The sequence below is a fragment of the Saccostrea cucullata genome, unplaced genomic scaffold (genome assembly GCF_032062105.1).
Source record: "Saccostrea cucullata isolate Sc308-1 unplaced genomic scaffold, CSIRO_AGI_Scuc_v1 ctg685, whole genome shotgun sequence".
Lineage (NCBI taxonomy): Eukaryota > Metazoa > Mollusca > Bivalvia > Ostreida > Ostreidae > Saccostrea > Saccostrea cuccullata.
This window is the reverse complement of record NW_026922643.1, coordinates 1-144179: the sequence shown is the minus strand read 5'-3', so window position 1 is coordinate 144179 and position 144179 is coordinate 1. Positions and strand designations below refer to the sequence as shown.

General features: G+C 32.9%; 10 protein-coding genes and 1 pseudogene across 19 annotated transcripts; 6 read left to right on the top strand and 5 right to left on the bottom strand.

The window, feature by feature from the left end:
• The first annotated feature begins 5223 nt into the window (after positions 1-5223).
• LOC134262132 (toll-like receptor 4) lies at positions 5224-7402 on the top strand. The gene has a single exon (XM_062744521.1). The coding sequence runs from the start codon at positions 5224-5226 to the stop codon at positions 7294-7296; it is 2073 nt and encodes a 690-aa protein (XP_062600505.1). The 3' UTR covers positions 7297-7402.
• A 7790-nt stretch (positions 7403-15192) lies between these two features.
• On the bottom strand, positions 15193-27296 carry LOC134262139 (NACHT, LRR and PYD domains-containing protein 14-like). 5 transcript variants are annotated; one of them, XM_062744533.1, is made up of 3 exons: positions 26396-27296; positions 23493-23647; positions 15193-17576 (listed from the first exon to the last, which is right to left on the bottom strand). In XM_062744533.1, exons 2-3 carry the CDS (start codon positions 23596-23598, stop codon positions 15457-15459), a joined length of 2226 nt encoding a protein of 741 aa, XP_062600517.1. In that variant the 5' UTR covers positions 23599-23647; positions 26396-27296; the 3' UTR covers positions 15193-15456. The 5 variants fall into 5 exon arrangements, with proteins under 5 accessions (XP_062600517.1, XP_062600518.1, XP_062600520.1 ...); XM_062744534.1 differs by lacking the exon at positions 26396-27296 and adding an exon at positions 23903-23968; XM_062744536.1 differs by lacking the exons at positions 23493-23647; positions 26396-27296 and adding an exon at positions 20305-20502.
• Positions 27297-29028: 1732 nt separating this feature from the next.
• On the top strand, positions 29029-31841 carry LOC134262129 (translocon-associated protein subunit delta-like). Its single transcript, XM_062744517.1, has 5 exons — positions 29029-29171; positions 29839-29957; positions 30273-30347; positions 30896-31051; positions 31599-31841. The coding sequence occupies exons 1-5, from the start codon at positions 29108-29110 to the stop codon at positions 31707-31709; spliced, it is 525 nt and encodes a 174-aa protein (XP_062600501.1). The 5' UTR covers positions 29029-29107; the 3' UTR covers positions 31710-31841.
• Positions 31842-34091: 2250 nt separating this feature from the next.
• LOC134262138 (uncharacterized) lies at positions 34092-43489 on the top strand. Of its 3 annotated transcripts, none has more exons than XM_062744530.1 (8): positions 34092-34616; positions 36852-37157; positions 37440-37529; positions 37762-37919; positions 38004-38729; positions 38943-40244; positions 40529-41887; positions 42102-43489. In XM_062744530.1, exons 2-8 carry the CDS (start codon positions 36902-36904, stop codon positions 43233-43235), a joined length of 5025 nt encoding a protein of 1674 aa, XP_062600514.1. In that variant the 5' UTR covers positions 34092-34616; positions 36852-36901; the 3' UTR covers positions 43236-43489. The 3 variants fall into 3 exon arrangements, with proteins under 3 accessions (XP_062600514.1, XP_062600513.1, XP_062600515.1); XM_062744529.1 differs by having other exon boundaries at positions 36849-37157; XM_062744531.1 differs by lacking the exon at positions 34092-34616 and adding an exon at positions 36468-36537 and having other exon boundaries at positions 36849-37157.
• Positions 43490-62087: 18598 nt separating this feature from the next.
• Positions 62088-65219, bottom strand: LOC134262137 (Krueppel-like factor 6). The gene has a single exon (XM_062744528.1). The coding sequence runs from the start codon at positions 64693-64695 to the stop codon at positions 63733-63735; it is 963 nt and encodes a 320-aa protein (XP_062600512.1). The 5' UTR covers positions 64696-65219; the 3' UTR covers positions 62088-63732.
• Positions 65220-77377: 12158 nt separating this feature from the next.
• LOC134262141 (uncharacterized) lies at positions 77378-98562 on the bottom strand. Its single transcript, XM_062744539.1, has 15 exons — positions 98456-98562; positions 97828-97959; positions 97279-97410; positions 96808-97032; positions 96230-96557; positions 95468-95954; positions 95108-95226; positions 94588-94977; positions 93559-93871; positions 93011-93243; positions 92483-92640; positions 91984-92285; positions 84851-84870; positions 81848-81947; positions 77378-80625 (listed from the first exon to the last, which is right to left on the bottom strand). Exons 1-15 carry the CDS (start codon positions 98558-98560, stop codon positions 77484-77486), a joined length of 6186 nt encoding a protein of 2061 aa, XP_062600523.1. The 5' UTR covers positions 98561-98562; the 3' UTR covers positions 77378-77483.
• Positions 85231-91847, top strand: LOC134262140 (DALR anticodon-binding domain-containing protein 3-like). Its single transcript, XM_062744538.1, has 13 exons — positions 85231-85455; positions 87083-87456; positions 87730-88058; positions 88281-88348; positions 88460-88567; positions 88787-88863; positions 89174-89232; positions 89475-89557; positions 89672-89801; positions 90082-90140; positions 90268-90384; positions 90757-90825; positions 91261-91847. The coding sequence occupies exons 1-13, from the start codon at positions 85264-85266 to the stop codon at positions 91378-91380; spliced, it is 1785 nt and encodes a 594-aa protein (XP_062600522.1). The 5' UTR covers positions 85231-85263; the 3' UTR covers positions 91381-91847.
• An 842-nt stretch (positions 98563-99404) lies between the features above and the next one.
• On the top strand, positions 99405-107275 carry LOC134262128 (cyclin-dependent kinase 20-like). Its single transcript, XM_062744516.1, has 10 exons — positions 99405-99536; positions 102417-102498; positions 103010-103083; positions 103284-103323; positions 104436-104624; positions 104800-104921; positions 105246-105308; positions 105414-105465; positions 105634-105705; positions 105881-107275. The coding sequence occupies exons 2-10, from the start codon at positions 102424-102426 to the stop codon at positions 106223-106225; spliced, it is 1032 nt and encodes a 343-aa protein (XP_062600500.1). The 5' UTR covers positions 99405-99536; positions 102417-102423; the 3' UTR covers positions 106226-107275.
• A 3521-nt stretch (positions 107276-110796) lies between these two features.
• LOC134262134 (kelch-like ECH-associated protein 1B) lies at positions 110797-112449 on the bottom strand (annotated as a pseudogene).
• A 12022-nt stretch (positions 112450-124471) lies between these two features.
• On the bottom strand, positions 124472-137565 carry LOC134262135 (uncharacterized). Of its 4 annotated transcripts, none has more exons than XM_062744523.1 (10): positions 137434-137565; positions 130566-130714; positions 130335-130447; positions 129784-130016; positions 129327-129556; positions 129033-129146; positions 128569-128637; positions 127413-127511; positions 126917-127083; positions 124473-124628 (listed from the first exon to the last, which is right to left on the bottom strand). In XM_062744523.1, exons 1-10 carry the CDS (start codon positions 137468-137470, stop codon positions 124616-124618), a joined length of 1224 nt encoding a protein of 407 aa, XP_062600507.1. In that variant the 5' UTR covers positions 137471-137565; the 3' UTR covers positions 124473-124615. The 4 variants fall into 4 exon arrangements, with proteins under 4 accessions (XP_062600509.1, XP_062600507.1, XP_062600508.1 ...); XM_062744524.1 differs by lacking the exon at positions 128569-128637 and adding an exon at positions 128436-128504; XM_062744527.1 differs by lacking the exon at positions 126917-127083 and adding an exon at positions 126343-126386 and having other exon boundaries at positions 124551-124628.
• A 207-nt stretch (positions 137566-137772) lies between these two features.
• LOC134262133 (selenoprotein K-like) lies at positions 137773-141778 on the top strand. The gene is made up of 6 exons (XM_062744522.1): positions 137773-137916; positions 139097-139181; positions 139756-139774; positions 139884-139942; positions 140153-140205; positions 140675-141778. The coding sequence occupies exons 1-6, from the start codon at positions 137895-137897 to the stop codon at positions 140707-140709; spliced, it is 273 nt and encodes a 90-aa protein (XP_062600506.1). The 5' UTR covers positions 137773-137894; the 3' UTR covers positions 140710-141778.
• Positions 141779-144179: the final 2401 nt, after the last annotated feature.

Genomic DNA, 144179 nt, shown 5'->3' with positions numbered 1-144179 from the left:
AAATATCTATATATCATCCCAACGTTTGAACGTAGGCCCATATTATTGGAATCAATTCTTAACTTGTAAAATGAAATGTTACAAATTGGTAAGTTTTATAAACATATAAATTTTATCCTGAAAATTTCATAAATTAAAAATTGTTTTATAACTTCAGCCATGTAATATTGAATTGATATATAATAAATGCGTGTGCATTAAAATTAGGAAAATGTGAGGGTTGTCTCACAAAAACGTTAATTTTTTGTGACATATTTCATTAACTATCCTTTTTTGCATATTGTTGGGAGAGTTAACAAATTATTAATATGAGATTGTTATGTTATTCGCACGTGGAAACAGTATTTTAGGAGGAATTTTAACTTCTTCTGTTTATCACAGTTAAAAGTTCTTCATTTTTCAGAGAATTTCAGTTACTAGTATTTTAATATGCTTGGTATATTTTAAAATTTTATTATTTTTACATATATTAAAGTATTCATGTAAAGGTAAAAAAATGATACAAAAACCTAAAGTTTTGATCGTTTAAAGAGAGAAAAAAAACATTTTTACTGAATTTTTACTCGAATCTTTTCTTAGAACCCTCAGCTTTCAAAAGCTAGAAGATTGCCATTTGTCTAGAAAATCATATTTATTTGATATATTTTCAAACTTTAGTCCATTGTAATTATTAATTTCAGTTACCACACAAACTTCCGTAAGTCTTCGATTGTATTAAAATGCCTTTTAGATTCATTGTTTTAAAGTAATTTTGAGAAGCAATAAAGGAGATATTTTCATACGACGCCATTTCGCCAAAAAATAGTCCCTGTTAGATTTAATAATCAGTTTACATATACCACTACTATTTCAAATTAAACAGTTTTTTAAAAAAAGAAAGTAAAATTTGAACTTTAAAATCTTTAACATATAAATATAAGAGACATGTGCGCATATATATTCTGAGTATTTCATTTAGCCTAAAACCAGACAAGAATCCCCTTAAATGGTGTTTGCAATTGATAACGGTTGTTATAGCACCTTTAAAAATAGCATCACAAGCGATGTTTTCTTTTCCACCAGACTATGTGGAAATATAATCATTATGTAACAAAATTTATATCCTTAAACACCTTAAATACCTCAAAACCTGGAGTAAAAATATATATTTTTTACATTTTGCATTTAAATAAACACGACTGATGAAGGCCGGTAACACGGTTGAAATATTTCGAAAAGTGTTTTAAAGTTTTTTTTTATTTTACATAATATATATCAAAAATATGATCTACATGCACAAAAACTTTCTGTTAGATATTGTCTTAGTTGGTGATGCAGCAAACCAAACTGAAATGAGCGCTGTACTTTGATTTACTATAGTGAAAACTTTGGAACTTCTATTATCTATAGAAGAAAATTGAAACTTTGATTTTCTTTAATTAGTTATAAATTTGTAATTTTGATTTACTATAATAAAAACTTTGATTTACTAAAAGTGAAAACATTAAAACTCTAATAAACTTCATTAAAAACTTTTATAAATTTGATCTACCGTAGTGAAAACATTGAAATTTCGATTTTCTAATCTAAAATCTTTGAATAAGTACACACCCGTGGAATTATGATTTGGATACCCATCATTTATATTTCATGATATTTCATGGTCCGGTCAAAATTCATAAAAGCTTCACAGAACTTTTTATAAACACGACCCCTCCCCTATAAAATCAAAGTACAAGAAATATTTTTTAAGGTTGTCACTCGCGTAGATAAACCAATAAAAGATAAGCAACATTTATTCAAATGTATTTGAATTTAATACTGTTGTATTGTAAGTTTTTTTTTAAATGGAGAAAGGAAAATAATATACTATAAAATTATTTGAGTTATTTAGAATTAAAGCACCTGCTCAATCAATTTTACTAAATCTTTATTTTTACTTTATTGGATTTACTATTGTTAACGATAGTTTACTATACTTAACTATTTATGTAGTTTTACTATAATTTTTTTTTTGTTAGGTACGACATGATTTTTTTTTGTGATCAATAAATATATAAATTTTTCAATGTGTGGCACTGTAGCTCTCTGACCGTCCATTCCATTTTTTAAGACACCGAGCTACGGATATACGGCGGACTATATGTTCACATAGTCAGAAATTAAATGACAGCACAAGAGTAGGTGAAAGGTTATTTTGATCATGACCCCCTTGCTGAAAATCAGCACTTAGTAAATAAACTCTTTCCCCAGTGCGTTTCTACAAGATATGTTAATTATCATATAATATTGAAACATTTTATTTAAAAAAAGAAATCCTATTGACAAAGTCTGAATAACAAAACTCGATAAGCAAGAAAATTCATAAACATTCTTCTGACTTTATTCCAAATACAGTATAGTGGAGACCGGTTAATCTGGACACTTGCTTTACAGAGCACATCTGCTAGATTTATCATTTATCTTGATTATTGAAATATACCTTTTATAATTTGTCGACATAAAGTAACCCCCCCCCCTCCACAAATGTTGTACAGGAGGTGAAGCTTTAAGATTATTGATGTAGATCACTTTTGGAATCGATCGTCTACAGCTGGATATCCATTTTTATTGCTAAACTTTATTTTAAAATTCTTTTTCGGGAGAACCCTCTTCTTGTCTTAAATTCATTAATTCTAGCGTATTTTTGTATTGTGTAAATTATATACAACAATTACAAAATTCGTGAAAATTTTACTTTTCTTATAAATACCAAATACACGTGGAAGACTTTTTGCAGACATAAGGTGTAGCAAAAATTTGGTAAAACATTGTCAACTATCAGTCGCTTCGACACAATATATTTCATTCAAAGATTTCACACTTTGAATCTTCAGATAAGTTCCAGAATGTGAATACAGGTAATCATTAAACTCTACTAGTCTAATAGATTGATACTGACATTATATTAGTTTTTAGTATATAAAATGAATGAGCATTTTTTTAAATTATTTATTCTTATGTGACAAATGTGTGATACTTCCATCAAAATGTCAACACTTTATGTTCTAAAAATGTTCTCATGCTGCGGAGGAAAAACGTATAGTCACAAAAAGGATTTGATTCAGGCAGTATTCCAGGTTTTTTATTATTATTAAACACCCCGCTTGAAACGTCGGAGGGTATAAAGTGATCGGGATGTCCGTCTGTCTAGCTGCATGTCTGTCCGTTATGCTTTTAGGGTAATTCTCTCTTATCTGCAACCCCTCTTATACCACTGAATGACATTTACTGAGACTTTCATAGAATCTTTGTTACATAGTGCCATCATCTCCTGTTTCACTTTTTGATCGGACACAATATTTCGGGTTTCCCATAGCAGACTATAGACACTACTAATCCTTCTATAATATTGAAGGGTACCCATCTCTTGTCCACAACTCTTCCTATGCCACTGAATTGAATTTATGATACTTTCACAGATTCTTTATTACATAATGCCATTGTGCCATTGTGCACCTCCTATTTTACTTTTCAATCTGCAACTTACTTCGGGTCTCCCAGAGCAAAACATAGACTTTAATTTGCCATTATAATCACATGGGAGGTGTGGGGTATCATTTAGTAAGCTCAGTGCTCATAGTACTTCTAGTAATTATTATTTTTTTATTTTAGTTTTTGCTTTTTTTTTATTATTATTTTTGTATTTTCAAGAGGTTGTCTCAAAAGAATGATAAGAGAAAAATCTTAACATATTACAGAACGTCAGATTCTGTAATTGTGTGTTGTTATTTTTTTTTTATTCAATTCGTTTGAATAGTGAATATAATATTATTTACTCACAGGATAAAACAAATGTAAAAGCACAGAAAATATTTCCTTTATGTGTACTATTCTATTATTTTCAACTGGGTTATTAGAAAAACTTGTGTTTGTTCTGTTTATTCTAATATTAAGGAAATATTTTCAATTAAATTGTGAAATTTTAAAGATCTTAAAGAGCTTCCTCGTGATGAAAGTATATTCTTGTTTTTAATATAAAAAAAAATAAATACTTTCATCACTTAAACAAAGAGGAAACAAAATGACAGACTTTCCAAATGGATTGTTCAAGAACCCTCAAGTATACCTAAATGATTACATGATGTAGATTAATTAGAAATGCCATTGTTATGTTTTTATCACATAATCAAAGAGTAATTAGTTGTGCGATATTAAGTTAGTTAACAAGAACTTCAGTGGACAGCAGTGCTCGCCTGTCTAGGCCACAGGCCTTTACATTGCTTTACTCTGACTTTTAAAAAAGTTGGGTTGTAAAGATAGGATAAAGATATGGAACTCCTTACATAGGGAATCGACTTACCAATGAAATACTTTTAAATCAAATGATTTAAAATTCGTAATTTTTATTCACATCAATTCATATATAAACAATTTACATTACTACGAAAGTTCATTCCGAAATTTCGTATACTTCCCAAGATATGCTGGAATCATTTCTAAAATTGGTCTAATATTTAATGAAATAAGCTTAAGAAATAAATGCTGAACGCCCAAAATGTTATTTATTTCCACACGTACATGTACTCTTGATATTGACCTTAGGTAAACATAAAGCTATAGTGGACCTGTAAGGTAAACCAGCAAAGAAAAATCTATTCAGCCATGAAAACCCTTTAGCATAGCACAATTTTCAAAAACACATACACATTCATTTATTAGCAGCCATAAATCACTGTTAACAAATGCTGATGTCCTTAATGTCAATAGTTGTCAAAAAATGAGTATTTCATTTTAAAAACGTTTAATTTGCAGATATTCCTGTTTGCGGTTGCTGAATTTGTAGTGGTTGCAATAAATGGATTTAGCAGAAACTGCACTAGCAACTCGGCCTGCCGCTGTAGTCTTATTTGGAACACGAGCAAGTTGTACGCTGCCAATTGTTCAAATCTGGAAATCACACAAGTTCCGATAACTCAACCGGATGTTGTTGTCCTCCTGTTACAGCACAACAATATCACTTCTTTGACAACATCATTCTGTCCTTCACTTCATAATCTTGATCTATCTTACAACAAAATCAAAAACTTTTCGGACGAAGCGTTTGCAAATCTAAAAAGGTTAAAGACATTGAATTTAGAAGGAAATATTCTTGACCTTGACAAAAGTGTTTATCGGCCTAATGTCTTTCAAGACTTAAAAGCTTTACATGAACTTAATATCAAGAACTGTACAAATAAAACAATACTTGCTTTTCCACAGAAAATGTGGAGGAATCTCCGCTCACTTCAGATTCTTAGAATTGATGTCATTTCTCCTACACAATTTGGACGACCGTTCCGGCTCCTGGCATCTTTAAGAGAACTGGACGTATCAGGTGACACAGGTTTCTGCTCTGTAAGAGCGATGACAAAGAGCTTCCTCATAAATATGCCACATCTGGAAATCATTGACCTGTCTGCTTGTAACCTGACCTCATTTTCAGCAGATGCACTGATAACACAAAGAAACCTAACCATTCTGAATATTTCCTACAACGAGAGGCTTACTTTTGCAAGTTTTGAAAATCTTTCTCGTAGTTTACAATTTTCTAAAATAAAGGTTTTCAAAGCCAATAAAATCCACTGCACGTTTGGATTAGGAACTATGATACAAGTCAGTGACATCATGCTCTTTCAAAACACACCCCTTGAAGAACTATACTTAGATAACAACAGATTAGCCATCATTGAATCGAATGTTCTTAAGTTCTTACCTCATACACTTAAAACTCTTTCGCTTGTCAAAAACAGACTGACTATAGGTCGTTACTTACTGCAGTTTAAGTCTTTATCAGGCTTAGAAAAATTGGATGTATCTTTTCAGTATTTTTCCCCTTCTTTCGATAAAGTAAGGGACGCGTTCTTTTGTCAAAATCCAGTACGCATATGCAAAAATAAAATGAACGAATATTCTTTGAAATATGAGAAAATGTCGGATGAATGTTCATTTCCACCTTTTGATATATCGTTGCCAAGAAATTTAACAACCGTCATTCTAAGGGGTAATGGCCTAAGGACAGATATTCGTGACGTACAATTCTGTCCAAACAATAATCTTGCACACCTTGACATGTCGCAAAACCCAATTACAAGCTTCTCTGGTCCCTTTCATGGATTAAAAAAGTTAATATATTGGGATCTTTCTGAATGTCATTGTCCGTCTTTGACTGTATTCTTCTTTAATTACACAAAGTCATTGAAAGTTCTAAAACTGAATAAGAATCTTCTAGGGAAAATCCTGGAAAACGACACAGATGGTGAAACCTTTAAAAATCTTGTAAATCTTGAAGAGTTGGACTTGTCTGACAACCAAATACAAAACTTGCCAATAAAAATCTTCAAACACCTACGAAATATTCATAAAATTAACCTGAAATCAAACTCTATGACGCAATGGAATGTAAACGTACACCACATATGGAATCTAATAGAAATTGATCTTTCCGGGAACTTACTGCGACAGCTCAATGATAAGGCTATGCTCTCGTTTTCCGAGCTATTCAAACGGATTACCTCTATGACCATTTCTCTTGCATATAATCCTTTTGCTTGCACATGTGAATCAAAACATTTCATACAGTGGTCTTTTCAAAACCGCAAATACATTTCAGATTTTCAAAATATTACATGCACGCTTGATAATGGAACGAGCATCGGGCTTCAAAGAGCTGTGGGATATCTTGAAGTGTATTGCACAAATTATCAAATAGTGACATTCCTTATATCCTCCCTTATAATTTTCTTTGTTCTAATAACAATCTCCGGTTTGGTTTACCGTTACCGATGGAAACTGCGCTATATATATTACATGACAAGAAACAAATACCGGTTATCAAGTCCATTGCAGAACGACACCTTTATATTTGATGCCTTCATATCGTATGCTGAAGAGGACGGCGACTTTGCTGTGAACGAGTCAATTGTCCAGCTAGAGGATTTAAGAGGCTTGCAGCTGTGCCTCAGTAAAAGGGATTTTCGACCAGGTACCGAAATCGCTGCCAATATCACCGAGGCCATTACCAAAAGCCGGAAAACAATAATAGTTCTGTCAGACAATTTCCTTAATTCTTACTGGTGCATGTTTGAATTCAATATGGCGCGCATGGAGAGTATATACACACGGAGTGGTAAAGATGTTCTGTTTCTCATTATGTATCGGCACGTTTCTACTAAAACGTTGCCTTTATCAATGTTGGCTTTGGTAGATAGTAGATCCTATATTGAATATCCTGATGATCCCCAAGGAAACATTGTTTTCTGGGATAAAATAGCAGAAACTTGTTCCAGGCCATCGTAAATGCTACGTCAAGATGCATTGCTTGTACCTGAGCAAAAAAGCAGTTGTAATTTTAGATCTTCTGGTGAAAGAGTAGGAGTAGAAGAGCACATTAAGAATTCATAGTCTCTTTGTATCCATCATTTGAAGGTTCTAGATCGTGTTGCATAGACTGTGAACATGTTCTTTAGACGAGCATATGGCTACTTAGATTTTCTGTATGTTTTTTTTTATAGTATAGTGAATACAGGATATTGTTGCTCTTCATTCTTGTATGCATAAACATTGAACATATTTTCATATTACCAATATCGAGGGTATTCGTGATTTAACTTCAGTCAAAATGCACAAATTCAAACGTAAAAAGATTGTTTATTTTTATATAAAGTCTTGATAAAAAGCTGAGATGCTATAGCACTTTTATTTTGCCCTTATTTAATTAAGAATTTTGAGCAGAGGAGAAGTTTTACTCGTATACCAGCTCACAGACTTAATATTGAAAGGGGTCGATATATAGGCATTCCTACATACAATAGATGCAATAACAAAACAGTTGATGATGGAAACATTTTCTCTTTTCATGTAATCACATTAAGGAGGAAAGAAACGTCTTGTATGAATTAATAAAGAAATCCTGTACAAATTTTCATAACTTGGACAGTGATAATAAGTTAAATTGGCTGACTAATGAGTGTGCAGATATATAAAATTTTGAGAGCTGAAGTATGAAAAGTATTAGTAAACCTATGGAATTTTTTTTTTTTTTTTTTTTGTAAATTTAATGTGTCCCCCCATTCCCTTCTTAAATGTACAGAATCAGTCAGAATGAATTATTTGCCATATAATCGACTGTGAGGACATTAGTATCCAAGTTACCTTTTCTTTACATTAATTGTATGCTATATATTTACATTTGTAGGTACCATTTGTTTATATATATACATATATTTGTGTGTAAATTATTATTTTTGTATGCATGGATATGTGTAACAATAAGTGTATGTTTATAATATATTCTATACATACATATATTTGTATATAAATCATTATTTTTGTATGCATGGATTTGTGTAACAGTAAGTGTATGTTTGTGTATGTGGGTATGCATATGTCAAATATCTGAACTAACTCCAAGAGATTAGTTTGCATTAAGTTTATAATTATATGCTAAGTACTTATTAATTGAAATTACTATTTCTGTTAATACTTAAATGATTTTTTTTTGGACTAGCTTAGTCAGGTTTGCCACCTGTGTAGTCATTTGTCAAGATGCACTTTTTATCCCTATTACACAAGAAGTGTTTTCTTTTATTTAATACACTTTTGATCCAGTGTAAATATCAAAGAAACTTAATCACTAGTCAAGTTACAAACTTTTACTTGTGTTGGGATTTTTTTAAAAGATGATTTTAAATTGGAAGCAAAAAATTGTAAATGAATTTTCATATATTTTTGCCCTTGAATCTTTTTTACATCGACGAAGAATTATATAAATCATTTTATTTTTACGTTTGAGAGAGGGGCTGTGTGTGAATGCTTCGGGGGCTAGCAGTCTACCTGTGTTCATTTGTCTCCTAATCCCCACAGGAAGTAAATACACTTATTATCAAAGAAATCAAACTTTTACTTGTGTTGGGATTTTAAAATGATTTTAAATTGGAAATAAAAAATTGTTAATAATTTTTCATCTCAATGATTAAAATTATTTTATTTGAATGTGTGTCAAAACATCCCCAAATAAATAATTATTATTTAAAGTATTTGTTGGGCTTTCAAAAAAGTTATTGTACCAGTTTTGATGTATTACTCGGTATCATGAAGAATATTACAGTGTATTAAACTTTGAACAAATACTTAAAGGTATGCATATATATTACCGAGCAAAAAAATTCATGGTAATACATGTACAGCTTCTTTATACCATAACGGTAATATCAAAGGAACAAAAGTTAATTTGAAGGTCAACACGAGTGCCAAACAAGGTGTACAAGGTATACACAGGGAATCGTCAGTAGATGTCAATCAAGTTCTAGCACCCAGTGATAGACAGTGGAACACAAACCAGATATATCTGACGACGGTGCCTTTAATGTCAATATAATTATGTATATGAAAAAATTATTTCTTTTTATCATTGATGTGAAGAATGTTATTTATGTATGTTTAATGCAAATAATCTAAGATTTTTTTAACATTTAATTTATGATTTTTTTTTCTTTACAATTATTTGTTATATAGTATATCTTGTAGCAATACTACAGAGTCATTCTTTCAAGTTTCAATTAATCTTTTTTTTCAAACTTCTTGTACAATTTATCTTTTCCTTGGAAAATACAAGCATTTATAGCATATTTTGGATCGAGTTTTTTGGCAAATTTAAAGCTGAAAATGAATAAATTTTAATGCTATATTTGTTTTAGTATATTCAAAGAAAGATAATCCTGCATTTAAATAGAATATTATTTTTAGATTTGTTCTGCATTATATGTATCTCTTAATGATTTTCCTCAGATGAGAATGATAAATTACTTTTTACCTTAACATGATTTTGTGTCAAAGACCCATGTACATAAATGTATTCATATGCTACTTAAAAAATCTAATAAAAACAACCGTAAAGGAAATATATGGAACATTTTGCACTATTTTTTAATACTATGATTGATATTTCATCTCCTGCACTTATGTAAAATTTAATTACTATCTCTTAATAAAACTTATTTTAAAGAGTGTTAATATATTTTTTAGATTGTTCCCCTATTGTGTGCCCTCAATTTTCGTGACCTAGTTGATATGCTTTAAAAAATCATAATAAAATCTGCACTATATATCATGTATGAATATATTTATTTGATTAATCGGGATTCACTCCTAATCAAATGAGGATTTCAATGTATTATTCTCTTAGTTTTTTGTGTAAGACCAGAAGTTCCTGCCCTAGCCCTAACTTTAACTTAAGGACCAAAATTTAGACACATTGAAACAAAACTTTTCACTCCATTGGAATATACTAGTACTCAATTCATGCCATTTACTTTTTTTGTTCTCTGTCTGTCTGAAGTCCTTTGGCTACGATTTGAAAATAATTCAAAGTTACACTAAGTTCAAAAGGATATCTGAATAATAGTTACACTGCAATTATTAAGAAGTAGATTCTCAACTACATGTATATCTCCCCAAACGTTAGCTCAAGGGCGTGGGTTTGAACAAATCTAAACTTCAAGGAAATGGGAATGTCTGCATTTTTAAAGGATTTTCACAAAATTCAGCTTTTATTAGTAAAATTATTCTACATAAAAATATGATCCCATCAGAGTGTCATGTTCGAAATTTTGATTTTATCGGGTGAAAGTAAACACAAAATTTACAACCATCCGGTAAATTAAGAATTTACAACATATCATTAGTCTTAGAAGCAAATTTTGATTCATGCAACCTGAATCTATACTGTTGTGATGTTTTCATTTTTTTTTTTTTTGGTAAACCTTTGTAAAATTAATTTTGTTCGATTGTGCTTCGGATTGATTCATCAGAAATTAATTTTTTAAATTACCGATCCGATTTCAACTTTATTAACTATTAACTGTACTGGTAGTCGAAAAAACATTGAACATAATGCAATTTACAAAAACTTCCTCTCTCGTGGACATCAAACAAGCAGTCGAGTTGTAGTTATAATTAATTCAGCAATTATCCATTTTGTTCAACTAAGAATTCTATTTTTGAAAGATTTTTTCCGTTAGAAAATGTTTTACCCCCTATTTTAGTCCTTGTGCGTACCCTCCCCCCTCCCCTCCATATTGACTAAAAGATATTTTAATTTTTAATCTTTAAAAAAGCCTAAATTTAAGCCACTTCGAAGGACATCTCAAAATCCATTTTTTTATACCCCCGCTTGAAAAGTGGAAGGATATATAGTAATCGTTATGTCCTCTCATACCACTGAAGGAAATTTAATGAAACCACTTAATGATTTTTAATTACATATTGCCATTGTGCATCTCCTTTTTTACTTTTTGATCTGACATATATTTTTGATTTTCCAGACCAAAACATGGATACTGCCATTATATTCATATAGGAGGCAGGGGGTATCATCTAGTGAGCTCATTGCTCACAGTACCTCTTGTTTTTTTTTTTTTTTTTTTTTTTTTTTTTATCATAATTCTCTACTATATAGTATTCTGTTATATTTGCAGATCCACGTGACTATATAGTTACATATTTGCTACAAAATAACAGAATGCAAGCATTGCATTTTTACTTGATTTACAACAACAGTTTAGAGACCAATGTTAACCATATACATTTGTGGTCTGCACTATGACCTTGGGGGTCATTATTTGAACAAATTTGAATGTACGCGAACCTAGGATGCATTACATATATTTCAACTTTTCTGTCCTTGTGGTTTTTGAAAAGAAGTTTTTAAATTATCCCCACCCAACTGTCACTATTTCGTAATTTTCTCCCCTTACAAAAGTTTGTGGTCCTTCATTTGAACAAATCTGAATCCCTTCTACCGGCCCAAGAATACGCTGTGCCAAGTTAAGGAGTCTAGGGGGTCAACAAATTAACCACCAGAATTAACTTAATTTTTTAGATATGATATCTTAAGCTGTCAACTATCATTTGGCAAAGAAAAATTTCATACATTTTAGTTTTAAAATTTGGACATTTTTGTATATATTTCTATGGAGCTCTTCTTTTAAAGGATTAAGTTGAAATTGACCTTGTACGTGTCTCTGTAGAAAATGTAAATGTGTCAATACGACAACAACGCCATTGACGACAACGTTAGTCAACGGACAACTTTCGATCAGAAAAGTCTACTAAAAAGATCTTTCTCATACGTTTATGAAATCCATGCCACCAGGTCCAGAACTCAGGCCCCAAAGGTTGATCAAATGTTTATAATTTTGCTAGCTCTCCGAAAAAAAATATATTGATAGACCGGAGAGCTACAGTGCCACCTATTGAAAAAACTGTATATTTATTGCGCACAAAAAGTGCACTCGGTTCTTGAAAATTCTTCCCAATTCTTACCTCAATTGCAAAAAAGGAAAGATTTCAAAAAATTCCTTTATCCTCAATCAAGTACTCTCGTAGTTGACATCTGAACGAAGCATATTGGACCGAATTATCTTTGAAACCAAAATGGCAGTATAAATAAGCGAAATGTTCGATGATAACAATATCAGGGTCAGGAGGACTATTAACAACAATTATGAGGAATGCTTGGTTGTGGAAACAGCGAAAGAATATGTTAGGAACACACGGTTAGTAATATGTTGAGATTACAGTTTTAAAAACATGGAGAAATAAATCGAGAACCGAGCGCACTTTTTTGTGCGCAATAAATATACATTTTTTTCAATGGGTGGCACTGTAGCTCTCCGGTCTATCAATATATTTTTTTTTCGGAGAGCTACAGATCTGCAGCTATAATTTTGCCAGCTTGGTCATAGTTTTTTAAGAAATTAGAAACTGATGAAAGGAACTAACTCTTCAATTCTTTTCCCAAGAATGTATTTTTGTTTTATATTTTTACAAATAGTCACAGATTTTATTTAAGAAAGAACAATATGTGTTTGTGAAACACTTATGCTCCCGTTTCACAGCTTTTGGTGATCATGAAGGTAAAAGTTTTTCAAATACAGGCAAACTCCAATGTTAACTGAAAAATGTTGTTTTCGAAAGAAAAGACTTGTCTCAATGAATAAACTTTCAAATAGGAAGGGTCGCCCGCGTGGCGCAGTGGCTAGAGCGTCTGCTCTAGAGTTGAGAAGTAAGCAGTCAATCCTTACGTCGCGGGTTTGAATCCAACTGTGGGACGTGGAGACCGGTCCTTCGGATGAGACCGTATTAACCGAGGCCCCGTTTCGCAGTAGGTGCTGGCATGAAAAAAATCCCTTACTGCTCAAAGGCCCTAAGTGCCGAGCATAGGACAAAATTTGTAGCCCTCCACCGGCAAGTGGTGGCGTCTCCATATGAGTGAAAAATTCTCGAGAGGGACGTTAAACAACATACAATCAATCAAATAAGAAGGCCAAGGCACTAAACATAAACAAGAGGCCCATGGGCCACATCGCTCACCTGAGTCACTTGGGTGATGCAGATCTTTACCAGATTCCCCCTCTTGCTATACCTATCATGCCCAACAACCCCCTTCCCTTTTTTATTTTAAAACTTTAGAATCTACACTACTGAAGGATGCTTCCACATAAGTTTCAGCTTTCCTGGCCCAGTGGTTCTTGAGAAGAAGATTTTTAAAGATTTGTTCTATATTTTTCTATGTAAAACTTGGAATTCCCTATTGTGGCCCCGCCCACCCCCAGGGGTCATGATTTCAACAATTTAATATCTACACTACCAAAGGATGCTTCCATATAAACTTCAGCTTTCCTGGCCCAGTGGTTCTTGAGAAGAAGATTTTTAAAGATTTGTCCTATTTATATCTCTATGTAAGACTTGGAATTCCCCATTGTGGCCCCACCCTTCCCACGGGGGTCAGTATTTTTTTTAATTCAATATCTACACTACCCAAGGATGCTCCAACATAAGTTTCAGCTTTCCTGGCCCAGTGGTTTCTAAGAAGAAGATTTTTAAAGATTTGTTCTATATATTTCTATGTAAAACTTGGATTCCCTATTGTGGCCCCGCCCTACCCCCAGGGGTCATGACTTTAACAATTTAATATCTACACTACCCAAGGATGCTCCCACATAAGTTTCAGCTTTCCTGGCCCAGTGGTTCTTGAGAAGAAGATTTTTAAAGATTTGTTCTATATATTTCTATGTAAAACTTGGATTCCTTATTGTGGCCCCGCCCTACCCCCGGGGGTCATGATTTTAACAATTTAATATCTACATAACCTAAGGATGCATCCACATAAGTTTCAGCTTCCCTGGCCCAGTGGTTTCTAAGAAGAAGATTTTTAAAGATTTGTTCTATATATTTCTATGTAAAACTTGGATTCCCTATTGTGGCCCCGCCCTACCCCCAGGGGTCATGATTTTTACAATTCAATATCTACACTACCCAAGGATGCTTCCACATAAGTTTCAGCTTCCCTGGCCCAGTGGTTTCTAAGAAGAAGATTTTTAAAGATTTGTTCTATATATTTCTATGTAAAACTTGGATTCCCTATTGTGGCCCCGCCCTACCCCCAGGGGTCATGATTTTTACAATTTATTATCTACACTACCCAAGGATGCTCCCACATAAGTTTCAGCTTCCCTGGCCCAGTGGTTTCTAAGAAGAAGATTTTTAAAGATTTGTTCTATATATTTCTATGTAAAACTTGGATTCCCTATTGTGGCCCCGCCCTACCCCCAGGGGTCATGATTTTTACAATTCAATATCTACACTACCCAAGGATGCTCCAACATAATTTTCAGCTTTCCTGGCCCAGTGGTTCTTGAGAAGAAGATTTTTAAAGATTTGTTCTATATATTTCTATGTAAAACTTGGATTCCCTATTGTGGCCCCGCCCTACCCCCAGGGGTCATGATTTTAACAATTTAATATCTTCACTACCCAAGGATGCTCCCACATAAGTTTCAGCTTTCCTGGCGCAGTGGTTCTTGAGAAGAAGATTTTTAAAGATTTGTTCTATATATTTCTATGTAAAACTTGGATTCCCTATTGTGGCCCCGCCCTACCCCCGGGGGTCACGATTTTAACAATTTAATATCTACACTACCCAAGGATGCTCCCACATAAGTTTCAGCTTTCCTGGCCCAGTGGTTCTTGAGAAGAAGATTTTTTAGTTACCCCACCCTATTTTTGCTTTTTCTTGATTATCTCCCCTTGTAAGGGGACTTGGCCCTTCATTTTAACAATTTAAACTCCCCTTCACCTAAGGATGCTTTGTGCCAAGTTTGGTTAAAATTGGCCCATTGGTTCTTGAGTTTAGCAACTAATGTAAAGCATGATTACATGTATATGTGGTCTGTACTTAATCAAAAATCAGGTGGATATTGATCTTTGTTTGGTCAATTTCTACAATGTATTGCAATGAACGATTTTAATAAAACTTTAAATACTTTGAAGAGAGGCTTATCAATGTTACAATATATATGTAGGTTTTAAAAATTTCTTTTACTTAATGATTTCATAAGTCAGTTTGCACAAACATATATCGGCTCTGATAATGAAAACTACAGTGAAAAGTAGCGCTCAATCATCAAAGGAATTGCCCCACAGAAGAATCTTAAGTTTAGGATTTGATGACGTCACGATCCGCACTCTGTATTTCAAGTCGTCAGACGTGGCGGAAGGATTTGTGTGTTCTTTTCCCAAGCGGTTATAGCAAAGTTTAAGTAAAGTCAGAGTAGGATTACATTCTAGAACATCAAGCATTTTAGAGAATCCATCGTTAGTTATCCCACACATGTTTAAGCCCAGTGTTTTGATGCTTTTATTGCGTTCCAAAGCAGCGGATAACTTCGCTACTCCGCTGTCAGCAATAAAATTGACACTTATATCTAAGTTTGTAAGCGTTTTGTTTGACATAATGACGTCAGCCAACATTGCACATCCAGCTGACGTAATTCCGCAATTTTCTAAATTAAGATCCACGAGCGCGCACTTCTCATTCAGATGGCGGCACATCATTTCCATTCCGTTATCACCAATAAAGTTTCTACTCAAGTCCAATACTGTTAGAGTCTTACTTTGCTGAACACCTTCAAACAAAATTCCACATCCGATCCACGATATCCCGGAGCTGCGGAGGCGCAGTTTACTGATACTTTTATTTTGCTTTAGCATATTGCCCAAACAAATACAACCACTGTCTCCGATCTCTAGAAAACTCATATCTAGATCTGTAAGCGTGTTGTTCTGTTTCAGGGCATCTGATAAGTTCTTACAGCCCTCATGATCGATCCCAGTGGAGGATATATTAAGTTGTCGTAAATGTGTGTTCTTTGCTAGTGGTACGGCTAAAAGTCGTGCTCCTTCGTTTCCGATCGAATTTAATCTCAGATCTAAGACAGTCAGGCTCGCACTTGATTGGATTGCTTGGGACATGTGACCAATGTCTCGTCCCGTCAGTTGGGTTTTGCCAATCCGTAGCTCGAGAATACAGTTGTACTTACTCACAACCTTTGCCAGAGCTCGGGCTCGACCTTCGTGCAAGGAATGTCCGGAAATGCAAATGTTGATCACAGGGGTTCCATGATTTATCAAGACCGAATCGTCACTTCCTCGTCCCTCGCTTGACACAGACATGTATGAAAGACGCGATGCTCTCTTGAAGAATAGAGAATCTCGAGAAAATCTTTTACTTGTGTCTCTGGTTTTCTCTAGTTCTACTACAGGCTTCATAACGCCCGTTTCAGCGTTGTAATACCCGATTTCAAATGTTACAGTTTTCTCTTCCTCCATCACCGGGATTTCTTCGCTAGCGATGGCGGGAATATTGTAAACGACGTCATATGTATCCTTCATGACATCCATGATCAAAGCGAGACATTTGTAATCATTGGTGTCTCTAAGAATATCACAGAAAATGAAAAACTTTGAATATGGTCCCTCTAATAAGTTGTGAAGAATGCTTTCGCAGACAAGCCGACGATCGGGATGCTCTTGGAATGCCAGAATATCTTCTTCAGAAATGACACTTTTCTCTTTGAGCTCATTTAAAATGGTCAGCGGGTCAAGTTTTTGACACAAAAGTTCTAAGGAACTCTGTATTATCAGTTTGTGTCTTTCTTCTTGTGGGACTATTTCCGAAGCACGCCTCTGGCGACTGAAATTTCTACGCGGAGTAAGGTCAGGGGTCACGATTTTAATACGGTTAGGAATCGTCTGCTCGCTCCTGGAGGGTCGTGAAATGATCGGTTTCACTTCGTCTACATTTTTAATAACCTCCTCCTTTTTATCCAGAATGTCATTATTATTTTCATTCGTTTGCACGGGAATCTCCTGGCGCACTGGTGCTACGTGTGCGGTTGGGATATTAGCATTGTCACGGGTACGAGAATTTTGGTAAGCTTGGGACATGATGAATGAATTGCGTTCTGATCCTGGATTTATCACAGCAGAATTCTGTGGAGTACTGATCGATGAAGACCGGAAAAGAAACATTCTTGGGGGTTTAGGGGGAGGTCTCAAACTATGGCTCCGATGAGGTCTTCCGGTCTCCTCTTCAATTTGCGAAGCATTAACTATCGGAAGGTTGCCATTTTCTAGGTCTGATCTCAACTTTTCAAGTTCTTTTTGCTTTTGATCACTTCGACGTAAGTGAAGTTTTTGCCAAAATTTCCATCTCGATGTTTCTTCATCAGGTATATCTGACAAAAGAAGAAAGTGATTGTGAAACAAAACAACTTTTTGGGATCAATTATGCTAAATACCAGAAAGGCTCTAAAAATTATGAATAAATGTCGGGATAACAAATGCATTGCATCATTTCATAAAATCGATGCACAGGAAAATTGCCTACGGTTTGGAAAGACGCATAACGGGCTGAACTACCATTAAACAATATACATCAAGTTAAACGCTTCGTAGAAGATAGGTCTTATTACACGTTGCGTATAATTAAATCTAATATGTTTAACTAACAGGAACAAAATTATCATGATAATGAAATAGGAAATAAAGGCTGTATAATGTATAAAGTATGAATACAACATATTTAAAAGAACATTAATTTTTTTTTTCGAAAACAAAAGAATTAAAGACCTTCGTCCGTAAAATCCCATTGCTCTGCCCAGGCCTCTTGTTCGTGCCGCCGACAATTATAGTTTGATCCGCCAAACAATTGGCGATTTACAAAGACAAAACAACCACTCATTTTCTAAATGTCAAAGTTCAGTAAAGTAATCCCATTATAGATGAAGAGAAAGTGGACAATCTAGATATTCCAAATGTCACAACGTAAGAATATATTTTGAATTGTGACTTCAAACATCCATTGGACTGAAAATTTGCAGAATCATCAACTTTCAAAACTTTTCATAACACTCGTATAACCACATGGATTTAGAGCATGTCACACCTTTACTGAAAACATCAGTTGACAATACGGTAATTTTGTCTTAATTCCCGTGAAAAAATCTGCATGACTAAGAAAAGAAAGAATCTTAAAAACCTCCCGTTCTATCGACTAACTCCAAACTTTCTGGCAGCATCCAACAAAATCAATGAAACAATGCAAAAGCTCGATACAGAAAGAGAATAATGATGCATTAGCTGCAGCTAAAAATACCCAGTGTCATCACTGTCGAATATCACAGCACGAAAGAAAGTAAAAGTTTGCAGAAGGCATAAAAAAACCCTTAAAACACAAGTCGTGTAAATTGCTACCACGTGACATTTTTTTCTGGTCAGATCCCGGATTTTAACAATGAATGACATTCTATGTCTGTCTTGTATGTTTGTTTCCAGACAGACGTTACCTTGGTAAATTGACTGTTATTTTTGCCGGTAACCTAACAAACATGTGTTGCTGATTTAGTTCACTTGTTGAATGTTATTTTATCCTGGGTCTTTGATGAGCTAATGACAGATTGTAATGTTTTACGAGGTCTTTGATGTAATCTAAGAGCAATTAACATTTTTAATAATTGGTCGATACATGTAGGAGAAGAAACAGTTTTCGGATAAAACAGTGTACTCATTTTTCGAACATGTATAATTTTAGCTTGACATGAATGTTTAGAAAGCGAAATATAACATATATATAGTATTTATGATTTTTTATTCTTGTTGATAATCGAGTAATTTTGAAATTGACTTATAAGGAATTTTGTATATGCTAAGAATACTTACATCTAATGTGATAGAAACACAATGTATTCATGCAAAAAAACTGAAGAGCTCTGAGATGAGAGTGCGAAATGCAAAGTTGGGCATGGTCGTAGGAACCGCAGGGGTACAGGGGACCTTTTTATTGACGTCAATTAAGGTTTTGGTAGTTGATAGTACCCCCACCTGAAACTGAAATGACTGTATCCCTCCCCCAATTGAAATTGCTTCCTATGGACTTGTTTAATTGATTGATTGTATATTGTTTAACGTCCCTGTCGAGAATTTTTCAGTCATATGGAGACGCCACCACTTGCCGGTAGAGAGCTGCAAAGTTTGTCCTATACTCGGCACCTAGGGTCATTGATCAGCAGGGAGGGATCTTTTTCGTGCAAGCACCTATTGCAACACGGAACCTCTGTTTAAATGGTCTCATCCGAAAGACCGGGCTTTTTTGAAGAAAAAATTAGGGTAGGTGCTACCCTAAAGAATGTGAAAAGTGAATACCGTCGGTAGTACATGTAAATTGTTAACATCTATGCAAAGCTAACCAAATAATCGATCACATTTAATACAGCAATATTTAGGGGTCATTGCCTATCTAACGTTATTAATGTACAAATTAATGCACAATAGAAAATCTCATCAGGTTCATTCACTTACCATAACATTACTAAGAATATTAAAACAAATTCCCTACACAGTCCCGGAGCTAGCCAACAAAGTGGAATGGACTCTTCTGTGATAGAAGATCGATATCGTCTACAGAGACAGCTGCCTCTACCATGGTATCGATTAATATTAGACAGAAACACCGGATAGCTGACAAAACACAAGGTGTGTTTGATACAAGATGGCGAGTACTTCGTATCAGGGCCTGAATAAATAAAACATTAGCTCGGATACCGGGATTTTTGATTGATTTTTATGGATTCTGCAAGAACACGAAGACACTGTTAATTTAAATCCAATGGCCATCCTATCCAGTTTCCTCTGCCTTAATTGCTCTATTTTTGTGCGACTTTATACATTTTTAAAATCTAATGGCAGTCCAATTGATGATAACCAAAACTTAATTTACTTTCCACTTTTCATATGAATTCTTCCTTCAAGAAAATTAAATATACAGAATGCAAACATTTTTTGTCTATGGAAATAATAATTGACTCATAACCAGGCATAATACAGGGTAGCAAAATCAATAAAATGGCGTAATAGAAATTATTAAACGTATTACAAATATTCAGAGACATTATGCAATTTACCCACCAGAGAATAGGTCGTCACGTGACAGTCCGCGTCGCAGAACTTTTGGAAGCAGATGAAACATATCTAATACGTCTCATGTAATCATAATCCAAAGGCAAATAAAAATGTCCTAATATGTCTCATCGTTTTTAAGCTCATATGAAGTTGCATGTGTATCTGTTTATATGTAGATTATATTAATCCTCAGCGTGCCTAGCACTTTAAGTGTTGATAAGAATTTACAGTGTTTGATGCGATATATTTCCTTGTGTGTCAACCTAAACTTTCAATTTTAATGTGTTAAAAATAGACCTGAATAATTACGTTTTCTAATAAGTATAAAAATCCTAAAGGATGGTCGTGAAATTAGAATCTCTAAACCCGGACATTAATTTGCGCAATATTTATTGAAATATTACATATACAAACACAGAGTGTAACTAGTGCTATAATATAGTGTACAGAGAGTGTTTGTGTAAATATTATATACATGTATTTAGTATTACCATTTTTCTTTGTATCGCAAAATTAGGAAAATAATTTCTCCTGATGAGATTTCCAAGTTAAAATACTATTTTCTTTTGTTGAGAAAAAATTAAATCTTAAACTCCAAAACGCACGCCTATCCCTCCAGGGGGAGATGTGTAGCTGAAAAAACGGGGTGGGGGGATCTAGCTGCAATTATGTTGCAGGTTTATTAACCTTATAACCTTTATTTTCATCTGCCAATATAATACAGTACAGTAAAATTTGTTTTAATTCGATCGAACTTTACTGGTTCCATAGAAACAACATTCCGGATAAGAATTGTATTTATACTGAAAGAAACTTAGCGAATTCGTTGTGTATGTATATATAGGGAAAGTCTTCGGAATACGTAACATTCGGGTAGACAAACTTCACTGTAATCTTAGTACTGGTATTACTAGATCAGAAAACCTCAATCCAATCTCTTCTTACATATACATGTACAGAGATACCATTGATATTGTATCTGCTTACTGAAGTGTACCACTCCCAATTAATATGATTAAGAACAAAATCAATAAAATGTTTTTAGAATGTTGTATGTATTTTAGAACACATAAAACAAACAGAGTTACTGTCGAAAAATAAAATCACAGAGCAATAAATAATTATATAATACTCTTAAAAACCACTCCCAAAATAAATCTTGTTTTTGATTACTTGGAACTTTGTTTGAAAATTATAATCATATTTCGGGTTAATTAAGGAAAAGGGAAATGCACTGAGCTTGGTAATATATGTACCACATAAAGTAGACTTTGAGGCGCCCGATGTTCAACCCAGGAATGCACAACAAAGTATCCATATTTCAGAAATCCCTAAATCTTATTATACTTAACATCTTGAAGATAATCTTAAACATAAGATCTTCATCACATGTTTTCTTATGAACAAGATTCAAATATGATGTTAATTTTGTCCCGGTTTTTAAAACATGGATAGATCAAAAAACGTTATCTGGGGGCCTGATGATTCTATAAAAACCTGAGAGCACCGAAACCAGAGCTACATGGAGAAGATCAACAAAACACTTTGGAGTAACTTTTTTTGTAAACAGGTGCGCGCTGTAAGACAATAATGTACGTTAATGAGGTTGTATGGGGCACCATGAAGCGCTAACAAATGCATGGCATCTGGACCATAGATATACAGAAAAAGCTTCGTGATGGACAGGGGGAAAGGCGCAACATTTTTTCAACCTCGAATTCCCTACCTGCATATCCCTACAGACTGAAACAATTTAACATGAAGGGTGATACATTTTTATCTTCCTATCTTTATCTTCCCTAGGATTGAAGCAAAATTTGAAATTGTATTATACTATAATTTCATATAAACGATGAATTTATCTCAAAATTAAAACCCATCAGTTACTTTAAACCATATACACTTATAGCCTCCTTAAGTTGTCCTTATAATTGGTTTGCTAATGAGTAAACGTATGTAATATTGCCTAGTTTTGATTTTCACGTGCACTTTATTTCATTTCCTACAGTACCACTATGCGACGAGCCATATAGATTCCCTTTAAGTCATTCTGCAATAACATTAAAGTACAAATCAGGTATTATTGACGCATCGCTTCGTTTCTCTGCAATAAATGCATGTGATGGCAGAATTTTCGGCATGTTTAATGTTTCATGGAAGAATACTTAAAACAATCCTCGAAAATAGCTTCCTGCTTAGAGCAGCAGATAGCAGCAGTAGAACTTAATAGGACATTTACCAGAATTAAAAAAAAAATCGAGTGCAATACCATAAAGTCTAATTTCAGTGACAGGAAAAATTGAGTAGGTTTTGTTGTGATTTATTGTTATTAAATATAGATTTTGAAGATTCTCCTCAAAGGGTCTAATGTCCCCAAAGAAATCAGGAAAATGGCAAATCGATGTCAGTTCCTGAATTCGTGACGTCATAACCGCTTTTGAAGTTCTTTGATTTAATAAAAAAAAACCAATTCTAAAAATTCAGTTGTATACTTCTGTTGTGTGAAAAACGGAAATCCTGCTCACTTTTAGTTTATTATATGTGGGAGTCTGTAGACACGTATATCATTAATTATTATAATATCGTGTTAATTACGGACAATGAACATAATGAATACTTAGACTTTTAGAAGATTTTACAAATACGTCCTTTTCGAAGAATCAAAGGTATCAAGGATTTTCAAAAATTCAAATCAATGCCAAATCTTACTGCTTTTTCACACAAACGATATATTTGCTTTCTTTTCTATTTATATATTTATTTCTTTTTGACAAGACACTCGTTAAAAGCTATCGCGGCTTTATCATCATTGTATGTCAACAAAAGACAGCCCTGAATTGTTGAAAACTTAAGACATGCCTTGGTCTCAAAAGTTTTTGTTTTCTTTCTTTTAAATTCTTAAGTCTCTTGTATTTTTTTTTAACAATTCACATTCATTTATCCCCAGATCAAAGGATAAAGAATCCCTTAATGAACAAGAGCACACCTGTTACCTGACGAGTTTTAATAGCTATTAGCCACATATGTCAGAATGTTTAAGCCACTTCAGTATACATAGTTTAAAAATTAATTTAAAGAGGTTGACAGTCAAGTTTAAAAGTGTGCCTTTATCATTTTATCTACAATATACATGGACTTATCTGGCTGAATTGAAATAAAGGTGATGAAAGATAAAAACTTTTAAATTTACTTACCTGTCAGTAAATTAGGGGCGAGTTCTGTCCCTTTAGCTCCATAGGGCAGGTGATCCGGGTCTTTTACGCCCCTCCTGTTCACGGCACAACTCAAGTTGCCTCCCATGATGGGTCAGTTAGACAAGGATGTATCTTTAATTCCTTCCTGATGAAAACTGCAATGAAAATATTTGACTACATTTCACACCTTATAGTATATGTTGATACATACTCCAAGTTGATAAGCACAAAATCGGATATACACATTATCCGAATGTCTAAATATATCTACACTAATATCCATCTGATTAACTATAGAATGGTCGACCAATAATTAACTGCCGATGGTAATAAATTCCCATGGTGTGTATGTAGTGATATCATTATATAAGTCAGGCGAAGTATGGTAATTGAATTGCAAAAATACACACGATGTTCCCACACCAATGGAAAGGCGTGCTAATTGAAAACGCGTGTGTTCAATTCAGAAGGCCGCCAAAATTCTCTCATTCAGTTGTTTCATTCAATAACTTCCTACCGTGCGTGTGTCGTAATATTGTCAAAAGTGAAAGCGCCTTACGTATGAACATTCTTGCAGGAAAAACCGAACCATCTAATCTAACTAGGTGCAACTCTGGTGGGTGGTAAATGAAATATGCATATAAACTGATTTATTTGAAACTGGGCGTTGTGTTAAATTTATACAGTCGCGCAAGTTCATGATGATTTCACTGAAAAAAAAAATATTATCGCAACTCTCTTTAATGAAATTTCATCCCAGAAATTTTATTTATATATACAAACGTCTATCCCACGACCGCATCGCACCAACTGTTTTAAGTTCATTCGGCTCAAATGTTGATATGTAAATGATATACATCAACATATATTTTGTGTTGTTAATTTCTAAAATGTTTGAAATAAAAACTTTTTTTAAAAGGCTATAGTTTTACATGTGGAACATTAAAAATATTTAATATGCCTTTACATATGTATAAGAGAGACTGTGGTTCATTTGTCGGTTAATTATAAATTTTAATAGAGACTTTTAATGAATTCTTCCTGAAAATGAGTATGTCAGATGTACAGATATTAATTTTAATCAACTTGCTATATTTGTACTCTCTGGTTACAAATCCGGCCAATAACACTGGTGATAAAAATTTAACTTATCAATAACCATTACACTGCATGATAAAATATCGATTCTTTGATTTTTCCACATAAATTTCACGTATTAATATTGCCAATTGCCTTCAGATTACCGTATACTATTGATTGAATAACCGGGTCATCTGTTTCCTATGTATTATACATTTTCAATTAGTGTGTCTAGTCGGTGGTCATTTAGCGAGGCGTCTACCAAGTTTCCCAATGTGTGGCCAATTCATATTTAATCAGGACTGCAATAGGCACTATATTATAAACACCATACATTCATTTGATTTGAAGGTCAGGGACCTATATATCTTTTGAGTATTTGATATAATCTTGCACACTTCATTTCCTTACGGCCACTTTGAAGATTTGTACTAGGTAATTTTACATTAACCTCTTCATCGCGGAAGGGGGATCCGGAGTCTTTTACAGCAAGTGGTGCATTTACAGCATTTGAACAATTAAAGCTTCTTAAAATATAATCATAGGAAAATACCAGAAATGGTATATTAATTCCAAAATATTTGGAAATAATTGAAATTTTCATATTATTTCTGCTTATTTTCATTTTTAAAAAATCAAAACTCTGCAGCAAATAATCAAGTAAAATTTGACTGGTTGAAACACATTTTAGCACTTATTCAGGCCTTTTTTAAAAAAAATCGAAAACAAATTTATTGCCTTTCCATTCAGAATTTTGTAATTAGTAAATGCGAGCTGAAAAAAAAATCAAGTGAAATTATAATTAAAAAAAGAAAAGAAAACGCGCATATTAAGTTTCTTTTCCTTCGGGAGGGGGGTGTATTGCAAAGGAAGTGACTACTTGGTTCTAAGCAATTTTGTCTAGTGACTTCGTCTGTAAATTTAAATCACGAGAGAGAGAGAGAGAGAGAGAGAGATAGAGAGAGATCGAAATCATGGTTGTTAAAAAAACTTAAAATAGTAAAACCAACAGAAACAGTTACAGATATACAGTGTGTTATTGGTATCTTCCTTGCCACATAAATAGCCTAATTAGCATTTTTAAAATTCCTTTTTACATTCATAAAGTAAATCTTTTCTTGTTAAAACAAACAGTGCAATCTTCTCAGAGACGGGTCAAAAATATTTTGTACAAACAAGATTAAGGCACTTTTCATATTCAAATCGAAAACAAGTGTTAAATTCCCATCAACGTACGGTCCCGTACATGACAGTGATAAGTACGAGATGGGGAAAATTTTTAGAAATACATTGTATATACGTGACATTTGGGAGGATTCATTTCAAATCTGGCTCCGGGGCCATATATCTTGGATGAGCTCACTTTTGACCTCAATATCATGCACATGTATACTGAAGAATATGTACATGTATATATGGTCATGTATTCAGGTAAAAATGAGACTTGCATCAAAAGTGAGTTCGTACACGTTTTATTGCCCCTTACCCATTAGTAATACACTGATTACTTTTCCTTCTGAATATGGGTGTTTGCAAAGAAAGTCAATGGTCTAAAATGAAATATACATGTATCATAATTTGTACTTCTAAAATAAATGTACATACCTTTAATTTCCTTCCTCAAATATTCAAATATATAGACAGAAATTCAGTATGTAAAGTCCCTTTAAAAGGTAAACGTTAAAAATTACCTTGGTTCTACATCATAAATCCTTTTTGAAGAGTTTTAAGTTGGTTTCACCTTCACTTTCATATATACACGTATACCTATATCTATTTATATAGAAAAAAACGTCTAATGCTAATGCAAATAAAAAAATTACCTGTCTATGAATAATAAACTCCGCATGCTATAGATATATATTCACAGTAGTTCACAGTTTTATAATATCAGGCAAAAACTGTTTTATTGGGTTATATAGCTGCTCATCGTTGAATGTAATTGAGTTCCAGATATCTGATGGACAAATACAAGCACCGAGTACTTTAGCTGATGAATGCTCCTCTATTTCAAACAAGTGAACCGACCCATTCAGTTGTCAATACATAACGAGCTTCCTTTGAGTCGGAAATTATCGCAGTATGTCATCTATAGAGTCAACTTTAAGCCATTTTTTCCCCCTTCGAATGTGAAGTGCTTTAATGATTGTCCTAAATTAGTCTGTATTTATAATATACGTCCAAATATTCGTTAAGAAAAATGACAGGAAAAACACTGCTTGCTTAATCACTGTGGTCTAAATCAAGGAAAAAATATAAATATTTAATTTCACGTCGTCTGTCCTAAACAGAACAAAGTTGTTTTTTTATATACATGTTAGTGTACATCCGATAAAAATATCAAAACAAGTTTAAAATTACGACACTGAATAATCCTTAGTCTGTCTGAAAACTTCCTAAAGCCGCAGAAAAGGTCACTACCATTGAACTCCGAGTGTGCGCTCCTTATGTAAATACGCATTGCTATCGATCAGCTGTTCACAGGTAAATTACACCTGAAGAATATCGATGCACAGAGACGCTTGGGGCTCGCTCACAGAATGAAGATGTCATCAAACATTGGCGCCCCTTGATTAAAACCTGGCCATCACAGAACGTTTTAAATTTCCCGTTCCTGCGAGATAAGATTTTTTTTATCCAGCTTAATATACTTACACGAGTCACTACATACAAACAAGCCTTGCCAGTTTTGAGTATTATATACGGGGAGTCCGTTTATCATATATATACACGTAGGTCTCCATTTGCTCTGCCAATGTCAATGGAAGAAAAATTTCAGTTTATACGCAACTTTTTTTTATATTATAATAAATATTTTCTCAAGTAGACCTTTTCCTGTGCAACTGCGTTTCCTCTCTAAATCGATGAAGATTAGAAATCAAAACTTGTCAAATGTTCGTCGATTCGTTATATGGGTAAGGAAGAGGAAAAATCAAGCTCAGTCAAATTTCCTGACTTAACACTAGCTGTTTGTATGTTTTTGTTTGTTTTGTTTTTTTTTCAAGTAGAACAATTCTACTGCATTGTATGTATGTTTTTTTACTTGTAAGTTTTTTGTAAATGATGCCATGATTGATAAATATGATCGTTTGGTACGTGGACGTATATTCTTAATTTTTATGTGATCCATTCGTTAACACTCCTATGAGAGTTTTTTATGTTTTTTATACCATACTCCATAGACTATAAATTATTAGTTTTGATAAATGCTAAATCAATGCATGCATGCAGCATTTGGGGATTCTGGGTGATGCATTGGTAAAAGACTATAAATATTAAAACGACCGCGTCCCTTATATTTTAAATGTTATTTATTAGTAACAGCAATGCATATACGTACCGGTATTTCATTCTTGATTCGATAATAAATTTCAAAAAAATATATGCTCTTAGAATAAATTACTTTTGTTGTTCGAAATTATTTCCATTCGAAAATTAATTTCCATAAGTTTTTTTTTCAGTTTTCGTTCATCAGAAAAAAATCATAATGAGGAAAACAACACAACAAACATATCAATTATAAAAGAAAAATTAAAGGAAATAAAAAAAAATCTGTTTTGAAAAAGACACATTTCCTGTCCATAGCAAACAGCTGTTTCCGTGTCAACGTCTGTGAACATTGTTTAATACATGTGTACAACATTAAAGTTTTCCTGTGGAGTTTTTGAATTTAATGATCCCAAGTCTCTTCACCGTGAAAATCACGGACATACACAATAGAAATAAACTAGCTTTTATTGTCTCTTAATTTAAGGACATTTGTATAAATGACCCTTACTTCGTCTGAGTACCTGCGGGACCCCGGGGGTGGGCGTTTTCCGGTGTCAGATTAATGACCCCTGATTTGGTTTAATTTACTTCAGAGTGAGATCCTGGGAACATTACATGTTTAGATGTTTATTTCACAAAAATAGGACATGGTAAATATACGGATAAAATGTTGCTAAATTGAGGTTATAAATTCTATATATAGGCACGTACGTAGAAGAAACTGAAAGGAGGCTGCATGCCTCAGTCAATCCTTCCATTTTTCACCGAAGCAGGTTTTGTCTTTAAATTTAGCATGAAAATAATATTAATATTGATTCCCTCATTCCAAAAATTTATGTTTTTTGGAAATTGTTATTTCAGCGTAATGTACTTTATTCATTGACCCATGTTCATGATGAATGGGGGGTGGGGTGTCAAGCTAAATTTCTTCCCAAGAGAACAAAAAATTCAATTTAAGAGGCTCAGCCATATACTTACTTCTATTTTTCTTCTTTTATTTAATTAGGGGCACTACTTTTCAGTTAGCTTTGTTTTCCATTGTTCGGTATTAAATTAAATGTTACATGTAAGACTACATGTATAATGCCCATATTTTAAATTTTAGAAACTATTAAATTTAAAATTTATCGTTAGTACACTTATCTTTAACAAAGAAGCAGAGAAGGAGACGAAAAAGTTTTCTAGAGTCAGTCCATGTACGAGTTACTTTGCATTATCCTGACACGTCCACTACTTCCGCTTTTGTTTCAGTGTAAACGAAGACGATGGAGTTCGCCGGCAAAATGTTTTCCTTACTGGTTCTGCTCGTCGTTCCCTTCCTCGTATTAGGTAACTGTTACCATTTGTTTTGAAAAGTTTTTTTTTTCTTGAAGAAAAACACCCTGGAGTAAAGGCTAATCATCAAGTCTTGAAATGCCAAACTGCAAGTGCCATACGTGGCACAGAATCGAATTTCCTCTGCTACAGAAGTACAGTAGAAGATCCCTTTTCTACTGCAAATTTTCAGAACGAATCGGTCCTTATTTATAATTCCTCTTTAAATTCAAGTATATTTTTATACCCTAAATTGTTTTTCTCATAACGCCACTCCTTATGCTTTTTAAATGAATACCTTGACCATGTTGACACTACATTTGTAAATCACCATACCGCGCTGTCTTAACATTCGTACAATGCAGTGAGTCAGAATTTTGTAATGAACTGTAATAGTTGTATATATGGAATCAGAGATCTTTGTAAACATCATCCATATGATTGTTTAGTTACAAAATTTTTGAAATGATAGGGTTTTTTATTAATATGTGGACATATGTGGAAACTGAATCCAGATGTTATGTGTGAAGTTTAATAGTAGGCCTATTCATTTGATGCATATATAAATGATGCATCACAAAAACACTGTCAGATGTATCAAAACATTTGAAATCTATGCTGATGTTCTGAATATATGTTTACTCTGTTGAGCGTTTGTTTAAACAAATTCTGTTTTTGATAGGAAATACTTGTACATCACCAGAGGTCAAGGCTGAAACCTATACAACAACAGAAGCCATTGTCTCCACAGAAACTGTATTTATTGTACAATTTACACTTGCCTGTCAAAATAAAGTCAGGGTAAGACGACAAAGCTTTGTATAAAAATGCTTCCCTTTTATTAAATCAAAAGGTTCTCTAAAATTAAGATTTTGATCTGATTTCGAGTGAAGAAGAATAAAAATAATCATGTCATATGTTTAATGTAATATTTACTTTTTTAAATATCCATTTTGATAAAGAAAAAAAAACCTATTATAATATGTACAGTCATGCTTTTCATTTTACAATATTGTTAACCTTATAAAGTAAAATTAATGTTCAGTTGAAACCTTTAGGTTATGTTGTGGTTCACTGTTATCCATGTTAACATGTAATGTTTTTAACTATCTTCAGGATATGAATTTGTATGCTGAAATTAATGGAAAAACTTTACCAGTTACAAAAACAGATAAACCTGATTTCTACCAGGTAAGTAGAATTTGAAAAATTCCAAAAATAAATAAATAAATAAAAGAGAGAGAATCTTATTATGCCAAATAAGATGAAATATGAAAGAAACAAAACCTTTTTAGCAATATCCATATGTATGTATTGAAATTAGTTTTAAAAACAGGCACGTAGCATCGTTTTTGAAAGTGGAGGGGCCAACCTTAGAAATTTTTTTTTACTTACCTAGAAAGTTGACAAGCAAAAAAAAAAAAAAGGGAAATTAAAAAAGGACCCCCTTGCCCCCCATGTTGTTACGTGCCTGAAAAATATTCAAGTGAATGTGCAATAGTGCATTGGTGTTATTGAGAAATACTATGTATCTCAAAGTGTACAATCTCTTCTATTTTAGATTATAATCTTTTGAAGTCAATCAAATAAATAAAATTTAAAACCATTTTCATATTTGATTCAATTTTTCGTGTAAAAGAAAAACCAAAAACTTAAAAATTTCAATTTAATGCAACTATTTTGATGGAAACTCCTTGTTGAAATAAAGAGCTCTGTTAAAATTTCAAAATTACCAACAGGTGAGCATCAGTGATGATCACAAGAAGCTGCCGGCGGGTAAATACCAGGTCCGTCTGTACGATGAGGAGGGATACTCTGCCCTTAGGAAAGCCCAGAGGAGTGGGGAGTCAACCGACGCCATCAAACCTGTCACAACCATCACTGTTAACCACCCAGTAAGTCAATTACTTGTCACAACCATCACTGTTAACCACCCAGTAAGTCAATTACTTGTCACAACCATCACTGTTAACCACTCAGTAAGTCAATTACCCCTCACAACCATCACTGTTACATGTAACCACCCAGTAAGTCTGTGTAATTCACCTCTGTTTGCTGTTTGTGCATCAGGTTTCAAAACTGTTTAAGAAACTTTTTTTTTAAAAAAGGAGGGGTTAACGTTTGTTTGTGAATCATTCAAGTATGAAAACTTCTTGGAATTTATATGATTTTATATTTGGAGAGATGGAGACAGGGTTAATTGTCCCTTATGGAATATTTTAATATTGACAACAAACAGTTCATATTTTACCAATTTTTTAAATGAAATATAAATACACAAATAGAGAAAGAGAATTTCAATTATATTGCTTCCAATGACTTTGCTTATTAACTTGTACTGTGTTATCATTGATGATTATGTGTAGTCACTGTTTTAACATTTTTTTTTTAAACTGTGTCAAATTGACATAGAAAATAAAAAATTACTTTTGTATCTTGCAGGGAGTATGGAAGGGCCCCATGGTACAGAGTGAATTCGTTGCTGTTTTCATCGCTATCCTTGTTTGGTATTTTGCCTACAGCACCAAAAGTCAACTCCAGTCCTCAAATTAGGAACAAATTTTTTAGTTTATCAAATAAATTTATATTTTGAAAAAGCATCGATTTTTTATACATTTTTTTTTTCAATGAAAACTGTCCACCTACCATCATTAACATTTTGTAATAAAACCATTCCATACAAAATATGTTTTCTGCGTTTTTAAATTCTTTTTTCCTGAACATCAGGAACGGTAACAAGGCTGAATTTCTGCCATTGTGTGAGATGATGAGTTATCTTTCCTACATACATGTATATTGCGTGTTCTTGAGTTCAATCGCATCATCTCGGGTCTTTCCGTTAGAGGTCGGAAAAACAACCTCGAATGTATTAACATCACCGGATGTTAAAAATTTATACATTTCCTGTTTATTCAAATATAGGATAGACGGAGTAAGAGGTCCCTTCTATGGTATATTTTAGGTAGTACCATTACATTGAATAAAGTTAAACTCCATATTCCATAGCATTTATTTCCAAGATCGTGAAAAAGGAGGGTTGTCATGGCGGCTACCATATACATTCGAGGTCGTTTTTCCGCTAGTCGGAAAGGCCCGAGAAGATGCGATTGTTCTTGAGTTCTGAACACATGCAGTGAGACTACCAATTATTTCCCTTTACATTCCTTTATAACATAAAAAACAGCTCGTCTGAAACTTGAGACAGAGTTATTAATTTTACAGTAATTTTTTTTTTATTCCTTAAATACAAGCTTTGGGGGAAATCTGTAGCTTTAGCCAGTTATGCTTTAATATATATATGTAGTAGTAACTTCTGCCCTGTATAATGTACTTTTGCTTACAGATGCAATTATAAAAGGGCATCTCAACACCCTTTTTATCATGCATTAAAAAATAAATGTTTTAAACCATTTTGAATTTCTATAAGCCTTTACATGTAAGTGAGTAACTTAGTAAATTGTTTACTACATCGACATGTTTTATACATGTACAATACGATGGAAAACATTTTTATTCCAACACCCGGCCATCGGACCTATATGTAACATTTTAACAAAAATAAATGAAATATATGTATTACAGCTTGTGTTTTTTTCATAATAATATAAATAAAAATATGAGGTCTGCGTAGAAAAAAATGTTAAAAGGAAAATTACACTTTCTAAATCTGACAAAGTTAGGTTGCATTTAATACTAGTAAATAATCTGATCTGAATTCGAGTATTTTGTACAATTTAACAAAAAGTGGTACTCTTCTAATTCATCTTTTTTGTAATATTTCTAATAATTTTTAAAGAAAAAAAAACTGCTTTTGCTATCAAGGAAATGTGGGTAGAATTAGTTACATCCCAAATATACCATTTGAAAATTATTTAAAGACTTGATTAGATTTTTTTTTTTATTTAAACATTGTTTTTAAAAATTTTATATTTTTGTGCAATTAACCAAGAATACCAAAACTGAATCGTAACTATTTTTAATTAAGAAGGCAACAATGTAAAATATGTTTTTTTTAAAATTGATATTTGTTCCGAAAAACCTGTCACTAATGAATTAACTGAAAATATTTCTCGACATTCACTTTCTTTTATGTAAATGAACTTTTAACCTGGCAATGAAAACGAATTTATTAATGACACCAAAAAAGTCGCAATAAACTTGAAAAATCGTGACTTGGAAACTTAATTAATATACTTTTTATCACTGTACGTAAAGAAATTCTCGGTTTAATGATCTTGTATATTAACCAAATCAAAAGAAGTGCCCAGTACACGGTGTTCTCCTTTATAGTAAAGAAAACTTAATCAATAGGGATAAACATGCATTAATTAACGAATATAACAGGCTACTGTCAGCATAAATTAACGGCGACTTATGGAGGGATGCGAGCCATGATACGGACGGCGCTATTTACGACCTGGACGAAGACAGGTCGACTGTCTCCAGTGTTATCTAATTAGCGATTGGTGGATCCTGTCTTTTTTCCGTTGGGATTTCGCTGTGCAATCTAAAATTCTCGGTTCATGGATAAAACCACTTGTGTATGATATACCTGTACTGTTTTTTATCCCGTATGTGAATTCTGTTTTTATTCCACTTGGAAAGACTGGATTGCTTTTTCCCTGTTTGAGTACTACGTGTAAATATTTTCTAATTTGTGTTCCGCATGGAAGTGCAGATTACAGAAAGAGTTGGGAATTTCACAACAGCGATTTATTGTATGGATTAAATTGTGCATGAACAGATAAAAGAACAATCATGCATGCAAGTTTAGTTTAGTTTAAAAAGAAAAAAAAATTTTTTTAAACCTTAAATATCCTTGTTTGAATTTTGACGTAGTTCTAGATGATGCATTCTATTTTATCATTTGCTTAGAAATATTAAGTATTAGCATCCTTCGTCAAGTACTGTAGCACTATTCAGATTATGACAACTGTTGGCTGCGAATTATCTGTATTATCTGTATTACCATTAACCAGAAGGAAAATGTTTTTCACAGTAGCTTTCTAGTGTTGACGTATTACACAATGGGGATAAATTGAGTCTGCAGACGAAATCTAATATGGTTTTGGTGTTGTGAATAATAGATTCCGTTCGAAGTAATCGAATTTTTGTATGCTTTATGATTGATCCAATATACGGAGGTATCAATTTATGACCGATAAACCCACCAGTGACTTCCAATGAGTTTTAAATTGTCAAGCAGACTGTTTACTGTACTGAAAAAAAAATCCGGATTAGGAGAGACTTTTAATGCGAAACGAAAATATTGGCGAAAACCTGTCCTACGAGTGACCGCTGAGTTTAAACCATCTCGCTCACACCCGAGTTCACCCACCCATGAACTTATTCTGTGAAGGTGGAATACGAAGAAAAAGTGTGCAGCGAATAACGGGAATCGGATATTATTATATCGATGAAATGGAATACCATTTCAAGGACTTGAAAGATATGATATAGGTAAGGATTTATTTACCTTTTGACCTTATCGGACATATGTGACAAGCGAGGGGTTTTGATTAATGCACTGTGTACTAATTAGGTACGTTGCGTTACAGCGTAACTGTCATTGTATATAGAATGTAATGTGAATAGCATGTGGTTGATGAAAACGTTATTTTGCTAAATAGATCTCTCTCTCTCTCTCTCACTCTCTCTCTCTGAAATTCACGTCGTATATACACTCATCAGCTGATCAAGAGTCAATAGACGCATGACTTTATCTTTAGATTTTATTGCAAATATATAGAAGTTTTGCGGGTTTTCTGGTGTATATGTCAATTTAATGATACATAATCGAACAGAAATCCCACTGTGCTATGTATCAGGATCTACATCTCACCACACCCTGTAGCCTATCTCTCACGATCGGTACATTCGTGTAAACAGTTCTTCACCCCTCGGGTATGTTGGCTAGCTTCTACATAGCAAGTATATTACCATCATCACTGATTAACACACATATACAGTAATAATCTTAGCAGCCGTAATCCATAATGCTGCATTGTGTCTTGGAGTTTCGCCATCTTCCTTTTTTCCTCGCCTGACAGAAAAAGACAAAGTGTAGGTGTAAATGACCGTATCACCAGACTTTGTGTGATTCAACATTTTTAGGATATTAATTATGAGTAAATCGTGATTGATTTATCCATGCAGTGTTGATCAATGCATTTTGAGAAGAAAAACATTTTTGTACTTTAAAAATATCTTGACTTGATGCAAATAAACATACATTATGAACAAGGGTCGTTGTAGTGTTTGCAAACACCTGTTTGATCCTTTTGAAAGTTGTCATCTCTTCAACGCGTCTTTTTATTTTTAATTCATCTGTTTTTATATCCGACAGGTGCATCAATTGGAATGTATTCCTAAAATGATTTGATTTAAAGGTAAAAAAATACACATTATTTTAGATGACAATCAATGTTTTCTTATTAAATGGCATTGTTATTGAAAAGTGTTAATATATCCAAACTTAACTTCAGTTTATTATGAAATATTGAACAGCTGCTGTGGAAAAAAAGATGTTTTCTAAGATTGCCTGACCATATTGAAACTGTAGAGGGTCTTCTATGATTAAATGTTTTGCATGTAACTTTACTTAGGATTGGCTATCATATTTAGAAATATTTCAAAATATGCTACAATTAAAAAATATAACCATTATTTACATGAATGTGTCGGCTTTTTTTTAATATTAAGTTCTGTTCCCATCAGAGATAAACCTCTTCACAATGAGACAGAATGCTTAGTCATTCCATTTACAGTATCATTATATGCCCAGATCATGAAAGTTCGTATATTGACCGAGGCACAGAATAAGACGTACGTTCGTCAACTGTAATTTTATGAAAAAGGGTGGTTATTTTCAAATTCCGAGCTTAAAGCCCTGTTCAAAAGAATCGTTGATCTGTATCAAAGATGTATTGAAAACACTCCTTAATTCAGAAATTCCTTCTCTGCACATATCGCATGTTTTATTCATGTCTTCAGTTAATTTGCACCCGTTAGTAGCCTGAGTTCTTTAAAGTATATTTATATTGCATGCATATGATTACCACTCCCCAATACCATGAATACAGATAATTGCTTAAAATGGGTATATCTCGTGTTTTGAAGAATTTAAATATTTAAATACAAACTTTGACATACGTGCATAAAAATTAATAACGAGATGAGAATCGGAACAAACAAATGACACACGACCATATTCTGGTATATCTTTATCAACTACACATAATTATCGACTAGGATTTAAAAAGACAAAAATCAATACGTATACATGTCTACTGATGTAAGTAATGAGTTTATACCTCGCTACCTACCTGTGTATGTCTTTACCCAAGACATATACGATATATCTAAGGAGTAAATTTATTCTGTAAGTAAAATAAGTACGATTTATGTAACTCGCTGTTAACAGTTATTTTTAATCTAACTTCAAAGTTGATTTTAGACACAATGACATGTATATAAGTCCAGTGTTAAGTAAGCACAATTGTTATTTTATCTCCAGTTTCATAAATGTCGTGTCTACACTTTTGTACTTACGATGTGTTACCATGGTTACACGATGGTTCTCAATATCAGGAACATTATACTGGTAGCATCTCATAACCCTGTTTCCAAAGCTAGTGCAAATGCAAGTTTTTGTTCAGACCGCAAATTTATAATCTTTGATTATTTTCTCAGCAGATATAGAAGAAATTCAAAAATGACGTGAGGACACCTGTACTAAGGTCAGCATGCTGAGTTACGGTTGGTTGGCGAAGCTGACCCTGGTTTGGGGTGTGGCATTTTTTACTTGCGAATGTAGTGAACCGTATCCACCCGTATTTGCCTCGCATGGCGACCCAGCCGTATTGGTACTGATGGATATCCACAGATCTATTGATGATAACGGGGTGTGTACAGAATTCTCACCCAGGACGGCTGAGCTGACTTTTACTCTGGAATGGTTAAACCAGGAAATGGTCAATAATGAAAAAAGTATCAAACCAGGTATTTTGGACCAATTTACAAGACATTTACAAAACAAATATTGACTTCGAACATACACTGCACTTTTTGAAAATTAAGAGAATTTTATACTTTAATTCTTAAAAATATTAATGCTTCATTTTGTAAACATGTATGCCTGTCTTCAATTTGTAGCAATGATATGCATGAAGATGTCACAATTTTTTACGATATTTTGTTACTATTGTCATAAGCCTTTTCTAAATTTGATATCTTGAAATTTTTGACGTGGGGTTTTTGAATCTTTAGATTTGTTATTTACAGGTTTATTGGTTTATGACACCTGTGGTGACGTCAAACGGACATTGCTCATCCTTGGATTTGTCTTTGTCTCGGAAAACACCAGCATATCAAGCAAGTTGTTTTAAAATAAACAATTAAAAAATAATTTTTATCCGATATCATATTTTGCACAGACTTATAATATTGTATTTTTCTGTGAAAGTTTTACTGACAACTCAAACATTTACAAGCAATTGCATCAGTCTGTGATTCCTAAAGCCATATGCAGTAAATATACCAAAAGCATGCATATATTTTTTTGCTAACATTGGCAAGCTTTAATGAACATCAGTTTTATTCATAGGTGTCATATCATATGGGAACCCGTCTGTTCGATCTAATATTTCTCACTTCCTGCGACCCTTTGGGATTCCTCATGTTCATATTAATCAGACAGCTCATGTGTCAAGTCAGGATATCTTAGAGATAGACATTGGCACGGTCTCTCCTTGGAAAATAAGGGTAAGAAATTCACTAAACATTACGTGATCTAAAGAGTTGGCAGCACAAATTATTTTTATTAATCTCAGATTACTTTGATTTTAGGACATTATCAACATAGTTATAAACTTTGGCTGGAACAACTTTGCTGTGATATCGTCCAATCATCCATCAGCTATTGCATCACGTGATCTATTTCTGAAGATGGCTTCTCCATACTCTCTTTGCATTACATCTTCCTTTACGTATGAAAACACTAAATCCTATGATCCTTTACCACCTCACGTGATTTTATTTGTGTCGGCAGATGACAGCTATGATGCAATTACATCTAATATGGCCTTTTCTAAAAGTGTTGTCATGGTGACGTCAGATCATTGGGAAGAACTGACTTCAAATTTTACGGACACATTTCTATACCTCGAACACCTTAATACGTCATCGAATCTTGTGCAGTTTGTGAAAAATAAGATTGAAGACATGTCAAAAAATTCCACGATGCTAAATCTATACCGAGAACAAAACAACTGTAATATAAATGGAAGTGAGGGAATTTGCAATGGACAAAGTACTGTAACATATTTACCCTCCCGATTTGTTGGAAGGGATGTTGAGGCCACAATATCAGCATTTACAAATTCCCAGGACATTCTGAAGCACTTTTATTCAAACAACTGCACAAAGTCTGATTTCTCTAAATGTGATGCGATTATAGAATTTAAGGCAGTTCATGCGGATTTTTCTGACGATAGCAAGAGGTTTACAGGGAAGTACCAGATGGTGAATGAATATGGAGGAGAAGTGACATCATTTATCAATCGTGGATACATCGTAAGTATAGTGTGCAGCGTAAAGGCTTTTTTCAAATGAATTGACGAATTTTCAAAGCATTTGTTGTTATAAACTATGTTTTAAGAAATGTGAGAAACTGTTTTGGTTATAGCCAATATTTCTATCCATAATGAAAGACTTTGATGATGTAGTATACTGTTACTGTAATACCTTTATTTTTTATCTGATATTTCATAAAACTGTTTTAAACAGACTGTAGCAGAGATACAAGGCAGACAAATAGAGATAAAGAATACTGAAATATGGAATCAACTTAAAGTCCCGTCAGAGGGCGCCTGTTCTGGTTACTCATGCGTGAACTGTACACGACTCACTGCGCCACCTACTGACGGTGACATCGCTGTGCTAGAGGGAGATGTGAACATAAGATTAGAGTATCCACTCACAGAAATTTCCCAGTTTGGAAAAGCTTGCGGAGAATGGAGATCAGAGGGAGTTATTATGAAAGAAGCTTTCAAGTACGAGTTATCTGACGTGAAAAGGCGGTATCCAAAGGTTTTACAAAATGTTCGATTAGGAGGCGTAATTTCTGACACTTGTCGAGGAAAATCTATGGGGAATGAACAAGATGTATATGCAGATATTAACTATGTAGGTGATGATGAATTGCTCTCGCATATTTCTCTTCCTTCCGGAAATCTTTTCTCTATGTCATCCTTAGGGGTGTCGTTAGGGAGCCCTGACAGTTTGCAGTTCGTACGTGCATCAGTGGACGTACTTCGATCACTAAAATGGACGTACATAAACGTTGTGTATTCACATTCAGAGCCAAATCTACTGACAGCATTTGAAAACTACGTCAACCTAAAAGGAAACGATATTTGTCTGTCAAATAAAATATCATTACCAGGAAACGGAAATTTGACAGATCTGGCAGTAAAACTGCAAGGGATTTTGACAAAATCAAACGGAGGGGCTTTCATTCTGTTGACGAACGCCAAAGACACATCCCATCTTCATAATGCCCTATTAAACATTAAAAATGCTTTCAGTGGGGCTAATTTTGTCATATTTCCTTGGAATCAGAATATAATCAAATACCCAGGCACAATTGCCATTTTGCAATCAGAAAATGTAGTGAACGATATTGTTTCAGCAGTACAATATTTAAGCCCTGATGTAAATAGTACACATTCGATTCTCAGAAGCTTCCACGAAAACAGATACAAATGCAGCCTGACGGTACACCCAGAAATGATTTATCCGGATATTTGTCCGTCTGTTTCAACTTTTACAAACGATACAATACTCACCTCCAAGATGTCTGTCATACGACAAGCGGTGGAGGCGGTGGTTTTGACATTAGATAGGTACTACCAAGACGTCTGTCCATTACAAAAAGGGAAATGTAACAGTCTGACTAACCAAGTCGATTTGTCAAAATATCTGTCTGTGATGAAGAGTGAAGAAAATGGCAAATCGTACAGTGAACTTGTAACAAATAAAGATGTTTTTATTTTCCACGGAAATTCCTCGTACAGGTCAACATCCAAGGTAAATTGGTCAAGTACATATGCTTTAAAGAAAGACAAGCGATAATTGGATTTAACTTTCGTTAACATTTTGATTTCAATTTATTTTTACATGTAGTAATTAAATTAATTCTAAAAAAAAATGCCCATTTGTCAACGAGAGAAAAAAGACCAAATTGTCTGATACTTATAATGCTATCATTGTTTTTCCAAAAATGTAATTTGGAAAAAAGCTATCTACTGTTTTAACCTGGTCTCATAAAATGACATGATTCTATTTCTAGCCAGTACCTTTTTATTTTGAAGATTGGGCATATCGAGAAGGATGGTAATCTTTCAATCAGTGGAAATGAATTCAAAGCCTACAATTCAGATTTCGTTCCTTACACTGCCGTTCATCATTGTCCAGACTGGTGTCCAGAGTGTCTAGGGTGTCAGTCAGCATCAATCCAAAGTTCAAACAACGTGTTTAATGCGGGAGATATAGTTGTCGCAGGACTATTTCCAGTTCATGCAAGTGTTTCATCATATTGCGATGTTTTGGCGACGGATAAACGAGCAGACATGATGATGGACGCCTTTCTATTTGCGCTCGAATCATCCAAAGAACGATATCCCTACCTTCTTCCGGGTGTTCGTCTGGGCAGCCTCATTTTGGATACCTGCTCGGATGCCAACATGGCGGTGCAACGAATCATGAACTTTGAAACCTGTCGAGAAAGCTACAACGATAGTGGAATGATAGCTGGACCAGAAATGCTAACAATGTATGTATCCGCATATACGGGAAATCCCACAAATCAAGTAGAGGAAACGTTGCATAAATATCAGAAGACTTCTCTAGCTTTAGGCGATGGGTTGCCATCTACATCAGATGATGTCACTTCCAGGTTTTATTCTATTCATTCCAAAGCTGGTGTACGCACGATTGCAGAAATTCTAAATTCAACGCAATGGACTTATATAGACGTTGTTCGATCTAATAGTTCAGTGTTTGATTCTGTGGTCAATGATTTTTTGTTGACATGCAAGCCTTTCAATATCTGTGTCCAAAGTGTATCATCAATCCATAGATACACAGGTTCTTCTGAACCAACCTTAACAGTAACCGTGATTTTGGCAAATATAATGGAGATTAGAACGTTTTTTAAATCACTTATATCCACACCTAAGGAACATTCGTTTATTATAGGCGAAATCCTACCATCTTGGAATGACATATCAAACTTTGTGCTTCCAAACAATGTGCGGATCATTGCTATTGAGCGTGTTGGAAAACTTAACACAGACTTGATAAAAGATATCTCTGATGGTTCTTCCATTTCCAAACGCAATCCATGGAAGAAAGAATATGAAGAAGCTTTGTCTTCATGTACTAGTATTTCACCTCAGTGTGAAGCTCAAGCTGATCTTCTGCAAGCTTCAAAAATTGTGTTTGGCGTTGACGTCATGCTCCATGCTCTTCACAACAGATTCGAGAAACTTTGTCCAAACTATTATGGAATCTGTCAGACGTTTGCCAGTGAAGGGGTTCAACTTCAGAGTGAGCATTTCTACAATATATCATTTAGGTATCTTAATGATATTCAGGTAGATTTTTCTTTTAAAAATCTCGAGTCTTGGGCATTCACCGTGAAGAATTTCAAAGGAACGTCACTTATTGATGTAAGTATGCAATACATTTCTTTTACAAATTTTCAGAAATATATGTTGACTGTTACATTTATCTAATAGCCATTTTGTAGGTCTGAAATTGTTCAGCATCGATTGTAAAACTAGAATGTTTTGGAAAATTCAAAGATACGAAACGTTTTGAAAACCTTGAAAGCATTATTACATGGAACTTTAGATCAGTTACAATAAAAATGTTTCTTTTTAGATCGGAAACTACTCGGATGGAGTTTTGCATATGGATCCACTGGGTATATTTGACACAAATGGCCGAATTCTTCAAGGCCAGCAATCTCGGTGTTTCAGTAACTGCCGTTGTGTCGCATTGGAGGACAAAGAAAATGCGACAGAAGAGGTGTCGCACGTGGATCCATACGCCAAAATGGAGTTAGAATTCTTCAAATCTACAGCAGAGCTCAGTAAAGAGTTATGGACCATTATAGTGCTTATTATCGGAATAGGCGGAGCATTCGCAGCGCTGTGTTTCGTTATTTACGTTTTTCATAAAGTGTGCGCCGGACTTTTATCCAAACGCTACGTTGGTCTGGGCATACTTTTGCTTTTTTCCATAATATTTTTGTTTTTATCTGTACTTCCGTTTGTATTCACGCCCAGTGAAATCGTCTGCTCTACAAGATTTTTCATTCCTGGTTTTGCTTACACCCTGTCTTTTGCAACAGTAATGGCGAAAATAATGTCGCTTAGATCCTACAAGCTGATTGGTTTGGGCGGTGAGTTGTCCAACGTGAACCAGTTTCTAACGGTGCTATTCATTACGGGTGTTCAAATTGCGGTTGGAGTACACTTCTGGTACATAGAGGAAAATAAGTTAGGCTTTCTACGCACAAGGCTAGATGAAGAAAATCAACCAGAGTACGCATGCGTATTTGACAGGACTGAATTTGTCAAGTATTTAGTGTTTGTTATGTTTTTGATAGTGCTCTGTGCAATATATTCCATTTTCGTTCGCAAAGAGACAAAGAACATGGGAGAAGCTAAATTCATCATGGTTTACTCATGGTTGTGCATTCCCATATGGGTGGCGTGGGTTGTCACCTTGATTGTTTTGCCGCGCAATTGGGCGGAAGTGATTGTATGCATTGGAATTTTGACATGCGCAACACTCATGACTTTAATTGTATTTTTGCCAAAACTTCATCGAATCTCACGTTTGAAGTATGACGTTGAACACTCAGGAACTCAGAATGGAGGTTATAAATTGGATAGCGACTTTATGTTTGAAAGACCATATACGCTGCCAACATCTTCAAACTCATTCAAATACTCAGAGAAAGCGAATCCAAAGTTTATATCCTCTTTTGACACAAGTCTTAGTTACTGAATTGTATTTGTTGTCAATTAATTAGATCTCTAAATGTTTAGCTATCGTAATAGTGATTTATATTTATTACATGTGCTTAATTTGAATTTGAAAATAAGTGTTTCGAATCTTTAGAATGATGTGCTTTAGAAGTCTTATTCTAAGAGAGTATACAATGCATGGAATGTACATTAAACCTTAAAAAACATTTACATCATCAGTTACATGTCCTGTGTAAAATATATTTTGATATTAAAAGATTTATGATCATAAAATTATATTAAGTATAACAGAATTGTGAACAGTTTGTAGCTTACCTCAACGATGTTGGGGGGAGCTTATGTGATACTCTCGGCGTTGGTGTCGGCGTCCAAGCTTAAGGTTTTTGGAGCAGTTTTCTTTAAAAATACTTCTATGCTCTACATTGATCAGACATGCATGCAAGATACTTTTAGTGTGTTTCATTGTACCAGATAAGGTTTTAGATGCTGCAATTTCAGCAAAGGAATGACCAGGTTAATGTTATTGGAGCAGGTTAACATTTTGGGGTAGGTCTTATTTCCAAGTAACTATAAGTCCTATTGATGACGAAACTTGCATGGATGATACATCTAAGGATGCTTAAAACCAGGTTTGCTTCGTATGCTGGATCCGACCTACATTTTCCGGATGAGTGAATAGGTTAATGTTTTTGGTGTAGGTCTCATTTCCAAGAAATTATGAGTCCTATGATAATCAAACTTGCATGCAAGACACATCTACAGATGCACACTACCAGACTTACTTCGGATACTGAATTTGACCTAGATTTTCTGAATGAGTGAAAACTGAAAAGGTTAGCTTTTTTGCATGTCTCATTTCCAAGTAACCGAGCTCCCCCTGTGTGGAGCAAACTTGCATGAATGAAACATCTAAAGATGCACACTGGTGAACTTCCTTCGGATGCTGAATATGACACACATTTATGAATGGCCCTGAGTACCGAGTAAAGGACAAGATTTGCAGGTCTCCACCGGCAAGTGGTGGCGCGGTCTCCATATGAGTGAAAATTAAAATTCTCGAGAGGAACGTTAAACGATATAAAATCAATCATTCAATCATATTATGGATGGGTGATCAGGTTGAAGTTTTTGGAGCAAGTTCATTCTAGAGCAGTATATGCCATACATGTATGTTGAAAAAAGAGTGACATATTTCATCCATTTAATTATAAATTTAATTATATATTACTTCAATAAATAAAGAATAATTTTTAACTTAGTGATTGAAATTGCTTCCATAAACTGTGCATGAACCTTAATTAAAGATTTTAGTTTTAATTTTACTAGTTTATCGAAATAATTCTTTTAATATGACTTTTCTTATGTGTCTCAAATGAAGGAGCATACAAATACAAAATTTCTACACATTATCGACAGAGCTTATCAAACTATGTAACGGAAAGTAGCTTTAAATTATATATATACATTTATTTATTTTATTTTGTGCTTCTTTTTTGAGTTCGTAACTGGTACAGCTTTGTAAATTATTTATCTGGTGTCTTAAATATTGCACGGGAGATAACTCTTTCGGTCTTCACAGTAAGTGACGACCATACATAGCAAGGCCATTAGTAGCTACACGTATGTATGGTTACGCTCAAGGACAAGTTATCTTTATGCCCTGCAATAAATATGTTTCTGTTATATAATAGTGTTTACATGTATCATGTCCGTTTACATCCTTCAGCTCCTTTGTCCTTCCATCTTGTCCTTCGGCTCAACATTGTATTTAGCTCTGTTTTGAAAAAGTTACTCAATATATTTTTATCACACTTCATATGCTGATACCAGTACATAATGATGAGATTTATTCAACTGCATCAATGTTTTTTACCCTTGACCTTTCCTTTAACAATGACCTTATTTTTTAAGTCAACTGAGTCACTCAAGTGAACTATTGCTTTCCGTTTTCGCCCGTCGTCGTGCGTCGTGTGTTAACATTTGAACATTTTCAGCTTCTTCTCTGAAACCCCTGAACAAATTTCAGCCAATTTTCGCATATGTCATCTATGGATAAAGGGGAACAAAACTTGTGAATTTCACAGTCCCTGCCCCCCCCCTTCCCAATGATGCCCGAGGGATGTGGCCAAAACCATTAAAATTAATGTAACATTTAAAAAATCTTCTTTACTCCTTGGCATCAAGCAGTCAAACTGTTAGCATGAATGCAATGAGCATTGAGTCATCTATAAAATTGTGAAATTCATGGCCCCAGGGTCAGGGGTTCTAGTGCTAGTACGGGGCTATATAGATTATACAATGAAAATGCATTATTTCTTTGAAAATCTTCTTCTCTGCTCCTGGGTATTAATTAAATAAACTGACTAAGTACATAGTTATGATGAGCAAGAATGCCTCTTCCAGAATTATGAATGTTATGGCCCCAGGGCAGGGGTTCTGATGTTAGGGCGGGGCTCTATTGATGATATGGTAAAAATACTAACATTAATTCTTTGAAAATCTTCTGCTCTTAGTAAATCCTTGTCCCGTAAAATCGTGGACAAGTTGTCTAGTGTAAAAAATAAACATCACTGCGTTCTGAAATTTTCACTATTATTTAGTACATATTTTAGTAACATACACAGCAAATTTCAGATAAATATATGCATAAATAAACAAATTATGTGATTTTATGCCATGTATTGTATCACCTTACGGCGCATGGATTATAACGTCAAAATGTCTAAAACAGCGTCACGTTTTATCTTTGCTGAAAATGAAGTTGGATGAGTCCGACTTAAATTAAGGAATTTCATTGACACACTTTCTCAAGTCTCCATAAACAGTCGAAGAACCAATTGGCACCCTCATGCGATCTTCTGAAGATTTATCAGTACGTTACGGACAATATTCTCACCATCATTCATTAATAGAAAATCTCATATCGGCGGTCTACTGTGACAACGTCTTTTGCTATTACATTAGGAGTTTGTCCGTATGTTTTGTACTCCCCAGGGACTTGATCAAATAAGACTTCGCTAAGAAAATTTCTATTTCATTTGTATACTTAAGATATGGTGATATTTTTATAATCTTTTTTCTTCTATGGTCATTTCAAGTCTCTAAAGGTGTCATTACAACATCGAATTAAAACGGAACTGCTCTCCGGTGCGCCGTAACGTCATAAAACGTCGCCATTTTTCGTGTGTTGTGTTTACCTTTTTCCCATTTCGAATGCTCGAAAAACTGCCAAAAATTAACCAAATGCCTTAATTTTTTTACAAAGACTACAAAATTGATTGTGGAATTGAATTAGGATAATTTTAATCCAAATCTTATGTATTTAAAACTTTTATTTTGAATTCAGACTTGTGTATTCTTTAATAAAACTTTGGTTTTTTGTCCGTGCGCCGTAGGACAATACCCCGTGCACATTCCAGCATAATAAAATCTTTATATTTGCCTATATTTTATCAAAAAAATTATCATGCACTTAAATATGATAAATAAACATTTACTGAAATTTTCAGCTTAGTGCGCCCATTACTTTTCGAGAAAAACGTTTTGTCCACGATTTTACGGGACAACCCTCGTATACATAGTTATGGTGAGCAAGAATGTCTCTTCAGAACATTGTGAATTTTATGGCCCCAGAGTCAGGAGTTTAGACAGGGCTCTATTGATTATATAGTTAAAATATACATTAAATCTTTTCTCTTCTCCTGGGTATTAAGCAGATGAACTTCCTATATAGCTATAATGAGCAAGAGCCTTTCTTCCAGAATTGTGAATTTTAAGGCCCCTGGGTCAGGGATACTATAGAGGGGGGCTCTACTTATTTACTGAAAATGAATTAATTGTTTGAAATCTATTTCTTGGTATTAATCAAACATTTTTGATAAGCAATGGTGCCTTTTCCAAAATTGTAAAAGTGTGGACCTAGGGACAGGGGTTCTTGTGTGGAGGAGGCACTACTGATTATTGCTGATTATTACTGATTAGTTGAAATGCATTTTTGTTCCCCTACCCTGCCTATATATGGGTATTAAGTAACCAAACTTAGCAATTGCTTCGTGTATGATTATGACAGGCACGTAGCATCGATTTTGAAAGGGGGGGGGGCAGCGACAGAAGTGTTTTTTCACTTACCTGAAAAAGTTGACGAGGGAAAAAAAAGGGAAAGGAAAATTGCCCAAAGTCGAAAATTCTATTTCGTGTATGAGGGGGGCCAGGCCTGTTGCTACGTGCTGTATGATGAGCAATGGTGCCTCTTTCAAAATTGTGAATGCCATGGGATCTAGCTTAATACATGAACCAAATGCAATCATTGGAAAGTTGTTACATGATGATCAGTTGACCTGTAAGGGCCATGAGCCTCTTGCTTCTATTAATGGTCCTTTATGTTTTAGCTCACCTGAGTTGAAAGCTCAAGTGAGCTTTTCTGATCATCCATTGTCCGTCGTCCGTCCGTCCTTTCGTCTGTATACTTTCACATTTTCAAGTCCCCAAGAACCACAGGGCCAATTTAACCATGCAAACTTGGCACATACAGAGATCCTCGGGTGAACATGGTGAAGGGGAGTTAAAATTGTTGAAATTAAGGAACAAGTCCCAAGTACCCTTCCAAGGGGAGATAATCAAGAAAAGACGAAAATAGGGTGGGGTCATTAAAAAATCTTCTCAAGAACCACTGGACCAGAAAAACTGAAAATTATGTGTAAGCATCCTAGGGTAGTGTATATTCTAAATCGTTCAAATCATAACCACCGAGGTAAGGGCGGAGTCACAATAGGGAATCCAAGTTTGACAAGTAGGGAAAACCTTTAAAAATCTTCTTCTAAAGAACCTCTGGACCAGAAAAGCTGAAACTTTTATACAAGAATCCTGGGGAAGTGTAGATTTTAAATTGTTCAAATTATGACCCCTAAGGACAGGGCGGGTCACAACAGAGAATCCAAGTTTTACATTGAAATACATAGTGTAGATTTTAGATTGTTCAAATTATTACTTCCTGTCTTAGTGTATTCTACATTGTCCGAACACCACCCCAAGGAGTAGGATAGGGTCACGATACGTATTTCAAATGTACATGGGGGAAATCTGGTAAAGAACAGCATAGCCAATGTTACTCAGGTGAGCGATGTGGCCCATGAGCCTCTTGTTTTACAGTGCTACTTTATATGATTATGGCATTCGTGTCTACAGAGGCCATTTTAACAGGCTGAACAGCATACAAAGTTCAAGACTGTTGTAATAATTATTGTAAAAAAGAGGCGTCATATATTTTTTGTAAGTTTTTGAAAAGCCAAACAAAAAAGCATTGTTACAACGCACCTTGAAAAATTACGCACTTTGAAAAAAATTTTCAAAGTGCGTTAAAATTTGATTTTCCACTTTGAAATTTTTTTTTTCAAAGTGCGTTAATATCGACCATATTAACGCACTTTGAAAAAAATGTAAAGATTGATCAATATTCCTTCAAATAATCGGTATGATAAATAACAGATCCTGGTTTGATAACTTTTTATGATAAAGTCACTGTAGGACCTGAGATATTGACGTTTTAAATATTTAAGGTTTTGATAAAATAAAAAGGAAAATTAAAGGGTCTTGAAAAAAAGAGTGACGATTGTTTAAGTTCATTAATTCGTTTCTTCTTTTTTTTTTAATTCTAGTCTTTGATAAGTAGATGTAAATGTGTATAGGGGCACTAACAGAGGACAGCTTCAAGCAACTTAGCATTTATCATAATAAAAAGGGGCCAATTTGATTGTTCAAATCTATGAAAATTCTTTCTCTCTCATACGTTTTACTGTACTTAAAAATTTCTAGTTTTCATCTGTTTTAATTAACTCATTTATTATTGAAAGTTTTAAACATCATACCAGTTAGGTAAATACATAATTATATGAATGCTTTGATTATAGCATAGACATCGAGACTGGGCGAAGGGCCAGGGAAGGGGATGGGGGGCTAAGCCCCCCACTTATTTTGGAAAGATATATACATCGTATAAGCATTGAAAATGCAGCGTACCCTTTTTAGGTTTATTGCTCCCCTCCCCCGTTTTTTACCGATATGTATTGGAAAGATAAAGATTTGAACTGAGGGATCTTATACCCGTCTTCTCTTTTCGACGGGAGTAAAATCAATTCATTTTTGAGGTTAGGGTTAGGCTTAATTTTTTGAAAGATAAATAACAAATAAAATCTTTCCATGACTAAAATATGATTTTTTTTCAAAGTGCGTTAAGTGTCTCCATGGTAAAATATATTGATGTAGACTCTTAATATATCTTTGAAAATTTTTTTCAAAGTGCGTTATATTGCTTTACCCAAATTTAACGCACTTTGAAAAATTTTTCAAAGTGCGTTGATTTTGTCCCAATTTTAACGCACTTTGAAAATTTTTTTCAAAGTGCGTAATTTTTTCAAAGTGCGTTGCCATAAAGCATGTAATTCAAATATCAAATGTAAACAATATTTTTTTCATGATAAATTTGATTTTCCAATAAAAATGATTAATGGTAATGACAATTCTTATATTTAGTTGTTCTACATGCTGACACAGTATTTCTTGGAAGCATTTGTAGATGTCAGTATAAAACACATACATATCTAAACAATTAATGTATCACTTTTACGAATGTAATTTGCATATCAACATACATATAAATCTAAAAGTGCATATTGGGATAAGCAAACACTATGTAAACTGGTGTTTTGCTTGCATTCTAATTGGTGATCATATTTTTAAAATGCGTTTCATGATTATATGTGTCTTGTATGCATGCTTGCATAAACACAAACAAATCGTGTTTTTATATTATTAAAGGTATTCTGTTCGTGCTCTGATTATTAATTCACAATATATTTTACCACTTCTATGAGGTTGACGACCTCCGTAATTACTTTATGCTCCCCATGCACTGTTATTAATATGTAGCTAAACAAGCACTATAAAACAGAATGTAAAGTCTGTACCATTCAAAACCAAGCCAATCGTCTTCAATAACCCATTAAACTTAGATGTTATGCCTCTTGAATATAGCTACCTTATTATTTACAATGACAATATATAATTTTAAGCTCAAGGTCATTTATATTGCTTTACCCGAATTTTCTCTGACCGGATTAGGCTAGCCGGGTAGGTCTTGTGATATCTCCCAGCACAATTTAAATGCTAATCAGCAGATTGCTAGTGGTCACATTTGCTGACTGTATCAGATTTATATATTTATGACGTGATTTTATCTTTATCTACAACATTTATTTGTTTTCTAACAGGTAGCTACAGACTGCGTTTGGAATTTGAGGACTGTACGATTATCACTATTTCAATAGATCATACTTCCTAACCTGGTCGGAACATTACAGTGTCTTGACCATTCATGCCCTAGGTACACTCTTATTGGGCAGTCATGTGTACTTTTACAACAAATTGATCAAGGGTGTCTAAGCTTGAATTTTATCGACAAAATGGTGCAGCACTTTTTGTTATATTCATACTGAATTAAAAAAATAAAACAAAAAGAAATTATAAGTTTATCATTAAGTGTTTATTTCCAATATAAGTAACTTTGATTAATTCAATTTCCCAACATTTAAATATTATACTCAGTATTGAATCATTGTTCATCACGGATTTCAACACTTTATACATACATGTACAACCATTCCCTACGAGAAATTAAAGTAATAGACATCTCAGACATCTGCTTTTTAAAAAAAAAATGAAAAATATAACTCACACATTTAATAACATTGCCATTGGTCATTTGCAGATTTATTTTGTGTGATAAAAGCGGGTACTCTACGGTACTCAAATTTGTGTTAAAGATGTATGAGATTCTGATTGACAATATCTAGATTTCAGAGATGTCTGCCAATCAGTCGGCATTCCCATGGCTACCATTTAAGCCCCGTTATAGCAGACATTTTTTGTATCCATATATAAAGCAGAATTTATCCAAAAACTTATACACGAGAAGAAGAAAACACTCGGCAGGCATTCAACTCGACAATTAGATATATCGACGAGGTATTATCAATTATCAATAACATCTACGTTTCGTATGTCGACTCAGTGGGTTAACCAGTGAATGAAGATATCAAAGAGTCGTATTAATCAGTTTCACATTTTGATTTATCTTTATTAGAAAAAGACTTTTAAAATGGTAACCTAAAAACAAAATTTTGCAATATACCCTTATCACCTGCAAACTGGGTTTATGTTTTCTGGTTAATACGCAAATCTATAGAGACTAGCTCTACAAAAGAACAGATTGTTATAAACCAAACAAGCTACTGACAAACAAGTTGATGAAATAAGGCTATCGACAGTCTCATTTTAAGTCATTGCATGCAAGAAATGTTGCATTTGACTTACATTGTATCATGTCTTATTGACTCATAAAAGAGAAAAGAACAAGAGGAATGATTTTGGTGCATCTACTGATACTTATAGAAGAACATTTAAGCATTCTTTTGTTCTACATATGGATCTTCCTTTTTGAGTGGGATACGTTACTTCTGTAACGGTGGGTGGAGAGCAATTTATTTGTTTGTTATTCCTTAAAATTTTTAAAACTGTCTGTCCTTCTTGAATCCTCCATGTGTTTCATATATGTAACTGGCTGTATGATTATCTCATCCTTTTCTTTTTTCTTTATATACTTGTCTTTTTTTAACTCTTGACAGTAATTTTTGTTTTTATATATGTAAATTTGTACCTCTTGTACCAGTGATCTGGTTTTGAGTGAATAAAGAATTGAATATACTTTAATTGCTAGTTTTTGGCTTTCATTTGTTTGTGTTTTTTGAGGAAGGTCAATTCTGTTTGCCGACCCGTATACCACATTTTCTCATAAACATCGGATACATGTAGATAGCGGTGTATAATATTTGGCCTAAATTAAGTCTTTATCTATTACATTATCGGTATGAATAAAATCATTAGGGTAAGCTTAATTGAAAGAATTAAAAGACAAAGACTTTTAATGAAATCCGATTATTTCCGGAATAAATAACTAAAGACTATCCATGCATAATGTAATCAACATTAACTATAGTTAACTTTACAACCAGATAACTCTATCATCGTAAGAAAATGCAAGGTTCGTTGCCAGGCCATTGTATTTATAATCAAGAGGAAAATTAATATAGGTCAGTAAACAATTACCTCTTTTGGCCAGCGGAGTGAAATATTGCTTTTAAATATTTTGCTTCATTGCTTTCCAGAAGTAAATTATACATTTGACATATCTTAGAATAACGACATAGTGTCAAACGACGAAGAAATTAATATTGATACTACTCAATAAAAAAAATAATTTTCTTTCATCTTTAATGTTACGTGTATCAATATTATGATATTTTGATCTCTAAGAGATAATTATAAAACAGGTCAAAAGCAAAAAAATCATAAAGAAATAAAAAAATTTTCTGCATAATTTTGACTTTCTTTTTATGTTAAAAATAGCATGTGACTTGAATTGAATGTTGACCTCACATAAGAAATCTTTTTTTTCATATTATAAATTGTAGTTAATTGAGAACTAGTTTTTCAAATATGAGTTAATAATGATTTATTTCTTAAATTAAAATGTATAGTATTTTTAAACCAACCAATTACTCGCAATTAATGCAAACCTGTCCCTAGTGTACTGTTATCAATATAATATATATGGACTGATAAACTAGTTATACATTGTGATAGTCATCAATTGATAATTCATGCCCTAAGTCATGATGCCAAGAGGGTTAATTGATAATTTTGTAGGTTTTTGTTTAAATTTGTATTATCAAATTAATCATCGTTTCTTTATGTATACGTTATTTATGTGATGAATATGAAAATTTAATGGACAAAAAATTATGTATAAGTATAGGTCATTGTTCGAAGAATATTAAAGGCAAGGACATATAAATACTCTAAATTATCAATGACATAGGATTGTTGTATTATTTATAAACAAGTTTACGATATAGCCTTAAGACGATTGTCTCTTTCTCCCTTTCTTTTTTTTTTAAATAGTGCTATTTAGAATTTGAAAAGGAAATAAAAGAGTTCAAGTATAAAGTGTGTGAAATACATGCTGAATTAAATGATATGTTAGACTGTGTGAGATTTAAAAAAGTTTTTTTTTTCAAAAATGTAAATCAACTTGGAGAACATATGCAAAAAAAAACGTTTTTTCCATTCAGCGTGAAAATTATAAAAATAAAAACTTAATTTATATTGGTATAGTAAAATAATTAGAATATAGCCACATAAAGCCGTATTACTCATTCAAGGTTTATAAATGAAATCTATCCTATGATTAAATGCGATAATTTTTAATAAAGTTGTATGACTGCCAGAAAAATTATACGCATTAAAACTATATGTACAATATTTTGATATTTTAGACTTTTTATCATTTTTTTTTTCATTTGCAACTCTTTATTAATATCAACACGTTTCCTGAAGACAATAATATGTAGTATTTTCAAGATTTTTTGGCTGATCTTGATTGCATTAATCTCTTCATCATCAGATTTTGAAATGTTTAAGCTGAATTTTTTTTCTACAAAAAACTAGCGCTTATAATACAGGCACGTAGCATCGATTTTGAAAGTGGGGGGGGGGGGGCAGCCACTGAAATTTTTTTTTACTTACCTGAAAAAGTTGACAAGGAAAAAAAAAAACATAAAAAAAATTGCCCAAAAAAATCCTATTTTGAAAGGCCAAAAGGGGGGGGGGGGATAAAAGCAAATTAAAGTAATATATTATTTTTCACTATATTCCAATTCGTTTTACTATCCATTTTTTCAATTATACAATACTATAGTTCCTTCATACTACTTTACTTTTGTAAAATGTGGGGGGGGGGGGGCAATCTGCCTTGCAATGAACATTTTCAATAGTTAAAAGTATTGTTGAATTCCCCCTAGCTTATTGCTACGTCCCTGTAATATATCATTAAACAAAGTCAACAACCTTCCTGGTAAAGTGTAAGTATGACACTGAAGTTATTTTGATAGTCTCCCTTGCTCCTTTTCACTCTAGTATTACTGATTCTTTACCATTCATTTTAGTGCAGTGTCTCGAATAGCCCTTGTTCTCCAGCTTCTCAAAATGAAACTATTTGGTGAAAAGAGATCAAGTAAACTTAATAAATTGATAAAAGATTCAACCATGAGAGAAAATCAAGTTTAACATCACATGATTTCTCCGTTGTATGTCATGGAGCTCAGGACATTATCTATTGAACAGCTCTCGTGCTTGGGTACTTTATTACGATAAATTTTAGCTCATTGGGTCATTTATAAAGTTCATGCATGTACACTTTTTATTTTTGCTCACAACTGCATGCCTTTTATATCAAGTTTTTCATTTTTCCAAAGATAAACGACATTTACAATTCTATTGCTCCATCCTCCAGCTAACAACAATTGCCAGCAATAATAAGAAAAGTTGAATGTGGTCATCCTAGGTTTATACGCTTATTATACTTTCCTGAGTACTGAGTATATACTGTGATTCGGCAAGACCAGAGTAAGTCTTGCATCTCACCTTTGCTTTAATGAAGTAGTACAAGGTCCCTAAAATGGTTTATCTAAGTTGTGCTCGCTTATTGCATGTACTTTGCACACAATAACACTTGACGTACATGTGTACGTAGATCTCAGATAAGGGTAGAATAAGATTTATCGGAACCTTACTTGTTTGCATGTGTGGCCTTCTATTATTACATTTTATTGTGGGAAAATTTCCTTTAAAGTTGCTTTACGTTGTGATTTAGATTGATTGATAAAGAGATTGTATACCAGTAGTTAAGAAAGTTAAGGAAGATGAAGCATATAATTTTAAGGTAATTGTTGAGAGCAGTAGATACGATGTATGTATTGGGTGTTTTATCTCAAAGTCTGGTTGTCTGTCCCACAAGATCACTTCCATAGGAGTTTTGAAGAAAGATTTAATTAAGATGACATTTTCATTTGTATTCAAAGAAAATTTTATTAAACATTAAGGTTTATCATTTCCAAACCATTTTATCACTCTGGATGCATACAACCTTACACTGTACTATGTATTGCAGTTATTCAATATTAAATAACTAAATAGAACTCTTTCGAGGTGGAGGATGGAAGCATTTGTTATAGCTTGGGCCAATGTGCTGTTGAATAAAACACGAGATCGATCAATGTGTTTTTTTAAGGACAGATAAGAAAGAAGTCCAGTCCAAATGAAATATCTTGCTAAACATTCGCTGACATAGTCCATTAAAACTCGAATTACTAGTAGTTATCGATTGTTAAAAAATTGTTGATATTTTTGTTATAAGCAGACTCTTCTTGTGTAATTCAGCTAGTATTTCTTTCTGGTAACCGTTTCGTTGGAAAGCTGATGAAATACCTGTACTCAAAATATCTCTTACAGGACACGCTCTATTTGAAGTTTTGCTGCAATTATGTAGCCCTCTCCTTGGGGGTGGGTGGGGGTGGAGGGGGGGGGGTGGTGGTTACAACTCCTTAGGATCATAATAATGGTGCAAGTGTGGGAGAATAATGCAACACAGTAAATCCGCGTAAACTTTGAATCTATACTAACTTGTTATCTTACCGTTTACCTCGAGGATCGTTTCGAGGCAGGTATATAGTTAACTTTAATGGGTCTATCTTTGAATAAACATCGCCCCTTGTTGATAATCACCCCCACCCACCTTAATGATTTTCAAATTTTATTAAATTTAACTTAAGGGGGAAAATGTTATGTTACGTACATGTATTAACAATGAAGGAAAGTGCCTTAAAGTTATAGATGAGGAAATTAATTTTTAAAAAAAATTATGTACAGTAAATAAACGTTTTTTTTTCATTAATCGAATTGCTTCCTCAAATTTTACAAAATATTCCTGTTGTTATTAGAACTGCTATTAAATGTATACAATAGGTAGTAAGTTAAGGAAATAACCTAAACTTAGGATTGTTCAATCTATTCACTTCAAGATTTTTTAACCTACTAAGTGCCTATAATGTGTGTACACTGTAAACGTTCTTTTTGACTAGTTTTCTTACTGTGAACGTTTGTTATGCAAGAACAAGATGTGTCTGTAAAATACTGAAGTCCTCGTAAAACATGCAGTTTATGGCAAAAGTTTAAGTGTTTCCAATGCATGTCTAACTACAAGGTCAAGAAATCAAAAACGTTTTATCCCAAACAAAGGAGTTGCCTGAACAATATGTCTATGAAATATTTTTAAGCCGAAGCACCAAGCATTCCAAGGTTATGACCAAGGTTTGAATTATTATAGGTGGGATAGACTCTAAGGTCAAGGACAGAGAGTCAAAATTAATGGTTTCAATTCAGAGAGAAGTCATATCACGAGAAAAAGATATGTAGTTAAAGCCCTAGAACCAGATGCTCAAAAAGTTATTATTGCCAATGTTTGAGTATTTCAGAAGAAGTTCAAACTCAAGGGCAAGGTCTACTCTAAGGACAAGGTCAAAAATATTTACATTCTTGTTTGCAGCTAACTGTAAAGTTTTACGTTACGTCACGATCTAGTTAACAGCTGCGCTCAAGGTAAATTGTACACGCCTCCTAACCGCAAATTTTAATACTGGAACTTTCTTCTTATCCCTGATTGGTTGCTCGTGCAACAGACTATTTCCGTGTTAATGTTGATAATTTGATTTGACCAATCACGTGAATTGTTTACGCTGGATGCATCTGACGAAATCGTGACGTAATGTGAAACTTTACAGTTTGCTGCAAACAATAATAATCAAAGAAAAGTCTTGTCACAGTGAATATACATGTGAAGTATGAAAACCCTAGGAACACCTTTTTAAAGTAATGGCGAAGGATAAAGTTTATAATTCTTTTGTGTAAATCTCACGAATGTCAAGATGTCAAATACATGTATGTCCATACCCCGAGAAATGTTTTTGTCACAAGAAACACAATTGAGAAACCCCAATCAATCAAATGTTATCAGAAATTTCAAAACTTTTGCGTACAATCCTCAGCTAAAGAGACATACAGCTACACGGACAGGGCAAAACTATATATCAATTTTATTATAATTAAACCTTTCATCTCACTCTTCGGAATTTTAGTTGTCGCACCAGCAACAAATAATTAAAATTATGAAGTGCGAGATGAAAGGTCTAATTTTAATTACTAGTAGATTGAACTGTATACCCACGAATCTTCATTACAGGGTCATAGAAAATTAATTTATTTTAGAGATGAACTAAAATTCCATGTAATCAGAAGAATTATTAACATTTTATATTTGTAATAAATGCGTTGCTTTTTTTTTTTTTTTTTTTTCCCCCATGAAAATAAGATTCACCGTATACAGTTTTTGCCCCGTTCTTCTATGTGTTTGTCTGTAAATCTGTCAGTACAAGGTTGTTTTCCTTTCGCATGCGTTTTCCTTTCTGCAAATCCTTTTCTTGGATATCAACAAATTTTGACATTTGACCTTGACAATAGAGTTGGTCTGACTTTTGAAAATTAAAACTTTAAACATAACTTTTGAACAAAAGCTAACAGATTTTTTCGTCACATTCCTGTTTAAAAAAAGAATTAATTTAAATTACTTGTATTCGATGTAATAGAATGTCCTAAAGAGAATATTGCTCAAGTAGATGTAGATGTGTAGATAATCAGAAACTCGATTAAACATTGCACAATAACAGCTTGTCTCCTTTTAATGCAATTAAGAATTTTGCAATGACAACTGCTTTTATTCTGCAGTACTCTTATAAAAGTGTTTCAAATGTCAAGGATTTTGAAATACATATATGGTCTCTAAAAATTGTACATTCATGCACATCAAGCGCAATGGTAGTGCTTTTCCTCAGAGATGTTGTGTACCGCACAGCTGAAAAGCGTGATGGATGAAGAAATTTTGAATTTTAATTTTTACTCGCTATTTCCTGGACACCTCCCCGACTTTGATACATTAGTTATTTTAAATTATATTGATGAAGATTAAGAATACTTTATGAAGTAAATGGTAAATCCATAACTTTAGATAAAATTAAATTACAGTGTCTGTGCGATTGATGGATTATTTATTTAATTTTATGAGTTTTTAAGATTATGCTTATTTTTCTTCAATTTTGTAGGAAAACTCTCTGGAAAAAAGAAAATTATGCATACTAGATAAAATATTTTCTTCTTATGAATGCTTGTCGACGTCTATATTGTTTCCAAATATAAAAGCTGATCTATAAAGAAAAATCACTTTAACGGTAAACAAGAAAGATATACAAAGTACATGAAATCATTTCTTTCTCAAAACGTCTAAACTTATTTTGTATGAGACTTATTTTTACTCTTTCATCACTTCATAGGTTAACCTGCCTCATGACCTTATTTGCACTCTACCTTTGATGGCCCTCTTATTTTTGGTCAAGCCTGGCTAATTTCGTCCTATAAATAGATGTTTTGGACATACCATGAATTAATATAATACCTTTTATATTACATTTATGAGTAGTGTGGAAATAAAGAATGTTCAAATATGTTTGTATCTTGATTTTACGGGACTAAGGCTATATGTATAGGGAGCTTCAAGGGAAATAATTCTACATGTAATACGACAATCGCACTCAATGGCCCGCCAACAAGCTTAATTGTAGATTAGTCACAAAGTACAGGTACAAAGTAGCATGTAATCATTTGCACCTGAGTTCATAATGCACCTTTTATTTACCTTGGTAACCTAGTTGTACAAATTATGCTACAATCGTATATGTAACATGCTGAAAAGTATTAAAGTGAAAAGGAAAGTAATTGTTAAAGATGATGACTGCATGAGTTTGCCTTTCAGTAACCAGATACTGCATAAATTTTTGTAGCTTGTTTTTGTTCTGTATTTCAAAAATTTTCGAACGTCCACATAAAGTTTAATATTGCAGAATCATAAACTTGTGTATTTATGCAGAAGTTGTGACTTCCCATATATATTTCGATTATTCCGTAATTTAAAACTCTACATAACGTACATTCAATATTTAATTTTCCAATTAAAAATAATTAATTTGTCTCCTGTGACTTGACGCTTTCAAATTATAATACAATTTAGAAATGGACTATAAAACTCAATTCGCCAAAAATCACTGACATGTTTAGACCTCTGACAAGTATACTCGTAGCGTATACCACACGTGTAGACGGAATAAGGACTATCATAAAAATTATGATTCTGTTTATATTAATATTTGTCCTACATTATGTTAATTGATATCATATGTCCAGGTGTCGCCTAGAAATGTCAGCTTTGCCGGTGGCCATGATGGGACGTGACGTCACATACTTGTGACGCGACTGTCTGAACTTTGACCTTAATATAAACCATAAAAGGTCGAATTCCGGAAAAGAAACGATCATATCATCTCGCCGGAGGTGGACTTTAACACAGAGAGATGAATTATTTAAGTGTTTTATTTGTGGGTTTGAGCATTTCATTAATGACTTTTATTTTCCTCTTCCGTTTCAATAATTTACTCCGGTCCATGACAGTATGTGAGAAAAAAGAGTAGACTAATTTTTTGAATTCATTGCAGAGTATTCACTATTTGATATGAAAAAAGGTTCAATGCAAAAGAAGAATTTCATTTTTGTATAGGGAAAAATGCGAAGCAATTTGAGAAAAGAAAAAAAGAAGATTAAATTGTTCTAAAACGTAAATATTCGGCAGGTTTTTCAAGGAGGCAGAGGCATGTCAATATGGCCACTTACAAGTATTCTGAGAATAAGTGTTAGGAATTAAAACCTGCAAACAAAGCACATACAGCTTGTGTCATTAACATACAATGGGGATCAAGAATAGTTTATTAAAAATGTTCTCCTCGTGCAAAGAAGGCCTTGATATAATGTTCACAATATGGAGTAATTTTGAAGTATGTACTTGAGCTGCTGGCTCTTAATGCTTTTGTGATTTTTTTTTTTTGTCTGTTTCCTCCGAATATTGAATGCAAATAATTCCGTTACATACATGCATTAACAATTCCACGGTTCTAAACACACTTAACAGAAAACATGGAATAGTTAATAAAGTGATTTTGCCCGAAACAATCATCATTAAAAATCTCGGCAACAGATAAATCTCGTGACATTTGAGTTACTGTTTATCTGATGGGTGTCCAACAGTCGATGATGTCTGTATACTGTGGGTAAAATGAACTGGGGTGGGTGTTATCACCATGTCCAAATATTTCTGACGATAGCGAGTGATAACTGGTGACCGAGTACAGAGTGTTCATCTAAGATTGTGACCGATCTATGAACTACTTCAGATTTTAATTATTATCATATATACACAGACACATGTACACAGAAGATAAAAAAAGAAAGTATATTTTGTATATGTGAGGGTAGGGGATTGGAAGCGGGGTGAATACCACTTACAACGTCTGAATATATAAATGCATTTTCCTTGCATGAATTTGAAGTTTAAATCTGTCCTATCAAAAAAAAAAAAATGGGTGGGTGGGGCTCGCTAAAATGTACAATGCTACTTTATGGCATGATGACATGGAATATTTTCCTTTCTTGCATTTTTGTTGTTGAGGTCCTGAATATTTGTAAATCAGTCCAGGAAAAAAACATTATCGATACCTTTGTGATTTTAGGTAATACATGTATGTATTATCTATACACTAGGAAGCTAAATAGGTCCAGACTTGTACATGTAAATACTATAGACATCCGTTACACTTTATCCTAATGATATCAGTCTATATACGTGTAGATATAGTGGAGTCATTTATCTTTGTAAAACTTATATGTATAGATTGTACTCAACTGAATAAAGAAAAAAAAATACATCAATTCAAGTCGACTGTTTTCTTTTGATATACATTCTTAAGTTGTTTTGGTATTCATCTGAAGCAAGAGATTTACATTTTGATGACCCTTGTAAGATTTGCATGTAGATAGTCTTAATAAGTTCTACTTAATGCTATTCGAGGAACATATCAATAATACATAGTTTTGGTTAGACCTACGCACTTTTTGACCTATCTATGTACCCTAACCTTTGGCTATTACTAATTTTATGTGTTTTTGCTTGATTCCTATGCAGGAGTGACCTCCACCAACATTAGATCTTGTTGTCCATTGAATATCTTAATTGTTAATGCTTTAAAAATAAGGTTAATCAAATAGTTTTTAAAAAGTTCAACTTTTCTGAAAATATTTCATTCGAAAAACTAGTTCCTTGGTATTCATTTAAGGGATGTTCGGGAAATGGAATTGGAGTTAATAATTTGTTAACGTTATTTTCAATGAAAACACGTCATTTTAAAGGTTAAAAAATTTTCCTAAAAAAGAGCACTGGACTTCCAATCTTATTCTGACCATTATTTGAACCCGGAACCATCACTACTGAATTTGTGGGCTACTCATAACATGTAGTACATGCATTTGTATATAGTTCTTAACTTGGCCCATAGTGCATTATGCCAAATCAATTATTAAAATAAAAAGAAACACATTTTTTTTTAAATCAAGTAAGAATTCATTTGTGTAAAGACTAAGTAAACATTCATATATATTAGAATCAAAACAATTTAAACAATCACACTTAAACATTCTAGCACCGCTATAATTAAGTACAGCAACACATCATTTGTATGACAATATGGAAATAATTCTGGCCTTAACTTCATAATGCATAATCAATTACACAATGTACAAGGAATGCAATGAAAGAAAATAAATGAATCAAATTAAAATCATTTTTTTCCTGCGGTCAACGCAGTCGAGGTATTCAAACTTATGCAAATCACATGGCGAATTGGAAAAACCAAATTAGTAAGAGGGCATGGCATACATTGTAATTGCTAAGGAGGATGCCAAATTTCAAAATCCAAAATAACAAATCCTGTTTTGTTTTTATATACAAATATAGGGAAATTCCATTACCGTGCCTTTTATAAAAATGCTCAGAAAAATAAAACGTGAAAACTTGTTTTACCGGTATGTAAACAAATAATTGAAAACCCGGTAACATTAAATTTAAAGCAAGGTGAAATAAGATATCTGAGTATTTGTACAGGGAACTATATTATTATTAACTACAGTTTTAAGTCTGGTAAATATTTGTAGAAAAAAACACACCATAAAATTGTGGTGGAATAGACTTAAATATTGATATTTCATTTAAAAAAACCATAACAATTACACCTTTCGACACGTCATAGATCCGCCACTATGTTGTAAAACTGAAGGACATGATGTGGACAATTTAAGAGGACTTTGACTCTTAAAGGATTATGTTTACTATTAAGGGGGTTATATGAATCGACGGAAACCAGCCCGCCGTATATAATGATGCAATATGAATCAGTCACCTAGCACAGACTCAATCTCTCTCTCTCTCTTTCTCTCTCTCTCTCTGAACGTTTACCCATGCACTGCACTTTCCTACATAACAACTAAATGAATTTTGCAACAGCTCCCGGCATAATGTTAAACTAAAATGAATATGCATGAATTCGCACTTGCAAACACTCAAAATGACTTACTTCGCACATTAACACGATACATGATGCATTGGATTAAATATGTGGAAAATTACGAAATGGAACTTAAAATTCATTCAAACATGAAATATATAAACTTTCTCACGCATAAAAGAGAATTTAATTATTAGACTAGGGGACTGTTTTCTGCACCGTGTGTAAATTAACTTGTAAAGATAATAGATGGATATATAGCTTTGTTTTCTGAATAATCAACATACTTGAATCTTTCAAATATATGGAATGTTCCCCCGAGGCTACACGCTAAAGCGCCTAGAAAACAAAACGGCTATACACTATCACAGTGTGTGCTTTTTAGAGCTGTTTTAATACACAATAAAACGTAAATTACTCTAGACCTTTACCCTTGTTAATGAAAGCGAATGAGTGCATAAAATGAAAATGGAATGGAAGTGTGCACAACCTTCATTTTCTTACTGGATCCAATTGCAAAATACATGCAATCAATTTTGAACAGAACTGCTGCATAGTAGAAAAAAGACCATAAAAATAAAATCTTTTGGATCCAAACCAATACTTTACTCATTTAATCACTGTATCGTTTTTTCCCTTCTGTAAGCATGCATAATATGATGGTCGGAGACAGATTCCAACATGAAGCCATATTGATTAATTGTATAAGAGGATAGCTCTAAACTCCAGCTCCTAAATATCTCTTCTAGCTCCCCCATCGATCATTCTTGGTCACGCCATACAAGTCTTTACAATTTTTTTTTCAAGAATATTTACTTCATACATTTTTTAGAAGTCCTTTAAGAATGAAGATGACGAATTTTCATTCCCCCAAAAGCAAGAAATGTTATATTCATGAGTGAGTTTTGGTGATGAAAACTTACTAACACATGTACTCCCTGGATTTCATTTTCTGGCAAAATTTTCTCAGTCTCCAAATGATAGCACCATAAGTATTTTCAATTCGAACACACGTCATTTTTGTAACTAAAAATAAATTTTTGGCAGGATGTCGGATTTCTAAGCCACCTAATGTTACCTTTTCCTATGAACCTTAAGATGTTTTGATAGATGGTCGGATCTAGAGAACCTTTTTTCACAAATCTTACATTGATACGGTTTTATTCCAGAATGCGATCGTTTATGACGGGCAAGTTCATCAGAGCGTGAAAACCTCCATCCGCATCCGGGCCAGGTGCAAGAGAACGGCTTTTCACCCGTATGTCGGCGTAAATGTGCTTTCAGGTGCGAGCTTTTGCTGTACACTTTGTTGCAACCATTGTAAGTACAATGGTAAATTTTCTCTTCCACTTTTGGATCTTTGGCCGGGGTAGAAGTGGCTGGTCTCGGAATCGTTGCCTTGGAAACTGCTGAAGCTGAGGCAATTGTATTCAGAAGACTTTTGTGCGAAAGTAAAGAATTTGCAGACGAATGAGACAGTGGTTGCCTAGTGATACTCACGTGGTGCCCTCGTGAGTAAGCTACAAACTGAGTATTTTTTGGTAAATCTATTTTATATTCACTAACATTGTTTTCGTTGCTTGGTTTTGCACAGTAATTATGCATTAGACTTTGCAGTCCCACTCCTAACACCACGAATTCACTGTCAGGCGAATCTGAGTTTGAGGACTCCTCCTCAAAAACTTCATCCCTAGTAGAACGGCCGCCACAGGAAGAAACCGGAGACAGCGAATGGTCTATACTGAACAGCTGATTGCAGTACGAATCACAGAAAGACGAAATTTTGGCGCTACAGTTATTAACAATCTCGGGACTTACCGGGTCAGGTTTTTCAATGCTGTCAGCGAGTCCTTGAGAAAATAAGTATTCCAGATACACCTCGTCGTCCATGCTATCCAAGCTCCAGACTGACGAAGACGGACTACTGCTCCGGTATCCGTTATATCCGGGGTCCGTTTCCTCGCCGGATGAGTTTAGTCTCTGTAAAGTGTATTGCTCTCTCTCCAAGCTCGAGCAGAGCGGAAGAAAGTCTTCCATGGCCACGAATATATCACCGCACACAGGATCAATCCTTTATTCCTTCTTCTGTCTATCTATTGCGGTGAAGTACATGTATAATTCGATGTTAACCGGCGAGCATTGAGTGACTCTCTATTAATTTTGTTTTCACGCCACTAATCAATGTTTTAGTTCTTCTGTCTATATATCGTCTGCTAACAAGTAGGTATTTTTTCCTCCACGTGGTGCAGTATAAATAATATTGTCGTTTGCTTGAATAATGATGTATATACCTGTTAGGCCCAGAGTAACGTGTCAGTCGTATAGGGGGAAAATTGAATGACACTAGCTAGCCGGTTTGTAAATGTATACGAGCTCTCTTAATATACAACGTCTTATGAATGAAAGAAAAATAAATGTCTTATCACCCCTTATTACACGAATCCTAAGTGCTATATGTGCACGGCCTATTAATATCAGCGCCGATTGGTGGATAGAGTAATTAGTCCCCCCATCACGAGATTCAAGTGAGATTACGGGGGGACCCCTCTCCAGTTTATATTCCCCTTATTAACATATCTTACCATCCCCGAACTTACACTGAGTCTAAAATACGATTGGACCTGTTTGATGAAAATCCAGGTCAACATTCATGGATGCAGTTATCGTATACCACAATATAAACAAAATTTGATAATGGTCACCGGCCTGCGATATCACCCTCCACATCAAGGGGGATATATTATCTTAACTTGCATATCTTTACATATTGTATCCCACGTACCCCCCTTTTTTGCGAGGTTCCCATCACGCTGCACAAGACCAGCCTTGCAAACTATGAGTAAAGCGATGGGGGTATATTGATCAAGTATCGAACATGGTTCTTACTCTATCTTGGTCTTTTCATAATTCATCAATATCAATATTAAATGCATATATACGTATAGTACACTATCAATGATTTTCTCACTCTTATTATCAGAGACCTATGAAACATCGATAAACTTAAAAGATAATGTTATGCTAAAACGTAATTGCATTAATTACCGATTTTGTTTAAAATATTAACACATACATCAAATAGGTTATATAATAAATTATGGAGATGCAAATTTTGCAAAGCTTGGAATACCTGTCAGGCTGTGGAACTCGGCCTTTCTTTCAAGTTTTCATAATATCAAAACATACAGAACATATACCTGATAAATTAAGACGTACGTATACGAAAATAAAAACAGTCTGTGCCGATCCATGCATCTATTTCTTATTTTGCTTATAAGGCCTTTTAAAAATAATTGGAAACTAATTTTAGAACACTTTTGATGTCACAGGTGTACATTAAAAATCAATTAAAACTTTTCCATCCGAACTGTGAAATAAAATTTTAAAATGTCTTTAAATTTTGCATGATGAAAAATACTGAAATATGAAATGGATGCTTTGCAGTCAGGATTGATTTGTTTGTTGGTTGGTGGGCTGGATTAACGTCCTCTCTGAGAATTTTAACTCAAATTGAGACGCCACCAATTGGTAGTGGAGAGCTGAAAATTTTAGACCTACATGTGTGTACTAGGTACTCATGATGGAAGTTAAGGTTGTACAGTCTTACAATTAACCCGACAGATCAATATAAATCATTGAACGTGTATTAAGACAGATCGTCAGCAATCTAAATGAATGGTTGCGATAAACTGTTGAACAAGCAATTCAACAAAATGATCATATTTACTTTGGGATAGCACGCTCTAAACAATCCTAGATTGATAGGACAGTATAGAGCATCCTTCAATTGAATTCATTCTGTAGTAATTTTGCCGATACAGATTTGATTATTTTACCAGACTTTCATGCGTGCTCAACATTACATCATGGAGCTTCATATGATACCTGCAAGGTCTTATTGTCTGTAGAAGTTCTGAAATTAAAAATCAAATCATCAATCATTTGATGATCGAATGATAGGGATATTGAAACAGATTTGTGTTTTCTTATGTTGTCATGATAATCTGTAAATCAAATATCATTTCAGTATGTGCAAGCTCTGCAAAGAAAATCAACGGAAACTACCGGTGGACCGACCGACCGATAGACAGACAGACAGACCGAACAGCTAGACCAATATGCAGACCGACAGCAAAGCAATATGCCCTTCCCTCATATTTCTTAACTGTTTCTAATTTTTGTTTCTTGATAAGCTTTGGATTAACAATAATTTTACTACATGTAACAAAATTGGTCAAATTGTAATTCCTGTAAACCATGGTTACGTTTGTAAAATGTATGCCATGTCGTACGTATAGGTTTGAATTTACTACAGTTTTGTTCAACTCTGCTGACATTTCACTTTTTAAAATGTCCATACATTATTTCAAATTTTCCACTTTATCAGCAATTAAATTTAAAGTATTTTTGCTATTAATTTTTATGGCATCCTTGCTCCTCATAAAATGCTAATCCGTTGTCGGCAGTATGTAATGAATCGTACCAAGACGTTTATTATAAAATTTATTGAATATTTAATCTTACAAAGGAATTGTATAGATGTCCAAAACCTGATAGAGATTTTTCGTATACCCAGCCTCCTTCGTCATTATGTGAGTCAAGTCGAGGTCTGTATGTCTGCACATGGTATATTGCGAAACATAAAACTTGTTATGAATCCTTTTTTTTCTTCTTTTTAATAATATATTAGGTCCTTGTCAAAATACGCCGTCATTAATTGTTGTGGTTTCAGTTTGGGGATATCGCCAGTTTTTGCACAGATCAGTTGATAAGAAAACACAACGATCAAAGCTAAGTACCGCTTCCGACTTAATCAGAAGAGGGCGCTTGAAAACTTCCGTTTACGACTCTTTTTACAAGAGAGGTATAAATAGTGTCTACAGCAATGATGAGGTCAAACAATGAGGACCCAGCTCTGCTAAACGCTTTTGGATCCAATTAGTCTACTTTCATTCATACATTATTAGGGAACCGTCAAAAGTGGACAACAAAAGTACTCAATTTCAGGTCATGTGTATTTGTTTGGGAGACCAGCAATTTAATCACGTGATAATTTACTACACTGATGTCGGTGGTTTCCCAATCTCATTTTGCGCAACTATAGACCGTCCCATACTTACAGTATGACGACAGTTTGTGGCTTGTGTCGCAGAACAACGTGTAGATTGCACATGATCACATGGTAAAATTAATGAGGTGCAGTGCTCATTGACAAGATACCAGAATTGTAATTTTTTTTAATTGTTCTCACCATTTCGACCTTTGTTTTGATTTATACAATCATGTAATTAAACTATGTGTCATCTCGAAATACACATTAAACACGATGTATGAGTAATAAACTGATAAAGAAGAGAATTCATTGACTATCTTCGCTGTAGTGTACTTGTCTTTCTTGAAAGATCGGATGTTTTATTAATTAAATGCCTTTAGCAATAAAGCTAAGATGCGTGGGCTTCCATTTTCCCACGCTTCATTCTTGTTACCAGCCTAGACATGTAAACGAAAATCCATTGTCTGGTCAAGGCCTATTATTTTTTATCCTTAAATTTGATGCATAAATTAAGATTCGTTAGTACAATTCTCAGTTAACCTTGGACTTTCAGGAGGGCGTGGCTTTTTTTGACACACTGAGAATTGTACTTGTTCTTTGTATAGTGTAAAATTTAATTTGTATTTATCGTTTTTTAGCGTGTACAGTGTTTATTATACAACCAGTGTAAAGGACAAGGCATGCAGAGACCGAAATTGACATCTTCGTTTGCAAAGAAATATAATGTACATGTAGTTTGAAAGATAATTCCTATGTATAATAATTTCAAAACTTTAAAACTGAAAAAATAATTGAAATTTGAACCATACAAACTTTGATCAGTGCATACACCGACATCAAAGGACATGGAAGTAGATGCCATGGGGAAGTAAGGAAGTTTAAGCAACTTCTGTCTCCGGGCAATGCATGTTCCCTTTATCATAAATCATAAACTTATTTGTCATTAGCTTGTCTTGTTTTAAAAATTATTCGTAGAACATGTTCTTGCATATAGGGTAATCTGAGGGACATAAACTCCATATCTAGATGATAATGGCATATCGCTACTTACGAAAAGAAAATTATATAAAAAGTATAGGTTACATCATAGAAGCCGAGTAGTATTGATTATATCGTTTTCATGGGGCGTGGAAATCGAGGGCGCGGAGCGCCCGAGATTTCCATCGATATAACCAATTGTACGAGGCATGATAATGTAAGCAACTTGTCGCATGTCTGATGACGTAAATTTCATTGAGAGTGTCAAAATAAAAAAAAAATATTCAGAGTCATAAACTTAAAATTCATTTCAAGCTAGCTCTCCAACATGTCGGACGTTCTTAGTGAATTTGTCTTTGACTTTTTAACTGAGTTTGAAGATTTTGACAATTTATTTTTGAGGAAATAGCACTCGACAAATGTGAAATCAAAGAAGCAAATATCAAGGAGTTTAACGATATAAAGTTTGGAGATTTTTCCGTAACTTTCAAAATTTCAAAATGGATTAATCTTTTGAACGACTGGGAACTTTCAACCGAGTTAAATACATGTGTATTTTAATTTAGTTAAAGGCTAAGAAATAGCTTAACATCTTCGTTTTTCTGTAGTAATGAACTTGTGAAATAAAATTAGTTTTTTTTTTCTCATGACATGATTTCTGCCTCCTGCAGTGATATATGAAGGGGCGTGGAAAGTATTATCGCATATGTGATATGGGATATATCACCACACAAAGATCAAAGAAAATCACCGCAGATATGCGACAATTGACGTTATCACATTTAACTACACACTTAGTAATAAATACAGGTTTTTTGCATATGCGATATGACTGACGTCACAATAGCCGTATCAGCCTTGCAGGGCTGATACGGCCATTGTGATGTCAATATCACACCCTTAGTAAATTAAACCACAAAAACAGTACTTGTGATCATACACAATTTTTGGTGGGTTCATATTCTCTTAATTTTAACTTTTTGAAAATAAGGTTAATCTTAAATTACAAATACATGTAATAGATTATTTTCAAATTACGGATCGAGTGCATTGAAATAGAAATAGAAACAAACCCAAATCGCATGAGACAATAGACCATATATATATGTATTTGTAAGAAGTCCATACATGATTATTTACTTATTTTCTTCTCAACTTAATGTATGCTGTATTTTATAACTAAGTATGTAATAAACATTTTAATACATACCCTTTTCCACATCACATCCTGTATCAGCCCTCGACCAATATCAGCCCTCGGGCCTTCGGCCCTCTGGCTGATATTGGTGTCTCGGGCTGATACAGGATGTGACATGGAAAAGGGTATGTATTATTCTCTATATATTTTGTACTGTCTTCCGTAATGTACCCGGGGGATAAACTCGGTCAATGTCGAACACATTGTGTGACGTAACAATTTAGAATCTACACTACCTAAAGATGCTTCCACATAAGTTTCAGCTTTTCTGGCCCAGTGGTTCTTGAGAAGAAGATTTTTAAAGATTTTTCCTATATATTTCTATGTAAAAATTTGATTCCCCATTGTGGCCCCGCCCTATCCCCGGGGGTCATGATTTTAACAATTTAGAATCTACACTACCCCAGGATGCTTCCACATAAGTTTCAGCTTTTCTGGCCCAGTGGTTCTTGAGAAGAAGATTTTTTAATGACCCCACCCTATTTTTGTCTTTTCTTGATTATCTCCCCTTTTGAGGGGACTTGGCCCTTCATTTTCATAATGTAAATTCCGCTTCACCCAAGGATGCTTTGTACTAAGTTTGGTCAAAATTGGCCCAGTGGTTCTTGAGAAGAAGTGAAAAATGTGAAAAGTTTACAGACGGACGGACAGCTAGACGGACGGACGGACGACGGACAAAATGTGATCAGAAAAGCTCACTTGAGCCTTCGGCTCAGGTGAGCTAAAAACGAAATATCCAAATGTGAACAAGATGTGCCAGACTCTGTGTTATCCTGTATTTTAGTTCAATTGTATACACAGGAACGAGAATAATATATTGTTGACAAAACTTCGTCTCTTAAACATCTTATTGTCAAATAGAATGCTACAGCCTGATACTTCACTTTCAATGAAAAATTCACAAATTTATATTTTTTTGATCCTCTTAATATACACTCTGAAAAGTGTCTAAATGACAGGAATGATATCAATTTTTTAGCCATTAATTTGTTCTAGGTAACGGATCAACATGGGCCCAAAAGGGTTCTTATCAGATCTTGTCCTTTGTTCATGTTTGAAATCCGATTGTGCTTGATAAAGCAATATTCATTCAATATAAATTAAACTATATATATATGTAAAAGGAGAAGTTATGTATTAAAAATATATAAATCACTGTCAGAAAAATGGTTTCTATTTTTTTCTTTTTGGTTAAATTATATATAAAAGAAATGAAATACACTTTATTCTCTAAGAAGAAAAAACATTGATGACAATCTGCACTCTGTAATAAATTTGACGACTTCTCTTTTTCCATTATCAGCTTCTATTATATACATGTAGCAAACATCATTATACAGTATCTTCTGCAGATGAAGGAGGCATTATGCCAGTTGATTGGACATGTAAGAATGTGTTCTATGAACGATTTTCTAAAAAGAATGTCAGCTATTGACAAATAATTTGGTCATCCAGGGATAAAAACATCTATTTTAAAGTCATTGAAGAACTTCGATTGGCGTTAAACAATGAATTTTTTTAGACCATTATTATCACAGTGAATTGTATATACTGATATTGTTTTTACCAGATCGTGGCAAGGATCACGTGGTAGGTGGGACCGCGGTCGACAAGGAATGTTTACTTCACAATGGCACCTGACTCCACCTACCTCCACTTCTGTTTTCAGAGGTCCTGGTTGACTTTATAACCTGTGTTAATAAACGTCCTATAAATAGAAATATAATACAGATGTATGTGAAATTTTGTAATTATTAAAGAATTTGTTCAACACTTTGCTCCCAACTGAAGTTTTACGGGTCTCCTTGTTTTTCAGCACATTCTGGTAATTTTTCTTTTAAGAGAAATTCAATCATTTTTTAAATTTTAGTGTTCTTGGTTGTATACAAACCTAAAGTAACCATGCATCGTGCAAGCATGGAAACGTGAACAATGGCCTGACTAAAATTTCAACAGTCACATCGACAGACTCACACTGGTAATATCTGTTACGGAAATGGAGGTAACCCATTGATTTTAAATCTAAATATGCTATGCTACTCTTTCTAGTTTCTTTTTTTTTTATTTGGGATGTCGCACATGAAATCAACGTTTGAAGAAATAAACATTATGCAAATCGGAGCATATATAACTGTGCCCTTTCTGCAATCTGACCCCACCCATGAATTCTTTCACAGCAGTGTAACCTTTCTAATTTTTCTGAACTCGATTCGTCAACAGGTAAAAAAAAAAGCCGAAGCATTTGCAAATAATAATAATAATATTAATTTTTTTAAAGTAAGGAAAAGTTGCATGGATGGGTTACTGATATATCAAGTGACAAAACTTTTATACGCCAATAAGTACCAGGCACGTAGCATCGTTTTTGAAAGGGGGGCCAACCAGAGAAAAAAATCGACATACAAAAAAAAAAAAAAGTGTAATTGCCCAATTAAACTTTTTTTACAATACCTGTACATTTTATCAGGCTTCAATAATTATATTCCAATTTTTTGCATACAATACTACATTTCCTTGAAATCACTACACTGTTTACAGTTAATTCTCACTGCAGCCTTTCAATGGACATTTTCAATGTGTGCAAGGACAAACTCAAATATCTAAGTAATTTTAGGGTCAACCAGTTATAACTATCCATTGTACATAATCAGGTAGTGGAAATTAAAGCAAATATATAGTACATGTATGCGCATGTATAAAAATTAACCTTTTTTAAGCGCTAAGCGCAGCGCAAAGCGCTTTAAGCGCAGCGCAAAGCGCTTTCCTGTTTCACTCATAAATTTACTCCTTCATGATCAAATTCCAGCGCCACTATAAGCAAGATAATTAACTCCACTGGTTATTCCAAAAATTCCAACTGGAAATTTTGTTTCTCTTTTCTGCTATTTTAGTGTAATGCTGCCAATTACGTGCATTTCAAATAATAGAAGGCTCTTAGTAAGGTTTAGAAAATTGGTAGATAAGAGCAGTTCTTATCATGGTCTTCTCTATACAATGTCCAGTAATTCATTTAAATCATGTCAGGCACACATTGATTTTAAATCTAAATATGCTATACTAGCTCACAGTTGCTTTTTTTTTATGGGATGTCGCAAATACTTTGAAGAAAAAAAACATTATGTTATTTATATAACATGCAATATAGTGATTGAACCCCATATTCAATTCTTTCACAGCAGTGTAACCTTTTAATTTTTCTGAACTCAGATTTTGGTCAACAGTTTTTAAATCAAAGGCCTGCAGGGTGAGTTATTCAGTAAAAGAAATCACATAAAATTTTTACAATGTACAATACCTTCATATATTCAGTTCTCTATATCCATATAAATATTATATTCTGATCAATTATTTCATAAATAAAGTGTATATTGCTTTTCCTATATAAATCTTGCACCATGCTGAGATTTTGACTGAAGTTGATTTTCAGCACATTAGCTGAAGTATCAATGTTATGGAATAATTAGCAATGATTCAAGCAAATTTTTTAATGTAGATTTTCACATAACTAGCTGCAGCTAATGAGGGAGCAGCAGTTTGTGGCTGTACAGACAATAATGTAGAGCATGTGGTGGAAGTTTTCAACGAATTCACATTTTTGAACATATTCAATACAGGTATTGTACATCTAAGGTATTGCGCGTGTAGTGTGCAGATATTTAAAAATCTAAAACCTTTTTGCATATATTTTTAGCTTAGCAATACATACATAGCTTAATTAAAATTCAAATCAAAAAATGGTGTAATACTTGAAGTGGCACTATAGAACATTTAATAGTTTTTGCACCTAAATTTGTGTCTTAATTAAAAATGTTTTTGACGTTCCTAATATTTTTATCCAATAAAATAAACAAAATAACTTTTTGTTTGTTTAAAAAAGATTTATTAAATTGTAGATTAATAAAAAGTTTAAAATTGCTTTCTTGAAATCAATTATTAATCATTGAAATAGCAGAAATAAAAAGTCAATTTTTTCTGGCATTCCAATTTAATAAGCACAAAATTATTTTAAATGTTTATTTTTCTGATTTTTGCATGGTCAAATTTATCAATATTTACACAAGAAAATCAAAAGTGGTGAAAAGCATCAAGCATTTTCACAAAAAAAAGTATTTTAGCAAAATTTTAAATTATTTCAACATTTTCAAAAATATTTGGGGGTATTTGTCACACTTTTTGATAAATTCATAAGAAAAAATTTGTAAAATTTTTATCGCAAAAACATTTCATAAAAAAATTTGTGTGCACATACTGGAAAAATCAACACAAAATTAACAAATACATGTTTGAAAATCAGAAAAAAATGATCATTTTCATCAAAAAATAAATATAATATCTTTATACTTAAATGTATATATATCTCTCTTTTTTTATTAATATAGTTAATTCTGCACGGATGTTTATTTCATTTAAAAATGATGCAGAATTTTGTCATATGACGTTGTTACAAACATGATGCCAAAATCTTCAATTTGAAAAAAATTTCTTTAAACGCATGAATAAATTTGTAATTAAATATGATCACCAGAAGATTTTATCTTTCAGTTTTATACATTTTCAAGTGTTCACATTTTTTTCAATACAATGTATACATGTTCCAGAAAAGTTTACCTACATGTACATTTAGAGTTTAAATTTCATCGGAAAACTCGCTACACGAGCCTTCCAATAAATTGCAATTTTGCAAATAATAATAATAATATTACATTTTTTTAAAGAAAAAATTTTACATGGAAAAATATTTTCTGATATATTTCGTGTACAAAACTGTAAGTGAAATTGATTGATCTTTTTGACATACGAAGAAAAAAATGTCATGCAAAAAAAAAAGGAATGGAAATTGTTGAATTTCATGTCCCATTTCGGGGATTCAAACTTTTGTAAGGCCACTCCCTTTTCCTTTTTTTGCATACAACTACATTTCCTTGAAATCGCTATCGCACTGTCAAAATATCGCTTAAAATGCAATACAACAGGACATTTTCAATTTAAATTAAAAAAATTGGGATGAATTTCAAATCAATATGCTTAGTGGAAATTAAAGCAAATATATGGTACATGTATGCGCATGTATAAAAATTAACCTATTTTAAACATACACACGTGCACACTATATGTATATTTACATTTACTTCCAGTACTCGTGGGTAAAGTACATCCCTGGATGCATCAGCTCGCAGCAATGCATAAATATTAAAGTGAATCATTCAATTTCACATTGTTTTAAGCTTGTAAATAAAATAAAATTAATTGATCAATGATCATTTTTTTCTCAAGAACATTAAATCCAGTCTTATTAATTCAGAAACATCCTCAGGATAGTAGTTTACATTTTTCTTGACTGCTTGTTGATCTCCTTCTGAAGAATTTTCACTCGTATGGAGACACCACCACTTGCCGGTGCATGGGGAGCTGCAATTCTGTCCTATACTCGGCACCATCACCATTAAGCAGTACGTGCATGAGGGATCTTTTCCGTGCCAGCAACCTCTGGGACAAGGGTCATCGATTAATGTACGTCCAAAAATGCCATTCGAACCCGCGACGTACAGCAAGGACAACTCTAACCACTGTGCCACGCAGGCTATGTTCCAGTCATGTCCCGTGAGGCAAGACAAAGCCTGGATGGAAAGATCAGATGTAGGATCGAACCACATTTATATTTGAAAAATTCAATACCGATTTCTTAGCCAAAATGTTTAGGTGAGCGATGTGACCCATGGACATCTTATTTTTGAAAATCAACCTTTTCAACCATTTAGATAATGTAGATCAGACCTCGCATCTGAAGCGGGTAGAGTGAATCCCTTTGATGCATCTTGCAGTCACACAAGGAGAAAGAATAGGCATGTACAACCTTCATGTACACTTATATACATGGGTATTTAACATTACTTCAAGCATGTCAATAAAATTTAAGGTCTTTATGCATGTAAATATACCAAGTCATTTCACATGCATTCAGCAAATGGCAGACTTAAAATTTAATGGCTGAAAGAACACATTCTGAGGGACAGTACAGACAAGATGTTTTAAAATAGATAAACCTTTAAATAAAAGCAATTTGAATGTTTACCATGTTTACTTTACAATTCTATTTCAGAAACTACATTAGAGGATACTTATAGCTGTATATCCACAAAGTTTTTTACCTTGGTCTTTATTAATAAATTTAAAAAATAAATTACTAGGATTAAAATGCAATAGGAAGAAGGCAGACAGTAGAAGATAATATCCTATGATCATATTGAATTGTATGTAATTTTTTTTTTTTACAAAAATCAACAAAAATTTTTGCTTTCAAGTACTAGTAATTAACGGCCTACTTTGCCTCAACCCCCACTCTTCCATTGTACATCAAAGTTATGGCAAAATAACGCAATTCCAAATTCATCATTTTAGTTTAAGAGACGTCTTCTGTCCTCAATCTTTAGTTAATAAATGAAGATTCGGAACAGAATGAGATACTACTTACTATATAGATAATTATAATGTGAAGTGACACGTTAATATTTTCCTAGGTAGCATGCAGTTCGCCTTTTTTATACATGGAAATTAAAGTAGCCGCTAGCACTACTCAAGGTGAAATACGAAACGTATTATATGGGGTCAAAGTGTAGGCTGCTTTACTAAATAAGTAATAATAAAAACATATCATCATCAAGTACTTCCTCAAGCTAAGATTGAGAAAAGAAAAGGACACCAAAATACATTCTTTGGCGACACCTCGAATACGGTTGAAGATATTTTAATAAAATAAAGGAGTTTCATACGAGATGCGATGGGGAGGGTGGTGGGCCGGGGTTAAGTGAAAATTTCTATTTGGGTTTCCCTGCATTCGTTATTCATTTCTGACATAATTTCCACTTTCGAAATCACCATCCTTTAAGTAGAATAAGTAAAAATAACCCGAACAAAACATTTCAACATATGTATTACAATCAAAATGGTAAACCTCTTAATTTTTCGTACACTGACAATGTATTTTATGACTTTAAAAAATTGCAATCGAAAACTACTAGTATGCCATAGGAGAAAATAGGCGAGATCAAAGAAATTTTGTGCTCAAATTTCAAGGGGCAACAATGAAAATCTGATGAGATTACATTTACAAACAAGTGAAAAACAGCTAAATATACGTACATGCAATGATTTTAAAAGAGAAACTTAACAAAACACAAGATATGTTCACAATACAAGGACGATAACTCTAACATTATGATTAAAATGTCATGGTCCTTGTAATTCATTTAATCAACAGACATTTAATGTCAAGATCGTAAATGATGATCCTTTAACGCCCATTTTCTCATCAGAATGCTATCGACTACGACAATGTTTTTTTTTTCACACACCCTCCCCCAAAAAGGTCATCAAACTTGTAAAATACTTTATCATAACATACCATATTTAATCTTTAATTTTCATTTAGCATGTTTTAGATCAACATCCCAATAAATTAATATTTTTATAGTTAATAACAGTAGTTAATCTTATATTCTGTAACACTAATGGACGAAAAAAAAATTAGGGAAGAGAAAGAAATTAATATGTATAATCCCCATTCTCATTTTGGGATCATAATTTTAGCACTTTTATTTAGTTTCCTAAAAGGCCTGTCCCTTTAAACCCGGCCTCTGGAACGCCAGACACGTTCATTAAGTCCTGTAAAACTCCTGGATCCTCCACTGGTTCGTCTGCCTGCAGCATGATAATGTCCCCCGGCGCTACACGGAGACTCCCGAGCGTCGCCTTATCGTCTTTTATCGGAACTCCCGCGATAGATAAATTCTGGTCAAACGGGGGCACAGAGAATAATTTCATCAGCTGCAGTTTTAAATCCCTTAATGTCTGATCAGACGATACTTTTAATTCTTTCTCTCCTCGGACTTTCCGGTGCCGCTGACTTTTTCTCACTGCGTTTCCGTCCATTTTCTGTAATTTTTCGGGTGGTTCGTCACATTCGGATTTTCGGCGATCGTTCGAGCAAAAATCGGGATCGGGATAATCTTGTTTACAGTTTTCAGTATTTGTATCTCCTCCTTGCTTGTCTTTAACAGCTTTTCGTATGAACACAGTAGCATCCTTATACACATACTTCGCCATTTCTATCATGTTTTTCCGCTCTTTCACGCACTCCTCGCAAACTTCTGGCAGCGTGATCACGTGATCGGAACCATCCTCTTCCTCATACTTAACAACAGACACCTCGTAATCAACCACGAAATGCTCCATAACTTTCTCAAATTCTGGGGGCCAGAGATACACCACCTCTGTGTTGTCGGATAGATCCGCGCCATTCTGAGGTGGCGGATACAAGTATTTTCGGTGTTCACAAAGCAAACGAGTGTTTTTCACTTCTGATACAGGTTCAAATTTGCTTGGGTCTTTCACAAAGTGCCTCCAGTCTTCCACAAACTGTGCATTGACCACGAAAATTTCCTCTCCCGTCACGAGCCTAACTGGCCTTTTTCTGTCGTTGAACAGATCTGCGAGATCTGCTTTCTGAACTTGAGCCAATTTTTTGTTCAAGTTTTGATTTTCAGTTTCTTCCTTATTCTTATCACAACATTTTTGACAAACTATGTGTGAACGGGGAAATTCCGGACAATCAGGAAAATATTCCTTCAGTCTTTTCCACAGATCTGCTGGTATCAATTTCCGACATGACGGGTCAGGATCTAACTGACCGTGAAATTCACAAAGTAAATCCTCATTGAATTGTAGTGAACTTTCCATGCTCTCATTTGTAGCAGATAAATCACCCTTTTCAATTGCATTATCACCATTATCTAATTCCGTAGATTTCCTTTTTTCATCAAAGTCCCCATTGTCTTCTGGGAGCTCCATACTCTTGTCAGCTGCTATTTCTGTTGTACCACTTGGCTGTTCCTGTTGGTCCACACCGTTGTCATTTCCTTGTTCTATAGACTCTCTATCTTCCCGAAAATCTTCCAGCTGCTCCAACACTAACCTCTTCCAGCTCCTCAAGGAAGACTTCCCTACCCAGAAGGCAGGTTCATCTGGAGATACTTCCATTTTCTTCATCGTACCGAATAATTTTTCATCCTCCACCATCTTCCTCTTGGTGCGGATAACCTTGCATCTACTCTGCACACAAATCAGACAGGTTGCTTTATCACCAGGCATGCGAGGCCCACCCTTGTACTTCTCATATAGACCATCCACTGCATCGTACTGGACACACTTCATCTTCCCAGCCTTATCTGGGTGAAGTTTACCATGCTGACACAAACTGGCCTCATTATCCACGGATCTGGCTTTACCTGGATCTTCCAGCCAGTGGGTGAGCCATGGAAGACTGATCCATTCATAGTTATGAGATTCCTGGTCTTCCTCCCCCACTACCAGTTGGCTGAACGTATGACGTATATCTTCCTGTTTCTTCTTCCCTGTCTCTATATTCTGCTCCCTCATCATTAATAGTTCGGCCACCCACATTTCAAATTTCTCATTGTCTTTTTTCACATAGTCTATCATATACTCAGGGAGGTAACTCTTGTCTGGGATTTGCATATCTATAGTCTTGTCTTTCTCTTCTGGTGGTACATCTCTGGTGTACACAACCATGTATGCATTTCTAGAGGAGTGATATCCCTTGGGGACTTTTCCCTTCTGCTTAGCAGACGTCTCTTGGAGATCTTCCTCAGTTCCAAGATGAAGATTTGATCCCTTCATTTTAGTGGTCTCTTCATCATTGAACTTGTACCACGCTCCTGAACTTTCATCCAGAATGTGGGCTATGTAGTGTCCACTGTATGCTGAGGGTCCCCGATGAATCAACACTGCTTTCAGTTTATAAATACACCCATCTTTGCCTGAACTGTTTTCACATGTTAGATTACCATTGGAAGTCATGAATTTGCTCATGTCTAGAGTTTCTGGAAATTGTATGAAGCCATTCAGTTTCTTCTTGTGCCCTGTCTTCTTGTCAAACACAAATCTGAGGAGCTGTAAATTTAGAATCGGTGGCAGTCTCTTCAGCTGTATGGCCCTTTTGGCGTTTTGTTTCCTGCAGCATGTAGAACACATGTACTGATTGTCTCCCTCTAGTTTTTCTTCATGCAGAAAATCAGTGATGGAGTCCTCTAGGGTCTTGTGACCTTGGATGTGCAAGTCCAGCTCATAGAACTTGGAATGTGTTTGAGATGAATTGTGACAGCCACTGCAGGTGGTGACATAAGCATAGTCCCCACATAACTGGTCTTGAATTATGTTGCGTACTGAGGAGTCTTGTTGATGAGACAAACATTCCTCTAACAGAGAAAGAAAAAGCTTGGAAAATTCCTGCGCATCTTGCTGTAGAGCTGCATCCAGACCTAAATGATCGATGAAATCCTGTGGACTGATGAATGCACGTTCGGAAAGCTCTAACAGGGAGAATATTGCCTGCAGGTGCCCTCCTATACTGCTTGGTTTCCACTCATCCCCCACCTTGTCCATCATGGCTGTCTCCCTGAACTTGTAAATGGCTCGTCGTATTGGGGGACTGTGAAACCACAGCTGAAGAAACGTGTTCACATAGCACGTATTTCCCAGATTTTTCAGTCCCACAAAGTCTTGACCTTGCCTGCGTTCATTGTTTGGGTCTTCAATGTCATGCCAGCTGTCGTCGTTGATTTCTCCGAACCACTTCCGTTCTCCAATACAATTTATACAAAAGGGATTTCCTTTACAGTTTCTTTTACAGGCTCCTAATTTACAGGGCTTCAGATTCAATCTGCAATATATGAAAATTATTTGTTGAATGATTAAAATCTAGTTTAAAAAAATCATATACATGTACTTGTATATATTTAAGTTAAACTAACAGTTCTTTATTTTGTTCACCTATCTTCTGGAAATATTACTTCAGAAATCTTTAAACATGAATCTACCATTTGTGTTTTTATATTTGTTTTTAGAAAATTTTTAAATTAATTGTACAGTTTGTGATTTCTAGCTTTCTGTTTTGAAGATTTTGTTCTAATAGGCATCTTCGCTAGCCAGTGGTTTCTGATACGCTACTCTCCTCATGAACCCTTGGCATATGGTGAAGTCAAAAGACGGAATTGTTTTCATCAAGTGATCTCAAATCTATCAGGTACGCACAGATTGCATCATCAACAGAAATAAAGACGCATGTTTTTAAAAAAAATTAAATCAAAGTTTTTTTCAATAATAATTAAGAAGCAATAATTGAGTTATGTTTATTTATTATTTATAGTACAAATCTGAAGCTTCAATATAGATTCTTAATCACATATTTAGAGGATATTGGATGACACCATAGCTATTCATAGAATTGCATTTATCTTACTGATCATTGTTTACTTGCGTTTTTCATTTCCGAGATTGAAGAGTCAAGAAGTATCCTGAATGCAAATATCATCATTTACAAAAAAACAATTGCTGATTGGTCGACTGGGTGTACAGAATCCCAGAAAAAAAAAACCCAACTTCTATCAAAACCTAATGCCAAAGGACTATGAGGAGAGTAGCGTATCAGAAACCTTGGCTAGCAAAGATGTATAATAGGCTGTACTGAAGTGTTCATTGCTGATGTCTATAGGGTCTAAGTTTTTTTTTTTTGGCATGATAGAAATTATCAGTTTTTTTTGTAGTCCACATACTGATATATGCTCATCAACGATGTCTACCATGTCAACAGGCAAATTTTTTAGATGTGATTTTGAGATTATCAGTTTACTTGTAAACTTTTCTGATTTGCTCATTAGTGATTTCTGTAAGATCTGTGTATGATTATGATATTATAATTTTACTTGTAGGCCGTCCTGATGTGCTCATTAGTGATGTCTGTAAGATCTGTGTATGATATAGTTTTTAAGTTTACTTGTAGGCTGTCCTGACGTGCTCATTAGTGATGTCTACAGTGTGTGTGTATATTTTTTATGTACAGCTGACTTGTGTACCAGTAGTTGATTATGATATTATAATTTTACTTGTAGGCTGTCCTGATGTGCTCATTAGTGATGTCTACAGGGTCTGTAGTCTCCGCCCACTGCCAGGCTGCCTTGTCTAGCTGCTGCTTTGTAGGCATCTCTGTCAAAAATAGACACAAAATAGACACATTTTTAGCATTTTATAACAATAAAATCAGTCTTCATAAGTTCGCAGCACAGTTAAGGTTACAAAAAGGAGGCGGAGCCTAATTTGTATGGGAAAACTTGACTATGACATCATACACTACAGCGTATTGTTTTGTCGTTAGTTAAATCCCACATAACAAGTTATAAACAAGTCACTGATTGCAATACACTTGTCAATATGACGTCATTTCTTACAACGTGACGTAGTTTGTATGCAGTGAGAGACAGATCAAGTATTATTTTCTAAACAAAATATGTATTCTCTAATTAAATAAAATATTATTTACAGATATTCTATGGGCCATTAACTTGAATTTAATGTCTTCTTCACTATTTTATTAATATATTTTCTGTACATTACGTATTTAATTGACAATGCCGTTTATTTGTATGCAAGTACATCGGAGGGTAATGTGGGGGGTCTTAATAAATCGATCTAGTGCAAGGGCATACACTCTATGGATCAAAGTAAGCTTTTACATTTCAACTATAGAACTATTAAGATATCTGAAAAGTGCTGCAATCCTGATGAAATCTTAAAAACAATTTAACTATATCAATATTTCATGCCGCTGACCAGCAAAAAATATAGCATTCGGTCATACAAGTATAATTTTATAGATGAAATTGCAGAATTTAGACAGGATCGCAGCACTTTTTAGAAACTACAATGCGTGTTGAAAATATTTATATACTAAACTTGGAAATTGAACTTGGTTATGCCCTTGCACTAGTGATACTTATATCATTATGTAACATCAATACTTCAAGTCAATGTGCTAAAATCGCATGACTGCCGCATCACGTGACTAGTCTAAATATAAAATATAATCGTCCTCGATATGTAGTTATTAATCATAATTACAATTATCCGATATAAATAATGTACTAAAAATAATCGCCATCCCGATTACGAATACATTTTTAAATACTAATTTTAGTCGATATTTCCATTGCGCACCTTAACTGTACTGCGTTTCTCCTTAGCATGCTTAGTTTTGACAAGAACATTGTGTTTTACAGGTGCATGATGGTAAATATATATATTTAACTGCAAAGTTCTATAATCAAATATTACACCATTTCTATGTATTTCAAATTGATCTCCCTTTAACAGCTGTTTAATATCAGTGTTCTGCTCTTTTCCACTTTTTTAAGTAAATGAGGTTCTTCCTTTGTTTGAGCAATTGTACACCATCTTATGTGCAGGGAGGCATTAATAAATATGGTTCCTTCACATTGTGCTGATTTATTACTACATGTAATAAATTATACCTTGTTTACTAGAACTGGTCCTCTTTTTTATTTGAAAATTATTTCATGATTATTTATAATTATACCACACCTGTTAAAGATGATGTTGAACATTGTTAGTTGTAGATCTCTGGTCTGAAAAATTGGGATGGCAGACCGAAGAGCTACAGTGCCACCCACTGAACAAAGTTTATATATTATTGCACACAAAAAAATTGTTGTGTCCTGATTTATTTCTAAGTATCTCTAAAACTGTTACTAACTGTGATTTCCTAATATATTCATTTACTACTTCCACAACAAAATGGTAAACTCTATGTCCAAGTCATGTACGATGCACGCTGGGCTAAACTGTCTTGTTACCCAAGATGGCAGTGCACTGTATAAATAGTCAAAATTGTCCATGGGATCAATTTCAGGACTAGGATTTTGGAAATATTTTACTGTGGAAGTCATGAAAAAATATAGGAACAGAGTTATATTTTACGATGGATGGCAGCTTAAATATACATTGAAATAAATCGAGAAACGTCACATTTTTTTGTGCCCAATAAATATACACTTTTTTCAATGGGTGGTACTGTAGTTTTCTGGTCGTCCATCGTCCATCCCATTTTTTTTTTTCGTCAGACCAAAGACTGAGAGAGCTACAGATTTGCAGCTTGAACACTGTGACCTGGCAGAAACTATTTTCAGAGATATAAAAATGTTTTTATCCTAAATGATCAAAGCCACCTTTCTTTAACCATTGCATCCACACAAACACATTTTAACCAGGAACCTATATACTAACAGGATAAGCAACTCTCACGATATCTCATAAGTCGTGGGATTTCGTATGTCAAATTTAATTAATTATATCACTAATACTTTCAGATATTTGAGATCAAAACCTTTAATTACCTATCAAAAAATTATTGAAGATTTTTTTTTTAGCATTTATTATACTCCTTGTCTTACTAGCAATTTTGTTCTATTCAAAATCAGCAGATGCTCCTGATCGGTTGTATTTCCGAGAAATTACGATTTTGGTTTTTTTTCCTTTGTATTTAAATTATATTATAATGTATGCTTAAAAATTTATTAAAAATCAATTCCAATACATAAACATGATTAAAGGAATAAATGAGATTAATCAGAAAATATGCTTTTAACTGGGAATAAACGTAGTTTGAAAAACTTGTAGTGTTGTGCGTGATGTTTTGGGCAAATCAACATGGCGTTGAAGGACTTGCCTATCCAGTTAGTATATAGGTCCCTGTTTTAACACATGACTAAAAGAAAATAAAGAACCAGGTTTAATGAAATAACAAAAATAAGCACACTATCCTGGGTGCTATCTGAAATCAAATGAGAGATTTGGCAGGATATTTACTTTCATTGTAAATATATATTGTTATGACATGGTGAACTTTAACTGTCATATTATGTCCAACAGCATTCTCAATAATGTTACATTGTCAACAAGGTCCCTTCCAAATGTGGACATTTTAGCTACACTGTTGGAGGAGGCCCTAACTTACTGTGAACTGCGAAATTTCATACGATATACAATTGAGACAATCCTGTTGCATAGAAACAAATATGCAGCGCTCTCATTACCTGTCAGAATCACTAAGAACGCATTTCATTCGGTAATTTGCGCTTCCCGCCTCTCTTGCACCTGTCAAAATCAAAAGTATTTCCCCATTTAACTTCCGGTGGATTATCTCCTATGGATTGGTACATCAATCCAAATCATATTCGAGTTTTTTGAATTTGGGAATCTCAAAAGAATATCAAAAAATGAACATAATTTCATCGAATATAGCAAAAAATAGAAAATGAAATTTTTAATGTAAGGTTTAATTTAAAGAACAATATGTTTTTAATCTAATTTTATTGCTAAATCCGAAATAAATGAAGAACAATCGGTTTGAAATTTATTGTCTCTGTAAAAGAAAGCTTTGCAGAGCCTTCAGAAAAACATACCATTTCAAGCGTTATCAAGACCCGTAGATTCACAACAAAAAAACATGGATGACTGCAGGCAGCAGTCCAGGCACATGTCATCTGAAAACGTGTTAGACGACATTTTAGAAGTTGTTAAGAAGAACTGTGGAGCTCTTGATAGAGACCCGAGCAAATTGGTAGTACAGAGGCGTCAAAAGAAACTACAGAATGGAGATTTTTGCATACCTAAAGGATGTTTTCAGATGAATGTTGAGGTACACATCTCCGGGAGATGTCGTAGGGACTAAAATCTTGGTCTGGTGTCCCGACGACAAGCCAGTAATTTAGTAAAGATTGGTTGACGCTAAACAGAGAGAGAGAGAGAGAGAAAAAAACTTTGAATCAGAATGGAAAAAGAAGGAACAATTCTATGGCATGAAATACCCCCGTAACCCTGCTGTCAGCAGGTCCAGCACAATACCCTGATAAAGGTATATAGCTTGATTAAGCTATATAGCATTATCAAGGTATTACAAATACCTTGATCAAGGTATTTTATGTAATGAAAATTCAAAAAAATTCTTAAAAAATTAAATACTGAAAGTCAAGTTCTGAGTTGTTGTCAGTAAGTTCACCCATGCATGTAAAGTACTCAAACACAAAGAAATCAGTAATATGTCGACGGTGCGACCATAAGGTTGAGCGCAGATACTTATCCAGTTTTCATTTAGATCGGACTCGTCAAACCGCACGTGACATTCGGTGCGTATAAGACTCTGACATCACATGACGTCATTTGCATGTTGCTTTACCAAACCGAAGCCTGAACAGGGCTGATTTCAATCAGTTTATGACTATTTTTCAGCAATAAACAGATAAATTTAGTAAATCAAGGCAAGTTTTTTATTTTTAAAAACTTTTGTCATTATTCTTGCGAGAACGTGGCTTTAGCGTTTGTGTACGAAGCGATGCATTGTGGGTCAAAATAACTGCTGTAAAAATTCTATGGAATGAATGTGCAGTAGTCCGAATTATCTCTTCGCCCAGGCATTGTCGTTAAAGCTCGCAGTTACGAGCACTGCTTCACGGCGCTCCCTGCGCTTGCTGTAAAATCATTTCGTTTGAGGAGACATTCTTTTATGCGGTATTTTTGATACCAGAGTGCTTTTCATGCATGAGTGGACAAACATGATTGTGCCGGACCTCGTCAGATTCAGAAAACTCCAAACTGACCCATCTTTCAATTTTCATTTCAAAAGAGATGAAGACTAAAATGAATCAGTGTGATACATTTGACTGCATTTTTTTCTCTCAAAAGTGTGAACAAAAAGTATACTTGAGAGGTTCTGTGTACATATTTTCCTTTTTATGCTTTCCCATTAAATCTCCAAAGATCTGATATTCACCTGAATAACAGGAATACAAACATGACAAAGTGCTAGTTTAACCTGAAACTCTTTTTTTGCATAATTATAATTTTTAGCAAAAAAAGATGAAGAAACATACATCGTAAGAGTCTCTGTATTAAAAAAGAAGTTTTGATCACCTGTATACCTATTTTTTTCCCTAAGAATCAATTTCCAAAAGCTAGAAATTGCAGTGAGCTTTTTATCTGTAATTCTAGAAACAGGGATAATTGTGTAGTATCCAGTCTGTCACTTTTATCTTATACATGTATAGAGTTTACTTGAATGTCAAATGATATGTCAGGTTTTATATTAGATGGCACAATTGAAAATTAAGTAAATGAAAATGAAAGATGTTGAAAGTTACTGTAGTTAATCATGATAATTATAAATATTTAATCACTTTAGTTTACTATTCCCGTTCACTCCTTGGGGAGTATAGGGCTGCAACCACACCGCATTGTTTTACTTTACCAGTATCTGGTTTTATTATCAGGAGTTCACTCACCTGAGGGAGACACTACTAGAAGAGAGCCGACCTTGGACCTGCCCAGTGAGGGAGGTGAAATCTGACCCCTACAACAGCATGTTAATTTCTCTACACCGTCCCTCCGCCTACAAAACTGTGATATCCTCCCTCCTCAAGTCTGAAATTTCCCAGAATTCCATTGTTGACAGGGAGAGCAGAGAGAGTAATGAACTTAATGGAGATAAATCTGCACCAGTTAATGAATTGCACAAATTCAGGGAACAGGCGTGTGACAAAACTGTTTTAGTTAATGCTCCAGACTGTTTTGATTGTCAGTCATTAGAACAGCTGAGGGGACTGGTGCTGACTCAGCATATATTACAACTATTAAAGAATGATAGGTAACTACATGTAATCAAGTTAAAAATTTAACAGATATATGTCTCATTGTTTGTCATTCATAACTATTTCAAACAATCAGTAAATGTGTTCCAATATTCTAATAGACTGAAAAGTAAATGTTCATCATTCACAGTCTTAAAGTTGCAAATTCTATTATGAAATATTTTGAAGTGGACTGTGTTTTGCATACAAGAATAATTAAACAGAACTTGTACCAGAACCATAAATAAATTTGATATATTCTAATTTTAAAATTCTCTTTTTATTTTTAGAGTAAGGAGCAAGCTTGCAGCACAACCAATGACAGAAAATTCTAAAAAATGGTTTGAACTCTTAAATTTTGATTGTGAATTTCTGGAAGATAGGGAAGAAAACTGTGATGTTGAACATATCCTAGATCTAGTAAAGCAGTCAGAGTACAGACTTACACAAAGAAAACGGACTAGGAGACAGGAAAATAAACTTATAGAATCAGAGACCACAGTAAGACATGACCCTGGTGTGAATATCTCAGAGTGTGTGGTTTTAAATGCTGAAGAATTTTTGGCATCAAAAATATCAGAAGTTGGTGATTTTGACAAAAATCTGGACAAAATTTACAGTAAGAGAATGTATATTTATCTTCATGTAGGTACTAAAATGTATAACTGAAAGACCTTCATGTATGCTATATTCACAGTAATCAATTGTCCTTAAATGCATCAAATTGTACATCTTTAGTATTGAAATTAATATTTAAGCCTGAAAATATAATTCTTTGTGTTTATTCAATGCCAAGTCATGATTATACCCATGTATGGACTGCAATTAATTTATTTTACAGTCGCAGATGAAAATGGACACACAGATACACTGATACAAATATCACAGCTTCAGAAGTATAAGGAAAAAGTATGCATGTACTGTACATATGCAGTATACATACATTTCAAATGTTTTAATAGAAACCTTTCTTTTGGTGACATGTGTACTCTACTATGCTTAAAAATTCATATTTTTCAGATGGGTCATTATGATTGTGTCTTACATATAATTCCAGACAGGAAAAGTTTTCAGCAACAGAAAATTCATTTGGGTTGGCAGATGTTGACAAAGGATGCCCCAAGACAGGTAAAATTTTTAAATTTTTTTTGTACCAGTTTAGTGTATGTTGTTTCTGTCTGCTTTTTTAAAACGCCTAGCATTCCATCATACAATTTACACAGGAACTTTTATTACACTTGTTTATTCGTTTTCTCTATATATAGTCTCATTTGTAGATCAAACTTTATATGAAATACAACCACATTATGCAATGTGTAATATACATTTTACACCTCTTTCTTTTAGATCCATCAGGAGTATGGTTCAGTTACAGAAAGAAAGTCTAAAGATTCTCAGAAAATGGATGCCCAGACATTTTACAAGTATGAGCTGAAAAAGTTTACTTTAGCATGTGACTTAAGTATTTTATCGTTGGATCAATAAAAAATCTGATGTATGGACTGAGAATGTCCATTCATCTTTTGTGAAGATTTCACATATTGAACTATATATTCATTACAATTCATTTTTAAAAACAAATTGTCATCAATTTATTCATGTTTCATTTGAAGATATTAAATTTTGAGAGGAAATTATTTCTGCCCCTCCTAATTTGAAAACTTATTTATCTCACCTATAATATTATTTTGCAGCATAGTAAATAATTTAGCGCTATTCTTCTTCTTGTTTTAGTTTAAGGTTTGACCAAATGAAGGAAGCTTCAGTCATGAAATACGGAGAATGTGTGAAAGGTGAGGCAGAATTTTTTTAGGCTTGATAAAAGGAGAATAAATAGTCTTATTTTTTTGACATTTAATTGTATGAATAGTGTCATTTTTTTTAGAAATAGGAATGTTGGAATTATTGAATATATCTAGAGAATTTAAGAAAATTTATTTCAGCACTTTCACATCTGTTTACAGAGTTATGGCCCTTTAAATAGCTATATCACTTTCTAAGAACATTATACATTTTTGTGTGTATAATAATTCAGGTGCTGGCTGGAATAAGACAATAGAGAACTTAACCATGGCTAGTGTCAAATTTGAGCTGCTGCTTAATGTTCCACGGAATACTGTAAGTTTGATCTCAAAGAAATAACTTCTTTTCTACTCACATAATTTACATATACACTTTTAGTCTGAGCTAAGATTTTTTTTAATAATTAGAACACTTCTTATTTTTTGACAGGTGAAGTTAGACTTGTCAGAGGGGAATGAGTTTGGTGGGGGTGTGGACAATAGAGCGGGGGCATTTGTGATGTACAACTGTGCTAGATTGGCCACTCTCTTCAAACATTTCAATAAGGCAGTGGATGATGGTATAATTATGCACCCTTTTCTTTTTTATTCCTTTCTGAAATTATTATATACTGTAGAAGTACTTCTCACTGCATGATATTTACAATACATATTATGCAGTTGCAATTTTCCTGGAAATGTGTGACATGAAGCTTAATTTGTTCAATATGTAATGGTATTTTATAATGGACATATGATTCCATTGAATAAATAAGAAACATTGGTATGAGACTTAACTTACATATATTCATTTTGATTTGCTTAAATTCAGTTAAGTATGTTTTTTCTGTCAATTTTTAGGAGTGTATCCTCCTCTACCAAGCATTGATTCCATTGACTTTGGATTGTTAAGAGAAGAGGTAAATCTACCTTGAATTAATCATGAGAATAAAATATAATTTGAAATACAAAGGTAAAAATTCTTTTTAGGATTTGTAGTATACAACAACATACCACAATATCTTTTCATCTTTTTTTTCATTTCAGGATGAATGGTCATTATTTTTCAACTATATTTTCCCTTACCCTGATTTACTCAGAAGCACAGTGGCTGATGTCCTTCCATCTAATGATGGGATTTACTCCAAACTTGGAACACATAAGGTATCATGCCAATGTAGGGTTTACTGTTATATATTGTTATTGAGGAAACTTTGTCAGGGCCCCATCCCTGGGAGCTGCCCTATATATCACTTTCAATGTTATTTCCGTGAAATAAATGTTGAGAAAAAAGTTACATGCAAAAAGAATAACCGTTTTTTTTAGAAAATGCTTGAACAAACTTGTACTGTAAAAAAATTCTTTCATGGGCAAGAAAAAGCTGCATGTTTCATGACCTTATTTTACTGGAGAATATTTTCACTGCAAAGCAATGATATGCAACGTTTCCTTATTTTTGAAAATTATTGGATGCTGATGAATATCAAATGTATGAATTGTCAATAAAAAATGTAACAAATATTTTATCTTTCGTAGATAAGTAACTTCCTGATTGGCTTGAGTCGGAGTTTAAGCTGCTATTACAGTCATGTCCATGTACTTGTAGTAAGTTCTAATATGTCTTTTTTTCCTATACAGCAAAACTCGGTTATAATGAAGTCACTGGGGCCTATGAAATTACTTTGCTACATCCGTAATTGGTTATAACCATATCAGAAATTCATTAAATTTATATAGCTGGGGATCCAAGATGACTTCGCTACATTCGTGTTCATATGAATTTTGCTGTACATGTACATGTATCATAGTAATTCATGCAAGAATCCATTCTGCTGGTAATAGTCTTAAGTTTCTTTCTAACTTTAATAAGACTTTTTACTTGATTTCTGAGTTGTGAAATTTTATAAAAAAATCTTATAAGTTTTAATTTTGATATTCCAACAAAATGCAAAACAGCTCTCTCAATTTTCTGTTTAAAAGAGTTTTTGCTTCTCAAATGAATATCATTGAAAACATGAAAATATTTTGTTTCCATTGCAGGAAAATCGTCCTAATTTATTGCCCACCATGTTTGCAAGACTATATCTATTGAAGGCGCTTCATCGAGTCATCAAGGATGGTCTTTATTTGATGGGGATCTGTCCACCAACTCAACTATAGGATAGAATACGTCTCCCTCCCCCTCCACTCCTAAGGTCTACTACATAATGTTGGTATAATATGGAGGACTGCTCAGTGAACTGTGTCATGTAGAACTTAACTTTGTTAGAATTTTACTATAATAGGTCAAGTTTAAAGATTTTAAGATTTTCAGGATAACACATGCAAGAAAATAAAATTAGACATTTTATTTAATATTGAAAAGTGGGGAAAAAATTGAAAGAATTTTTGTCGAAGAATTTGTTATGCTGTTTTCTTTATGCAAAGTTTATTTTACTGTGAGAGTTTTTCACAAGGAAAAAAATGTGCTGTTATAAATACAGTATAAGATAATAAAAAGAATTTAAAAATCAAAGAAAATCTTGATTTTTGGTCATAAAGAATTTCAAAGAGTACATGTTGAAAGAAGATTTTGGAGGAAAAAAATTAATATAAGACATGGGAATAAAAAAAAATTCTTTTAGAATTTATTATTCTAAAGACTGTCTATATCAATACATTACATTTTAAGAGCAGGTTTGCATTTAAACACCAGATTGAGATATTTTCTAGATAGCATTTTTGAATGTATGATTTGAGAACATGTATTTCACTAATTTTCACTTGATCATAGATGCTCTTCTCTTCAGCAAAGCATTGTGGTCTTTGTAAACTTGGGGTAATTCAAAGAAGGAAAAAGTAAATGCAGGACTGAAATCCAGACTAGACATCCTAGGGATCATCTGACGAGGTTGGGGTTTAGGTTGGACCTCGGGCTTCGGCCTTTGTTGATATTTTGGTACTCTGGCCTCAACTACTGGGAATTTAGAGGCAAGACAAAACCTCCTGTCTATGCCAAAGTTCTTTTTCTTCTGCTCTGGCTGGTTTTCATTGGAAGGGCTGATGATACTCATTCCTGTTGAGCTCTGTAAAAAAAATCCTCATCAGTATTAATTTAAATAACTCAATGAAAAATTAAAGCCCTTACTTACATATACTTATGAATATTTGTACATGTATATTTATTATAAAAATTCTTTTTCTTAATGTTAAATGCAGGTATTAGAAATATTTCTGTCAAGAATATTATAGAATCAGGTGTTCCACCATAATCAATGTTTACCTTGACCTCTGGCAGTGGTTTTTTGGTGACTTCTGGTAATGATTTGTTAGAATTAGATGACCCAGCACTCGATTTTGATGGCATTGTTTTCAGTAGATGATTGAGAGTCAATGAAGAGAGATGAGGGCGGACAACTTCAGGATCTGGTAATGGATAAACTGTAAACAGAACATTTGAGAGATGAGAAAAATTCATGTCTTAAAGCTAAAGAAGCATTATTGGTTGCAGTTTCTACTTCTCAATCTCAAAAGATACAGTATGCAGTAAACCATGCGTATAGCTAGCACACTTTTAATGATGCTAACAGCAAAGTACCTAATGGCATGACATTATTTGCATGTTTTAGTACTAGTATCAGAATTTTATTTAATACATGTACATATATGTACAAGTATGCGGATATCATAATATATTTAAATCATTTGACCCATACACTTGAAAAATCATCATGTAAGTGTATATTTCTTAAATTATTAATCTTGAAAGTCTGTTCATTTCAGTTTTATAATCATTGCTAAATTAGCTTACTTGGATTAAGAGCTGTTGTTTTCTTAGTATACTTTAAAGAAGAATTCGGCACTTCCTTTGCCTTGATTTTCCTTGCTGGCTTGTGAACAGATTCTTTCTTCTTGAAAACATCAATATACTTTTTGTCGAAGGATTGCGGCACCACTGCCATTGACTGCTGTATCTTCTCTCCAATAGAATAGCTCATCCTCACAATGGTGTCTTTAGCCAGAGAATTAGAGAAACGGCTGTTGCTATTCATATTAAAATATATATTAATTTTCAACCATCAAATTTAAATAATCACTGAAATATGAACAGAAAGTTTAGATATTTGAAAATTTAAGGGTTTGTACTGTTTTGAATCATGTACAGTAAAACTTGTTTAATCCAGATATTGTGTTTTCTAAAATATTGCCTAATATGAAATGACATCTAAACTGTAATCGGTTTTCCTGCTATTTTGTTTTGAACAAGTGGTATGTAGTTTATACAAGTTTAAGCATCGGTTATTGTTCAAAAAGTGAGAATAACTTGAGGGAGAATTATATACATGTAAAGAATCTTACCTCCTAATGGTGCTAAAACTATCACAAGAACTAAGAGGACCATTAGAAATGATGGAAGCTGGCCTGTTGTCATATTTCTCCTGTGTTATCAGAGGGGGTTCTATCTCAGGCTTAGAGTGAATTTCCCCCTCAGGATTTGGTGTACTACACAAGGATGGAACATGTTTGTGTTCCTCACAAGGAGTGGATCTAATGGATGCTGTAATATCAGGGGTGGACCTTTGGCTGTCTTTGTTGTCCAGACCAACATGAATGGAAGCGTGGTAGTTGCTGAGGGCAGGGAAACTTGTGAGATGAATGGGAACATTTTGATCTAAAAGGATGAAAGTAGAATTGTTAAATATAGTCACATTTTTTCACAAAGTCTCTGTTATTTACAAAAATGGTAGGATTGCACAAGCCAACACAAAAGCATAATAAACAGTAACAGTGGCTACCGCTAACATGCTTTTAATAAATTCACGATTTTAATTATTAGCTGTACTTTTAAAATTTATTTATTGTATATAGTAAACTACGTGTACATGTTTGCCTGGCTCTTCGCTATAAGCGAGTTTTACGGTATACTTCCCTAGGGACAAAAAAAAGGATACGTTTCTTTTCTAAGTACGTGTACATGTATATTGAAATATGAAATTTTAAAACAGCAAACATTACGTCTTATTTTTTGCAAGATGGGTATATGGTTCTTATAAGCAAGACACTTTTTTCACGATTTCTGGATATTATTTACATGTATGTAATTTACATGCGACCTTTATTGGTCATTTTTAATTTGATCAAAATGCCGTTATTTTAGAAATATGACATCATAACGTTCACGTTTTCCCGCCATTTTACATATTTTGTGTAAAACGATTTTCAAACAAAAAAGTTCTCACAAATAAGGAAAAGATTAGCGGTACCTAATTAATCTCTTCTACAAAATAAATATCAATTAAACATATCTGAATGTCATTCTAAAAGAAGGAAAGAAATTACGCAATCAAACAAAAAAGTTCTCACAAATAAGGAAAAGATTAGCGGTACCTAATTCAGGACTTGAAGAAGGAAAGTCCAAGGACTCTTCATAGAGAAGGGTGGGGCTTATTCTCGATTCTGTTGATGATGAAATCGGACTGTTTCCAGGTTGACTTTGAACCGATTCATAAGCCAAATCAGACACCGGCTCAGAACTAGCATCGTTTGAGGAATTTTCCAACTTTTGTGCCATGATTGAAGCTGCTTTCTTCTGTCTACGGCGAGTTGCTGGTTGTACTTTGGATTCTGGCTCTTTTTCTTCGTCGCTAGAATCGTCATCGCTGCGATAAGACATGACGGATTTTCTCCCGATTTTACCCTTTCTCTTCGTTCTTTTCCATCGATTGTATCGTTTGTCTGTGACTGCACTGTAACAGATATCTGTAGGCATTCTGAAATCTAAGAGGAGAAGAAAACTTTGAAATTATAGTTTTCTATGTATCGAATAAAAAGGACATTTCTATTGGACACCCGTGCATAGAAAACTTATTCAAAATCAAAACTGGGCCAAGGAACTGTTAGGAATTACCTCGGAAGAACGTTTGGGATGGGAGCGAATTTTCCGGAGCAGACGAAGCCTCCTTGGTTCTCAATGAAATGTTTCGAAGAGAATTAACACAGTTCTGGAGAAGGTTGTGTAAATCATCACTGAAAAATAAACAAAAAAATTCTATAAAGAAACCTTGTTTTTGTGCCTCAACGATGCCTTTTTAATACATGTAAGAATTGCTTGAAAATTTGGATATTTATGCAAATTACCGTAAGGTTACCAACTATAGAAGAGACAAACTCAAAGTTTGCAATATGAAGACCAAAAAATAAACGTTAATAAAATTTAATAATTATGTCATAATTGTAAAAATTTTAATAGGTCGATTTTATTTTAAACCTGGAAGATGGTTGATGAAGATTGTCCTCTTTAGAGCTGATAGTGGTGACCATTTCTTGAGAGGCCTTTTTTGTTACTGCAGCAGGTCCCCCAACAGATGGTATAGGCGTCTGTGTATGACGTAGTGATGACGTTACCGGTGAACCTATTATTGTCTCCTTTACATTCCAACTATCTGTCCAGTGAAATCTCTGACCATTTCCAGATTCGACAAATTCTGTTATCGACGAGGAATATTCTCTGACATCTATTCTTTCCATACTGACGGGCTCATTTTGGATCTTAACCCCATCCATTCTTGGAATAGCATATAGTGGGTTTCGGTGGTATTCTGTGTTGCGAGAAGGGGGAGTTATTGTACGCAATGACGTAATTTTGTTATTGTCTTCTAAATTTTCTTCTGGAGTCTTCTGTGGAGGATATGTTTCCTCTTGATTCTCTATTTGTAGTGACTCGATGCTGGCAGAACTTGATGAAGACACTGAATCTAAAAACAATAATGAAGCAAGGTATTATTTTTAAGGTTCACTGACCCTTCGAAAGAGAAAATAACACTTCACTAGGATAAATAATTATTATCCTTTTTACAATTTTCAAATTAAAATTGAAACATAGAATTTGTCCTTTGAAGAATGCTGACTTTGTTTGGAAGTATATACATGTAATTACATGTACATGTATGTAATCATAAGTGTTTAACCAAAATTTAAATGTACATAGATCCAGAATGAAGCTTTGAATGAGGAATTGCTGACGTCATACCTGGTGTTCTATTTCTTGGATGAATCAAACTTGGGTCAAAACATGATGCTGTTGGGACGCTTTTACTACGTTCGAATGGTGCATAATGCTCAGTTTGCGTATCCCATGGACTCTTGTAGAACACATATGGGTCAATCATCTGATCAGAGTAAAATTCATGTGACATGACGTCATCGTTATAGCAGAGGCTGCTCTTGGTCTGGCGCTGGTAAGCTTGGAATGGACATTCTGTTTCCATGTTGAGAGATTCGTGCTCGAGCATTCGGAGTTCACACTTTCCACAACAATAGCGCGGCCGCTTGATGAAGCCTGGGTTAAAGTCTTTTGACTGCTCAGGAAAGAGAAGACTTTAGAATATATATATATATATATATTTAGGTTTTGCAAATTTCTAAGCAAATGAATTTGACACTTTACAATAAAATACTCAAATGACAAGCAAATTCAAAGAATTGTACTCTCCCGCTTTCGGTGTCTTCAAACTTATTGGTAATGCACCTGTGAAATATGCAAGTCCTATCTATTCTCATTCAAAAGTTATGCCAAGATCAAAGTTTTTTTCTGACAGACTGACTTACACTTGCTGATCTGGAAGGAACATCACAGTTTATGTGCTGACCATCAACGGAAAAACTCTGATCCGCCCCAGGAGTGTAAGGCGAAGCAGGGGGCGTAAGAGGAGTCATGTAACCTTTAGTTGAACACTCTGGACTCGTGCGATTGAGGTTTTGTATTGGTTTATTTTTGATACACGCCTTTCTGGTGTCATTTCTGGTTCGTACTTGAAGTAGAGGAGTTGCTCGCTTTAATATAAAAAAAATAGTAAAATGTAAAAATAAATAAATAAAAATGTAAATTAAATAAATAAAAAAAATTAAATTAAAAATCAATTTTCAATATATAATTATTTGCGATAATCAAATTCTGGGAGTGGTAACATTAAGGAAGATAAATAAATAAATTCCATAACCATAAAAACAACGTTATGAATCGTTATTATATCAAATTAAATGCACTAATTCAATTCTTAATTATCAGGAAAAACATACAACACTGTTAATGTTTCCCCCTGCACCAAGACGTTCGCCAAACAAGGATAGGGGGCCCTGCTCTTCTTCCTCTTGGGTTTCTCCACATTCAGTGTATGGGTTGACAACATATTTTCCTGATACGTTTACAACCTGTAAAACATGTTGTATTGATGCGTGACCGATGCATATGAGAAAGGACAAGTAGGGAAACAAAACATGCCCACATATATCCCCCTTCCAGTCATATGTAACGTTAACTCTGTCTTATTAATTATAAATTGATAAATTAAAAGTCAAAGTTAAAACGGGCTTTTTTTATCCATTACAAATATAGAATCCAAAAAAGATGCTACTGTACTAGTACTCATACAAAAATACAACATTTAAATTTAATGGTTTACATGGATAAATATAAAGAATTTCAAATTTTTGCAATATATCTTCATGTACACGTATTTTAACATATTGAAAATTTGGGCAATCTAAAATGATTTCAAATCGGTCTTTAATTAACTACAAATATCTTGTACATGTACGTGTATGACCCTATTAAGTGTAATTATCTACCTCAGAGTTGTATCGGGGCGTGGTACAGGGACCGTACACCTGACTTCCCTCCCTGGACAGGAGGGGGATCCCCTGTAACGATTCCCCGGGGAGATCAGAGGAAGGCTTCCGGGGACTTATGAGGTGAAATCCCTAGAGGAAATCAAGAAATAAGATTATTTTAATACACCAGCTTTACTTTTTTGTACTGCAGTATATACAAAAATATTTTTAAAGTATTATATTAGGTTTTCAAATGCAGCAATGAGCGTGAACAATAAATGAATGATTTACACAAAAATAAATTTATTTATATATTGAATACCTAAATTCAGAACAAATTTTTAACCATGAAACTTCTGTAGTACTTTTTTTATACTGTCATGCATTTCGAATGAAATGCGAATTATACATGATTTTCATTATTATAAAATTTAATATTCTTTCATTTTTCTTTGGATTAAATCGCATGAAAATTAAAATGTAACATAAATTTTAATAAGAAAATCTCGACTCTTCTGAAATTGATAGGAAAAAAGTTATCATATTATTTCTTTAAAAAGTATTTTTTTTATTTAACATTTTTGCTGCAGCGATAGTTTACGTTATACATGTACGTGTTTAAAATGAAAATGTAAGTACAGTGTACCTTTGTGATTTTGGTCTTTTGAGCTAAACAGATGTTAATATTTGGGTTCGAACGAGGACTTTTTGTTACTGGAGGTCTATGATGAACAATAGCCCCGACAGACATTTTTTTTTCGCTTTTATGCTCTACATCTGAAAAAAAAATCAAAGCATAAGCCAAATATTGAAAGACATAACATATGTACAGGTGTACATGTATTTAAATTAAAAATGAAACTTAAAATTTGTTTGCAGTAATATTAATATTCAAACAAATGACATTGAAAAAAAAATCAAACCTTCAAGTTCGACGAAGCTTCATTGTTTTTCTAAGGCCATTGTGACGTATTTAATTTGTGACGTCACAATGGGTATTTTTGGCATGGTGTAGTTCACATTATGACGTCATTATATTCATACAAGTCAACTTTAGAGTAGTTTACATGCACAGGCGCTTGACGTGTTTGACATTTCTTTTCATATTTAACATTTACCCGTGTAATAATAGTAAGAGACAAAATCTATTTAAGAAAAGAACTCCCAGTTTTTGATACGTCAAGCGTCCATATTTACATGTACATTTTGAACAGCTACAGTGTACATGTAAATCTGAATTCAGCAATTTGAAAACGCGTGAAAAGTAACATGGATACCCAAATTCATACTATTTTCTTTTTTCGAAGAGTCAAATTTAATAAAACAGACAAATTACCGTTTTCTTATTTCATTAAATAAATTTTGAAATTAAAAAAAAATATGCTCAATAATTATTATCTGATATTTCATGGATGATTCAAACATAAATAATCACTGGCGAAATTTTTATTGATTCATACTGAAATGATTATCATTCAAGTAGAGAAATAAACAGGATTCTATCAGAGACATGTAGGCCTATACTAAATTATAACGTTGATACTGTATTTTAAAAGGCATTACTCCCCTTTGTTAGATCTTCAATGTTAGGAGATAAATTTGATCGCCGCTTTCCTGACAACATTTTTCTTGCACGATAATTTTCATACTAATTTTGTTGATTGTATACCGTTTTTGCTCCTATTCAAGTGCTAGAATGGTGTGATTGAACAATTAATTGATAACGGGTATTGTATTATTTCAAAATCCATACGGGTATGATGCAAATTAGTTTAAATAATATAATGTCCTGATTGACCTGATTTCATATATATGCTGAAATAAAGATTTTTTATGCACATTAACAATAATATTTTTAATGGAAATTATTAATATTATCATTTTCTTTGAGAACCATGAAGAAAATGCAGAATCAAAATATTTTTGTATGTTTTATTTGACTTAGAAATTTGACAGGGGTATAATGTCCTGATTTTGGGGTATAATGACCTGATGACCTGATAGTATAAAAACCTCTAATGAACACACTTTAAGATTATTTAAATATTAATATTTGATAAAATATCTTTTTAAGAGTGATATGTGAAGTTAGTTTAATTAAGTCTGGGTGAAAATGTGTTTTATATATTGCCCGAAATCACTTTTGAAGTTTGTAGGGGGTATAATGTCCTGATTTCTGAATGTCCTGATTGACCTGATTTACGTGTAAACATACACGTAGTGATAAAAATGCATATTATCAACTTAAATATTACATTTTATTGAGGGAATTATTGATTACATATGGTGATTCTATACCGGTATTACGTACACTTTTTATGATTAAAAGAATTTTATTAGTCAAGAAAAGGTAATGACCTAGCTGATATTTTGAAATCACCAAAGACTCATCTGATTTAATTTAAACAATATTTTATTATGATAAAAAATAATTGGATTGGACAGCAGGCACTGCCTATATAAGTCCTTTCCACAATACAAGGTCAAAATCATACATGTACAAGTAAACATTATTAATATAACATTGAAAAATATAAATATATACATGCATATATTCAGTAGAAATGTATATGACAAGGCAAATTAAGGAGAACAGAAAAAGAGAAATATATGAGCTGATAATATAATTTAAATTTATATTTTAACATATATGACTGGCAATTATATTAATAATTGTATAAATTTAAAAAAAAAATGAATAAGAAAACATAAATAGGTTTTGGTTCTGTGATTTGACAATTGAAAAACAAAATCAGATAGAATATCATGCAAATCACTTTGTAGTTGCAATAAATTCTTGAACAAGTTTAAATATTGCAATATTTTGGTTGTATGTAAGATTATTGTCTCCATTTAGAATAAGTTGTAAACATAAAGGCATTGGTAATTGCAAAGTATTATAAATGTATTCTGAATTAAAGCTTTGTATCAAATATTTTTTTCGTTTTTTCTCAAATAAACAAATTAACAATATTTCAATAAATATGCCCTAGAGAAATCTTAATTAATTATTTTAAAAAGTTTTTTAGATTATTTTATTTGTAATACATAGTTTTAAGAAAAAATCAAAAATTTCATTTTATAAGTATATAAAATCAAATGTTTAATCATTTAAAAATTTTGTCTTTTTTGAAATATGTTATTATAGTAATAGATACTGTCAGGTTTGTTTATGCAATCAGCAGAACATTGTTGACTGGGATTACACAGGTGTTAATTACAGAAGCCATATATAGGGGAGGTAGTAAAAGGGGGTATGTGGTCTATGTCCCTTTGACACTATCAGACACAATAAACAAGCAATGATATGTACACAAACAGGGTACATAATATTTTTTTAATTGATCAATTTATTTTGTTGTACAGTCTGTACCTTGCTGTAGAATCACAGCTATTTAAAAATTGGCATATACCTGTCAATTCTTATTTATCCTACTTAGAATTATATTGTCAACAGACGTACTTCATTCCTTTGATGTTTTATTGAAAAATGTAGAAATTTGTTCATAAACACGTGAATGCTCGTAACTTTTAAAACAACAAACGAATAAAAGTTTTAAAAATCATAAATTACGACATATCTTTATCCACAATTTTAAAATCTTTAGTTACCTCAATGCTTTTCTAAAATATCTGCATTTTCGCTACTTTTGAACATTAATAAAAAAAAAAAAATACTATTTTGGCTATACTGCGGCCAGTAAATCAAATTATCATTGTTCTTAAAAATTATTTTTTATAAATTTCTCTAAAACAATCAAAAGTTTCTTCAAAGATTTTGCATTATATTATTGCATAGATAAATCTTAAGTTTGCACAAAATACTAAAATATTGGTTTAGTGTACGTGCTACAATAAAATGTATGTATAAAGTGTATCAACTTTAAAATTATCAACTTAATTAAGAAATTAAAATTTAAAAAAATGAATGAAAATTAACATCAAATGATGAAAAGCATTGTAATTCCAATTCATTTTAAAGAATAAGTTAGACACAGGTGTTAAAATCAGGTCATAAGCAAAAATCAGGGCATTCAAAAAATCAGGACATTATACCCCTGCTAACTCCAAAAGTGCTTTTTGAGCTAGACATAAAAAATATTTTCCAAAATTCTTTTTTCTAAAACACTTATTTATCCTACTGAAAACAATTTAGATTGAAAAATTAAACAAATTTAATGATAATATGCTTTTTATTAGAATTTTCATATTATCAGGAAATCATGTCATTATACCTCAAAATCAGGACATTATACCCCTGCTGATTTTCTCTGTCAAATAAACAACATAAAAACATATTTTTTGAATTTTTTCTTTGGTGAATCTTATAGACAATTAGTATTCTAATTATAATCAGTTAAAAGAAACTTGTTTGGGCACTTTAATACTTCATATTTTAGAATTAAATGAAATCAGGTCAATCAGGGCATTATACTATCAGGGCATTATACCTTCCCATCGGAAGGATATCAAACGTGTAACAGGACTGGTGATTTTAAAATAACTAGTCTTTGTAAATTTACTATAATTTGGTTGATTTAAGTACTATTATAAAATCTATTTAACATACATTGATTAGCACTTTAAGAAATGCTATTCTTTTTCAGTATAATCATGGACCAACACATCATTTTGGGCAGGATTGGCGAGGGAGCTCATGGCATTGTTTTGAAAGCTAAACATATTGAGGTATTATAATTTCCACATATAATATGGACATTCTTATTTCTTACCATACTTTTTATTGTCTAATAAATATATATTTACAAAAAATGTGAAACAGGTATACTTTTTTTCTTGTGTGTGGAATCTGATACAAGTTTAACAGGGGAGGAGAAAATGCAGCGGAACAGACCGGGACTCGAACCTGGGCCCCCCTAAAACTCTGGTCAGGTGCTCTGCCAACTGACCTATCTGGCCACCGGCGATCGAACTGGGTTGACTGCCACACTCCTCCCTCCTTAAAGGTCTTTAACCCTCCAAAGACCCCAACCCAGGCTCATCCCTGACAGGTCTTTCACCTGTCAATTCTTGGGCATGGCACCAAATGTAACAGGAGAGGAGAAAATGCTGCAGACCAGACTGGGATGAGTCTGGGTTAGAGTGTTTGGAGTCTTTGCCACACAAGCAAAATTACAAGACTTTTCTTCATTCACAAACGTAATTGCATTGATATAATTTTTTATTGTCTTTTTCTCAGAGTGGGGAAGTGATTGCTTTGAAGAAGGTCCCTCTACGTAAATTAGAGGATGGCATTCCACACACAGCTTTAAGGTTTTTATCTTATATCTCTAATATGTTTTCTATTAATAACCATGATTAAGATGTGCTATTCGTAGATCATATTGAATATTTTATTATAATCTTATTATACTGGTATCTTATCTTTAGTCTATTAGTACTGTACATGTAAATGCAATGATTAATACATATTTTTTTTGGACATTAATTCCTTCATTATTTATTTTTTATAGAGAAATTAAAGCTCTCCAAGAAATTGAGGACAATCCATATGTGAGTATTTAGTAACAAAAAGATATAGTGTATATTTCTTATTTAAGGTCAGACGAGACGTTCCTCAAAATCTGTTTTGTATATCTTCGTAATGTATGAAAAATATTCAAAATTTTAATAACATTCTGATTTCTAAACCAGTTTCTAAACGTTTTTAAAAGATCCAAACACTTAAACATTTGAAATTGGAAAATTATTTTTCTTCCCCAAAGGATTATATAAGAAAAACTACCCCTGGTATATGTGAGTATTTTTTTGTGAGTAATCATGTTTAAGTAGCAATATTCATACAAACTCTTAGAAAAATTTATCTATTATTAAGGAACGTCTCGTCTGTCCTTAAGAAAAATTCATGGATACATGGGTTTGGAAAATGATTAAGCAGAACTAACTGTAGCTGCAATAATGTAGCCCTCTCTGATTTTTTTAATCTGATATTTTTTGGAGAGGGCTACAATTCCATAGCATCTCCGTAATGGTGCAAATATATTTTTAAAAAACAGGCGACTGCAAGCAAAAAACTTACTTCTAAAAAGAGGAAATTTTTATTCACTGTCAACAACAGTTAAACCCGAAAACCAGATAAAATAAATCTGTTTGTTTACCAGTGGCTCTCATCAGAAGCCATGACAGTTAGGGTTAGTAAATAATTGTGCTGTATGGCATCACTTATCATCAATAAATAAAACTCTTTCATGTAACTTTTTTCTGTTAATAGCCATATTAATGCCTAAAATCCTACAGAGATCTGCTCCTTACTGATCCCTGGTCTCATTGGTCAAAAATAAAATCGATCAAGGTCAGAAAACATGGCTGATAAATTCAAGTTGTGATGTTGACATACATGAAAATAACAGATATATGGATTGTTCTGTGTATATTTGGATTGATTTATATTTTGCATGACTACAATTTTGGAGTTCAGATAAGAAATGTTAATTAAATAGCCATTTACTGATAATTTAAACCGAAATCTGTGCGGGAGTGAATCACTCCCGCACTTGCACCATTACTGAGATCCTAAGGAGTTGTAGCCCCCCCCCCTCCCAAAAAATAAAGTTAGAGAGAGAGCTACATTATTGGAGCTAAACTAACTGTGGAGCTATTTTTAGGTTGTAAAGTTACGAGAGGTGTTTCCCCATGGGACAAGCCTGGTCCTGGCTTTTGAGTACATGCTCTCTGACCTTTCAGAGGTCATTCGTAATACAGAGAAGCCACTGACAGAGGGTCAGGTCAAGTCCTATATGTTGATGCTGCTCAAAGGGGTGGCTTTTTGTCATGAGAATAACATCATGCACAGGGTTTGTATAATTATATGTGTGTGTTTCATTTTATTTTAAATGAACATATCCACTTAGAGGACATATTTTTAAAAAAATGTTAAGGTGTGTTTCCATTGTTCAAAAAATAGCTGCGATCATTACACATGCATTCAATTGTGCTAAGTTCTGATATAACATTCTTCCTGCATTTTAGGATCTGAAACCTGCCAACCTTTTAATTAGCTCTACTGGCCACTTAAAGATTGCAGATTTCGGACTGGCTCGAGTATTTCAGAACAAAGGAGAAAGACAGTACAGTCACCAAGTGGCTACCAGGTTTGATTGAAATTTATACAGTGCAGATTATTATCAGATCATTTTGGAATTAGATTTAAAGGCAGATTTGTTTTTAGAGATTTCTTATTACTGTGTTAAATAACTTTAATGTTTTTGTAAAGTTGCTCATTGCTCCCAAGTTTGAAATCCTTTCTTTTGAAAGAAAATTAAGTTTTATAGAAACAGCAATGATTTCCATGATCATTTGTCAGAATTACTTATTGAATGTTTTGCTGTTTAATTTCAAATGTTCATAAAGCTAGCCAGTTCATCCTAGAAACAAAGATCTGAAAAATTGTCATGCATATATTTCCATCTTTGTAGATGGTACAGAGCTCCTGAACTGTTGTATGGAGCTAGAAAGTATGATGAAGGAGTGGACCTCTGGTGAGTGCTAAAAACATAGGCCCCTAATTTGACCCCCCTTTCTTTTCTTTCCTACTGAGTTACAAAGGATCGACTATACTGAATTATTATTATTAATCTTTTCAGGGCTGTTGGTTGTATATTTGGAGAGCTGTTGAACAATTCACCATTGTTTCCAGTAAGTATTGAAACATTTATACTGTTCATGTACTAGTAAATATTTACAAGCTGACTTTCATGGAATTTGTTTAATTTTTTTTTTTCATCACAGATCATTATACACTGTAATTTTAAAGAATTTTCTAAATGCATAATGGATACTACTTCTTATAATTATCTTTTATAGGGAGAAAATGACATAGAACAGCTTTGTCAGGTGTTACGAGTTCTAGGAACCCCAAATGAAAAGATCTGGCCTGTAAGTTCATTGATACAACAGTCACTTTAAAAGATTAATTAAGTAGATATATTAGATAGCTTGTTTCTATTAATATAAAAGGCCACTTTGTGACCTAAATATTTTGTTTGCAAAAATGAGGTAAATTGATGTACTGGAATTATTAATTATCATACTTTATTCTGATTCTTTTCAGGGCATTTCTGAATTGCCAGACTACAATAAAATCACCTTCCCAGAAAACAACCCCATACCCCTGGAGGAGATAGTCCCCGATGCTTCAGCTGAGGCGTTAGACCTCCTCAAAAAGTTCCTGGTGTACCCCACCAAACAGAGAATATCGGCTAAGGATGCCCTGCTTCATCCCTACTTCTTCACTGAGCCCCTGCCAGCTCATCATTCGGAACTCCCTATCCCCCAGCGCAGTAAGAGGGGGTTACCACGGCGACAACAAACACATGACTATAATATTGACACTCCATTGGAAAAGTCTTTGATTGATCCAGAGTTACTGGCCCCTCATGTTGTGAAGATTAGATGATTCCTTGTAATGGTGTAATTAAATGTGATTTAATAGCCAAGAGTGGTTGGATGATAAAAGTCTAAAGCAAAGTCACAGTACTGTAATAACTGTGATATAGTGGAAACAAATTTTTACTTACTGTAAACCAACTTTTATTTGCGCTGACTTTATTTTGTGATTTACTATGGGTAAACTAGTTCAAGATGATTAATCTTTGCGATAAAGCTTTTTTTTTGATCTGTTGTTATTAGACATAGAGACCAGATTAATGACTGCTTCCCGGCGAGAAATATTTGCGAAAATTTTTCGCACATGAATAAAATTTGGTTTACAGTAAACTGTATGTTTTTTTTTTTTTTTTTTAGTAAATAATGGCCAGTGTTTTCTGTTTCATATTTATAAACATATAATTGATTCAGAAAGGATCCTGGGGAAAAATGTAAATGCACTATGGTCAAAAGCCAGAGTTGCACTTTACGTTCAGTAAATAATCTTGGTATTAATGATAAAGCAATTTTACAGAAGTCTGTGGAAGCATTTCATGTTGAAGGCATAAAAAATCACACAGCAATATGTACCATTTTAATCGATTTGAGAACAACGTGTTCACAGAAAAAAGAGAAACACATGTCTGTAATTTTGTTCATGTTGTATTGAGTAATTATATTGTATCATATCAGTTTAAAGGTGTTTGGAGACACAGATTTTAAATTAAATTTTTCTCATATTTTCTATATAATATGACTTTATGTTGCTATAGCATTTCACATGGATATTATATAACAAATAACTTATTTAATCAGGAAATTATTGAAACAATAAATTTCAGGATGCATTTGATTGATACATCCTTTCGCCTTTCATAGCAAGCATAATTCATAAAACTTAAAAAAATAGCTATAAAAAATATTAACTTCAAATCTGTAACCAAGCACCTTTAAAATTCACGCAAAGAGGTTGCTTAACCCTCTAGGCATTGTCTTATGTTTAAATAGTAAAAAAGTGTTTAAAATAAATAGACGTGAAATACATATAATTTCTCTAGGATGCATTAAGATTGAAAAGTTTCATAGCAATAAATAAAATATATTAAATCTGTCTAGTTATACAATGTACAGTGTACATGTATATTAAAAACATCAATAAATTTCTTAGTCTTAATTTTTTTATGACAATTATCAACTTGAAATTAAAAATACTGTTAAGCAATGAAAAAAAAACCTACGTAATTACCCGTCTTGAAAAATGTGGGTCGGAGTACATCAAACAAAAATATTTTTAATGGCCTCATATAGGCCGTCAAAAATGTTGATACATGTAGAATAAAACATGCAACTGTTAACGGTATTACATGTATATCTTCATTGAAATGCATGCAATCATATTTGCATAAGTATATAAGGTGAATAAAAAAGTTTTTGAGATTAATTAATTTTATGCATTAATTACCACTGACCTTACATGTTACTTAGTCTGCCTCATTTATTTTATAGGACAGAACTCTTTAACATTTAGTTATATTTAAGAACGGATGATATATATTTCTCGTGTCATCTTGAATTTATGAAATGGATGATATATATTTCTCGTGTCATCTTGAATTTATGAAATATATTTACGCAGCAAAAATTGCAGTTTGTTTTGGGGTTCTAAATTCTGCTCCTTTTACAGTGAATCACTTTCCTTGTCGAAACACAATGAATTTTATGAATAAGCTAGTTTGAAATTTATATTTTTCATACTTATGTAGAGTAAGATACCCACGTTTTTAGCTTAAAATGGTCAAAGACCAGAGGAGCTTATGCGATAGTAACGTGTCTGTGCGTCCGTCCGTCTAGCTGCTCAACTGTTCGTAATGAATTGTTCAAATTATTTTTTGGGTCTGAATTCTATATAACTTGACAAACAAGCAGTCTTCACTAAGATACATAATTCTATTTATCGAATTTTGATTTTGATGAACGGGTTTGTTATGGTTACTAAATTAGAATTTTGTAAAATTCTTTGAAAACGCCCCCCCCCACCCCTTTTCAGTTTTAATCTGATTGCAATTAAATCTATAATGTCATAGCGGTAGAGCTGTGGCGATATGGCTTTATATTTCCATTTCTAATTTTTCTCTCTGTGATAACTCTTTGAAAGTTAGCGGAGTTAATTTCTTGATAATTCTACCGGAATATAAATTAGGCAGGTCAATTTTGTAAAATTCAGGCAAATCTCGTGCGCATCTGTCTCGGAGTATGACGCTTTGCAGAAAATCTTTAATATGACGTCAGTGGGCGAGGACTATTGAAATTGGGATGGGAATTCTCGTGTAATTTAAATCTATGTCTACATTTTTAAAGTCTAAATCTACATGCAATTTTATTTCACAATGAAATGGAAATATAAGGAATCACTGTGATTTCTTAAATATTTAAGTCTATGACCATTACGCTTACGCTACTCATCCTGAAATGCAAATATTATGCTATGTACGGCGCATACGGCGCAATATTTAATGTTTAAAACAATATTTTCTGCGCTGGGTTAGGGATGTATTTCTCCACTTTCCAACATTGGACAATCAACTTCTTGTACTTTACATTCCCTAATTCGAAACATGTATAGTCTATTACTATTTATGAGAACATTAAATGTCAAAATTAATCACTTTAAAGGCATTATAATTCATTTGACTCGACTTTCGTCGACCTTAATCATTCTTGATTGAATGTTTAAAAGACTGTGTTTAGTTGAGAATAAATAAGATATTTACAAACAATCCATTTGTTTATTTCAATACCAGACAAACAATGACACATATAGTATTATTTTCTTGCACTTGCAAAGCCGAACTGGGTCATTTATCATATATACATCTACATAGATAGGTAATTTATTTCATTCAGAATGAATGAGGAATGAAATTAGCCGTGACTAATGGACAGTTTATGCTAATTTACGGCTCTTTTATGTGTTATTTACAATCTGCAATGATAAGAATTGACACTTTGGCAAATCATTCCACTTTTTATATTGTGAAAATAGATCTTGTTTGCGCTTATTTGTGCAAAAGGAGCAGATCTACTTTTATATTATAAAAGGAATATGCGTAATACAATCTGCGTATTATTTATCATATTGAAACAATTTTTACATCAGTGGAGCCTGATTTATCATCAATTTGTCCGGAAACAATTTTACCATGCAGTTAAACATAAAAGGTTACGTTTAAAAATTCCGTTTCGATAAAAAGTCGTCCGGATACTGATTATTAGCCATGCAAATTATTGCATACAATTTCAGCCATATTTTTTCATTTAGCTTTATTTTAATTTGATGAAATGAAAATTTATAATTTAAAAAGGTGTACATTCCAAGCGTAACTTGAATATTGATCTCTCTGTTTTATTTCATTTCCAATATTAATTATGAAAGCATTAAATAATTGATACTTTACTTAATAATATAGCGATTAAATATTCTAAAGAAATTCTATCTGTTCAAAATCCCCAATATCTTTTTGCTATCTATATAAATATTGCTATAACATGAATGTATGGCTCAAAGTCGTATATACTTTATAAATTTTCAGGCCTGTGTGAAACAATAGCAGTGCTGATTTTGGAGAGGGGGCGAGGGTGACTGTGATCTTGAAATAAATGGGGTTAAAACATTTTGCTTTGATCAATTACATGGGATTTTATAATTGAAATAAAATCTAGATATAAAAATAAAGAAATATATACGTCAGTGTTCAAATCGAATCTACATGTACATAGAAAATGAGTTACTTTGTTTTTTTTTTTTTATTTGTAATAACACATAAAAGTTTCAAACATTACTTTTCATTATCAAAGGTTGAGATATTGTAAATTGTAGATATATTTGTTAACGTAATTAATTTAGTTCCAGACGTAAACATTAAGTATGACCCCTAACCATCACTGAGTACTAGACCATGATTCAAGGCTGCAAAAACCTTTTAGTTAAACATAAAAACATTTTTCGGAGAAAAAGAACATAAACATTAAAACTTTCCTTTGAAAGGTCAGTTAATTTCACTTGTTGTCCTCCTCGGTTTTTTTCTAGATCTAAATCAAATGACTATAACCCTAAGCGTAGGCATATCAATATCATGAAAAAATCTACACTTTTACATGTACATGTATTTCTTGTGTAAACACTTGAATATTTCATTTCTAGCTTATTTAAAATAATATATAAAATGACTGCTTGTCAGTCAGAGTGAAAAATTCATGCTTAAGAATTATTTTCCAGCCTTTTTTCCCTGCACATTTCATCACTTAGGATAGTACAAACTTTTTGTTGAAGATAGATTTATGTCTACAATCAATTATCATGCATTACAATATACCAATCCATTTTAAAATGCATTTTAAAAACTATATACATAAAGTACGTATAATGTACAAAAAACCAAAATAAACTAACGTGATAGATCATACTTGAAGATATACATTATAAATGCTATAAGTCTACAATGAAATCAAAGAAATTTAGATTATGGATTTTTTTTGGGGATGTTTCCTCTCAAGGAAGAGAAAACATAGAACAACATGCAATTTGAAGAATGAGAGGACAACATCATGGTACGTAATGGTTTATAATAGTCATGAAAACTTTTGGATGTGGCAATTTTTATTGTATCAAGCACTAGTAACAGAGAAGGATACCATTATATATTAAACAATACATAACAATATTAATCAACATTTGTATTCAACACAAAGGGAAAAACTGTATGTTATTTGGGAATTTTTACAAAACATTGTCCAAATACATTCAAACTCTTTGCTTCTTTTCGTTCATTCTTCTCACACAAATTTTCGCTTACAGAATAAACCAGATCAAAATCTGGCGACTGATTACTAGAATTTAGACCCCCTGTCACATAAATCTTTTTCTCCCTGGAATACACTCCAAACATGGACCGGTTGTTTGGTAGTTCTGTCTGAACAACACTCTCGTTCTTTTCCACGCGATACTTGATGCAGTGACCTCGCTCCGTTAGAATATAAATAGAATGCCCAACAACGACCGTTCTTCCTCCAGAACATTCTATAGGCAGGTATCCTACAATCTCAACTGATTTGCTCACCGAGTCAAAGACTTGAATAACTGATACATTTTCCCCATGCTCATCCTTGCCCCCAAATAGATAGATTTTTTCATTATAGACAATAGACAGTGGAGAACTAACTCCCCATTTCAGGTTTCCTACCAAACACCATGAATTTTTCTTACGATCAAATTCTTCGATTTGAGGAACAATGGAGTCTTTAGTTTTGCCACCCAAAACATAGACTTTGTCTTGCACACTTCTCATCGTATGATTTGTTCGAGGATATTTCATGTTTGCACAAACTCTCCATTTATTCATGATGACATCACATTCTAAGAATTTGAGAGATTTTTGTCCTTCACCTGAAATAAAAATATATGGCGGTTCGGTAGCAGCCGTCTGGATGCAACAGGCCGCATATCCTTTGGTAAAATCCGTAACATCCTTCAATTTCACACCATATCCCTTTTCACTAGTAATATTGAGCACTTTTGCATCCTTGCAGATCTGGTCGTCTGCTTTTGTTATTGAAAACATCACCAGGTATGTTTTACTGTCGCAACTTTCAGAAGACTCACCTTCAAACACTTTTCCTGCAATTTTTTCACGTAGAGATCTATAAACTTCTCCTCGGTTGCTGGAATCACATTGCCACCATTGATACAAACCATCCCTGAGAATTAGTTTTTCCTTACAGCAACGACTTCTCATTAAAGCCTTCATTTGTGAGTTTCTAAGTGACAAAAATTCACTCATATCTTTGACGTGATCAATATTATCAACAATCTCATCCGCACATTTCTCAATAACTTCTGGTATCTCGAAACTATCTGCTAAGTCAAAAATTTCAAACACCTTTTCCTTGTCTAAGTTTTGCAAAAGCTTACTAGCACAAGCACGTTTTAAATTAGACAGACCCTTTATCGAATTGCAGATTGTAAGAAATTCTTCTATATGTTCGTAACGAATCAACTCCTCATTGATATTTCCTGTACAGAAGTATTCTTGCAACAATTGTTTACTGTCCAAACTGAACGAACGACAAAGGTTCACAGCATGGGTACAGGTGGCAGAAGATCCGTTGCTAGATTCCGCTGAAAGCATCTCATCTAATTCCTTTAATTCTTCAAATGCTGTATTTTGATTCGCACAGGTTTCCTCTTTGATTTCAGACATATCTGTGACAAAGAAAATTTTAAGTTGAAAGGAAAGTAAAAAGCATATAAAAAGATTCCTGTATAAACAAATGATTTATGTTCAGAATCATATCAAAAATACATTTTATTGTAACGTTACACCTAAAAACAATTTATCCTTTTAATGATAAACATTCATATTTTCCTTATTAAAAATTCCATCTTTTAATAAAAAGTCATAAATGTAGTCGTATTAAATATGGCTAGAACCTTTTATTTTGCGATGCAAATTTACAAAAGTTAATTTTTTTTCTTCAGAATTTCTTTTTGCGAGTATAAGATTTGCTCTTTTTATTTTATGAAAATTCAGTCTCCTTATTAACAAGTCAAGAAATGTATACAAAGGAGAAAAGAATCTCTCTTACCTCGTCCTTCTTAATTATTGTTATGATACAAGTATAAAAATCCAATGTTTATATAAACACCTTTAAAATATATATCACAGAGGGAATATTCTCTTTTTCATCACATGGGATGTGTGTTATGCGCTTCATAGACTGTGCCCACTCCCTCTTTAAAGCACAAGGAAACTCAAGGAAACACTTGACAATGAGGTCACACAGTCTGAAACTGATATGCACAGGTAAGAACAGGTAAATATTAGTTTGTGCATTAATAACGTCTTTCAACTGAATACGTAATAACTATTTTAGGACAAAAATGAGTCTAAGATGTAAATTATTGAATATTTTTTTCAGAGGAGATGCAAAAAGAAAAGAAATTGGTAAGGTACACACCAGGTTTCAATTAAACATCACTTATATATTTTTCCCTTTTAGGACAAGGATGGAAGATTTTTTATTAAAAATGCCATACCAAATGCTAATTTTGACAAACTGAAAAGAAGTTAATTTTGTTTATGATAAACACGCTTTGATTAATACACTGTATCTTTTATGTAACTTAGAAAACGCCATTGACTTTTCCTGAAGCTAATTAAAATATTTAATGCGATTTGCTTTTATAGAAAAAAAAATATTTTTAAAAATTCAAAATCATCCGATAAATAAACACCTACACAAAGATGAGTCTTCTAGTTCATATGATAATGATGACTCAGCTTTGTTTACTTCAAATTGTCAATAATTTGTATTTAGTAAACCCATTTCAGACATTAAAGCTATTTTTGTTGATATCAGGATGACATTTATGGTGCAGAAAACATTATTATTTATTCTCAAAGTTAACGTACATGTGCATTCTTTTCCATTAAACAAGACACATTTACAAAAACATCAAAAGAATTGTAAATCCAACTGTCTGCAAAATTCATGTACACATAATGGTAGGTCACTAGTCTGACTGAAGTTTCACAAGGTTCAGGGCATTAAATTAAAAATAAAAAGTGTTCTTTTCCAATTAAATTTCCAGTGATTAAATACTGTGTTTCCCCACTGCTTATGACTTTGAATAATCTACACTTGGAAAACAATGAAAATGAATTGAACGAAAGGGATAAGCAGTTATTATTGAAAAATTTTCAATAAAATTATCTATTATTAATAGGTACTGTAGTAGAATAGCATTATTGGATTTCTTAAATAACTGTGATTTAAATAACTGTGCATGTACAAATCCATTTTTCTTTTTTCCTATTTCATTGCAATACTCAGAGTAAACTCAGGAATAAAAGAGGGAAATACTTGCAAAAATAAGCACCTTTGAAAAATTCAAGTTTTCAGTCACTGTGATAAAATTCGATTGAAAATTTTTCATGAAGATATAATCCTTAATGCAAGTCAAAAAACAACAACAAACAAACAAACAATCAAACTAACAAACACATCTCTCTGCCATCTGTACAATTTATCAAACGTTAAAAAATAGCTCGTTTTGGAGGTCAAATGTTGTAGGATAGACAAAAACATGGTATCTGCCTTGAAATATAAGCAATATTTGGGCTTGAGTCGAAAACGTTTTTTTTTTTTTTTCACCTTCGCCAAAAATGCATTTCAAGACAGTAACCATGTATTTTAAATATATAATGCTATTCTTTATATTATACAATTTGTAAAAAATGAAACGTATGGTACGATATAGGATTGAAATTATTTTAGGAACAGAAATTCATTCTTTTGTGTATAAATGCAATATGGCTGATTCAATCACAATTCATCCATGATATTTTTAAAGATGAAACAATATGTTTGTGACTTCTGTATGATATATCTAATTTACTTTTGACCTACATAAAAAGGAGATAAAAACAGAATGTATTAAATTTGTAGTCTAACGTACGATATAAATTCATACAATAATGAGTGTCAAGCCCACAAAAACTATAAATTACACTGAGGATAATGGAAGATAATGGAAACCATCAATTAACACATTTCATTTACTAATGATTAAGAATGCTCCACTGGTATCTACTCATGTATCCTGTCCTATTAATTATCATTTTGAGTAAATCAGAATATGGCAAAATATGAGGGGATTTCTTGTAAAAATGTATAATTTAACCTCAAACAGAGTCTGCATTTTTGCATTGAATATCTCTCAGCTACATTATAATATAGCTACTGGGAATGTAAAAAGTTATAATTGATGCTTTGAATAATGAAGAAAAAATAAAACGAGATGATTTTTCTATTTTTTTAATAATTTTTTTTCTTGATTCATATTTTTGCCAATTAAATAAAAAATATGTTTTTGAATCAATGATGCAATTGTATGCCACCTTATGCCAGAGATTACCGTATCCCAAATGCAAGTCAAACTCCAAGGTCAAGGTAAAAAAAAATGTTGTTACCCCAAACGATCTTGTCTCACTGAATATACATGTGCAACGTAACAGCCCTAGCACCAACCATTCAAAACTAGGTCATACTCTATCGTCAAGGTCAAAATTGTGAGCTCACCTGTGAAATATGTAAGTCATAGTACTAATTTTTGAAGAGTTATGGCCAATATTAAATTGTTTAAAAATCGGTATACGTCATAATAAGGTCAAAGTCAAAATGTCAACCATTTTCAATTCTCAGGAAAGGTTGTTTCAATAGAAATGCACATATGAGGAATGAAAGCCTTGATAGTACTCATTGTTTGAAAATAGGACCAACATTAAAATATTTGGATTGTTGTTAGATGGGCCTATCTCTACGTTCAAGGCAAAAAGGTCAATTTTGTTTGTACCCAAAGGAAGCGTGTCACAAGAAATACACTTTTGCGATATAAAAGCTATAGCTCCAACTGAGGAACAGTTATAAGAAATGTCAATGTTTTTGAGGACAAACAGACAGACTAACAACGAAACGAACGGAAAGGGCAAAAGCTATAAACTGAATATTGGATATTGGGGGGCATAATTAGCATTCCTTTTGAGAAAATAAACTTAAATCAGGTAGTACTACCTTAGATCGTGAGATTTTCGAGACACCTTATTAATTTTCGCGAGATAGTTATTAACTCTTCATAAGCAGACAAAAATTTTCACGAATTGTGGCTGTTGTCCTGTATCATGTTAATAAATACGAATGTAAAAGGTTAATTGATTTGAACTCAAAACATTATCATCAATATTTTTTATGTAATGCTCCTTTAAAGTTTAAAGTGATCAATGTTAAAAGAAAACTTATCATACACTGATCCAAAGTTTTGTCCAAGGTTAAAGTTTTACGAAGGAAGATCTTGTCACAAGGAATGCATCTGTGAAATATATACGCCCTTATTACTTATAATTTTTTGTAAAGTTATGTCCAAGTTTAACATTTTTTTGTAGTCTAACAGTCTAATGCAATGGTCAACGTCAATAGGAGAAAATATTTTAAAATCTGTATGGAAAGAATACATACATTTCTGAATGATGAAAGGTCTAGTACCAACTACTCGAAAATTATTGCCAACGTGAAGTTTCAGTTTGGTTTATTTATATGCAAATGTAGGTTAAACTCCAAACAATTGGTCAAATTGGATTTAACGCAATGAAAGATTTTCACAAGGAATACATGCTATTACCAGTAGTAAGTATACAAGAAAATATGAAAGCCATATTTTCAACCAATCAAATATTATGGACAAGGATAAATGATTTTGAGGACATATAGACAGAAGGATGGATAGAACAAAAACGATATACACTTGAATCTTTGACTACGTGGTCTTACAAAGAGAACAGAAATAATCTTATAAGACGAAATGCAATGAAAATTATCACATAGGTTACAGATCAAGAACATAGTATTAAAATATTTTTTGTTTCATTTTTAAAATCAAAATTTGAACTAATGAGAAAAAATTGAGGATAATTTTTATTGATCAAAGTCATGCATATCCAGGATACCAAAATATGCCCTTAGAAAGAGTAACATTTTTAGAAGAAGGAATACCCTGTTGACCGGTATAATTTCCGTTAGCTTAATTTTGCATTGATCGGATAAACAAATTAATCATTAGTTTCAAGTTGTATCAATTATAAACTGTGCTTCTGAAAAGAGTTTTAAGATTTCATTTTTTCCTAGAACCATTATTCAAACACTAAATGATATCAAGAGACATCACACTAATTATTCACGAATTACGATTCTTTAGAAGGTACATGTGTACTGGATTTACAAAAAAAAACGTTTTAATGAGTAATTATATAGGGGAAATCCTAAATGCATTTTTAAATTACACTTTAGTTATACATTTTTGCGTTTGACATTTTTAGTTACATAATTACATTCATCACTTAAAAGATTTGATATTCCTAATTTATCAAAGAAATAAACTAAGGCTTGCAAGGCAATTAATTGTTCAAAGAAATACACTGTACTTTGCGAACATGTTTCTGTAGTTACATGTAATATATATTAATTGAAAGCATAACGTTCGAAAACTTATTTAAATTCTCCTACAGTTAAATCTTCGTTTGTATCTTAGCCCTAAGCCTTGGGACACGATTTCAATAAAGTTCAATCTACACTAGGGGTGGGACGATATACCGATACACCGATACATATCGATATTTTCTTCTAAGATACGGTTTAAGATACAAGCATTCAAATATCGGTACGAAACGATACACGAACGACCTATTTAGAAATTGAAAATGAAAGTACCTGTCCTTGAAAATGGCGGCCTGTACGAAGCGAAGAGATGGTGTTGATATTGAAAACACACTTAAGAACTGATAAGTCGTTGATTAGGGGTAATACGTTTTCATTTTTAAGCAGCCTCGGAAGATTGGACAAGAAAAGTTCAGTGTGCAATGCGTGCTATACACAGAAAAGTATCGTTTCCAGAACATATGACATTATTTATTGTTAGTCCATTCATACTTTGTTTGTAATCTCAACTTGGCTACACACTTTCAGCAATTAATAATAATATAAATGTTATTTTTTAATGACTTTTTAGTCAGTGTTCGTTGATAAACTACACAACTATTTGTAAACAACTTGTTAATAGAAATCTGGTAATATGTACAATTGCCCTGTATTATTGTTTTTTGTAAAGTTTTGGAAGTGTCTATCCGCACGACGGTCGTGCCGATTATATTCGTTATTCGCACGACGGTCGTGCCGATTAGAAATCTTATCCGCACGACAATAAAAAGAGAGATAACTCCTCTAAAATACCCACAACTTATTGTGCACGCTGTTTTGCTTTAGAATTGGCAGTTAAATTGCGTGAAATGGCAAGTCGTCATAAAAATAATGTGGCATTTAAATAAAAAGATTGGCTTTAATAGGATTTTCTTTTCTTTTTTTTTTTTTTGTTTCACAACTTCTTCAGGTAAGTAAAAAAAAATTCTGGGTACCCCCACGTTCACAAACGAATACCCCTCTATCTTATTATGTATAGAGGAGTATTTTTTGTATGGAACGGCTATCTTCAGTTTTCTAACTCAATTTTTCGCAATGAAAACATGAAAAGATAGTGTAATAAATATGTAATGATGTGTAATAAATATAAATTGCAAAATGAAGGGAAAAAAATCAAGGAGTATATTGGGGGGGGGGGGTTCCTTTTTTTTTTAATGTGTGGCACTGTACCTCTCGGGTCATTCATCCAATTTTCTTTTCAGACCAGATCTGCAGCTATTATACAAATTGTGATACATGCCTGTTGTTTGTTGCTCAACAGCATGAATTTTTTATTCAACTTTTTGGATGGCAGAACATATTGTGGTTATTTCATTTTTTCAACAAGAACCTGAATTTTTATCAATCTCACGCTCAATAAGCCAAATATCGAAAAATTATACCCCTATTTATAGTATACCGTGATATAATATACTGAGTATGTGTATTTATATGATCTAGAGGGGCTCATGTACTTGGGTATTGGTTTATAAATATGTATTTACCTTATTGATATGAAGGAAAAAATGGATATTTGTCAATATCTGGCTTTATATTGTGTCTGGTTGATAAGGACACAACGTCGAGTTGTCGCGGCCAGGATTCGAACTCACAACCTTTCGGTTTGGAGTCCGGCACCTTAACCAATAGACTACCTACGCCAAATAGATTCAATATAAATATTTTTATCTATACCCTCCATCTCTCTCTCTCTCTCTCTCTCTCTCTCTCTCATCAGATTTACTTGAGCAGCTCTATTAAAGTGAGAACATTAAGAACATTTTTTTTCATTCGGATGTTTTTGCTTGTTTTAATTTCTCTAAATTGATGAGTCTTTGTGCAACAAGAATATAAGACAAAACAATATTTTTAAATTTTAATTTATCTATTCCTGATTATAAGGTAGATGCTTTACATGTTTATTATTTTTTAGGTAATGAAATTCGACATGAAATTATTTCATGCAAAAAAGCTATAGATAAGAGATTTGAAATTAAAAAAATTAAAGTCTGTTCAATTTTGCAGTTTTCCTTTTTTTCTTCTTTGTTTTTTTCCCTAAATTAACCTTATTCCCAAAGTAAAGCAATATTTTTAATTCAAAAATTCATAATTATGATGACGATTAATATTTTTTTTATTTGGTCATGAGATATCTCTTTTATAATCCGGGAGAAAATTCATGCGAACATGCAGCTGAAATGTGAAAAAGTTAGCATTAAAATAATGAATGTCCTTGTCTGGTACCCCTGTTACATCGATTGTTGACATCAGTGAGAGTTATCTCTCCTATTTTTATTTACAGGAAATACTTGTAAATAATCTTGACTATAGTTCTTACACATTCTTGCTAGATTTGTAAAAAAAATGTGGAATATGTATGTTTAGTTTCAACATTTGTACAAACAATTTTAACAACAGTTTAAATAGTATGCACCGATGAATCAATGTTAACGTGTGATCGACGCGATCGCGATGTATATTTGAGAGTGGTGGAGCGGATCTCAAAAAAGTAGGAAGACGATTTTGCTTTGCAATATTTTTTTTACGATATACTCTGTCTAAGATGTATTCTAAAAATGGTATAAATATGTAAATAAAATTTATCTAGAGTATAAAGGTTCGATATCCTATCAGAAAATACACAGTCTACAGCTTCGATACATTTTAATTACGCATGTAGGAAAACTATTGGTATTATTGAGACGTATAAAATAAATAATGTTTGTTAAGAAACCAGTTCTAAATGTTTTTATTTATATCTATTAAAATCAGTGGATTAGGAGATTCAGATATTGATTAAATTAATTTATAAATGAAAATAAATTCCACATGTTGAAAACGATAAAAACTCGGGATGCGTCAAACGTCACAACACGTGGTTAAAAAAAATCTGCGTCGAAGTTCACCGTCAGTCTGCAACGTCACATCTTTATGACGTTATTTCTCTGTTTTAGCATAAATGCCATAAGGACCCTTTTGTCATGGGCGCAATCATATATATAATGCAAAAAACCAAACAAGTAATTCTTCTCGGATTGTTTTGCCAAAATCTTATATTATATATACATAGGCCTATATAAACAACAACAAAAAAAAAAGCCAAACCAAGTAGAGTTGTAAAACATACTCCAGTAAGCAATGTTATCAATTGCAAGGTAACCAAATATACACGTAAGTCTTGAGATAAGAGGACATTCCAGTCGAGGAAAATTTTTTAAATTTATAAATTTTTAAAAATATGATTATGCATAACGCTATATAATATATATATTATCATTTTTTAAATTATTTCAAAAATATGATGAGTTCAGTTCTACACTGTAATGAAGATAATTTAAATCCGTCGTGCGGATAATCTCGGTACAATTTAAAGCCAATTTTTTTTAAACATTGTTAAATGCCACCTTATTTTTATGATGACTTGCCATTTCACGCCATTTAACTGCCATTTTTAGCAAAACAGCGTGCACAATAAGTTGTGGGTATTTTAGAGGAGTTATCTCTCTTTTTATTGTCGTGCGGATAAGATTTCTAATCGGCACGACCGTCGTGCGAATAACGAATATAATCGGCACGACCGTCGTGCGGATAACGAATATAATCGGCACGACCGTCGTGCGGATAGCCTCGCCCAAAGTTTTAGTCAATGAAGTTGATGAACTTAAGTATTAATTTCATAGCACACATAATTTGATATAGAATAATTTTTTGAGTTAATGTCAAGACAAAAAAATTAAATAAAATACTAATTCTTTTGAATAGTTTTACAATTTATCATATTGTGTTCATGTCAAGACCAAAAAAAATGAAATAAAATACTATTTTGAAATAGTTTTTTGATTTACCATAATATCGAGATACGTATCGTATCGTGCCAATATATCGAGATACGTATCGTATCGCAAGATCTGTGTATCGTCCCACCCCTAATCTACACCACCCAATATACATGTTCTTTAGAATGAATAAAGCTATTAGTTTGAACAAAAAGAAAATCCAAGTACGCAAAGGAAGATTTCTTACAGGTTTGGATGAAATTTTGCTCGCTGTTTCTTGAGAAGTTAAAAAAGAAAAAAAAGCTTTAGACTGATGCAGTGAAAAATTAATCCGAGAAGCTCACTCGAACCTTTCGATCAGCTGAGCTAAAAATCTTGGCAACATATAAAAGCAGAAAATTAATATATCTAACTTAAAAGATGCATCATATTGTCTAAACAATTATTACATGTACATAGACATGAAGATATTGCATTATGAAGATATTGCATTCTCATTCAGTAAAATTATAATCTTCGGTAAAAGAACTTTTTTTTTTCAATTTTGTTAAATTTATTGAAACAAACACAATAGCTAGAACTATCCTGTACATAACTCAGTTGCAGGATAAAACACAATACGATTTATTTGATATTCATTCCAAATATAATCCGAAGAACAATAAACTGAATCAGATGCTTCAGGCTACATATCATTTATGCATATGCATGTGGTTCTCTTACCATTTCGTTTCATATTAATTCATATTTCTTTGCTTAAAATAAACACAAAGAAGCAAGGAAGCAATTTTAATACACTTTTATTTGATACTCAGTAGTTTAAAATCAAAGCAGTAGCTGTCTTGGGAGAATATAGTTCGATTGTCATACATTCAGGTCAAGATTGTATTTGGTTTACTTACACTTCTCCTAAAACTTAAACTATTAAAATTCCAAATAAAGGAATTTAACTTTAAATTGAAAATCTATTAGTTTTTGTCACATTCTTTACTTAACTTCATCATGAGGTATTTTTCATTTCGCAAGTACTTATCATTTGCTAAAATAAGATACACAGAAAATTCAGCAAGGGAAATGCATTTATATAATAAATGATGACCAGATGAAGATTGTTATTAAGAAAGAGACATTGTAAAGACGATTTTATTTACAATATAAGGATATTTGACATTTGTCTAATTTTGTAAAACTACATAAATTTTGTATGTCGTTATGTCTTTTGAATTGTGTACAGTTATTTTCATACATGTATCTGAAATAAACCATAGTGAACAAAGCTATTAATACTGAAAATGAAAATCAATTGGAAATAATATAAAACAAACTTATTGTAAAATATGGTTTAATAAAAAATATACAAATTCCACACATATATCACAGGCATGTTATGAATGTAATATACAATCCAGAGTAAACTTGCTTCCTTAATATAAATGTTAAATGCACTACATATCTAACTGCATCACGCATCATCATGTAAACTGATACTCAAAAGAGCTGGCAGTCTTATAACATGAAAGAAAGATATCGAAAATATCACAAAAACAATAGTAATAGTCGAAAACGGTATTGAATAGCGAAAATTGTCCGTAGTAGCACAACAACATTATAAAAACATACAACGAGACTTAGACATAAAAAGTACGTAAATGTAACTTGTTAACCTCCACCAAATACGAATTCATGTAATTTCCATCAAACCACTTAAAAGGTATATTTGGTGCAAACACATACTGACAACAAAAAATGAAACCATTTGCAATTGTTTAATTTTCACGAAAAAATTTTTGAATTCACTGACTAATGTTTATAAAATCTTTTGGCAAAGTATATCAAGCATCGTTAGATTAATTTCGTTATCTCCTTCAATGAACGAGTGTCTTATTTATGTATCGTGAGAGCAAGAAAAACAATATAAGACATACAAAACATGCAAAGCCGTTACAGCATCACATAGCATGGAAATCTTAACAAAGTTCCATAACAAATATCGTGGAAGTCAAAAACATACTAGTGCTAATTGTAACGGGAACCGTTACAGATGTTCCCCAAACGCTCCCCAACTCCCTTTCGGTGCCATATTCCCTGTAAGCTTCATTAAATAAGACAACATCTGTGCATTTTTGACTTTAACAACGTTTTCCCAGAAGGATACCAATTATATTCAATTTTTAGCATTGAATCCAAGCGCATGTGAATGCATGTGCGTTATGACCATATCATCTTGTTTACACTATTTATATATTTTAATATACTATATATTAAAGCATTCAGTCCAAAAGTAATAAAAATCACTCATTCAAGAGTATCTTTAAATATACTCGTTTCAAATGCACGCACGTGCTTGCACGTGCATGATGATCATACCTTCTTGTAGGAGTCCCTTACATCTATCTATGTTCTAAATCCCATCCTGTTTGGTTGAAAAACAAGGGAGTTATAGCCATTTAAAGTTTCAGCCAATCAGATTGCAGCACACGTGCATGCGCGTAATTTCATGATTTTTTTTATATCGTTTTGTAGGATATCCTAATGCATGACTATATTTTAAATTTCAAAGAATTTCGTCAAAAAACAAAGGAGAAATAGCAATTAAAAGTTTCAGCCAATCAGATTGCAGCACACGTGCATGCGCGTGATTTCATGATTTTTTTTCTATATATTATTTCATAGGATATCCTAATGCATGACTATATTTTAAATTTCAAAGAATTTCGTCAAAAAACAAAGGAGAAATTGCCATTTAAAGTTTCAGCCAATCAGATTGCAGCACACGTGCATGCGCGTGATTTCATGATTTTTTTTTTCTATATCATTTTGTAGGATATCCTAATGCATGACTATATTTTAAATTTCAAAGAATTTCGTCAAAAAACAAAGGAGATATTGCCATTTAAAGTTTCAGCCAATCAGCTTGCAGCACGCGCACATGCGCATGATTTAACGAAAATTCTTATATATCATGCGGTAGATCCTTATAATGTAGGACTATGTTCAAAATTTCAAAGGATTATGACAAGAAACAAGAAAGTTATTGAGACTTTAGTTTCAGCCAATCAGAGCGAAGCGCACGTGCATGCACGTGAGATCTTGCTATTTTGACCATGCTATCTTGTCTATACTACTAATGTATCCTTACATTATGAGTTTCAAAAAATTTCATCAAAAAATAGAAAAGTTACGGTAATATCCAGTATATTGGTAATTTCACCTATTGCACGTGCGCGCTCTTGCAAGCACGTGCGCGCAAAATGACCTTTGTTTGGCAACTCTACATAACATGCCTACTAACCCTAAAAAGGTTTCACCTAAGTCGGATGTGTAGTTTACAAGATCACTCGTGGACAAAATTTTCCCAGGAATAATAATAATAATAATAATAAGAAACAGAGTAAAAACAATATGTTCCCCAACTTCGTTTGGGGAACATAATTACTTTCACATACTAACTACTAATAAAATAGATTACGTCCCGCTTCGATTGGCTTGGGCGTAATTTTCTACGGGATACATTTTACGTGGCATATAAACGTTTTTGGGGGCATGGTGTTGGTAGGTTCTCTCTTCTGCGCCCGTTGGATTTAATGGACCAACCTGTAAAAAGAAAAACAGGTAAAAAGAAGAATAATCGTTCCAAAAAAACTTTTTAAAAACAATACAAAACAAGTAAAAGAAATGTATCAATTTATTTTAATATTGTATCTCATTAACTATATAAAAGTCAAATTAAATGTATAACAAACAAATGAGCAATTCATGAATCTTCATGCATATATATATTCATTATAAAATGTTCTTTTTAAACTACAATTACTCTATAAAATTATCTTGAAAGGATGCTGAAATAAACATGCAGTTAAAAGGGTGATACACGTACCATGCTCAGTGAAACAATACCAATTGCAAACCCGAATTTAACTGAAAGACATTTATACGCACATCGTCCGACGATTTTTTAAAAAAAAATTCAGTTATTCCATGGAAAATCCATTACTTTAGGTCTAGTTGAGCATAAGATCAAAAGGACAAAAGTTTTTTACATGGTTGCTTTTTGAAATAAAACATTATATAATTTTTAATAATTTTCTTTAAAGTGACTCCAGCAAAATATAATTAAATGCCTTTATACAGAGATTCGATTATAAGATATTTTGTCAGAAAATGGAACTTTGTGATTTTGGTGATAATTGTGACAACATGTTAACGACAAAGTACATTTAGGAAACACGTTTTACGATTAAATACTATTCAGCCACACCAAAGACAGACTATTTTAATGGTATTAGATAATACAACACAACATCTTTTAATGTGATTGGTCAGTGCAGATCACCTGACTAGGATGAAAATATTTCAAATGATAGGAAGTAGTTTTGACTTTTCCCTTTTTGGAGGTTTAGGGACTTTGACATACTCGGTTAACATGGGATAATCTCGAGTATTTTTGGATGAAGCTACACTCATTTCCATAACTGAACGTTGACGGGGAGTTTTGTAAACAGAGGTCCAATCTGCGCTTGATTTGCCATCCTTCATTGTAGCTGTTCTGGATGGCAAGTACTGACTAGAGCCGTAATGGCTCTTAGGGGTACGTGTCCTTGAATTTACCACCTGAGGAAAATGATGCACACATATATCTAATTTCAATAATTATTAATAAATTAAAAAGAAATAAAAGACCGCCATCTGTGCATTTTAATATATAAGAATGTTTGAGACGTGTAGTTTGAATTATTTACAATTGAATTGATTATAACTAGTTTGAAGATTTTTTTGATAAAACAAACTATTCGAAAATTTGAAAACATTATCAGATAAATAAAGAAATAAGTTAACATTTGAATTCAGTCAGAATAACTCCACAAAGATATAAACTATGTTAGTTGAGAGGGTTTCACATTTGTGAATTTTAAGCTATTATATCGTGCCAATATTGCTAGTGATAAAACAGAGTGATTAAATGTGATTTGAAGAAAATTCCATCTTCCGAGAAAATACTTTTCACGAGGCCAGACATCAAATAGTCATTTTAAAATGCAAAGGCATATATAAATCAATGCTCTTAAACGGATGTGTTTTTTCTTGATTTTTTCCGTACAAATACACTTTCTAGCTAAAGAGAAAACTACCATTCTAAAATAATAAATGAAAACTGATGAAATTAGCATTCCAAACAAAATTATAAAGAAAAAACTCACACCCCAACAAAATAAACGATGATCACATAACAAAATCATTAATATTTTTCACAACAGAAAACGGACATGCTTCTCTCTACATTTCCAATTTTAATGGGAACACCACCTACCGCTGAAAGTGTTACATTCTGTAATATTGGGAAATTGGGGCAACCTGCAAGCAATTCAATCTACAAGTATGGAACATTGGTAGTTACAAAATATTCCTGAACTGAGGCTACTCCTACATTTTTTACTTGAAATATTTTGGAAAAAAGAAACCTTTGGTAATTCATAAAAATTAATCATCAATTAATATTTCAGTGCAAAACTACTTAATTTGTACCTATATTTTCAATACCAGTAATAATTGGAAATTCTTAACATTCTATCCACTCAACAAAATTTCAAACTTTTAGAATGTAATTTAAAATTTTATATAAAGATAAACTTTATGCAAACTCGCAGTACATGATCGCCACTTCAGAAATAAAATTAATAAAGCTTATTATGCAAAAATATTTTGGGTTATTTGGTTAAATTTCTATCTAGTAAAAGCATCTTCTCATACTTCAAATGCAGCAAAAACGCATTCCGCAATCAATTCATAGCATTATCTCAAGCAAATCTCGCAATGTTGCAATGCCAAAGTCGACGTGGTCAATCATTCACATGCTTGTCAAAAAGAGTAAACATAGAACCAACTCGATATCAGAGTCCCTTTGCAACTCCAAATCAAGATCACTCATCGATGTGTCGACAGGGGTAAACAACTCTGCAGACACCTCTGTTATGGGTGTCATTGGAGCGACAGTGTAAATCGGGGGCAGACGCCCAAATCTTTGATCCGCCTCTTCTTTCTGAGTTTTTACCTGCATCATCATGGCAATGCATAGTATACCTTTATTACATTTGCTACATACATCCGTTAGCTTTTAATTAGTGGTTAATGAGTTAAAATGAAAACCTTCAGATGTTAAAGTTTGTTGAGGAGGAATAAAAACTGTTATTTATTAAGTTATGTTGCAAATCATCTTTAATTCAAAGGCTGATATTCTCTTGTTAATGCCACTCAATTTTTCCCATCCAAAAAAGTTATTAAAGAAAGAACATCTTTAAAAGGGTGTTTGATAATCAACACATGTGTCACTGCAAACCAAAAAGAAAGGACATTATTATATACGAGAGTAAAAAGACCTACCTGACTCCATTTGTATTCTTCATCAAACTGAGCCAGTTGTTTCTTTAACATTATCCAATCTGAGGCCTGCCTCGTCAAACTACGTGCCAGCAAATTATGCTGCAAGACACAGATTCAATGTTCAATAAGAAATTTTGCATGGCAAGTCATAGAAATGGCATTATAACCGGCTTCACGTGGCCATAAATATTCTACTTACTCTTTAACAATATTAAACTTATTATTTTTGGTCCATTCAATGCTTTAATCTTATTTTACATTAATGAAGTCTATCATACGCCTGTATCTATACCTTGGATGTAACACATAAATATTAAATGTACATCTAGAAATACAGTGTAACCAAACAGATAAAATGTATTCCCCTTTGTTTTCTCTTTTTTTAAATTTAGAAATAAAGAAAAATGTTCGTTTTTTTTAAGATAAAGGTTTTTAAAATATTTATGTAAATAAAATTTTCTTCACAAAAAAATCGTTGAGATATTTATATCTCTAAAAAAAATAACGAAAAATTTATTTAATAACACATCGGTCACAATTTTCCGATATTACTACCATCAAGTGCTTAAAAAGTGACACAATATCATTGATTATATTAAAATGAAATATCTCTGAGTCAATATATGACATACCGGTAATAATGAATAATGATAGATATTAAACTTGTGCAATGTGAACACTCCAAACTTCATTTTGTGTACATAATTCTTATACATAAACCAATTTACAATTTCGTGCCGTTCAAACGTATAAATACATGTACAAAGTCAAAAAGTGCAAAGAAAAAATATTCAACGAATGCTTGTGAAAAGATACAAAAACTTTATTTCTATTAATTCATTTCAAAGCGATAGACAAAATAAAAGCAAATAAATAATGCAATTTAACAGAAAAAATATCAAAGTGAAAAAAGTGGAAATGATGGGCTTTGATATTTGACACTAACAGAGAAATATATAACTCAGCTGCAAGGGAAAAAATCAACATTTGTGCAGGAAACTGACACTGCAATGAGCGACCTACTTGTGACTTCTCACGAGATAGATCCCTAGAAAGGGTTCTATTTCTCATGTTAGAGTTGTCCAGGCGATGCTAAAAAGACAGAAAAAGTTCTACATCAATAGAAACTAATGTACTATGTAAACTAAACACATACTTGTGACCGCTCTTTGGCTAGTTGGCTTTGCATCTTGGCATTTTCTGCATACAATGTTTGAATTCTTTTCTGAAAAAGTAGCAAGTGCTTCTTCAAAATATATAAATATGAAACTTTACGCTTTTCGTGGTATTTGAAAATAATTTGAAACAAAATTCGCAACTGCTAGGACAATGGGTAACAAACTGAATCTGAAAAGTAATTCTGTATAGTTTCACCTACATGCAAGTACACTGCGAATCAATATTCATTTGTTACAATTTCATATCTTAAAATCTATATAATTCATTTCAAAGTAGATATAAACAAAGCAGTATTAAACGTCACTAAATTAAATTTATGTAATGATATCATTTAATTTACAAAATGTATGGCGTGACCTTTAAACTTAGAATAACATTAACAATATGATCAACATATTGGCCTTTAAACTTGAAATTAATTTAACAATATGATATACGTACAATAATTTCGTCCTTGTCTGACATGGCATGTTTGGTTTTCTTTATTAACGTTGCATTGTCTTGTTTGAGTCTCTGAATTTCCCTCTTGAGGTTACTATTCTCTTCCAAAAGAACCTAAAATACAAATATATCACCAACTCTTCAATACATTTCTATATTTCTATTACCCAATTTTTACACAGCATCTCATTATAATCATAGTTGCGCATAGGTTTTTTTCAAAAACTATTCTGCATCGAGAAAGCTGAAAACAATGCAATTGAAAGGAAATTAACAGAGAATAATGAAACTCACCTCATTCTTTCTTATAATATCATTGACCCGTACGTTTCCTCCTAACAATGAGTATGATGATGGGGGTGGCACTCTGGGGGAATCCCCATCGTCTCCTACAGACACTGGTGTCACATGACCACTTCCTCCGCCCATTTTTCTTTTCTCCAGTTCCAATAGCTGCTGGTATTTCTTAGTCAGCTGCTGGGATTTATGAAGCTCACGCTGCATTTCCTTCAACTTCTCATCAGCTAATTATTGTATAAATATTTTAAAATTAATATCATAAATCTGATGTTTTTAAATCAACATATTTGATATAGATTGATGGGGCAAATCATAGATTTAGCATATCTTCTTTAACCACTGTAAAGACAAGAAGCCCTCTTCATCTTTTTGAATTTTTATTTGATTTAATAATTATTTTTGCAATAAATCAATTCCCTTAATTCCCTCTTTATATTAATTAAATAGTTACCAGCTTTGGCTTTCTTCTCAAACATCTTCATGAGACGTAAAGTATTAGTTCTGGACATGGATGATTCATCATGAAGTTTCCTATTTTGTTGGTTTAACATCTTTGACTCATTCATTTTTTCATGAAGCGTTAATTCTGTCTTTAGCTTCTGGTTTTGCATTTCGATATTGCGCATGAGTTGTGCTTTCAATTCATATGTCAACTCTTGTTCATCTGGGCTTAATTGGTGTTTACTTGAAAACAGAAACGTAGCAATTGATAATACTATATAGTATCAAGTGACAACAGTGATGAACTGAATTTATCAAAATAATTAAATTTTAAAATATAACAGGAAATTTTAAATTAAAATAGTTCTAACAAAAAAAGTTTCAGCTTAACAATGATATTCAGCTTATTAATTAGTTGAAATGAAGTTGACATGATAACAAGGTGTTTGATAAGACGCATCATTAAGAATTGGAACTCTCTTTGGAATATACATTGTATGACTATGAAAAACTAAATATAATTCCATAAAAATTTGTGGAATTGCACTTTGGCCAATTGACCTTGCAGAGGAACCTGCTCCTGACTTCCCAGAACCCTGTGGTTCTGACTTTTCCTCTTTCTTTCCTAGTTTCTTTCCGAGGTCATCCTGTACTTCCTTAAGCTGAGCAAGCGCCTGTAATAAAAACATTTCTGCTTAGTAAAATAATTTTTCATTACTTTTTTGTGTTTAGTTAGTTAAAGACGTAGATGTTAACTACAAGCATGTAGAAAAATATCTGCTATGCTGGTACCTGTTGATACAACTGTTCGGTTTCCCTGAGTTGTTCATACAAGGTTTCCATGATAGGCTTGGCATCCTTGTCTTTCTTTCCCTCTAACTTTTTAAGATTTTCTTGAATGTCTACTTGTTTCTTTTTGAATGTGTCCAAGGTCTGTTGAACTTTCTAAAATAAAGTAGAAAAAAACAATAATTACTTTTAAAGAACAAGTGCATTCCTAACATAACGAAAAAATAAAGAAGACGACTATGAAGTATTCTTCAACCTGAACCATAAAACAATCCATGTAGAAACTTTACGACAACACTCATATAGATGGCATATTAGAAGATGATGCCTTTGTGTGTACTGCTAATTTATAGAGCATAAAAATTGGAATTAATAAACAATACTTAGTATGTCCATATTGTTTTCTTCAAGAAATTGTATGCAGAGAAAACCTGTAAGGAATTTTTTCTCTAACTAGATTTTTCCAAACACAAGTGATTTTATTTTTTAAAAAAATGCACAAAGTTAACTCTGAACCTGGTAAAATCTAAACCCTATGCGAGCATTTCAGCACATACACACGTAATATAGAAACCAGAAAAAAGGCAGAAACGGATTTTCTTTAGAAAGGTACAAGGAAACTGCAGGCAAGATATGGTCGTTTTAAAAAGTGAGTATCGTTAGACGTTTGCAATTTATGATCAAACATATAACTTAATTCGTAATGTTTTCACACCTTATTTAGTGACATAAGCTTTCTCCTTTTAATTCGATATTTTCTAGTCTCCTCGCGATCGGGTAGGTACGTATCTAGTCGTAGCTTCCTCTCCCGTTTTATGCTTATCGTGAGACTTTCACTCTCGTAAAGGGAGTCACAAAATCCCCTTATTTTTTCGTACAAAAGTTGAGCCCTTCTTCTTTTAGACCTTTCCTTCTTTTCCAGTTTTCTTTGTTTCTTTGACTTTTTCTTCTTCTTCTTCTTCACCGGTATACTTTTATTGATGTCGTCTTCCTCGTCTAAGTCATCGAAAACATCATCCCTTGAATATAAGTCAGGACTGTAGAAGTCTGTTTTCAAAGATATTCTGTCCTCTTCATATTCAGACGATAAGTTAGCATTTCGTGGGTCGTTTATTTTGTTAATTTTGTAAGGAGTATGGGAAACCCCGTCCTGTTGTCTCGGGGTTATAATGACACTTTGTACTGGTCGGAGCTGAGAGGAACTTCTCATCACCTCATCACCGTTCTCGCTTCTTGTTTCCTCCATTGTCTCATCGCCTCTCTCTTCAGAGGAATCCTCCGATTCCTCCATTATGGTATTTTCCAGCAAAGCAAAGCTTGTCCTCGATTCCCTAAAACTGTCTTTCTTCATAAGAAGACTCATTTCATTGCTAGAGAGTTCAGTATACACGCCGTCCTTAAGTATTCCTTTTTTCTTTTTATTCAAGGTTGCGACAATTCTACCAGGTCGACTCTTTACTTCTTTACGAGTATTTTTAGTTGGTAGGGGACGTGGGCTTCTCTTCTGCTCTGCTTTTACAGACTTGTCTTTTATCTTTGGAATGTCAGTTTTATTTTTCTGATTATCTTTTTCATTGCCCTTAGATACTACCAATGATCTATTTGTGGCTTCACTCGTCTCTTCGTTGATTTTATCTTCGCTTGCTTTCAGTTTGTTTTTCTGCTCAATTTTGTCCTTATTTTCCTGAGTTTTTCCTTCGCTGCTAAAATCTTCTTTCGTACTGTTGTCTTTCTTTTTGTTTATATCTATGTCTTTTGTCAAACTATCTTTGCTTTCTTTTTCTGTTGATTTCCTTTCCCTTTTCGAAATATCTTTAATTTTTGTGACATTTTTGTTATTCTTTTCTTTGTTTTCACTCTTAACTCTATTATCAGTCTTTTCTGTTATTTTCCTTTCCTTCTTTGTATTATCTTTATTTTCACTTACAGCTTGGTTCGTCTTTTTCTTGCTTTCTTTGTTTTCTTTCTTTACCTCCTTATCAGACCTTTCTGTTAATTTCTTCCCTTTATTTGATTTGTCTTTGTTTTCACCAGCGTTTTGTTTCGTCTTTTCCTTTCCTTCTTTCTTTACCTTAACATCATCTTTTTCTTTTGATTTCGCTTGCTTCTTTGACATTTCTTGGCTGTCAGTGGTGGGTTTGCTCGTCTTTCCTATATCTCCTTTCTTTTCTTTATTTTCCGCCTCTTTCTTTGACGTTTGGATAATATTTCCATCTGACACGACAGATTTATCATCAAGGTTACAGCCTTTCTTATTATTGATAGGCAAGCCTATGTCATCTAAAAATTCAAGTTCTTCGCTATAGGAATAGTTCAGAGAGTAATCTCCATCTTTTGAATCATATCGTTGGATACTTGAAATTCGCTCTTCCAGTAAAGAGTCATCCAAAATTGATCCATCTAGCTCATCCATAGCAGTATATTTTTCAATACTTACGTATAATTTTTTTTTAATTCAATTATAGCTTTAAGACCGTTTTATGATCCACTTTTAACAACACTTATAATTAGTAAGGAATCATACTTTTCACCATGTGGAAACGTTATTTCACTTTTGAGTTTCTCCTAAGACCATAATTATCTTCAATATAACGTTACAATTCATTTAGGTACTCTCGGGCTTCCAAAGCTTTTACGAATTTGATTTCTTTAACAAGAAACATTTACTGAAAAACGCAAGTGAGGTTCAAAATGTCCATGGTCACCTAGTGATGCTCTTGGAAACAATGTGGATCTGTGCATTAATCATAACATCTTAACATGCATTGCATATGCGCCAGATACTTGTAGGTGTTCAAACAGATTAAAGAGATTAATAAACTGCAATGCAATCAAATCAAAGTTCATAGTTAGGTTAGTAGTGTAGCCATTTTACCCATTTGGCAAACGTTTATATGGAATAAATTTATGTTGAACACTCCCAATCTACACACTGAATAGTTTAGAACTTTTATTCTTCTAAAAGAAAATTGTTTGTGTACCTGTTTCTATCGGTAAAGGAAAAAACGTTATTTTTCTTTATTCTTTCTATTTTTTTCTGCAAAGTATATCATGTATCAGATATACAACTTAAGTATCAGTAACTCTATTTCAATGACAATGTGTAATCGATAAATCCTAATACATGTATAAACTCTGAGACATATTAATTTCGATTTCTGTTAATTAATATTTATTGTTAAAAAAACTGAGGATCCGTTAATTAATTTTACGATTAAATGAAATTACAATTAAAAGACTCAATTACCATGTAAATATATAAAGGGATCACCACATTTGTTCAGTATACTGTAAATGTATTACATTTGGCGTGTATGATATTTGGCGGAAATTCAGTTTTGAACAAGTTATCGTAGATTTGATTTCAAATAGCGCTGACTGAATTTGCTAGGTATAATTATTTTTACCCTCTGAACTTTATATAGGAAACATTTTAACAGAAGTGTATAATAAAAGTTAATATACAATACATTTAGTGATGTACTTGAATTAGCAGACTCTGATTTCTGCCAAAATCGCTAAATAGAATATACACCGCTAAATGTAATACATTTACAGTAAATACGTTCTCTTAGAACTTTTTTATTTTTCAAGTAAAATCTCATAAACATCAAATGTATACATGCAAATCTATATCTTTTCGCGTAATAATTGTTACATGTTCATAGTAAATAGATACATCAATTTCAACAAAAATCAATCTGTCTCCTTTTGTTAGAACATCTTTAAATTATTATTCATTGGTTTTCATTGACCTTAATATCAAACAATTAAAGGAGAACAAAAATGCTTTTAAATTCATCTCATAACTTTTATTTGATCATTTTATTAATTTTGGAATAATTGATTTAAACCAAAAGGTACATAAACAAACTTGTAATGAATATTTCATTGTTGTGATAAGGGGTATACTCTGAGATCGATATTTTTAATGTCTAACCACACAAAGAAACAAAAAGCCATTATCATGATTTAACAAACGATTCCACCACTAACACAGTAAACCGAAATGAAAAGTTTTTGAAACAAGATTTGTGTGTATGCTAAACCTTAATAGACGTTTAAAAGTTTAACCTTGGTGTTTGTGTGGTTTTTGTAATCCTCTTAAAATGGCAGGTATAACAAAGCAGCAAGCAAATACGGCAGAGAGGATATTAATACTTGTAACAAATGAATGCAGATGCTTGCATGTGAGGAACAAAAGATATGTGTAGTGGATATAAAATTATTTGTCCTATATGTGTTCAAGTTTTCCCTTTCAAACAAATCTATCGATGTGTAAATTCCCTGTGAGTGTCTAATTACATAATACTTTATACATGTATTTATGTATACAGTTGTATCTCTGTGAAAAAGATACCGGTATTTGCAACAAATATTCACTTAATTACACGAATGTTAATTTTTTAATCAGACCTTCGTGCCGTTACCTTGGACTCATATCTTTCGGGGTATCACTTCGTGCACCTGCCCATACATAAGAGTTAATTATAGAGAAAGCATTATAATTCAGATTTAAAGGTCATAACGCAAGGTTTCTTATTAACGTACTGAATGAATGTATAGTTGCACAAAGAAACGCCGTGTGACTATTTTTCGTAGTGTATACATGTAACAGACTGAAATATAATACAGTTTACTTTTAATTTGTACTTTCTGACATGCTCCCCTAATGCCGATATTTCAATTCCAAAACACATTATTAAGAAAATATAATTAAAAAGTTTTTAAAATTATATGAAATAGGATATTTTACACAATCATATAGAGATCTGGTTTCTCAGTTAAAAAAAATCTTTCTAAATGTTAATTCCTTGCAAATCGAGTATTTCAAGACTTTCAAAACTGGTTCTGGAGGATTTTTACAGCGTTAGGAATTCGAATTAGGGGGTGAGGGTCCAACACGTGAATCACAGGATAAACCAACATGACGCTTATCCATCAATCTGATTTTTTTTTTCTCTATGCTAGGGTGTAACCCAGATAAGTTTCGCACCATCTCCTGTTTCTATATATCATGATACAATCAAATCTGTATTCACTTTCAGTAGTTCCATTTACATATATGAATTATGATAAAAATGAATGTAATTTTTTTTTTTACAGAACTAACTAATGAAGTATCAATCAAATGTACGGTGTCGATTTCAGACAAAAATATATATAAAGCAGAAATAAATACATTAAAGTGTGAAATTCAAGCGAGAGAGATAATTAAAATCATACTTAAAAAAGAATGGAAAAACTAATTCAGATGTTCCACAATCACCGAAAGATAAAATATGTTTTAATTGCCATGATTTGTTTCGGATAGTTGTCTGATAATTTTCATTTGTTTTCATCGATCTTTTGGGGATAAAAAAATGGTCATAAGAGAGAAGGGGTGCGGGATGGTGGCGAGTCTTACCTTTTATTTAAGACGTCGTAGAAAATGAGAAAACAAGGCTACAACCTCCCAGCTCATTGTCTCGGTTTCTATACAAAAGTCTTTGCCATTACAAGTCGGTTCATTAACCTTGCAGTAAGATAATCTAACATGCACCTAAACTTTACCGTAGATGCCTGAAATTAACTTTCGCTGTCAAACTGTTTTTCTAATTTCAACAAATTAACGAGCCATGGCCTTAATGTCAGTTACCTTTGATCACTATAATAACTATTGTTGTTGTTGTTTTTTTTTTAATGTTAGATATATATATTTATTTTTTAAGCCTAGACAACAAGAATTTCGTCACAGCAAAACGCAAGTTTAACAGTTTACGCACGCATGACATGATTTTGTTGACTCAATTTCAAATATAAAAAAAATAAGGTAGATTTATACCTTGTAATCACCAGCTTTCTGGAAAATGGGTGTGGAAAAACGACACCCCTCCCCCACCCTCACACTCCTCGCTGTCAGAAAAGTTCCTTAGCACTTTTGTGTTAAATACTATATTATGTTTTCAATATTTTAAGCATTTAATCTGAATGATGGAAAAATACTTGTTAAACAAATCCATAAATATGCACACTTTGTTGCTTCTGGACATTCTTAGAAATACAATATTTAGGAAAAAATGTAGCGGCATTACATTTAATTACAACAAATAAAATAAAAATAATGAATTTATTTTGTTTTGAAAAGGGATGAATAAGTGTACTTACTGTGTGGTGTTTTTTTTTTTAAACCATCCAATCACCCAACGACCCCCCCCTCCCCACCCTCCATGACTGCTCTTATATATAGGCCTTTAAAAGTTGTATAAATTTGTAGGCAAGTATAAATTTATGTATGAGTGTTTATGTGACTAAAATAGAATTAAAAATAGTTTATATGCTAAGAATGCGTTTATATATTTATCATTTTTGATGTTGAATGTTTTGATGAGGCACACTGATATTACTATAATGAAACTGCAAAATATGAGTAAATCAAATTAATATATTTCGGGTTTTCTAAACATGGGAGATTAAGTCATTGTATTCTTAGGCTATATTTTACGCACTGGTGTGTTGACGAATTTTCCCGTTATTTCCTAATCATGACAAGCGTAGCACACTACGGGCGTGAACTGTCGGTAGAGGATGCTCACTCCTCCGTGGCACCTGATCCCACGTGATATTTAACATTGTAGAAGCTAGTCCTTGTTTGCTCTGCTTGTACTGTTTAATATACTTTTGAGTTTGAACACTGTTCGTTATATCTCTATAAATTTAATTCTATGTGCTGCAAATTCGTATTCCCTAGAACTGTATGTGGATCTCTTTCAGCCCTACGGATTAATACACATATATGCATATCCCTTTCCAGGTACACAATTTCAATACGGCATCTAGCACTTTATTATGAGTCAAACCCATCTGTGTATTAAATTATCTCAATTAATACTTGCCTTAATGTTCTCTTTAGTATCCTTTGATGCCATGTTTATTTACATGGGGACTTTATCTCAGGGATGTTTACTTTTTCTTCGATAAGGAAAGCACCTGTCGTGAATGTTGACACTGTCGGGAAGCAACAAGGGAAGTAACTGCTCATCAATTGTTAAATCGTGCTTAAACTGCTTCGAGAAAATTTGGAGAAGAAACAAAGTTCCTTAGCAATGTGATATTAAATTTTGAATGTTTTTTATGTTTTAAGCATTTATTCCGAAGAAGGAAAAATTAATTAAAAAGACGAATAAACTTAAAATGCTTGTTGTTTATATAAACAATCTCTAGTCGTAAAGATGTTTGAAAGCTGCATTTTTCGAGTAATTTAAAAGCTTCTCTTTGACATTGAACAACAACTCAGCAAAACTGAAATCTGTTGAAATCGAAAACTGAGCTGGGCTCAGAGAAAAAAGGAGGATGGTGTACGTTTCTTCGGGAGGTAATTGTTATTTTGCCTATGTTTTGTACATATCCTGATATTGTAGGAACGTTTGTGATCCTGAATTTATCAAAGTTTACAAACATTATTCGTGTGGTTCAGTCTTCATCAAGTTCGTGAATCAATGGATAAGAATACTACGAGTGTATGAATTCTTATTGATCCTTACATTTGACAGTCTTTTTGTGTTTTAAGTTCTTTAATAGATAATATGTTGACGGTGCGACCGTTAGAGCGAGCGCAAACTCTTCTATTGTTTAATTTAGATCGGGCTCGTCAAACCGCACGTGACATTTGGTGCGTCTAGACTCTGACGTCACATGACGTCGTATGTAAGTTACAAATACCAAGAAAAAACTTATCAGTGCTGAAAGTTAATGAAAAAAGTTACATTTACAATTTATCTTCAATATGTATCCATTTAATCAAGGCGAGTAAACTTTTTAATGAACATATTTGCCGTCATTCTCGCGAGAACGCAACTTTGCTAAGTGATGCATTGTGGGTCAAAATTACTGCGGCAAAAAATTCTAAAGAATGAATGTGCAGTAGTCCGAATTTTCTCTTCGCCCAGGCGTTGTCGTTAGAGCTCGCAGTTACGAGCGTCGCTTCGCGACGCTCGCTGCGCTCGCTATTAATGTTTATGATGGTTTAACGGGAAAGGATTAAATCATTAACCAGGAATCGTGCTCTACTAGCAGAGCTATCTGACTCGTGTTGCAGGGATCCAAGGTTCGATTCCCTGTCCAGCCGTATTTTTTTCTTTCATGTTCGATGGTATAGTCACCCAAAGTCTGTCACTTTTTATATCAGTGTATTATATGGGACAATAAACATGATGAACATGATCGACAATAGATTTGATGAGTACACGTAAAGTGTCTATAACAACTCATGGGATCATATATGTATCAAATTGATTTAAAACATACCTGATGTTGGAATGACCATATTGAATAGTTGCATTTGTAAGTTTTACTTTATAGTTTTGATCAGTTGACTTTTGATGAGATGTCACTTTCAACAGTTGTCTTCAAATGACATGTCTAGTACCAAACAAAATAAAATCAATTTATCCATTATCATGATTATATAAAACATAAATTGAAAACCAATAGGAGGTGATTCAGTTGATGAAACAGTTCATACAAATTTCTTACACAATAACTTTCTTTTTTAGGTCAAATGGTTGACTCCCAGTCTCCATGGAGACTATCAATTATTCCAGAGATTTTTTGGGGAATAATCAATTTCATTGTTTTGTTGTAAGTAATTTGCTTTATATACCCTATACTTGTCATTTTCTTTTAAATAATCATGGTAGGAATATGAAAGATTAGAATATTGTACATATGTACTAGAATTTACATGTAACAGGCATTTTAAAATCTGTCAATACCCAGTATACGATTATACCAATTTGTGGATATAAGGATGATATTGGTTTTCCACTGATTATTCCACAGTAATCAAAATCACTTCTATTGAGTACATGTACCTCTTATTTTTGTAAACGAAAGGAATATTACTTGGTTTTTAAAATTAATTTTTTGGAAAACTGGTTAAATGTATTGTCATATTTATAAATCTCTTTCATACCACCAATTTGGTGGTATGAAAGATTTATAAATATATTTTTAATATGCCCAGGATAAAAATTGGTATCTCTAATTAAAATTATATATATTATATTGAACTGTGTTTTCATGTATGTAATATAGTTTTTAAAAAGATTTGAACTGTTTATTAATAATGTGGGACACTGTGGAATATAACCTTTAACTGCAAATACATGTATAAAATTCATAAATTTTATTCATTTTAGTTTTCTTATTTCAGCTTTAGAACTTTAATTTCTGTAAGTATATTTTAAATAAGTTCTTTTATCAATTTTCTGTGAAAAAAGACCTCATCGTAGTGAAAAAAAGAACAGATTAAAATTAATGTGAATTATGCTCTTCTTTTAGCCATCAATGACAAAGCATGGGAATTCTTACACATCAGACTACAGATCAGGGGGACAAGGGTAAGTACTATAGAAAGTTTTTACTTGTGTTTAATTTATATTGAAAATACATCAAATATAACTTAATTAACCAAAACAAACTGTGTAGATCATCAGCTTAAAATGGCAGGTACCACATTTTTGCATACCATATAAGAGGGTTATTTGGTATTTATTAGCAGAAATAAGTTAATATTAAGCTAATTCCTATTGTTTTCTTTGTTATTACAGACCCCCTCCACCCCCAAGGAGAAGAATGGGAGGATTTAGAGGAGGAGGGGGAGGTAGGATTAAAATTACTTATCTACCACATTTAATTCAAATGTAAAAAATTAAACATGCATGCAGTAACAGTAAAATGAATTCATCAATCAATAATTAATTTAACTGATTTTTATATGAGTAAAGGACTTTACAGTAATTGCTTATACAGCTGCCCACAAAATTTATCTCTAATGGATAAATCTCACATCATATTCCACTAAGTGATTGGGATATATATACATGTACATGTATATGCAGTCTTGAAACAATTAAAATTTTTCATTAACTTAACATCATAAAAAAAATATCTAAAAAAAGATATAAAGTCAATATATCAATGAGGGAAAAAAAAGCAGTATATTGCTTAGATAATTTGATTGGAAAATATCGTGGGCAGGTCTGCTGAAACTCAATATTTTGATATAATGCTACAGTTTTCTAATGAGGGAATGTTTTGATATATATCAGATATAAATTGTTGTTTGACAGGTGCCCCCAGTCCCCCACCAATGGGAGGAGGATGAGGAAGGTAGACATCCAGAGGTCATGTGACACAAAATCACATCCTGATTGGCTCTCTGGATTTCATAACTGCAAAGGCTTTAGTTTGTCATGAAAAACACAACAAACATTCTTAATGTTAAAGAAATGTTAAAGGGCATATACATGTATGCTAGATTTTAAATAGAGTGATGATATAAATATGTATGATTGTCCAGCTTAGTCTGCTGGCCATAGTTAAATTGTCATAATAACTACGAGTCTTAGGTACACATTAAAAAAGTCTCTTTATCTTGATTATTAAAAAATAAAAAAAGATTGTCAAATATTGACATAACAACAGAATCTTTATATTCGTGTTAAGGGTTTATTTAGCCATATCGATACTTGTACATATATATCTGTATATGAATATTAATTTGTGATTGAAGCAGATATACATGTATTTTTTATATGTATAAAAGTGTCATTACAAACTAAAGCCAGCTCTGACTTTCAGGTTCAAAAGACAATGTTATTGTCTGCACATGACAAGTAATCCATAAACTCAGAATAAGAGTTGGATAACTTTGATTAAAATCTGACCTAAAAGTCAGAGAAAAAAATGTCTCAATTTATTTGTACATAGTTGATTAATAATTCATAATGCATTAAATGCCAAAATCATAAGGAATATATTTATGTAAATTATTCATATGACATGAGTATCTCTCATGTTGTACTTGGTGGTATATTGTTATGTTACATTTTATGTAATACAATTTTCATGCAGTTCATTTTATCAATTTTGATATGAATATGTGTTGACATATTTTTTCACTTGTTTGTTTAATTCTGTTCATTTTGTACACATTTTTATTTAAAGCTTTATTTTGTTTATAATTTCATTTTAACTTGAATCCAGCTGTTAATGCAAAAATAGTGATTGAAAAAGGAGGGTGTTAATACATTTATTTCATGTGCAATTGCATGTACATACATGTATATGAAGTAAGGTTATATTATATGTATTTTGCACATGTTTATAAAATTGTTTTAATTTATTGGGTTTGTCATGTTTCTACATCGACACAATAAATAATGTGAATCTTTGCTGAACATTAATTTTTGATTGACTATTTACAAACGTACATAAACAATATATTTTCAAGATGCATATAGTTATTTTTCTATGTTTTATTGGAGAATGGAAAATGTACACTATTGCTGATTACGTTACCTGTTGATGGCACAGTAAGTGAATGATAATGGAAGTGGATATTTATGCACTTTTAGATGCCCTTTTTGCCAGAGATTATAAAGAATTCAAATGTTTGTTGATGTTAAGTATTGGTTACTAGGTGCAAATTTAAATTTTTTGTTGAAAAAAAAAAATTCCCTATTTATTGAAAGAAAAGTTTTGAAAAACTTTCAAATTCGCATTCTTAACATTATATAGTGTTTTACTGGTTTATTTATTTTTTGGTTGTAGTATTTGTGCAGATTTCATAATCTGTTTAACCGGGTAGTAAATGTATATTAATTGCATATAGAAAAATCATATTATTGTAATTCATATTAATTTTGTTAAGAAAACCATGTCGATATGATAAAATAATTTTGCATGAACTTGTGAAGCATAAAATTTAATTTTTCTGTTAGAAATGATAAGGAAAAGAAAAGACAAACACAATCTATGCAACTACTCTGAACAAAAGTTACTTACCACAGTGAGTGTAATCACACTGTAAAAAGTAACGTATAAAAATTCCCAGTACTACTATGCATGCAACAGAACATTACATAAGGTGCTAAATTTCCCTTGAGTTTTTACTTTTACTAAGTATTTGTTTCATGTGTTGTTTTTACACCTGTTACTTTTAAGCAAATAATTAATCTGTGTCCCGGACTTTTATCAGTTTAACTTTTTGATAAACTTGATCACCAACATATGAAGACTTCCTGGTAGATTCTAGAACGTAGAGAGAAATCAAGTTCAGACGCCAGTATAGCAACGAGTATGAACGAAATAATTATCGTGTAAATGTACATTTACTACATATACATATATAGTAAATAAATAGAGCAATACTATTTAATCATTCAAGATACTAAGTACACTTCATATACCTACATGTAAATACATGTAACATATGTATTTTCATAAATGTGAGAACAGAAAGTTATATAAAGTTACAACATAAAACAAATAATATGTACGAGGGTTGTCCCGTAAAATCGTGGACAAGTTGTCTAGTGTGAAAAATAAACATCACTGCATTCTGAAATTTTCACTATTATTTAGTACATATTTTATTAATATACACAGCAAAGGATGAGGTGACTTGCGGCCCCTCGTATACAGACAAAATATTAAATGTCTAAATTTTACTCAAATTTTTGTATGTAACTAATCACTGATATGTGTACCTTTATAGAATATTATTTTTAACAAAAATAGAAACGTGATTTGGAAGATATAGATCTTTTATTGAGGTAGGGGTATCATGTTTACATTCAATTCCCATTGCATTTTAAGCCCGCCCCTCTCTTTGAAGCCCTTAAAATATACGAGCGCAGATAGGTACAATTTTCTCCTTTGGCTGGTCACTGTATTTTATTGAAATCTACCTATATTTGAAAGGAGAAAATTGTACCTAACTGCGCTCACATGCTATTTTTTAAAAAAATTGTAAAATCTAGTTAGCCTTTCCCATTATAAACAGGTCGACGGAACTAGATTTTCTGACGTAAGAATGAATTCATATGCTAATCGAGGCACAGGCGATACTTTCTAACTGACCAATCAGCTAAATGAAATTCGTTACGAGCGAGTACCACAAAAATACTATGGAAACATGCTTGGAATTTTACTGCTTTCCGATATTTTTTATGCATTTGAGTCACAGATTAGACACGGATCTACATATGTACCATTTCTGAGACCACAGTAAAATTTACACACAGTTACAAACAATGGATAAAATATACATGAGATGCATTAGTTTAAAGTTTTGTAGCGTGTTTGGTGAGCAATTCGCTAGGTCTACACGTATTCCCGAGTATCGGTGAATACAAGTTTCATGTGCATTTCTTATCCTAAACACCGTAAATGCTGAAAATCCATGCGTAGTATTAAGTATAAACAGCATTGGCTGACCATTATAAAAGTTTGAAATGTAGAAAAGGATAACAGGTAAATTGATCTAGACCACGTGTCTGCGATAAAATGTAAACGTACTTAAACCAGCGTGTTTTGTTGTTCTGTCATCGGATTGGACAATGACTAAGTGCGAGATAATAACAATAGCCATATAAGGTCTTCTCGGTCACGCATCTCCCTCTATTGTACTAAGACCCGCCCATTCTCTTGCCATAACAGAAAATATTCGCACAAACTTGGTCGAATTTAGCTGTGATAGGGTCTAAAAAATCAAAGATTATGCAATATTCCTTATAATTAAAATGTGTCTGAACTACTGAAACTATTCAAAAGGCGTCGTATTTATTCATT

Bases quoted from the DNA above. Each gene is read 5' to 3' on its own strand.
- LOC134262139 (XM_062744532.1), bottom strand. From the start codon at position 18,082: ATGAGTGGTTGTTTTGTCTTTGTAAATCGCCAATTGTTTGGCGGATCA. The intron at 17,577-17,970 runs GTCTTTAATTCT...TTCTTTTGTCAG, and splicing joins ATGGGATTTTACGGACGAAG to ATATACCTGATGAAGAAACA.
- LOC134262129 (XM_062744517.1), top strand. From the start codon at position 29,108: ATGGAGTTCGCCGGCAAAATGTTTTCCTTACTGGTTCTGCTCGTCGTT. The intron at 29,172-29,838 runs GTAACTGTTACC...TGTTTTTGATAG, and splicing joins CGTTCCCTTCCTCGTATTAG to GAAATACTTGTACATCACCA. The intron at 29,958-30,272 runs GTAAGACGACAA...AACTATCTTCAG, and splicing joins CCTGTCAAAATAAAGTCAGG to GATATGAATTTGTATGCTGA.
- LOC134262128 (XM_062744516.1), top strand. From the start codon at position 102,424: ATGGACCAACACATCATTTTGGGCAGGATTGGCGAGGGAGCTCATGGC. The intron at 103,084-103,283 runs GTTTTTATCTTA...TATTTTTTATAG, and splicing joins ATTCCACACACAGCTTTAAG to AGAAATTAAAGCTCTCCAAG. The intron at 104,625-104,799 runs GTTTGTATAATT...CCTGCATTTTAG, and splicing joins AGAATAACATCATGCACAGG to GATCTGAAACCTGCCAACCT.
- LOC134262138 (XM_062744530.1), top strand. From the start codon at position 36,902: ATGCTGAGTTACGGTTGGTTGGCGAAGCTGACCCTGGTTTGGGGTGTG. The intron at 37,158-37,439 runs GTATTTTGGACC...TGTTATTTACAG, and splicing joins TGAAAAAAGTATCAAACCAG to GTTTATTGGTTTATGACACC. The intron at 37,920-38,003 runs GTAAGAAATTCA...CTTTGATTTTAG, and splicing joins TCTCTCCTTGGAAAATAAGG to GACATTATCAACATAGTTAT.
- LOC134262132 (XM_062744521.1), top strand. From the start codon at position 5,224: ATGTGGAGGAATCTCCGCTCACTTCAGATTCTTAGAATTGATGTCATT.
- LOC134262135 (XM_062744523.1), bottom strand. From the start codon at position 137,470: ATGGCATCAAAGGATACTAAAGAGAACATTAAGGCAA. The intron at 129,557-129,783 runs GTAACTATTTAA...TACAATAATTAG, and splicing joins TGAGAAGAAAGCCAAAGCTG to CTGATGAGAAGTTGAAGGAA. The intron at 129,147-129,326 runs GTGAGTTTCATT...TTTGTATTTTAG, and splicing joins ATATTATAAGAAAGAATGAG to GTTCTTTTGGAAGAGAATAG.
- LOC134262140 (XM_062744538.1), top strand. From the start codon at position 85,264: ATGGATGACTGCAGGCAGCAGTCCAGGCACATGTCATCTGAAAACGTG. The intron at 88,349-88,459 runs GTATGCATGTAC...CATATTTTTCAG, and splicing joins TTCAGAAGTATAAGGAAAAA to ATGGGTCATTATGATTGTGT. The intron at 90,826-91,260 runs GTAAGTTCTAAT...TTTCCATTGCAG, and splicing joins GTCATGTCCATGTACTTGTA to GAAAATCGTCCTAATTTATT.
- LOC134262141 (XM_062744539.1), bottom strand. From the start codon at position 98,560: ATGTCTGTCGGGGCTATTGTTCATCATAGACCTCCAGTAACAAAAAGT. The intron at 93,872-94,587 runs GTACCGCTAATC...TCATCCTTTTAG, and splicing joins TTCTTCAAGTCCTGAATTAG to ATCAAAATGTTCCCATTCAT. The intron at 92,286-92,482 runs GTAAACATTGAT...TTTTTTTTACAG, and splicing joins AACCACTGCCAGAGGTCAAG to AGCTCAACAGGAATGAGTAT.
- LOC134262133 (XM_062744522.1), top strand. From the start codon at position 137,895: ATGGTGTACGTTTCTTCGGGAG. The intron at 137,917-139,096 runs GTAATTGTTATT...TTTCTTTTTTAG, and splicing joins GGTGTACGTTTCTTCGGGAG to GTCAAATGGTTGACTCCCAG. The intron at 140,206-140,674 runs GTAGGATTAAAA...GTTGTTTGACAG, and splicing joins ATTTAGAGGAGGAGGGGGAG to GTGCCCCCAGTCCCCCACCA.
- LOC134262137 (XM_062744528.1), bottom strand. From the start codon at position 64,695: ATGGAAGACTTTCTTCCGCTCTGCTCGAGCTTGGAGAGAGAGCAATAC.